Here is a 144,179-nt window from a genome sequence, read left to right on the forward strand (position 1 = left end):
CCCCCAAATAACCCTAAATGACCCACTCGGTCTGGGAACTGAAAATGAACATATGTCGAAATAGGTATCGATTCAAAGGTCACGACCCTCAACATCGCATCCACACGTCTAATAAGAGATAAGGACACTTTTTAGAAAATGCTAAACCCAAAAAAGTTCAGAAATGCCCCCAAATAACCCCAAATGACCCACCCGGTCTAGTTTAAACCGAAAAGGAACATATGCCGAATTAGCTATCGCTTCGAAGGACACGACCCTCAACATCGTATCCCCACATCTAATAAGAGATAAGGGCACTTTATAAAAAGTACCAAACCCAAAAAAGTACAGAAATGCCCCCAAATAACCCCAAACGACCCACCCGATCTGGTTTAAAGTGAAAATGATTATATGTCGAAATAGGTATTGATTCGAAGGTCACGACCCTCGACATCGCTTCCACACATCTAATAAGAGATAAGGACACTTTTTAGAGAATCCCAAACCAAAACAAGTACAGAAATGCCCGCAAATAACCTCAAACGACCCACCTGGTCTGGTTTAAACCGAAAAGGATCATATGCCAAATTAGTTATCGCTTCGAAGGACACGACCCTCAACATCGCATCCACACGTCTAATAAGAGATAAGGGCACATTATAAAAAATACCAAACCCAAAAAAGTACAGAAATGCCCCCAAATAACCCCAAACGACCCACCCGGTCTAGTTTAAAATGAAAATAATTATATGTCGAAATAGGTATTGATTCGAAAGTCACGACCCTCGACATCGCATCCACACATCTAATAAGAGATAAAGGACACTTTTTAGAAAATCCCAAACCCAAAAAAGTACTGAAAAGTCCCCAAATAATCCCGAATGACACACCCTGTCTGGTTTAAACCGAAAATGAACATATCTCGAAATAGGTATCGATTTGAAGGTCATGACCCTCAACATTGCATCCACACGCCTAATAAGAGATAAGGATACTTTTTCGAAAATCTCAAACCCAAAAAAGTACAGAAATGCCCCCAAATAACCCCAAACGACCCACCCGGTCTGGTTTAAATCCAAAATCAACAGAAGCCGAAATAGGTATCGATTCAAAGGTCACAACCCTCAACATCGCATTCACAAGTCTAATAAGAGATAAGGACACTTTTTAGAAAACCCACAACCCAAAAAAGTACAAAAATGCACCCAAATAACCCTAAATGACCCACCCGGTTTGATTAAACCGAAAATGAACATATGTCGAAATAGGTATCGATTCGAAGGTCACGACCCTCAACATCGCATCCACACATTTAATAAGAGATAAGGACACTTTCTAAAAAATCTCAAACCCCAAAAAGTATAGAAATGCCCCCAAATAACCCCAAACGACCCACCCGGTCTGATTTAAATTGAAAATAAACATATGATGAATTAGCTATCGCTTCGAAGGACGCGACCCTCAACTTCGCATCCACATGTCTAATAAGGGATAAGGGCACTTTATAAAAAATACCAAATCCAAAGAAGTACAGAAATGCCCCCAAATAACCCCAAACGACCCACCCGGTCTGGTTTAAAATGAAAATGAACATATGTCGAAATCGGCATCGATTCGAAGGTCACAACCCTCAACATCGCATCCACACATCTAATAAGAGATGAGGACACTTTTTAAAAAATCCCAAACCCAAAAAAGTACTGAAATACCCCCTAATACCCCGGAACGAGTCACCCTGTCTGGTTTGAACCAAAAATGAACATATGTCGAAATAGGTATCGATTCGAAGGTCATGACCCTCAACATTGCATCCACAAGTCTAATAAGAGATAAGGACACTTTTTCGAACCCAAAAAAGTACTGAACTGCCCCCAAATAACCCCAAACGACCTCCACGGTCTAGTTTACCCCAACTAAACATATGCCGAAATAGGTATCGATACAAAGGTCACGATCCTCAACATTGCATCCACACGTCTAATAAGAGAAAATGACACCTTTTAGAAAATACCAAACCCAAAAATGTACAGAAATGCCCCAAAATAACCCCAAATGACCCACCTAGTCTAGCTTAAACCAAAAATGAACATATGTCGAAATAGGTATCAATTCGAAGGTCACAACCCTCAAGATCGCATCCACACGTGTAATTAGAGATAATGACACTTTTTAGAAAATCCAAAACCCAAAAAAAAATACAGAAATGCCCCCAAATAACCTCAAAAGACCCACCTGATAGGGTTTAAACCAAAAATGAACATATGTCGAAATAGGTATCGGTTCGAAGGTCACGACCCTCAACATCGCATCCACATGTCTAATAAGAGATAAGGACACTTTTTAGAAAATCTAAAACCCAAAAAAGTACTGAACTGCCCCCAACTAACCCCGAACGACCCAACCTGTCTGGTTTAAATAAAAAATGAACATATGTCGAAATAGGTACCGATTCGAAGGTCACGACCCTCAAGATTTCATCCACACGTCTGACAAGAGATAAGGACACTTTTTTCAAAAATCTGAAGCCCAAAAAAGTGTTGAAATGCCCCCAAACAAACCCCAAATGACCCACCCGATCTGGTTTAAATAAAAAATGAACAGAAGTTGAAATAGGTATCGATTTAAAAGTCACGACCCTCAACATCGTATCCACACGTATAATAAGAGATAAGGACACTTTTAAGAAAACCCCCAACCCAAAAAAGTACAAAAATGCCTCCAAATAGCCCCAAACGACCCACCCGGTCTAGTTTAAATCCAAAATTAACAGAAGCCAAAATAGGTTTCGATTCGAAGGTCACAGCCCTCAATATCGCATCCACACGTCTAATAAGAGATAAGGACACTTTCAAGAAAATCCTAAACCCAAAAAAGTACAAAAATGCCTCCAAATAACCCCAAACGACCCACCCGGTCTGGTTTTAACCGAAAATGAACATATGCCAAAATTGATATCGATTCGATGGTCACGAACCTCAACATTGCATCCACACGTCTAATAAGAGAAAAGGACACTTTTTAGAAAATATCAAACCCAGAAATGTACAGAAATGCCCCCAAATAACCCCAAATGACCCAGCCCGTCAGGCTTAAACCGAAAATGAACATATGTCAAAATAGGTATCGATTCGAAGGTCATGATCCTCAACATCGCATCCACACGTCAAATTAGAGACAAGGATACTTTTTAGAAAATCCGAAACCTAAAAAAGTACAGAAACCAACCCGAAATGACCCACCTTGTAGCGTTTAAACCGAAAATGAACATATATCGAAATTGGTATCGGTTCGAAGGCCCCGACCTTCAACATCGCATCCACACGTCTAATTAGAGATACGGACACTTTTTAGAAAATCTCAAACCCTAAAAAGCACAGAAATACCCCCATATAACCCCAAACGACCCACTCGGTCTGGTTTAAAATGAAAATGAATATATGTCGAAATAGGTATCGGTGAAGTGTTGAGAAGAGAGAAGCTCTGGCTATTTTGGGAGGGAATGCTTTGGTTTGCTCTTGGTGATGGCCGGCAGGCCAGTAGGTTCGGCTACTAGTCCTCCTCTCCCTCCCAATCCGGGAGGGAATGGAGGTGGGGGGATTTTCACCTTGGAGAAGGGTGGGGCTGCTCTTGATGGCTCGGGAAAGGAGTTGTGGCCTGTTCTTGGTGGTGGGATTGAAGAGGCTACTCCGGGGGAGCATGGTGATAACGGTGAAGTTGGTTTGATGCATGGTCCGAACCAGGCTGCTGCAAAAGAAGGGGCTGGAAATGATGAGAGTACTCAGCGGAGAGTTGGGGCTAGTGATCCGAGGAAGGGGAAGGCTGCTGTTCCTTGGTCTGCTCTTTTTTCTACATCTGCTTCGACTTATGGTGATGGTTTTAAGCTTTCTTATGTGAAACCAGAGTTGATTGATGGGGTGCTGGCTGCGAAATGTCCGGATGTAATGGTTAGCAAGGGCCTTGAACGGTGGAAGAATACCCTTATGGGGCACTTTATCGGTGGAAGGCCAAGCTTTACTTTTGCAAGAGATGTTTTATTAAAACAGTGGAGGATAGCAGGTCATGTTGATATTAATTTATTAGAGAGTGGAATCTTTGTTTTCCGATTTAATCTTGAAGATGACAAAGTTAAGGTTCTTGAAGGAGGGCCGTGGTATGTTCAAAAAAGACCAATGATCTTGCGCCCTTGGAGTCCAGATGTTTGCTTAGAAAAGGTAAACTTATGTTATGTTCCTGTTTGGGTATCCTTACCCAATCTCCCTTTTCATTTCTGGTCTCCCGAAGCTCTTAGTTCTATTGGGAGTGTCATTGGCAAGCCAATTGTGACGGATAAGATGACAAGTTCTATGGAGAGATTGTCTTATGCCCGCCTTTGTGTGGAGGTATCTCGCTAATAAGGAGCTTCCTAGGACTGTTCCAGTCTATGGAGAAGATGGACTATCTTTTAATCAAAAGGTGGTTTACGATTGGAAACCACCTCTTTGTATGCAATGCAGGATTTTTGGGCATGCTTCGATGCTTGTAAGTTTGGCGCTAGCATTCCCAATCAGAAAATACCAAAGTCCAAGCAGAATGGCATGTAAAGGGGTCTCACGGGAAGGTTGATGGTTCTTTGGCCGGATCTCAGTGCGTGAAGCCGGGTCACCGCTATTGGGAGGGAAGGCTCTAATTTGGAAGCTCCAGATTCTCGTGTGATTTCGGGAGATGAGGCTGCAGACTCCTTGAGACAAAATGCTAAATTTGGTAAGAGGATATTCAGGAAATCCGATTCAAATTTTGGAGGACAGCTAAGCGGGAAGGAAGCTACTTATTCTAATTCTTTTGCAAGCATTGGAAAATCGACGGAGGAGATTCATTATGATCCGGATGATTTGATGTTAGATCCAGAATCGTGTGCTGTTCTCTTAGGTAATGAGCTGTTGGAGGGTGGAGATAAGGAGATTGAGGAATCTACTCCTCAACCATTAGCTATCATTCCAAATTTGGCTGAAAGAGGAGATGATGTTATTTCCATTCCTAGTCGTGGGAATATTGAAATGAGCAGATTTGAAGGACACGTGATCGGGGAAGGGCAGATTTTGAAATCTGATGGGGTGGATGTGAGTTCAAATTTAACTATTCCCATGAAGGATTCTAGAGTGCCAACGGTTGGAAGGTGGAATCCGAGAAGGGATGGCTGGTTCCTCTTTTATGGGGATTTGATTTTAGTAAACCCATTGGATACCAATTCTGGTTCAGTTGCGGTAATGGGGGATTCTAATTTGGAAGGAGGTAGTGGAGGGGAGAGGTTATTGTTGAAAGGAAAAGATCCTAATCAGGCTAACAAGGTGTCGGCTAATTTTGAGAGGCTGAAGAAGCAGGCTGCAGAAACCGGGCCAACCAAGGGCCCATGGACAAAGGTATGGGCTTTTCTAGTACTTTGAATTCTACTCTTTTGGGCCGGCCCAGTGGAAGAAGCACTAGGTTCCTTCCTCAACGTATTCCTGTGAAGGAAGGGGGAGGGGTTAGCTTGGAGGGACCTAGTAAGGGTGGGACTGACATGACATCCCAATTTAAATGAATTGCATTTCTTGGAACATTAGGGGTATGAATGCCCCTACAAAGAGGCGTGGGATTAGAAAAGTTATTATGGAGAATAATGCAAAATTGGCTGTTCTGATTGAGACAAAGGTGAAAATGGAGAATTGTGCTGCTGTTTTTGACCCCTTTATTCCAAATTGGAGATATTTTCATAATGGGGAAGGTGGTTCTACAGCTCGGATTTGGGTGGGTTGGGATGCTACTATTTTTGAGGTGGAGGAGATGCAAAATTCTAACCAATTCATCCATATGAAGGTTCGTACTTTGGGGTCTTCTCTTTCTTTTATGTGCACAGCTGTCTATGCTTCTAATTCGGTGGAAGAGAGGAGGGACCTTTGGAGGGATGTTATTGATTTTGGTTCTAATATTTCTAGTCCTTGGATTGCTATGGGGGACTTTAATATTGTTCGTCAGCAGAGTGAAAAGCTTGGGGGGGGATCTAGTTCGTCAGGAGGCTGTTGATGAGTTTAACTCCTTTATTTTTGACACAGGTCTTATTGATTTAAAATGGAAGGGAGAGCAGTATACCTGGAATAACAGGCAGGGGGCAGCTCCAGGGTTTGCTGCAAGTTGGATAGGGTTATGGTTAATTTGAACTGGTTGGATATTCTCAGATCTTCGGAAGCTACTTTTCTTCCACCTGGGCTTTTGGATCACTCTCCAGTTGTGGTCTCCATTTTTGATGGGGTCAACTTTGGCCCTAAACCATTTCGGTTTTTTGAAGCTTGGATAGGTAGAGAGGGGTTCGATGATGTAGTTATTAAAGGATGGGACTGCCCGATAAACTTGAAACTCAATCCCATTCTTAGGTTTGCTGCCCGTCTTAAAAATGTTAAGGCAGAGCTTAAGAATTGGAATAAAAGCAGTGTGGGCGATGTCTTTCTCGCTGTGAAGAATGCTTCCTCGGAATTAGCTCATATCCAGCTCAGCCTTACTGCCCAGCCCGAATGACCCTAGTTTGGTCCCTCTTGAAACTGTAGCTAAGAAGAAGTTATGGGAGGCTCTTGTCATTGAAGAAAAGTTTCTTAAGGAAAAGTCTAGAGTTAAAAATATTCAGCTGGGGGATGGTAATAATGGATTTTTTCATAAATCCATGGTTTGTAGGCAGAACAGGAATCACATCTTGGAGGTGCATAATGCTGAGAATGAGGTCATCAAGGAGCCAAATCTGATAAAAAAAGGAGGCGGTGTCCTTCTATATGAACTTGTTTGGTGTGGAGGTGGAGGATGTTGGATATTTTCCTGGTTCGATCCCTTTGAGACATGGCCCAGATCTTGTGCAGCAGAATAGTCTTATTGGGAAGGTTTCTAATAAGGAGATTAGAGATGTGTTGTTTTCTATGAAGAATTCTAAGGCTCCTGGACCGGATGGATTTGGAGCAGCTTTTTTCAAGCATGCTTGGGAGGTTGTTGGTGAGGATCTTACTCTGGCTATTAAATGGTTCTTTTCCACTTCTTTTATGCCGAGTTCTATCAATGCTACGTTCATTAGTCTTATCCCTAAAACTGATGCAACTTCTTCTTTTGCGGGGTATAGACCTATTGCTCTTTGTAATCTATTTTACAAAATCATTACAAAAATTTTGTCTAATAGGCTGCAAGGAGTGGTGGGGAAGGTAGTTAGTGACAACCAATCTGCTTTTATTAAGGGCCGGTCTATTGTGGATAATATCTTAGTTTGCCATCATATTGTTAGGGGTATTGAGCAGAAAGGAACTTCGCCTACGGCAGTTTTGAAGATTGATTTACATAAGGCCTATGACTCTCTTAGTAGGAAATTTCTTTTTGAGATCATGGAGCGGATGGGGTTTCCAAGCATGTTTATTCGGTGGGTGAAGGCGTGTGTTGACACACCATGCTTCTCAATCCTTCTTAATGGGAGTCCTACAGGTTACTTTAGGGGGAGGAGGGGAATTCGGCAGGGGGACCCCCTCTCCCCTTATTTGTTCACTATAGCCATGGAAGGTTTCTCGGCTTTGATGCAGAAGTTAGAGATGGAGGGGCAGATTAGTCTACTGCCTAGATGTAAAAGCTCCCATCTTTCTCATCTCATTTTCGCAGACGATTTGATGATCTTTGTGAAGGCTGTCTCGGACTCTATTTCGGCTTGTTTGGGAGCTTTGTCTGATTTTCATACCTACTCTGGGTTGAAACTCAACAGAGCTAAGTCCTCTATTATTTTAGGGGGCCTCACTCAAACGGCCAGACTGCAACTTTTGGATTTAACGGAATTTGTGGACACTAAGTTGCCTATTCGGTACCTTGGTGTCCCCCTTATTTCTCGAAAACTTTCAATGGCAGACTGCTCCGCCATTGTGGACCTGGTTCGGAAAAGACTTGAAGGCTGGAAAGCACGATTCCTTTCTTTTGCAGGCAGGTTGCAACTCCTCAGATCTGTCCTCGCGGGCTGCTATATTTATTGGTCAGGTATTTTTGCCTTGCCAGGTGGTGTCAAGCGAAAGTTGGAATCCATGTTTGCAAACTTTCTTTGGACGGGCCCTTCCTTGGAAAGAAAGGTACACTATATTTCTTGGGATAAAGTATGTAAGCCTAAGGATGAGGGAGGCTTGGGTATTCGCAGGATTTCAGATATGAATATTTCGGGTATCCTAAAGCAGATTTGGTGGATTGTCTCCATAAAAGACAGTCTCTGGGTTCGATGGGTGTATGCCCGTTATCTGAAGAATGATTCCATTTGGACGGTGAAAACCCCCCAAAATTGTTCCTGGGTTTGGCGTAAAGTTCTCAAATATAGAGACTTGGCTGAGCCCAATATTCACCACTTTATTGGGTCTGGCCGGTTTACAAGGCTCTGGCTGGATAAGTGGCACCCCCAAGGGGTTTTATTTAAGAGGTTTGGAGATCGCATCAGATATGATGCGGGTTCTAATCGTATGGCCTTGGTTTCAGATATTATACGGCATGGTGAGTGGCATCCCACTCCTCCTGGTTCCTTTGACCTTATTAGTGCTTGGGGTGAGTTACAACATGTTCCTATTTTGAGAGATATGGATGACCTTATTGTTTGGAAGGAAAATCCAAATGGCTTATTTACCACTAAACCAGCCTGGGAGACTCTTAGAGGGACTGCTCCTAAGGTAGGTTGGCATAAATTTATTTGGTTTGCACAGAACTTCCCTAAGCATTCTTGCACCACTTGGAGATGTCTTATGGAAGGCCTCCCTACCAAGGGCCAGTTTATTAAGAGGAACATCCAAGTTGGACAGAATTACAGTTTTTGCTGGGCTGGGATTGAAAGTCATGAACATCTCTTCTTCATTTGCCCCTTTTCAAGTAGCATTTGGGGTAAAGTTAGCTCTTTGTGTTCTCAAGGAGGAGGGGGACCTACCACTATTCAGAAGGCAATTGCTTGGCTTGCTAGTAGTGCTTGTGCTGATGATATGTTAGATATGGTTCCTAAATTGGCTTTTTGTGCCACTGTCCACTACATTTGGTGGGAAAGAAATCGAAGACTTTTTGAGAATAAGGTTAGGACTCATGACCAGATTGTTGAGGCCATTCGGCTGGATGTGTCTATTAAATGTGCTGCTTTTTCCATTTCGGTGATCCAAAACCCGAGGAACCAGTTCCTAGCTGATAAGTGGGGGCTTAGGGTGGATTGGAAGACTATTACTCAAAAAACTTGTGCCTGGTTTAGGCCTCCAGCTAATATGACCGTTCTTCATTGTGATGGATCCTTAACGGTTGATAGGGCCTCCTATGGTGGGATAATTCGTGATGCTACAGGTGCAGCCATTATGGCTTTTGTGGGTAATGGAGACAACAATTCTGTTCTTAGCATGGAGCTTTATGCAATTTTAAGGGGGGTTTCTCTTTGTGTTCAAAACAGCCAGCTTCAGGTTTCCATAAGATCTGATTCCAAGCTTGCAGTGGATATTCTGAATGGGGTCGTGAGCTGCCCTTGGAATATGCAAACTTTGAGAGATCGTATTTCTTCTATCTTCCATCATCTACAACGTAAGGAAATCAAACATGTTTGGAGGGAGATCAATCAGCCAGCAGACTTTATTGCTTCTATGGATACTGGAGATGGGGAAGTTATTATTTATCCACCGGATTTCCCACCGGAATTGGTGGAGTTGATAAAAAATGACTATGACCGGAAAGTCTATTTTCGAAACTTGTAACTTTGAGTCTTGGGCCATTTGCTAGGCTGTATAACCGAGGGCCTGTCCTCGGGTTGTTTTGGGAGCTCTCCTCTTCCTCTTAGGCCTGTCTAAGGGGGGAGGGAAGGGGCTGCCCTCTTTTGTATCTTTTCTGTTTCTTTATACAATCATACTTACCTATCAAAAAAAAAAAGGTATCGGTTCGAAGATCACGACCCTCAACATCGCATCCACACGTCTACTAACAGATAAGGACACTTTTTAGAAAATCCCCAACCCAAAAAAGCAATGAAATGCCCCCAAATAACCCCGAACGACCCACCTTGTCTGGTTTAAATAAAAAATGAACATATGTCGAAATAGGTATCGATTCGAAGGTCACGACCCGCAACATTTCATCCACACATCTGATAAGAGATAAGGACACTTTTTCAAAAATCTAAAACCCAAAAAAGTACTGAAATGCCCCAAAAAAAGTTGGGGAATGTCTTCGAGACCGTTCCAACAAAGGGAGCAGGAGGGGGAAACATGGATGTGATGGTGAGTAAGGAAGGCTTGGGTTGGGAAGCAAAGGCGGAGGGCTCTCCAGGTGGTGAGGCTATGGCGGGGAATGTGGCATTTGAACCAGACAAGGTTATGCCAAGGGATAATGGGGGCGGAGTGGCGAACAAAGTTCCAAGCAGAGAAGGAGGTGAAGCCGCCATTGGGGGAGGGCAACCACAAAAGTTTGTCATCAGAAGGGGGGGGAGGGAGAGCAGGCCAAGTCCTATTCTTCTTATGTTATTAAGTGTAAGTGGGCTATATGGGTTTTAGTCCCACATCGCCTAATTTAGTCTCTTTGTAATTTCCCCTGGCATACCTATCAATGAATACAACGAATTATTTTCTCTCATTCTCTCTTTCTAACCCATGGTTCTGCCAACATGGTATCAGAGCTGGTCTGATCTCGGTTAGAAAAAGAGAAAAAACCCTACTCCATCTCTCCAATCGACCTCTCCTTCTTCTCTCTCTCTCTCTCGGCTTCTCTTTCTCTGGTTTTCTTCTTCTTCTCCTTGGAAGGGGGCAACACTAATGAGGTAAAATCCCTGACCAATGATTTCCCTCCTCCATTCTATATACTTTTTTATAGTAAAATACTGCTGGAATCATCTTTGCAATTTGGGGTTTTCCAGAATTTTTTGGAGATCGACTTCCTATTACTATTGAAGGCTGACCTTCCACCATTGGAGCTCCCTATGCACCCTTCTCCAACCCCTTTCTACCCTATTCCATTATCCTCATTCCCTATTTCCTTTTTCTCCAAGCTTTAATTAATTCCAGCCACCATACCCTAATCGATCTCTACTTGGCAGGGTTTTTAATAACCTAGACTCCAATCGATTTTGGTGTATCCTTTTTCAGATGCAGCTGATCTTTTGGGGGTGATTCCCTATTACTATAAGCCCTACTCGACCTAAGTTTGGACCCTTTCTGATGGCTGGATTTGTTTCTATAGCAAAAATTCCTTAACCTGCCAATTTGGTTACCTGCCAAAAACCCTGACTTTCAGGTTTCAGTTTTTGCTAATTTTGGAGGCTGATTACTCCCACTTCAAGGACCAATCGACCTCAATATTGCACCTATCCAAGTTTTTTGAAGACCCTTACCCCAATCGATCTCTTCTTTTCAGGGGTTTCCAAAACCCTGATAAAAATCGATTTGGGGTAGGGATGTTTGCTGCTGTTCGAGTGCTTTGGAGGTGGTTCTAACATTAAAAGAGAATTCTCCTTCATCAGTTCAAGGCTTGAAGAAGGTCGTTTATGCTGGTGTAGTGCTGTAATGCTACCCTGCTCTACTTCTGTGATTTTTTGGAGTCTCTCCCCTTTGAAGATCAGGTCTCACTCTTACTGGAGATTGATTGTTCACCTTGGAGGTTCCATTCTAGTAGCCTTGGTTAGCATCTATTACATGTCTACATTAGCAATTACAGCCCCTTTTCCCTAAATCGATCTTAATTTCAGGGTTTTCTAAAACCCTGACAGCAATCGATTTTAGGGTTAGGGTTTCCTTTCAAGCTCATATTTTGAGGAGAGTCTTATACATATCAGAGGAGTATTCAACCCATATTTCAGCATAAAAAAATTCAGGTTTACACTTATGGCTCGATTTCTTCAATTATCAACCTATTTTTTATTGGTTCCTATGTGGCTGATTGCTTCAACTACCTATGAATCTGTCGGATTATTTATCTTAAATTTGATGGTTCTATTGAGCCGTATTACATACCTTGCTGGTTCTATTGATTAGCTTTTGTAAGCATGACTGGTTGACATGTTACTGCTACCTTTATGTGGACTACTGCTGCCCTATTATTGAGACTGAGTATCCTACTATTGGAGATCGAATTTCTTTCATTATTGAGCACTCGATTCTACTACCCTGGAGATCAGCTTATTTGGGATTACAACAGTGTGTTCTAGGGTTATAGGTTGCAACTATGAACCTATTCAGTTATGTGAAGCTTTTCTGGTGCATATCCGGCTTACTTTGAAGCTTCTTACATCAATTGCTGTCTAGATATCTTCGTCAGTCCTATTTCGTATGTGGGAGTTTATAAATTGGAGTTTTGCACACTTGTTCTTCCTTGTTTGAAGATTGATCAAGCCTTGAAGATTGGAGCTTTTCCTTACTTCAAATCAGATCTGTATACTTATCAGATTTGAGTATTGGAGTTCAGAGTTTCTCCCTTGTAGGAGTTTCCATCAAAAGTGTTTGTTTGATTGTTTGAAGATGGTAGAAAATTTATATGTTGAATTGTTTTACTCCGTAATTCATTATTGCACTGCTCTTTTCACTTCACCACCTCCCACAACATACCTTTGGCATGTACCCATAACCACTTTGGACGATAATGGTATTCTCTAATATGTCATTTCTTCCTTTTCCATTACCCTTAGCACATTTTTTGGAAAATTCTGGGATATTATGCTTTTGCCCTATCACTTACATCATCTTTGTTATGTCCACGTGCACTACTACACGTGAGGGGGAGATTATGTACAGTACACTTGCAGACATTGTAGAAGCAGAACTTGCAGGAACACTTGGTGCAATAAATAGAAGGTCAGAGTTTCCAGCATTGCCATTGGGTATCTCCTTTGTTATGGGGGTTGAGTTTGCCGAAGGGAGAGATTGAAGTATTAAAGTATTGAAGATGTTTGGTTATTGCCTGCCTATATGAGTTTCTACAGTTGGGTTGATTTTTTCCGCTGCTTGATCTTTTCTGCTGCTTGATTCATCTGTATGCTGCTCTAGTTGCTTATCTTCAAGATTATCAGTCAGAGATTCATCACTGCACAGCTGTTAAAGATTAGTAAAAATTTGCTGCTCAAGTCTGCCCAGGTTTTGAAGATCTATTTTTTTCAAGTTCTTGAACACTGCGTTTGGTTGCGTAAGTTTCTGGATGTCTGCATTGATTCAGATGTAACATCCATAGATCCTCTGATCTATGGATGAACGAATCTGATAGAATAACTGTTTGGTTACCCTGATTCTGAAACTTGAATCTACCCAAAATGTGAAAAAATGCAATATGAAATAAATTATTTATACTAATTATTTTATTATATTGTAATAATAAAATATACTCACAATTAGAATATAAGTATTTAAAAATTTTAGTATTTCTAATTAATAATTTAATTATTTGTGCACACTGTCTTCCATGCAACCTTCGTCCTTTAATTAATTATATGAAATTTTAATTATATGATGCTATGGTTGAATGATTTTAATTATATGATGCCTTCGTTCAATGATTTTTTCCGACAATAGAAGAGTTAAATAGAATTCAGTCAAACATGTTGGTTTACATTTTTGTGTCACTTGATTCAAGTACATAAAGCAAAAAAACAGGGTCTGACAATCCCACGTGATTTTGTCACATTCTCTTCCTTCGTCCCAAGATCCCTTCCTACTTGTTAATGTTCAGTTTTTTGACAATGTCCAGGATATCCTCCAAATCCTTTGTATGTTTTTGGGAAGCTGATATTTTTCCTTCGACAATGCCTTACAGATAGTTTGTATCAGGACTTGGTGTTGATGTGACAGTTGTAAGATCCTTGGCGGTATTCCTTGTTTGCTAGTCTAAAGATGAAGATTCTCCTTCATCTATAAATTTGAAATATCCACAAGCTTGCTTATTTTTCATACAAACAAATAAATCAATACTTTGTAATTAATACAATGGGGTCTAAACAAATTATACATTATGGTAAGCGTAGTCATACCGGGGTGGATTGTGGGCAACACCAAAAATCTCGTCATTTTCCAAGTCCTTGCTTGCACCTACGAACCTTGCATTGCCCTTGTCCACATGGGCAAATTCGTAAGTGGTCCACCCATATAAACTATCTTGTAGAAGGCCCCTCTCTTGCATCATTTTACTTAAACAAAAAAATGCTCTTCTGCTCATTCTTGTAATGTTTCGACATGTGGTCACATATCCCTATGATTCTTTGTGTCTCAACATAGCCACGGTTTCGCTCATCACGATATGGTTGTTTAACCAAATACATTCTTCTATAATACTCTGCTCCTAGAACAGCAACAACAGTCGCTAATACAATTATTTTTTTCTTGCGCTCTTGGTAGGCCTCATCAGTCTCATGTACAGTATCCATGTATATGTATATCTACAAATCAAAATGTAAAGACACTAGAACTCAAAACTAACACAATAATATATTAACAACCAAGAACACAAATGATTGTAAATGACTGCAACCAGTTTTTGATACGGTCAAATCAAGGCTTGTTGGACTTCCTCATGCAAAACCCACTGTTTGCATCAGAACTCCTATAGGTGGATGCCCTTCATATTGGACTGGTTGGAGGATGATAAGAGAACAAAAATATGACACATAAGAATCCAAAACCATTCCCAATATAAGCATTGATAAATGATTAAATTCGGCTCCACATATATGACACACATATGACACAAATAGACACAAATATAGATGATAAGAGAACAAAAAATGCCAATACGAGCATTGATAAATGATTAAATTCAGCTTCAGACAGCTTTCTCACTTTTTTTCTTTCTTTTATGGCGTAAAATATAGTATCAAATATTTCCTATAGTGCTGATGGTTTTTGGGACTGTTATAACTTTGAACTGTTGTGATATTGATCTTTTGAGTACTATGTAAACCACTGCAAGGCTGACATGAATTTGCCTTGACATGCATTACTTATTTCCAATGAATGGGTTTGGTATACTAATTTCTCCCTCAAATCCTTTCATGTAATCTGGCTATTGCAGTCCCATGAAGAAGTCTCAAATGTCCCTTGTTTTCTTGTTGTCCCTCTAATGACTATTAAAAGGTAGGGATCAATCATGTAGAGAGCATTTTCTTTTGTGTGTGTGTGTGTGTTGGGAGGGGGGGGTGTACATATTATAACAAAACAACAAACAGTGAAATAAATGTTTTTCCTTTAACAAAATGGTAAAATTAGATAGTAGATGCCTAATTTACCGAGACTTTTCATGCTTTCACCCACAAGTCCCTGAAATGAGATGCTTAATGCAATTTTTGAGTTTTGGGTAAAGGTCATCTCTTGCTTGTTGTGAATGTAATGTTGACTACCATTACAGCTTCCTATGTTGCTTTTCCTTTTGTTCTCTGTGCTCCACTAGCAAACAGAGAACTTCAGTCACAATATTTGAAGATCATAGAGGTGGAAATAAAGCACCTGCCACTGAATAGCAAGAAGCAGCTCCATCGAGGAACAGTCTAAATATTGTGCTGAGGGCCAAGGAGTCTCTACTCTTGGAAACTGGGAAGTCAAGCACCACATAATGGCAAGAATATATAACCATTCCAAGGAGTCTCACCCTGTCTCACAGTCGAATTAAAGACAAGGTTTTTGATTTGCCACATAATGTTACCCTATCTGTGATCATTTATCTCTCTCTCTCTCTCTAAATGTAATCTGAAATTTCAATGTTGAATCTGCTGACTGTGGTCGGGGCTAATACACTGTAGATGCATCACTCTCTTTGTGGGGTTCTCCATATAAGGATTCTTGGTAGAGACTTCTCGCGTACCCTTTTCCCCTTAATCCCATCTCAACCAAAGGAAAATTAATAAGTATCATCATTACAAAATTTCTTTAATAAAAACAATACTTAATGCAGCATTTCCATTTCATTATCCATATCCATTCACTCAATTTAGGGAAATAGGAATCAACCTCGGTCAGACCAATAGAATTATTCATCCAAAAAAAAAAAAAAACCATTAGAATTATGTTTGGAAGCTTATCAAATTTCTCTTAGAATGAGAGATCTAGAGCCCAACCCCAATCCCCATCCCTCCCCCATCCCAAGCTCCCAAAAGAAAAAAAGTTGACCAAACATATAAGAAGACTCAATAGCAAAGTATTAACCTTCATAAAAAAACCATCCATTAGCTATACAATCAAATTTCCTTTTAGAATGGTACTCTGTAATTCACACATGCGTTTAAATCTCTTAAATTACAATGTTGGAATCAAACAAACAGATAGGAGAGAGCAGAGAAGGACTCTGAGACAGAGAAGGCAGAGAAGGAGGAGAAAAAAAAAAGACAGATATCCAACAGAGAAGGGAAGGAAGATGAGAAGAATAAAAAAAAATGTAGACAGAAGGAGAAAAAAAAAAAAAGATAGATATCCAACAGAGAAGGGAAGGAAGATGAGAAGAATAAAAAAAATGCAGGTAGAAGGAGAAAAAAAAAAGACAGATATCCAACAGAGAAGGTAAGGAGGATGAGAAGAAAAAAAAAAAAATGCAGGCAGAAGGAGGGTTTTAGGTAGGAGATGGGGGAGAGAAAGGGCTTCAGGGAGGAGTGCCGGCTTGCCATCAATGGAGCCAGTGAGCCACCCTAGCATCAGAATAAGAATTAAAAGAAAAAATATACCAGAGAACGAGAAGAAGAGCAGCGGGCTAGGAGAAGAAAAAAATAGAGAAGAGGAGGCTGGAAGAATCTATAGAGGGTTTTGGGATACCTAGAACTGCCTAGCTGCGACTTGCCAGAAGGTTGAAGGAGAGAAGAAACCAGGGCCATATTAAGACAAAAAATTAAAACTATAATTAGAGAAGTTCACAAATGGCCATATGTAGAGGAAGCGAGAGAGCAGAGAAGGACTCTGAGAAATATCACATATACAGGGCTACTATTCATCCCACACATAGATTCAAAAGCCCTAAAAATTACCTGATATCTTCGACGTAACACCAAGCACTCTTCCTGCAGGGTGATTCAGAACTTCCCACAACCGAAACCCTAAAAACAGAGAGAGAGAGAGAGAGAGAGAGAGAGAGAGAGAGAGAGAGAAGGATTTGTGCCAATGGAAGCCATGAACTCTGGAAGCCATGAACTCACCAGAGCAGATCTCTCTTTCGTTCTCCTTCAACTTCTCCTATCTAAGTGTTCTATGGTATGCCTCTGATATCATGATTTTATCTGAATCTGAAGATGTTAGCCCTTTTATACCATAGGGTTTATTTTCTTGAATCTCAAGATTTCACCTCAGGAGGTGAAATCTCAAGATTTAGATTTTTAGTGTAAATGGTGTATCTTAATATTTGGTGAATCTTAAGGATGTAAATCGGTTTTCCCAACCAAACGGTTAAAAAAATCGAGATTCATGTGTCTACAGATGTAACACATATAGATGTAAGCAACCAAACGCAGTGTTAACCGTTTGGTTGGGAAAACCGATTTACATCCTAAGATTCACCCAATCTTAAGATACACCATTTTACACTAAAAATCTGAATTTTGAGATTTCACCTCATGAGGTGAAATCTTGAGATTCAAGAAATTAAACCCTATGGTATAAAAGGGCTAACATCTTCAGATTCAGATAAAATCGTGATATCAGAGGCATACCGTTGAACACTTGGATAGGAGAAGTTAAAGGAAAACGAAGGAGAGATCTGCTCTGGTGAGTTCATGGCTTCCATTGGCACAAATTTATCTCTCTCTCTCTCTCTCTCTCTCTCTCTCAGTCTCGCTTTGTCTCTTGCGCTCTCTGTTTTTAGGGTTTCGGTTGTGGGAAGTTCTGAATCACCCTGCAAGAAGAGTGCCTGGTGTTAGGTCGGAGATATCAGGTAATTTTTAGGGCTTTTGAATCTGTGTGGGATGAATAGTAGCCCTTTGTATGTGATATTTCTCAAAGTCCTTCTCTGCTCTCTCGTTTCCTCTGCATATGGCCATTTGTGAACTTTTCTAATTTTAGTTTTAATTTTTTGTCTTAATATAGCCCTGGTTTCTTCTCTCCTTCAACCTTCTACCTTCTGGCAAGTCGTGGCTAGGCAGTTCTAAGTATCCCAAAACCCTCTTTAGATTCTTCCGGCCTCCTCTTCTCTATTTTTTTCTTCTCCTAGCCCGCTGCTCTTCTTCTCGTTCTCTGGTTTATTTTTTCTTTTAATTCTTATTCTGATGCTTGGGTGGCTCACTGGCTCCATTGATGGCAAGCCGACACTCCTCCCTGAAGCCCTTTCTCTCCCCCATCTTCTACCTGAAACCCTCCTTCTGCCTGCATTTTTTTTTTATTCTTCTCATCTTCCTTCACTTCTTTGTTGGATATCTGTCTTTTTTTGTTTTTTCTTCTTCTACCTGCATTTTTTTTAATTCTTCTCATCTTCCTTCCCTTCTCTGTTGGATATCTGTCTTTTTTTTTTTTTCTTCTCCTTTTGCCTGCATTTTTTTTAATTCTTCTCATATTCCTTCCCTTCTCTGTTGGATATCTGTTTTTTTTTTATTCTTCTCATCTTCCTTCCCTTCTTTGTTGGATATCTGTCTTCTTTTTTTTTTTTTCTTCTCCTTCTCTGTCTTCTCTGTCTCAGAATCCTCTGCTCTCTCCTATCTGTTTGTTTGATTCCAACATTGTACTTTAAGGGATTTCAATGCATGTGTGAATTACTGAGTAGCATTCTAAAAGGAAATTTGATTGTATAGCTAATGGATGGTTTTTTTATGAAGGTTAATACTTTGCTATTGAGTCTTCTTGTATGTTCGGTCAACTTTTTTCTTTTGGGGGCTTGGGATGGGGGAGGGATGGGGATTGGGGTTGGGCTCTAGATCTCTCATTCTATGAGAAATTTGATACTCTTCCAAACTTAATTTTATTGGTTTTTTTATTGGATGAATAATTCTATTGGTTTGACCGAGGTTGATTCCTATTTCCCTAAATTGAGTGAATGGATATGGATAATGAAATGGAAATGCTGCATTAAGTATTGTTTTTATTAAAGAAAATATGTAATGATGATATTTATTAATTTTCCTTTGGTTGAGATGGCATTGAGGGGAAAAGGGCATGGGAGAAGTCTCTATCAAGAATCCTTATATGGAGAACCCCACAAAGAGAGTGATGCATCTACAATATATTAGCCCGACCACAGTCAGCAGATTCAACATTGAAATTTCAGATTATATTTAGAGAGAGAGAGAGAGAGAGAGAGAGAGAGAGAGAGAGAGAGACAAATGATCAGAGACAGGGTGACATTATGTGGCAAATCAAAAACCTTGTCTTTAATTCAAGGACTGTGAGACAGGGTGAGACTCCTTGGAATGGTTGTATATTCTTGCCATTATGTGGTGCTTGACTTTCCCAGTTTCCAAGAGTACAGACTCCTTGGCCCTCAGCACAATATTTAGACTGTTCCTCTATGGAGCTGCTTCTTGCTATTCAGCGGCAGATGCTTTATTTCCACCTCTATGATCTTCAAATATTGTGATTGAAGTTCTCTGTTTGCTAGTGGAGCACAGAGAACAAAAGGAAAAGCAACATAGGAAGCTGTAATGGTAGTCAAGATTACATTCACAAGCAGTAAGAGATGACCTTTATCCAAAACTCAAAAATTGCATTATGCATCTCATTTCAGGGCCTTGTGGGTGAAAGCATGAAAAGTCTCTGTAAATTAGGCATCTACTATCTAATTTTACCATTTTGTTAAAGGAAAAACATTTATTTCACTGTTTGCTGTTTTGTTACATGTACACCCCCCCCCCCCCAACACACACACACAAAAGAAAATGCTCTCTACATGATTGATCCCTACCTTTTAATAGTCATTAGAGGGACAGCAAGAAAACAAGGGACATTTGAGACTTCTTCATGGGACTGCAATAGCCAGATTATATGAAAGGATTTGAGGGAGAAATAAGTATACCAAACCCAGTCATTGGAAATAAGTAATGCATGTCAAGGCAAAGTCATGTCAGCCTTGCAGTGGTTTACATAGTACTCAAAAGATCAATATCACAACAGTTCAAAGTTATAAGAGTCCCAAAAACCATCAGCACTATAGGAAATATTTGATACTATATTTTACACTATAAAAGAAAAAAAAAAGTGAGAAAGCTGTCTGGAGCTGAATTTAATCATTTATCAATGCTCGTTTTGGCATTTTTTGTTCTCTTATCATCTATATTTGTGTCTATTTGTGTCATGTGTGTCATATATGTGGAGCTGAATTTAATCATTTATCAATGCTCGTATTGGGAATGATTTTGGATTCTTATGTGTCATATTTTTTTTCTCTTATCATCCTCTAACCAGTCCAATATGAAGGACATCCACCTATAGGAGTTCTAATGCAAACAATGAGTTTTGCATGAGGAAGTCCAACAAGCCTTGATTTGACCGTCTCAAAAACTGGTTGCAGTCATTTACAATCATTTGTGTTCTTGGTTGTTAATATATTAGGGTGTTAGTTCTGAGTTTTAGTATCTTTACATTTTAATTTGTAGATATGCATACACATGGATACTGTACATGAGACTGATGAGGCCTACCAAGAGCGCAAGAAAAAAATAATTGTATTAGCGACTGTTGCTGCAGTTCTAGGAGCGGAGTATTATAGAAGAACATATTTGGTTAAACAACCATATCGTGATGAGCGAAACCATGGCTATGTTGAGACACAAAGAATCATAGGATTATGTGACACCACATGTCGAAATATTACAAGAATGAGTAGAAGAGCATTTTTTAGTTTAAGTAATATAATGCGAGAGAGGGGCCTTTTACAAGGTAGTTTATGTGGGTGGACCACTTACGAATTTGCCCATGTGGACAAAGGGTAATGCATGGTTCGTAGGTGCAAGCAAGGACTGGAAAAGGACGAGATTTTTGGTGTTGCCCACAATCCACCCAGGTATGACTACGCTTACCATAATGTATAATTTGTTTAGACCCCATTGTATTAATTACAAAGTATTGATTTATTTGTTTGTAGGAAAAAAAGCAAGGTTGTGGATATTTCAAATTTATAGATGAAGGAGAATCTTCATCTTCAGACAAGCAAACAAGGAATACCGCCGAGGATCTTACAACTATCACATCAACACCAAGTCCTGACATAAACTATCTGCAAGGCATTGTCGAAGGAAAAAATATCAGCTTCCCAAAAACATACAAAGGATTTGGAGGATATCCTGGACATTGTCAAAAAACTAAACATTAACAAGTAGGAAGGGATCTTGGGAGGAAGGAAGAGAATGTCACAAAATCACTTGGCATTGTCAGACCCTATTTTTTTGTTTTATGTACTTGAATCAAGTGACACAAAAATGTGAACCAACATGTTTAATTGAATTCTATCTAACTCTTCTATTGTCAGAAAAAAATCATTGAACCAAGGCATCATATAATTAAAATCATTCAACCAAAGGATCATATTAAAATTTCATATAATTAATTAAAGGGCAAAGGTTGCATGGAAGGCAGGGTGCACACATAATTAAATTATTAATTAGAAATACTAAAATTTTTAAATACTTATATTCTAATTGTGAGTATATTTTATTATTACTAAATAATAAAATAATTAGTATAAATAATTTATTTCATATTGCATTTTATCACATTTTAGGTAGATTCAGGTTTCAGAATCAGGGTAACTAAACAGTTATTCTGGTCGATTCAGGTTTCACAATCAGGGTAACCGAACAGTTATTCTGGTAGATTCGTTCATCCGTAGATACTCTGATCTATGGATGTTACATCTGAATCAATGCAGACATCCAGAAATTTACGCAACCAAACGCAGTGTTAAAAAATCGAGAGTCATGTATCTGCAGAAGTAACACCTACAGATGTAAGCAACCAAACGCAGTGGAAGGTTTATTTGGGAGCTGCATTCATCTGTCAAGCTGGATTCGGCTACAACTTAGTTTTTTCCCTTTTTTTGTTCAAGTTGGGCATTAGTACCTTGTATGCGCCATATTGAGGGGTAGTGTTAGCATTATTAGGAGTTATTTTTTCTTTAGTTCAAGCTTAGTCTTCTTTCTTTGATTATTTGTATAATCCAGCTTGAGGGGAGTGTTGGAATATGTAATCCAGAATATCGTGGGGTTATTCTGGTCTTTTTGGGGTAGTTTTATTCTTCTTATGTTATCAAGTGTAAGTGGGCTATGTGGGTTTTAGTCCCACATCGCCTAGTTTTGTCTTTTTGTAATTTTCCCTCTACTATAAATAGAGGGGCTTACGTTTCAATGAATACAACACATTATTTTCTCTGATTCTCTTTCTAACCCACGGTTCTGCCAACAATTATGCACTGTTTGCAGCATTTCCAAGCATTATCGGGGCTCCAGATCAATCCATCAAAGTCCCTTCTTTTCCTGGCCGGGGTATCTGATCTGGACAAAGTTGTTTTGAAGGAAAAATGTGGCTTCTCTGTAGGTCAGCTTCCAGTCAAATATTTGGCTCTCCCATTGATTCTGGTAAGATTATTGGCCCATAATTGCACTCCCATGCTGGATCTTATTAGGAAAAGACTTCAACTTTGGAAAGGCAAGCTTCTCTCTTATGCTGGTCACCTGGTGCTCGTCAAGTCTGTGTTGCAAGCTTCCTACATTTACTGGTCTGGAATTTATGGGCTGCCTCATTCCATTATCAAATCCTTGGAATCCCTCATGTCTTCTTTCCTTTGGAAAGGAACTGATTCCTCAAGGTCTCTTCGGCCTACTACTTGGGGTTCAGTTTGCCTTCCACTAGTGGAAGGAGGTTTGGGTATCAAAAGGATCAAGGAGGTGAATTCAGCTGGCATCATCAAGTTGATATGGAAGATTGCGTCTAGAAAGAAAAGTATTGGGTGGATTGGATTTATTTTGGGCTTCTTTGATCGGATTCCATTTGGACAGTCTCCATCTCTTCGGATGCTTCCTGGGTCTGGCGCAAAATCCTTGCTTCTCGCCCCATTGTCCTTGGATCTATTCACTCCCACATTGGTAATGGGAATTCCACTTCCCTGTGGCCGGATCATTGGCACCCTATGGGAATTCTCCTTCATCAAATCAGCCCTAGAACTATTTATGGCTTTGGGTTGTCTTGAAATGCTTTGGTGGCTGATATTTTAGATGCTAATGGCTGGGGCCCTCAGATACCTCAAACCCTGTGCTTACTACTATATGGAATTTATTGCCCTCTATTCCCAGAAGACCCCTTCATAGGGATGACTGGGTTACTTGGTTGCCATATTCTTCGGGTTCTTTTAGCTCGAAAGCTGCTTGGGATCTCATTCGGTCTCGTCAACCTCTTGTACCTTGGAGGAAAGTTGTTTGGTTCAAACACCACATTCCCTGGCACTGCTTTACGGTCTGGAGAGTCTTCTCTAGCTGCCTTCCAACGCAGTCTTTTCTCTGGCATCGGCACATCACTGTTCCTCCTAACTGTTGTCTCTGTTGGAATGGGATTGAGGATTCCAATCACCTATTCTTTGCTTGCCCTTTCTCCTGTTCTACCTGGAAAGGCATCCTTGCTAAATGCTGGCCAAGAAATCGGCGGATTCTTCCTTTTCACAGAGAATGGTTTTGGGTTGATAATGACTTTTGGAGGTTCTTCCCTTTGTGATGTGGTTGGAAAGCTGGCTTTTTCTGATGTCATCAATCATATTTGGATGCAGCGTAATTTACGGAAATGTGCCACCAAATCTCGATCTCTCAATCAGATTTGGGATTCCATCTCTTTTGAAATTAAAACCAAACTTAGTTCGGTTGCTCCCTCTACTTGTAATGACACCCCAAGGAACAGGCTCATTGTTGTCTCCTGGGGTCTTCCCTCTATCTCTCTTCTAGCTGTGAGCTCCCCTGTTTGAGCTTTCGGCTGTTGGTCATTGTTTCTTTCTCCCTCCAATTTGAGGGCTGTTTTTCTTTTTTTCCTCTTTGGTAATGAATTTATTATTCACAAAAAAAAAAATGATTACAAAAATGCCACTAGATTCTTTTACCATGAAATGGCATATTATAATTTGTTGGAACTTGAACTATCTTTTTTACCACTCATCCTGCTTGTATGTTGACTGGAAGTAATAGTTGTCAAGGCGTCCAGGCGCCTTGGGCCGCCTAGACACCGTGACAACTATGGTTGGAATTTCATCAGAGAGATGGGGGAGGGGGGGGGGGGGTTCCTCCCATGGCACATGCAATTAGAGCATCACCGTTTCATGAAGATGAAATTCACAAATCCTAGCAATGTTAGTTTTTCCCTTATTTATATTCAGAAAATTCATATACATGTAAAAGTTATGAATTATAATTTTCTTTTAGTAAGGTTCCGTTTGTTTTATGGTAAAAAACATGCCCAAGGGAGCTTTCTAGTAAAATATTTTTTTAATTAATTATCTCTCAGCTGAAAATTTTTCCTTTTACGTTGTTGTTACCTGGCACCAAATGGTGCCTAAGCAAAAAATAAAAGTGAGGAACATGCCTAATTGTTTGATTGTTCATTTAGGTTTATATGGAGGTTGACAAATTTGGAGATAATCTGATCAAGGATCCAGAAAAATCATTGCCCTCTTTATTGATATCCATTAACAGCTTATTCTCAAAACTGGAGGCATCTCTGCGGTATTCACATGAAATATTTCAGGTGTATGTTATGCGATATAGCTTAGAGGGCTTCCAAATCATTTCTTCAGTTTATTTTGAGAATCCTGTGTTCTTTGTCCATATTTGTATGTGTTTTCAGATTTAAATGTTTATTACAATGGCTCTACAGGGTTTCTCTGGTTCTGTTGATTGGAACAGCTCATTTCCTCTACTGTTTGACAAACTGCCGGAGGCTAACCTAAGAAGTTCTCAATGGACAGATGGTCAAATAATAGATGCTGTCAACTTGATACACGAGAATCTCCACAAACTTGATTTTTTCTTATCAGTCCTTGTAAGTGTTTGAGCCATGTCCTCTATGCTATATTACTGTTGTTTATCCTGATTATCTGTTACCAATAGAATAGTGGTATATTGTCATTTGGATTGGTTGATGCGTGACAGCCTTGAGAATTTTAACTCTGCCCCTTCTTTTCTGTTATAGTTTCTGGGTTAAGAGTTTAAATTTGAGGTTCTAGAGCTGATTAGAGAAATTATTTATATGGGGCAGAGGAAATTGAGAAAGAATTTTATGGTTAGGCTGGCATTGTTTTATTGAACAGTAATTTTTTTTTATTCAAGAAAGGTTTACAGTCTGATCATAGTTGTCAAGGCATCGCCTAGGCGTCCAGGCGCCCTTTGCTGGAAATGTTCCTTAGTCGCTTAGGTGACGCCTAGGTGGCACCTAGGTGCCTTGTTGGCATTGCCTTGATTTTTTCCCTCCAATGCCTAGGGAGCCTAGACATCTTGCAACTATGGTTCTGATTTTAAAATATGATACGGTACCACAAGTGAACAACAGGGAGATGCTTGGATGGAAACTGGAAAGAGCATTAATCATAGCAGGGGCTAGGCTTGGGTTTGGAGATTGGTCGGAATGAGGCTATTTAATGTCATGATGATTTATGGGGCTGGCTAATTGGTGATGTCAAGAAACTTGTCTGCTTGAGTTCCAAGGGAAATGATATGGAGGATGTCAAGGACTTCAGGGCCCAGGCCCATCAGTTTGATTAATAGCTTGTGCATGATAAGTGCCAAAGTTTTGGTCCTAGATTAAATGGGGTCAGTGGGGGAGGTGATTGGTCCTTTTCAAAGGACTTTTCCGTGGATGGCATATGAGCATATCCTTAATGAGTTTCTCATTGCGTAAGTTCTGGATCAGATTATGTGTTGTTACTGCTTGATTAATTGTGAATATTTGGAAAAGATCTATAATCATGTGGAAGGTGCATTTCTCGATCAAATAATAGAGATTGAGCCTTTCAGTTCGTACTGCTCACACTCCTAGATCTTCATGGCACCTCCTCCGCCATGGTGTGAGCTGGGAGCAGCTTCAAAAGGTTGCTTACTTAAAATTGGAAAAATGCTTTCAACAATGTCAGTGACACCATGAAAGAAGTAAACTATGGTTGCCTACCAATCTGATCAGAGGTTGAAATCCAATCCCTTTACTTCGGGCAATTTTATCATTATTTATTAATGGTTCATCTTCATCAGCTAAGGAATTTCCGGCATCTAGAAGTATATGTCAGAGGCTCTCTTTCCCCCGTTTTTTTGTTTTGTGGTGGAACCTCTCGGTAGATCGATGAAACATGTAGGAAAATTTAGGTTTTACGTTAACTTGCAAGAAAGTTCCCTTAATCTTCATACTACTGAGAAGATGGAAAGAGGGTTTTCCCTCCCTTAGTTACCCTTAGAAAGAAAAGGATGGCTTTCAGGTTGTGAAAGCCATATGAGTGCAGTAGACATACCCTTGTCAATACAAATAATGATACAAATTACCTGAACTAGCCAGCTTAACCTAAAAATGACCAAAAATAGGCCTCAAATCTTTCTCTTCTTCTGTAAACATTGAACATCCATTTCCCAACCAAAATCCCTCCTTTTTCTAGGTATCCAAGTCAAAGCAACTTTTTAAGGTCGCCAACAATGCAAATCCTTCTAGTTTAGGTGGTAGTTCTCTTTTTCTCTAATATGCGATTTTTACCCGTGACAGTGTTTAGTAAGGTACTAAAGTCTGTTTGGTTGTCCAGCGTGGGTGAAAACTCCTTTTGATTGCTTTGGGTTTAGTCCCTATATTCTCAGACTTCTTCTGAGAGAGTACTGTTGTAAAAGCTGTTAAGTTTGCTGTTTTCCTAGAGAAAATGATGCAGATAGATCAAGATAGATTTGCAAGTGATGGGCTAATCTCTAAGTTTCTGTTTCAAGAGCTGATATTGCCTAACTCTACCAATCAGATCTAATGGCTAAGATTTCTCAGATCTGATTTCAGATTTAATTGTTATAATTTAAGAAGATAATTTCCAGATTTCAATAATTAATTTCTAAGACAATTCAGAAATAAAATTAACTAAATATCAAATTGAATGAGATGGAGAGAGAGCGAGCGAACTAGACCATTTTGAAATCAAACAATTATCCATTATTCAATTAACACATCATCATAAGGATGATTACATCTACTTATAGGAAAAAGTCCAAGGGAAATCTTCTAAATCTAGGACTCTTGGACAGCTAATCAATTTCTCTAGTATTTCTTAATAGGGTAGCTATCCATGTAACAATGGAAGGTGATATTTACGAAAATCAGAAGATAAATCTAAGTCATCTATTTTTATGCTTTTTTTAATCTAAACCGTTTGTTCCCACTCTAGAGCACTGTTACACAAGAATGGATATGCACGGGATGCAGGCCAATACAAAAGGTGGTATTTGATTGAATTAGATTCTGAAATTTGACATGTGGCTAATACAGACATTGTCATCTTGAACCAATGGTCGGAATGGACATATCTTATGCCCGTATAGCCGAATAGATGCCTTATGACATTTGAAAAATAACAGACCTTTGTGATAATAATAATTTGCCTTAATAACGTTCTAAAACTGAACACTAGCTTAATAGACTTCTAACTGCTATAAACATAGTTGTCAAGGCGGCAAGATGACCCAAGGCTGTGGAGGGGTGTTTAAGCGTTTAGGCGAAAAGGCGCCCGCCTAGGCATTGCTTAGGCGACCAAGGTGCCGTAGTGTTATTTTTTATTTTCCCTCTTTTCTAACATTATTTAATATGCTACAATATGTACCTTATCATCAAAAATCAACATTAAGCCACATCAAGTCATAAAAAATCAATGTTAAGTCATATCAATTCATAAAAAATCAATATTAAGCCACATCAAGTCATCAAAAATCAACAGAAATAGAAGACAGTAGAACTGAAGAAGCAAGCTATTGGAAGTTTGAAACAATCAAAACATAAATTTGGTTTATATGTATTGGAATTGGTCATTTTCAGGTATACCTAGTCTCACATTTGGTTTATATTGTACTTGGAATATATAATCTTATCAATAAGTAATTAACCTGCTCTCGATTTAGAGGAAATGTTCTTGTTCTCTAAGAAGTTTGATTGTTCAAATGATTTTATTTTTACATGAGACTTTTTGTATTAGATAGAGTACAAAACCAGCTTTCCAACAAATCGAAGATTGCTTAAATCTGATTTATATTGAAGAAGTTATGTTCCGGTCAAAACTTATATGGTGTGCGCGAATGCTGTCAAAATCGCTTTGATGAAATTTTTTTTTGTTAGATATGTAAACAAATGAATATTTTACCGCACTTTTGGTTTTTAGTAATGTTTTACCATATTAAGATTTATGGAATTTTTAGATATGAGAAAAACCCCAATATTAGAAAGTTGAAAATTTCACCAACCACTAAAAGTCCAGTTTTTGTTCTTCAATTGGGGGGGGGGTGACTTTCTAGCCTTTTGGAATTTGTTTTTTTAACTATTTTTATTGGATTCAAATAGGGAGGTATTTGCTTATTTATGAATAATATCTTAGTTTTGAAATAACAATTATAAAAACATTTCCTTGCGGCGCCTTGACAACTAGGGCTTTAATTAAGCAACCGTTCTTGTAGCCCAAGATTAACAATAAATATAATAGTCTGAATGTTTAAACTCTTAGTCGATGGCTAAACCTGCCTTAAAACTCTAAAAGAACTATCCTGCCCTGACATACAAAATGTGAACCTCTACAAATCAAATTTAATCCCGGCCACATGATTAGGACCATGGATTGCTTATGCATTAGGAAAATAGTTGTCAAGGTAATGCAGATGGAAGGTTCATATCTGTCATAGAGAGATCAGATATAGTTTGTAGAGAGGTTAGGGATAGCAGCAACATTGGCAGCAAGCATAAATGGAATTTTTTAAAGTGTGAAATTTGGGGGAGCCTCCCAAGATTTGTAAGAAATAGGATTCTAGGCAATCGGTATAAGACTTGACAGAAACTGCTTGTATATAAATATAAATATACCCGAATGAAATATCAAAATAAATACAGAAATAAAACAACTTACAGTACAATGATGACTGTCTTCTTGTTTCTTCCAAAGCAGCAAATAGGAACATAAGTGGAGTCGTACAGAGAGTACTTTCCTTAAGGTGTGGAACACCCCCTATATGTGCAGATCCAGGTTGACCTTGGCGTTCTACCTCCAAGATAAAACCACTTCAATCACAATTGGCAGCACCCAAAAGTGATTACAATACGGAGTACCCGAAGGTAATTACTCAGTAATAAAAAAGGAAGAAGAAGAAAAGAAAACAAACAGAATGCACAGAGCACATTGTTTGAAGAGCACAGGAAACACTTGCATGAATTGTATGTTTTGAAGCCCAAAGCCCATTTGTATTTATAGGCCCACTAGTACCTGTACGTATGGGATGTGTCTCTACACACCTGTACATGTATAGACATGTACACCCCCATATACAGACCCCTCTACGTATAGGTATGTGCACATACCAAGTCCCTGCGTATGGGTGCATGTATATGCATGTGCCTATACGTACTACAATGCATGTGCATGATTCCATTTTGGATAAGGGTGCATGTATTTCACCAAAAAGAATACATCATATGAACCCACACCTGCCCCGCCCTGCCCCCGCTCGACCTCGACCATGACCACAGCCCGGCTCGGCTCGGCTCGGCTCGGCTAGGCGCGCGCGTGTGTGAAAAGCACCCCGGACCCCAACCTCACATATGGGACAAGGGAGATTTCCCGTAGAACCCTATGTCCTTTGTAAGCTACACGAGCTCATATTAGCTCACTTTCTACTTGTCCCTAAGCAATGTGGGACTAAACTTGAAAAGGTACTCAAGCCTTTCCAAATTTCTGTACAAAGTTTACACAAGAGGTCCTTGGTTCAAACCACCATGCACACACATATACAAGTGTTTCCAACAAAATCAAAACAAAGTGGAGGGAAATAGTTTTTCATATTTGAAACTTATATTTTAAAAAGAACATTTCAAAAAAGGAAATTTTTGAAACTATTTTTTGAAAACATAAAATACAACAATCCCCCCAAGTTTCAAAATATCTATAAAACGGAACAGACTACTGAGTAAAATTTAGACATAGTAGGACACATCGTTGGAGGTTTCTTTCGGACTTGAACCTACACTTGGTCTGATGAACTACGCTACAGAGTATGGGTGAAGTCAGACTTCTTGAACCTTTTCTCTTTTATGTAGTTGGCTAGCTCACCATCCATATCCTACCAGTCGACGTTCGGACCTCTTCTTAAGTATAAAATTGGACATTATATGGCATTGTCCCCTATCTTGGTTTCATGAATGTTTAAAGAGTTCGCCTTTTAAAAACTCTTACCGGCAGGCGGCCCCACCCCCTACATTCATTTAGGTTTAGCTAATGTGCACCACAGTTAACACACCCCCACATTTCATAGGATTCGGCTAATTAAGAGTCTTATAACTCAACCTCTTTTCATTGTGGTGGTACTACTTTACCATCTAACCAAAATGAGCAAATACATAGTAGTACTATACAGGTCTCCTAGTGACTTCGTTTTTACCCTTTGAACCTAATTCAGGATTAGTCCTCTTCACATAGATTGGGTTTCCATCACATGACCTATGACACAGGCCTCAAGCCCATTCTTTTAGATGCTTCGTTTAGAAGTACTGTAGGCATAGGTTTTGTGCACACATCCGCAAGATTCCTTTCAAATTTCATATAGTCGATAGCTATCGTCCCTTCACTTATATATTGCCTAACAAAATTATGACATAGACGAATGTCTCCTTTTTCCATTGTACACCCTATTCTTTGCTTTTGCTATAGCTGCCATACAATTACAGTGAAGTGAGATAGAAGGCACCGGTTTCTGTCACAATGGAATATCCGTCACAACATTCCTGAGCCATTCGGCTTCAGTTCGTACATTTTCTAAGGCAATAAATTCAGCTTCCATGGTGGAACCAGTACTACATGACTGTTTTACAGATTCTAAGAAATTGCTCCACCACCTAGCGTGAATACATAGCCGCTAGTTGCTAAGGATTCATTCGTATCGGAGATCCAATTAGCAGCACAATAACCTTCTAGTACAGCCGGTATTCCGCTATAATGAACATAATTTATCGTACCTTTTAGGTACCTCATCAACCTGTTAATAGTATGCCAATGTTCTTCCCCAGGGTTATGAGTGAATTGACTCAATTTCCCAACGGCTAAAGCAATATCTGGCCTTGTGCTATTCATCAAATACGAAACGGAACCAATAATCTGAGAATATCTCTTTTGATTAACTAGTTCACCCAAATTCTTTCGTAAATGGCATCCTGGATCAAAAGGTGTCTTCACAGTCTTTGAATCAAAATAACCATACTTTTCAAGCATGTTCTCAACATAGTGAGCCTGAGATAAGATAATTTCTTTCTCCTTTCTGATGATTTTGATTCCTAGAATCACATCAGCTTCACCCATGTCTTTTGTGTCAAAGCTAGACATCAAAAGACTCTTGGTTTGTTTCACTATATCCATACTAGTTCCCATTATCAACATGTCATCGACATAAACTAGTATAAACACACCCTTTCCTTGATGAAATTTACTATACAAACACCTTTCTGCATCGTTGACCAGAAAACCATTTAATAGTAGTACAATATCAAGCTTTTTGTGCCATTGTTTTGGTGCTTGTTTTAGTCCATATAAAGACTTCACCAATTTGCACACGTTTTGTTCGTGTCTAGGTACATTACAACCTTCCTGTTGTTTGATATAAATCTCGTCCTCCAAGTCACCATTTAAAAATGCTGTCTTGATATCCATTTGGTGTATCACCAAATTGTATATAGACGCTATGACCATCATAACTCTTGTAGTAGTAATTCTGGCTATAGGAGCAAAAGTGTCAAAATAGTCAATATTTTTCTTTTGCCTAAAGCCTTTGACTACTAGTTTTGCTTTAAATTTGTCAAGTGATCCATCCGCTTTCAATTTTTTACGAAATATCCATTTACTATCTAACACCTTAGATCCTTATGGTAAGTCAACAAGTTCCCAAGTATGATTGGATATGATTGAATCCAACTCACTTTTTATTGTTTCCTTCCAGAATACAACATCCTGAGAGGTTACTGCTTCTCTATAGGTAACAGGATCCTTACCTATTAGATAGACAAGCCAGTGAGGTTCATCGTTTATTAAATAAACGATCCAATCATGTCCGTAATACTTAGATTTCTTTCGTCTTTTACTTCTTCATAGTTGACTTGTATCGTCATCACTTAACTCATGACCATCATCAATTTCATGATCATCATCAATTGTATGATCATCATTTGACACTTCTTTCCTAACATCGAATCACTACAATCTTTATTATTAGCCAATTGATTTGACTTATAAGGAAAGATATTTTCAAAAAATTCAGCATCTCTGGACTCAACAATGTCATATTTTTCACATACACCTTCTATGGTCTTTAGTACCATAAACCTGTATGCATTACTGTGCACCGCGTATCCTATAAATATGCTATCAAAAGTCTTAAAACCAAGTTTCTTCTTCTTTAGTTCAGGTATTGTTACCTTAGCCAAACAACCCCAAACTCTTAAGTGTTTAATACTAAGCTTTCGATTGTGCCATAACTCGAAAGGCAACATACCCGTCTTTTTGTGGGGTATTCTATGGAGTATATAACAATTCGTTAAAATAGCTTCCCCCCACATTTCAAGAGGTAATCCCGAACCTACTAGTAATGAATTCATCATTTCCTTCAAAGTTCGATTTTTCCTTCGGCCATACCATTCAATTCTGGTTGATAAGGAGAGGTAGTTTCGTGTATGATGCCATTACTTTTAAGAAAATTAGAGAGAAACTTGACAGAAACTGCTTATAGGGGGCGTTTCACACCTTAAGCTTGTTAGAAATAGGATTCTAGGCCATCGGTATAAGACTTGACAGAAACTGCTTGTATATAAATATAAATATACCCGAATGAAATATCAAAATAAATACAGAAATAAAACAACTTACAGTACAACGATGACCGTCTTCTTGTTTCTTCCAAAGCAGCAAACAGGAACACAAGTGGAGTCGTACAGAGAGTACTTTCCTTAAGGTGTGGAACGCCCCCTATATGTGCAGATCTAGGTTGACCTTGGCGTTCTACCTCCAAGATAAAACCACTTCAATCACAATTGGCAGCACCCAAAAGTGATTACAATACGGAGTACCCGAAGGTAATTACTCAGTAATCATAAAGGAAGAAGAATAAGAAAAGAAAACAAACAGAATGCAGAGAGCACACTGTTTGAAGAGCACAGGAAACACTTGCATGAATTGTATGTTTTGAAGCCCAAAGCCCATTTGTATTTATAGGCCCACCAGTACCTGTAAGTATGGGATGTGTCTCTACACACCTGTACATGTACAGACATGTACACCCCCATATACAGAGCCCTCTACGTATAGGTATGTGTACATACCAAGTCCCTACGTATGGGTGCATGTATATGCATGTGCCTATACATACTACAATGCATGTGCATGATACCATTTTGGATAAGGGTGCATGCATTTCACCAAAAAGAATACACCATATGAACCCGCCCCCCCTCGACCTCGAGCACAACCATAGCCCGGCTCGGCTCGGCTTGGCGCACGCGTGTGTGAAAAGCACCCTGGACCCCAACCTCACACATGGGACAAGGGAGACTTCCCTTAGAACCCTATGTCCCTTGTAAGCTACATGAGCTCATATTAGCTCACTTTTCTACTTGTCCCTAAGCAATGTGGGACTAAACTTGAAAAGGTACTCAAGCCTTTCCAAGTTTCCTTACAAGTTTACACAAGAGGTTCTTAGTTCAAACCACCATGCACACACATATACAAGTGTTTCCAACAAAATCAAAACAAAGTGGAGGGAAATAGTTTTTCATATTTGAAACTTATATTTCAAAAAGGAAATTTTTGAAACTATTTTTTGAAAACATAAAATACAACACGATTTACTTATTTATAATATGGCCATAGGCCCAAATCGTAATACAATCTAGATCCTTCCTTCACATAAATCGTGGATGGGGTGTAACACTTTAATTAAAACTAAAACTTAAAAGATTCCTAGTCTACCAATAAGAAATAAGCACCTAACAACCAATAAGAATTTGTCACTTAAATTGAACCAAGGCTGAACTGGTTCAATTTAAGTTACATTTAAACTGAAAAATAAACTAAGTATGTGAAATAACTAAAGCTGAAATAAACTAAGTAATAAATTAAGGCTCCAAATAATAGGCCCTAATCTTAGGGCTTCTTCTTTTTGTGGGTGCTTGGATCTGCATCATTGTTCTTCCTCCTCCTCCCCCTTTCTCCACTTTTTCTTTCTATGTTCGGTTCTATCTGTGTAGGTTGATACCTCTCGAACCGTAGTCATTGGTTGCTCGCTTTGTGGGGTCGTCTCTTCTGCTAGGCCTGCTGTTCCCTTGGTTGCTGGCCCTTCTTTGCTGACACCCTGTTGTATCCCAGGCTCGATTTGGCAGCACCCGCCGGTAGCCGCTTCGCTTGGCAAGCTTCTCCGTCAACTACTCGTTCGGCCCGGCTTCTCCTTTCGTTCATCAGCACCTTTGCCTTTGTTGTCTGTATCGCCGGCGCTCGCAACCTACAGCAGCTCGGTCGCCTGCCTGTTTGGCCTACTGCCTTGCATCCGCCAGCCTCGCTTGGCATCCCTACTGCCGGTTCTGCTTGGCTCGCTCGGCCTTCGGCCGTTTCGCTACGAGCTGCAAGGCCGCAGCCTGCAAGGCTGTATTCTTTGCTCTGCCGGCAGCCTCATCACCTTTGCCATCCGCAAGGGCCAGTGCCCTCCGTCAAGGTTGTCTTCTTCACTAGGCCAGCTGCCTGTTTGGTCGTGGCCCTCCACAAGGCCAGCGCCCCTCCACCTTGGTTGCCTTCTTGACGGCGGTTCCCTTACTTCATCTTTGCGTGTAGGAAGTTGTTGTGTTGAGATTTGATGTCTAGGGTTTTTGGGGACCCTACTGGAATTGTCTTTGTTGCCCTTCTTCTTTCTTATGGGCTTCATTGCTCTTGTTTTAAGCCTTTGTGGGCTTTTGTCACCTTGTTTCTTGATGGCCTTATGGGCTTGTGTTGTAGTCCTTAATGGACTTTTGTTTCCCTTTTGGGGCTTTATTACATTTTATAATCACCCAAAAAAAAAAAAAATACACCCCTTCCCCATATTCACAAATTAAAAACATTGTCCTTTACAAGCCCCCTCATAACATAATTACAGAGTATAAAAAACACTTGTATGATCGCATATAAACAGAAAAAGATTCTCCTTCGTCCGCTCCTCAACTGGCGAACTCGTTACCTTCCAACTCTGAAGGCTCTGTAAAAGAAAGTTTCACAAGTGATGAGCTACAACAGCCCAGTGAGTAAGAAATACTCCAAAACAATCTCACCATTTCACACATTTTTACAAAATCAAGTCATAGTTTCATGGATCTTGTCTATACATATGTTCATGCCCATGCTCATTCATATATGTATGATATGCAATTACACTACACCAAAACACAGTTTCATTCACACATCACAATATAATACCACACCCACACTTAAGTGTGGATGCTTATCCGGGTCGCCGGTTGGTTTAGCTGGCTCACCGACACACTGCTGTGCTTTCCTGAAAAGGCAAGAAATCCCATAGAAATTGGGGATTTTTTGGGTTTTTCACCCCCAAATTCCAAGAGCTCGATTCTTACTCATTAAAACCCCAAAACTTACTCTAACACAAGATTAAAACATTGAATCAAACAGGAGGACTCCCATTCAAGCTTTGAATGAAGAAAACCATTCACTAATACCCACTTTTCACCATTTCTTGAGGAAACTCCAATCTCTTTTCCAAATCTTTCAATACACTGTTACAATGGGTTCAAAACAGTCTAAACAACATTAAACTACTATTCATAGTATCATCAGATTTTACCTCAAAAGTCCCTTGAAATTTCAAATCGGTTGAGGATGCTAGGTTCCCCTTCACTCCCTAAGCCATTCACACTCTTCTCCTTCGCTAAACACTCTCAAACTCCAGGTCTTTTAATGGATTTCCCAGCTTGAAGTGTTGTTCATCCTTCCTCTCCTCTATTTTCCTCTTTTGGTAAATTGATGAGATTTTTCTCAGCTAAAAGACTAACACAGCCCTTTGATACATGTGTCACTTCTAGCCTAACTAAACCACTAGGGTTCACTTCGTCCAACCCAAAGATTCACTCCTAGCCCGCTTGAGCTCAACTCCACTTAATACACATGTCTAATACAAAATTTGATAATATAAAGTGCACATGCTTATGAAGTATACATATCTGCATTACGCCACCATGGTGTACGATACTATAATAAACTCCTTAAATGTCAAGGTCTATGTCATAAATATAATAATAATAGTACTCAAAACTGGAATGTTCAATAAGTCTACGGTCACATACAAAATTACGATACTGCCATTATCAATGCAACATTGCAAGCATCTGTAACATTTAATTCCCATAAGATAGTAAGGATCAAATATTATTAAAATAATCACCAAAACATGCAAATACACCTTAACTTTGACTATAATTTATATTATAGCTTACCTCGACTTCGAAGACCTCTCACATCTCTTACAGTCACCGCAAAGAAAGATCCCTAGATGCTCCTGACTCCTATAATACATCAAAATTCTGTGATTAGAATTTTGGGATATTACAAATGAGGTGGTTAATATTGATAAGAGGGAGATTGCACAAGGTGATTATTTTAGGTATTTGAGCTCAATGCTAACTAAAGAAGGTGATATAGAGGATGATGTTGCCTAGAGAAATACAATAGGATGGATGAAGTGGAGAGGTGTGTCCGGAATGCTGTGTGATCGGCATATTCCTTTAGCTTTAAAACTAAAGACAAATTTTATAAAACTGTCATACAACCGGCTATGATGTATGGTGCGGAATGTTGGGCCGTTAAGACACGTAATATACATGAATTGAGTGTAGCGGAGATGAGGATGTTGAGATGGATGTGTGGCAAAACTAGGAAGGATAAAGTGAGGAATAACCATATTAGAGCTGAGTAGCTCCGATACATGATAAGATATGAGAAAGTCATTTGAGGTGGTCATGTTCAGTGGAGGCCTTTGGATGCTCTAGTATGGAGGAGTGATTTTATTCAGATTGAAGGAACCTTTTTTTTTTTCTTTTCTTTTTCATATTGAAGGAACTAAAACAGCCATGGGTAGGCATAAAATAACGGCGGGAGAAGTAGTAAGGAAAGACATGCATAGCTGTTGCTTCATTTCATGTATGACTTCAAATACAGCTGATTGGAGAGCAAGGATCCATGTAGCCGACCCCATTTAGTTGAGATAAGGCTATGTTGTTGTTGTTGTACATCAATCAAGATGGCCATGTTGAGTAATGATATATAGGATATATGAATATTAATGAGGGATCAGTTAATTAGTGTGTTTCAGTGCCTTGTGGTTCCAAATAGTCTACTGTGCGTTGTCGCATTCTCAGTTTCCAATCCCTAGGATTGCTTGTATTAGTATTGATGGATAACCTTAAATGTGTATGTGACTCCATAGTAACCTTCCTTGCTGTAATTTAGACCTACAGTCTATCTTCTCGAGAAGCTTTTCAACTTCCACAGCTCCATGTAGGATTCTGTCTTTTTCTTTTTGTTCTTCTGTTCTCGATAATTTGGACTTCAAAAAGGCTCTGTTGGATTGATTGTCTCATAAAACCTCTAAATTAAGTAATTGTTTTAGGTTAGTTTGGAAATTTAGTTTTACACATTCCCTTGCTAATTTTTTTTTATTGTATTTCAGAATGCTCTTGTGAAGTATATTCATAATAGAGACTGGTCTTAAAAAAAAGGGCCTACCCAGTGCATGAGGCTCCCTCCACCGCGGGGTCTAGGGAGGGTTGTAATGTACGCAGCCTTACCCCCGCTTGATGCAAAGAAGTCACCTAAATGGCTTATTTTATTGGAAATAAGCCTTGGGTTGGGTTATGCAAGTGTTGGGGCTTTGATCCCATGGGTTTTCATTGTAATGGGCTCCTTTAATGGGTCTAAAATATGGGTAGAACATAGGAAAACGGGATTTACTTCACTAGTTTAGTTACCGTCCTGTTTTGAGTCAGTTTCTTTCATTATTTTAGTTTCCTAGTCAGTTTATGTTACCTTATTAGTTAAGGATTGGGTTAGGCCTTTCCTTTAGTGTTTGAGACTCTTTTGAGTCCTCTACATAAGTTTGTAAGGGGTTACAACCTTGTACACAAATTTGATTAATGAGATTGAGAAAAAAAAAAGCTTTGTGCTTTGTCTGTGAGAGAGTATGGTGAGATGCCATTGGTGAGAGACCAAAATATGATGAGAGGCCATGGGTGACGGACCCGAGTCTAACAGAGACTATCCTATCTAGGGTTTAACGTATCGGTTCATATCGTAACGTATCGGCCGATACATCTCGGTATCGGTCGATGTTGATACGATACATACCGATACGTATCTATTTAAAAAAAAAAAAACAATGTATCGATTGTATCGATGTCTCGACCGATACATATCGATACGATACAATACGGTTGATATGTATCGATACAGCCGGCACATACTGTTTTCAATTTTTTTAATGTATCGGTATGTATCGATATGCCTTTTTCATATTTTACACCAAATACAAACCAGAACCCCCAAATTTTTTTTGGGGGGCATAGCCCCCGAACCCCCCCCCCCCCCCCCCACAAAGGGATTTGTGCGCTTGCTATGGGTTGGGCCGATACCGCGTCACAAACTAAATCTCAACTTTTTCTCCCTTCGGGTTGCGCCACAAAATATGTCGGGTCGGGTCAGATCTACATCATACTTGAATCCTTGGAATACAAGACATACTCAACATTTGAAGGGAAAATGTAGGTTTTTTTTATAAAACTTGATCTTTTGCTTCAAATCTTGCATTTAAGTTCTTGTTTTTTGATTATGATCCAAGGAGAATAGGTTCAACTAACTATTAGATGCATGCTTTGTATACAGTTGCAAAGATTTGAACTGAAATCAACCATTTTTCACCCAAAAGTCCAAAACCGAAATGGCTTCCTTAAGGGTCAGTATTGTGCTTATGTTCTGTCAGTACACAACATCATCCTAGTTGCTCTTATTCTTGAAGACCCTTACAAACCTGAGTTTGATCTGCCCCGACATTCTTCATGGCAATAGAGTGACTTTGCATGTAAGAAATCTATCTTTTATAACAATTTAGAAGTGTCGCACTTGTCTGGTTATACATTATTCACAATTCTTAGTGTATATGCATGATATAAGACATATATTGCTTGTTTATATTGTTTTTTGTGTCCAAAAATATATTTCCATGTGTATTTTGATCATTTTCATGCGTTTCTACACTAAGCAATACGTATCTCTGATACGATATGATACGATATGATATCTCTCTTAAAATCGCCCGACCGATACAATACCCGCTACTGGTACTTTAAACCTTGATCCTATCTTCTTTCCTTCTTCGAAATCTTTTTTTTTTTTAAATTTTATTTTATTGTTCTCAAATTTCCTACAAATCTGAGAACCAATCGAATTATTTACTGTTGCTGGACCTGAAGTTTGCGATCCTCTTGTGGACTGCTTATCACTTGTGAGTTGTGACTAGTATACATTACCGCTTCACGAAGGGGCTGTTTCCTGACTGGAACCTGCAACGACGAGGTCACAATGCAGCAACCTTACCGTTATGCTGAGGTCCGTCCTTTGAGACCGGTCTAACCTTCTTTAAATGATAGAACAACTGAACAAACTTCAAAACTTACTAGATATCGCATGGACAGTACAGACAAAATAAGATAGTAGAAGAAGGATATGACTTGAAGAGTCTCACCCCATGCCTAGGCAAGTATCTCGCCAACCACAGCCTCTCACCAGGAACAAAACCTCACTGCAACTCTGTTTCTCATAGAATAACTGTAAAACCCCAATTTCATTCAAATTATGATTTCAAATTCTTGTAGACAGCTCTTTTTATAGAGAGGTTTAGAGGGTTCGAGATCCTCAATGGAACTTCGTCCTATAGGACCTAGACTTAATGTGCTATACATTTCCAAGGACTTGCATTTTGACTCTTTTCAAGGTATTTAATGAACTTTACATTTTCAAGGTCTTTCACAATTAACAATGAAATTTACCTATTGACATCCCCAAAACTTCACAACTTTAGAGGACTAGATACAACTATCAAGTTTTACCAAAAAAAAAAAAAGAGATTCCACTATCAAGTTAAATTCTTACGAGGCACTTATCCCTCATATATGGGCAGTCAAAATAGGCCCATTGCAACAGAAAACATAAAAACTCCATGACCCATATAACCTATTAGGCTACTTAAACTCATTAGACTTGGATTTGGGCTTGTTCCGGCATGATTGCATGAATACTTGATCTACATCATATATTCTTTGGAAGCTAGTGTACTTATGAGCCTCCACACTATTCTTCTTAAGTATCAATTAATGCAAAAGAATGGATTAATATTTAATATCATATTACTATGATTTAGTACCTTAGAAATTATAATTTACAAGGAAGGTGAATGAATTCAATTTATAAGCGATTGGTAGTCTATAATTTGTAAAACCTTAGCACAAGTAGCTCTCGTCTAATGCTACCTTACTCATGCTTAGATGTGTTCTGAATTTTTTAATTGCCCGATCTCATTTACTGTGTACCATAATCATTTTGACTTGGAAAATAACATCAATTCAATAATAGTTAAGGAAGTAAGGTGGTCCACTGGTCCTTATTATGAACTTCAGGCAATTTTTTGTTTTAACATTCTTGAACTGATTCATTCTTGTTACAATATTTGGAGGAATGAACTGTAGAAGTTCCTTATGAACTTCAGAGTTTGTTATGTAGGTCTTACTTCCTAAATTTAGGTTTATCAGTTTAATTGTATTAGAATGTTGTTGCAGTGCTAATTAAGAGTGTAATATAGTAGCATGTTGGGATCAATTATTAAATTTGAAGCACTTGCTTCTGTAGTTGTCTGCCAACGACTTGTCAGTAGAAATATGTAGCTTCCCAAAAGAATGATGCTTAACATGATATCTTGTTCCTTCTTGTTCCTCTTAACATTCTCGTCAACTTATTTGACGATGATAATTAATTGTGCTCAATTTAACTTAGTGTTTGTTGATTTTGTTCAAAGAATTGTGACTTCAGATTAGATTTAATTAGTTGGTTAAAGCTTACACCTTCAATATCACCAGAAAACTTGTATGATGATATCTACAGTGCGTATTGCAGTGCTTGCTAGAATTCTATTTTTTCCCCTCCCTAAGACAGTTTTTGTATTCGGTCCGCTACTGTTTCTTGTGTTATTCCATTCAGCTTTCACTAGTCTTTTTCTAGAACACAAAGATTATTTATCTTTAAAATTTACTGGTTGTTTCTGTAGTTGCTCTTCACTTCTCTGAGGTCTCAATATATATATTTTTTAGCAGAGAATTATGCTTCTACCATTGTACTCTTTTGAAATTGTATTCTAGGCGCTTAAAGGTTAACAAGTAGACATGGTGCTGCTTTTCTTCTGTATTAAGGTTCCAAGGTACCGAAAACCAAGAAGAATCACTTTATACTGGTTTCGTTATACATGTGGAGCAGTTGGCCTCATGGCTTGTTCAGTGTGGCTCCTACGTCACAGTAGTTTGATGGGAAGTTCTGATATTGACAACTGGATTCATGAAGCAAGGGATTCAACAGTTAGCTTTTGGAATGATCATGTAGAGCAGCCGGTAAGATTTTGTTATTTACTTTCTCAAATACACGTCTGAGACTCTGAGTTCATTTTTATATTTCTTTCTTTTTGTCATTATCATTATGTGTGAGAGGGGGCTGCTTGTTTTTTTGAATTTGAGGTTATCAAACATCGTAAATTGCAAATGTACTTGGCTTTCTACCTGCATGGCTTTGTTAGTTTAGATTTTGGATGCCTATTTTAACTAGTCCTTTTTTTTGGGGGGGGGGGGGAAGGTGGGGCTTTGTGAGTAGTCTTCTATTTAATGTTAGTAATGTAGTCCTAGGTTTCACGGGTTGAGTCTGGAAACAGCCTCTCTGCGAAAGCAGGGGTAAGGCTGCGTACATTATGACCCTTCCAGACCCCGCAGTGGTGGGAGCCTTGTGCACTGGGTACTCCCTTTTTTAATGTTGTCCTAGGATTTAATAGTCAATAGGAGCCAAATAACCAGGATCTGCTAAGAACAGGGTAGTTCAGTTAGCTCAAAATAGGAGGTGTCATGTCTGTGAAGGCTTCCCGGCAATGGAATCCTTCTTCTTCTTCTTGTTCCCTTCTCTCTTTTGCTTCCTTATTGTTTTCACAAACACCCATAGTTATCAAGGTGTCGCCATGGCTTCCATGCTCCTTGGTCGCCTTGGACACCTTGGGCGCCATGGCGGGCACCTTTTTTCATGGCGGTGTCGCCTTGAATTTTGCCCTTCTAAAACGCCATGTCGCTTTCCCGCCTTGATAACTATGCAAACACCTAGAGTGCACACATCATAGGGTTCAAGTTTGCCTGGGATCTGGTATCCCTAGCATAGCAGACACAACCAAAAACCTTAGGTGGAACGACAGAGGAGGAATATCCATGTAATAAAGTAGCAGGGATTTGTGAGTCAAGGACTCGGGTAGGCAGCCTATTAATGAGATAGGCTGTAGTAAGTATAGCATCTCCCCAATATTGGGAAGAGACAGAATGGGCAAACGTAATAGCCCAAGACACCTCAAGGAGGTGACGACATTTCCATTCAGCCACACCATTTTGGGCTGGGGTATCAACACAACTGGTCTGATGGAGGATTCCATGAGCAGCAAGATAGTGTTGGAACCAACCATCCATATATTCTTTGCAATTGTCACTCCCCAATAGCTTGAGAGTGGCATTGTATTGGGTCTGAATCATCTTATGAAAATTTTGAAAACAGGGGAAGACATCACTTTTGCTATGCATTAAATAAACCCATGTACTCCTAGAATAACAATCAATAAAAGAAACAAACCAACGATGGCCTTTGAGGGAAGGTTTTCGGCTAGGGCCCCAAACATCAGAATGAACAAGATTAAAAGGAGAAGAATTTCTTTTATTAGAAATAGAATTAGTGGAATGATGTTGTTTGGCCAAAACACAGGCCTCACTTATTACACTCTTTTACTAAAGCTGGGAATAAAAAAGACAATGTGCCTAAAGGGGGATGACCTAGTCTTTTATGCCATTGTTGAAGTTCAGAAGAGACTAATGAGCTTTGATAGAGAAGAGAAGGAAGTGGTGGTGGTGAAGTAGGACTCCCATTATCAAGCAGGTACAATCCACAATGCATCTTACCACATCCAATCGTCGCCCCTGTTGCTAGATCCTGAAAAACACAATGTGAAGGGAAAAAAGTTACTTTGCAATTTAAATCACGGGTAAGACTACTGATGGAAAGAAGATTAGTGGTAAATTTAGAGATATGTAAAACAGATAATAAATTTAGAGAAGGAGAGCAACTGATAGACCCTTTCCCAGAGACAGAAGAGAGAGAACCATCAACCACTCGGACTTTATCTTTACCAGAAGTAGGAGAATAACGATGAACTAGGCTGGAGGATCCAGTCATATGATCAGTGGCACCAGAGTCTATAATCCAGGGAGAAGAGACTACCGATGCACAATGACCTGCAAAAGAAATACCTGAGTGGGCTAAATTTGAACCTGGAGGGTTGGAAGAACTGGCAGGAGTTGATGTAGTAGAAGTAGCGGAAGCCTATAACATACGATGGAAAGCCTGAACTTCATCCTTGGATAGTCCAATGTCAGTAGGAGGAGTAGTAGTGACAGCCTCATTATGATTAGCTTTGTTTTTCGATTTCTGGGCAGCATCATTAGCTTCAAAGTCGGCTGGTTTTCCCTGTATCTTCCAACATGTGGCCTTAGTGTGCCACAACTTACCGCAATGTTCACATTTGACTGCTGCCTTTTTAGACTTGGAATTTCCTGCAATGGGAGGAGTAGAACTAGTCCTAGTGTGTAGAGCTGATCGATTCGGAGGTGTAGTATTAAGCATAGCTGCACGTCGTCGATCTTCAATATGAACCAATGCATAGGACTGTTCTAGTGTAGGGAAGGGATCCTTGCTGAGAATCTGAACCCTAATTGGATCGTATTCAACATTAAGGCCAGCCAAAAAATCATAAACCCTAATTTTATCGACATGCTTCCTTTACACAGCAATATGATTGGCAGTAGTAGGTTGATAATTAGAGTAATGATCGAGTTCTTGCCGGCACTTGCGAAGTTCAGCATAGTATTGAGAGATAGTCAACTCATTTTGTTTAGTGTCATGAATTTTTTTTCTTAACTCATATACTTGAGCATCATTCCCAACCTCGGAATAGGTATCCTTTGCGGCCTTCCATATCTGGGCAGCAGTGTCAAGGAGAAGATAACCGGGTGCAATGGAAGAATGCATAGAATGTATAAGATGATACATTACCATAGAGTCATTAGATAACCACCGAGTCAGGGCAGGTCCTTCTTCAACAGGTTTGGGAAGGCTGCCCATAAGGTGTCCGGTATAGCCATGGCCAGCAATAGTAAGGTAGGTAGACCTTGACCACATCAAATAATTAGTCCCATCTAGTTTAGTGGGGGAAGCAAAAGGAAGGTACTCTGGATGAGCAGATCCATCTGAGTCAGCTGAAGTAAGATTAGACATGATGTCGAAAGTGTAGAAAACACGGGTTTTGAAATTCCCACAAATTGAACCGGCAGAATAGGCTCAAACTTGGATCGAATTCTCTGCAGGTAGTATGGAATAAGTCCTCAAAAAATCAGCAACTTTTGATGAGTAAATAAAAAGCCCTAGCAGGGCAATTGTTAGAATCAACTAGAGAACTGGGTTTTGAGTTTCCAGAAATTCCAGCCGTCAGACGAGGCTGAAATTGAGGTCAAGGTTCCCTCTTATAGTAGAGAATAGGTCCTCAAAATATGAGCTGATTCGGATGAGCCAATAAAAAGCCCTAATTTCAGCAAATTGGGCTAAAAAACTGTTTGGATAGAAATCACAGAGCTGAATCTGTCTTTGACTTGATCCAATGGTGTAGTCTTCAAACAGGAAGGGGTGTGTACCAGGAATAGCAGGAACCAATCTCCAGGAAAAAACAGAAATCGATCTTCAGCTTCTGGGGGAAGAACACGATCTCTAATGGTGGAGGGAATCTGCCGGCAGTAGGTCACACCTGTAATCTTCAGTCTTCAATGAGGTGAAGTTGAGGGCAGCATCTAAATCTCCATTAGATCACCTCATAGGTGCTGCCTTGAGTGAAAGAGAGGAGCTGAGAGTGGTGGAGAAGGGAGAAACCAGAAACCGTGGGAGGAAGGAAGAAGAAAAAAAAAAATAAAACTTTGAGAACTCCTTCCTAGATCAGATTTTGTTCTGATACCATGTTAGAAGCTCTGTAGAACTGAATGCTTGAGTGATCAACATGGATCACCAAGCCCCTTTATTTATATTCAAAGAGTTACAATAATCCTACTAGGAATAGGAAAACAACCCTTGCCAATTCAGACTAGGAATACCTAAATAAGAATCAGCTAAGGGAGAATAAACATAAACATAAAAAAGGACAAGTATACCCCTATCGGATAGAACTAATTATTCTAATAGTAATAAACTTCAAAAAACTTGGATCAGATCTGAAGTAGTGAACAATGCTAGGATCAAGCTCTCAAAGTAAGTTGGATTTGAAGTAGTAGAGAAAACTTCACACAACTGAATAGGTTTGTAGTTGCAACCAATAACTATGGAACACACTATTGTAATCCCAAATAAACTGATCTCTAGGGCAGTAGATTAGAGTCTTCAACAATGAAAGAAATTCGATCTCCGATAGTAGGATACTCAGTCTCAGGAATAGGGCAGCAGTAATCCTCATAAACGCAGCAGTAACATGCCAACAAGTATAAGATAAATAACCCAACAGATCCATAGGTAGTTGAAGCAGCTAGCCACATAGGAACTAGTAAAAGAATAGGTTTATAGTTGGAGAAATCGAGCCATAAGAGTGAAACCTGAATTTTTTCAGAAAAACTCCAAGAATGATGCTGATATTTAGGTCGTATGCTTCTCCGATATGTATAAGACTCTCCTCAAAAAATCAGCAAAAAAGAACACCCCTACCCTAAGATCGATTAAAGTCAGGGTTTTGGAAAACCTTGAAAGTGAGATCGATATAGGGAAAAGGGGGCTTCAATTGTTGATGCAGATTTGTAATAGATGCTGATCTTACTGCTAGAATGGGACCTCCAATGCGAACATCCAATCTCCAGTAATAATGAGACTTGATCTTCAAAAGGGAGAAACACCAAAAAATTGCATAAAAATAAGGCAGCAACTATCATAGAAAAAAGGAACTTCTTCAAGCCATTAATTGATGAGGTAGAGTATCTCTCTTGATGGTAGAAACACCTCCATAAGATTACAACAGCAACAAAAATCCCTAACCCAAAAATTGATATGTGTCAGGGTTTTGGAAAACCTATAAAAAGTAGAGATTGATTGGGGTAGGGGTCTTCAAAAACTTGGAATGGAGCAATTATTGAGGTCGAGTGCTCTTTGAAGTGGAAGTAAGCAGCCCTCCAAAAATCAGCAAGAGCTAAAACTTGTAACCCTAAATTCGGTTGGATTCAGGGTTTTGTCAGGATTTTTAGTAGGCAATCAAATTAAAGGGTTAAGGAAGCTTTGCTGTAGAAACTAATCCAGCCATCAGAAAGGCTCCAAACTCAGGTTGAGTAGGGCTTGTATAAGGAGTAACCTGTGCAAGAAATCTCAGCCTGATCTGATGGTTGGATTGTGAGAACCAAGGGATAGAGGACCAGAATATCCCCATAGTATTCTGGATTACATATTTCAACAGATGTAGATCAAAATTTGAAGAACAAGAGGCCAAAACACTGTTCATGTCACTGTTCATGTGGATAGTGTTACAGCCTCTCTTTTTTTGGTGAATAAAATATATTGCCAAACCCCGGGGGGCCAGAAAGGAAAAAAGGGGGAGGGAAGGGAATATACAAAGAGGAGGGGGGGGGGGGGCAGCCCTAAGCCAACCTACGTAAAGGTGGGGGCCTGTAAAATGAAAGGTCAAGACCCCAGGACACAACAATGTTCCTGTTCCTTGGGGTATCAGTAACAGATGTGTGTGGGATAAAACTGAGCTTGGATGAGACATCAAAAGAGATGGCTTTCCAAATCATATAAAAAGATCTAAAGTTGGAAGTCCATCTCCTATGATTCCTTTCCATCCAAATGTGGAGGGTAACAGAGCCAAAAACCAGCTTTCCGATAGTGTCACATATTGTGTTTCCAGTAAAGGTCATATCCAACTAGAGCCATTCCCTATCGAAGGCGAGGGGTCTCCTGCTGCAAGGCCAGATGGAAGTGAGGGCTTTTTTCCAGATGGTGGCGGTGAATGGGCAGGCAAAGAAGAGATGGGCTAAGTCCTTGGAGCCATTCCAACAAAAGATGCAAGAGGGTGAGACAGGGATATGACGGTGGAGGAGGAAAGCTTGGGTAGGGAGGCACTAGGTGAGGGATCTCCAGACAGTGAAGTGTGGTAAGGTATATGGCCTTTGGGAGCCAAGGGTCCTAGAAAAGTTCCAAGCTGAACTAGAGCTAAAGAGGCCGATGGGGGAAGGGGAGCCAAATAACCTTATCCACTTGAGCTGGGGAGGAGGGGGAGAAAGGGGGGGTGGTAGGGGAGGGAGGGAGGAAGGGACGGTCAGATCTGAGAAAGGATGGAGGGGAGAGGAGAGGGAGGGGACTAAGAGGCGCGAGAAATGATGAGAGAAAGGGGGTAGATTTAGGAATGCCAGAGGAGTATACCGTCCTCGGCCCGAAGACATTGAAAAGGACACCAAGAGGGTGCCGAGGATCAAGCCAAAGGGAGGTGGAGGATCCGTTGACTATGGAGGTGGAGATGGCTGTCTGGGCAAGGGGGCGAAGAAGGAGAATCTTACACCAAATCTACGACGAGTCGGAGGAGTTGGGGACAGTCCACAAGGAGTTTGATTTGAGGAGATGGGAGTGGATCCAGTTAACCCAGATTGAGTCATGCTTAGAGGGGATTTTTCATATGAGCTTAAGGATGCCCGAGGTATTGGAGTCGTGAATGCGGTGAATACCCAGGCCTCCTTCATCTTTAGGAAGGCAAATGGATTTCCAACTGATAGGATGAAGAAATTTAGAAGTTTCTTTACCTTTCTAGAGGAAGGCACAAAGAAGGTGCTCCAAGGCCTTGATGGTGGCTTTAGGGATACCAAAGATATCACGCCAGTAAATGTAGGAAGCTTGGAGGACAGATTTGATGCATTTCAGTTTGCCGGCATGGGATAGGAGTTTGGCTTTCCAGAGTTGGAGACGCTTATGGATGTTGTCTAGCATGGGAATGCAGTGATGGCTGGAAAGCCTAACAGGTATAAGGGGAAGACCGAGGTATTTGACAGGGAGGGTGCCAATGGAGAAGCCAGTAAGACTCCGGAGGGTCTCTTTGTCAGACTCAGGGATGCCAGAAAGAAAGATTTTGGATTTGAGAAGATTGATGCGGAGACCAGAGAGGGTCTCAAAGAGATGGAGCGAAGACATAATGGCAGTGATGGAGGAGGGAGAGGCCTTAGAGAAAATCATCAGATCGTCCATAAAGGAGAGATGGGTGAGGTTAATGCGCTTGCATTTAGGGATGGGGGAGATGAAATGAAGATCCGTTTTGGTTTGGAGACTCCTAGAGAGGACTTCCAGAGCCAAAGAGAAGAGGAAGGGGGAGAGAGGGCATCCTTAACGGATGTCGACTTTGAAGTTGAAGAATTCGACAGGGGAGCCATTGACAAGGACCGAGAAGGAAGGGGAGGAGATACAAGCGTAAATCCAGCGAACAAAAGCCAGGGGAAAGCCCATTTGGGAAAGCACTTCACAGATGAAGTCCCAACGGAGGGAATCAAACAAAAGCTTTGTGAAGATCAATTTTCAAAAGGGCCGCAGGAGAATGGGATTTGAGATCAAAGCCACGCACGACCTCGGAGCAGAGGATAATATTATCCGCAATACTCCTGCCAGAGATGAAGGCCGATTGATTAGGACTGATGAGGGAAGGGATGATAGCTTAGATCCGATTGGCGAGGATCTTAGCAATGAATTTATAAAGGAGATTGCAGAGAGAGATGGGCCTGAAATCAGACAGGGAGGAGGCTCCAGCGATCTTAGGGATAAAGCAGATGAAGGTTTGGTTGATGTGGGCAAGTTGGCTGGGTTTAAAGAAGAAGCTAAGGATGGCTTTGAAGAGGTCTCCTTTGATGGAGTCCCAGCAGCTAAGGAAGAAGCCCATGCTGAAGCCATCAGAACCCGGAGCCTTGTTGGATTTGTGGGAGAGGATCGCTTTAGAGATTTCCTCATCAGAGGGCAAGGCAAGGAGGGAGCTGGCCAAAAGAGGGGGGACAAACTTAACGATGAGGCCAGGGGGGAGGCGGATGGGAGAGGGGAGGGAGGGGTTGAAAAGGGAGGAAAAAAAGGAGCAGGTTTTAGACTTAATGTCACGGACAGAGGCAATAGGAGACCCATTAGGAGCCAGGAGCATGGTGATGAAGTTGGAATTAAGCTGAGCTCTTAAGGAGTGATGGAAATAAGCTGAATTAGAGTCTCTAAGCTCCAACCAACGGATGCGGGATTTTTGACGCAGGAAACTTTCTTCTTGGATGGAAAGAGTATGGAGCTCTTCAGAGAGCTTTTTTTCCTCAAGGGCAAGGTCAGGGTTGAGCGAGTCCGATTGGAGCCGGGATTGAACAAGGGAGAGATCGGCTCGACAAGAGGAGACACGAGAGGGGATGTCCCCAAAGGTTGAAAGGTTCCACCTTTTAAGGGCGGACTTGCTGTGGCAGAGCTTTCGAGCAAAGGCAATGAGGGGAAGGGAGGGGCACGAAATAAGAGTACGCCAGGCTTTTAGGATGGTGGGGGAGAAAAGGGGATGGGAGGTCCACATATCGAAGAATTTGAAAGGCTTGGGGCCAATTGAGGAGTAGGGTTGAATGAGGATGTGGCAAGGGCTGTGATCGGATAAACCTTGAAGATGGAAATTAGCGAGGGAGTGGGGGAAGGAGGAGAGCCAAGCCTCATTGGAGAGGAATCTATCTAGTTTGCAAGTGATGCGATTGGATCCCACTCTGCGATTGTGTCAGGAGAGGGAGGAACCAGACCAACGCAGGTCTTCAAGGTTGAGGTCCTCGATGCAACCATTGAAGGCTAGCACAAAAGGGAGGTCAATGGGGCAACCCCCAATTTTTTTCCGATTGGGATCTGACAACATTGAAGTCGCCACCCACACCCCAAGGAAGGGAGTCCATTCCCGATTTAAGGAGGGAGAGGTCAGACCAGAGAGAGACACGGTCAGCCGCTTGGTTACAAGTGTAGACCACCGAGATGTAGATGGGGAGAGGGGAGTTGGGGGTGGCTAAGCGGAGATAGAGAAGCTGGGAGGAGGAGAAAGAGATGGAAATATGGATTTTGGATGGATCCCAAAGGATCCAAATGCGGCTGTTGGGGGAATGGTTGTAGTTGGAGAGGAGAGACCAGGAGGGGGCGATAGCTGCACCTATGCGAGGGGCATTTTCCTGAAGGACTCTGGTTTCGAGAAGAGCACAAAAGGAAGAGCGAGTAGAATTGATGAGAGACCTAATGTCGTGGTGCTTTGCCAGAGAGTTGATGCCCCTGACATTCCAGATGAAGCCAGCAGACATGGGGACTAGAAGGAGAGGGGCAAAGATCTCCGAGAGGGGGCACTTTTGTACCTCCTGCGGGAATAAGAAACGGATGGGCTGCTAACAAATGGGCGCGAGGGGGGAGGGGCCAAACCGAGCCAGGGGGCATTTAGCGGGTAAGGTTATAGCGTGGGGGAGGGGAGGGGGAGGGAGGGGTGGGGGAATGGATATCGATGGAAGAGGGAATGCTGGGGTCAGATCTAGATCGGGCCAAGGTGGGAGGGTGGTTCGGGTTGGTGTAGTTTTTTCGGTAGAAATGGGCTGGGGGTTTAATTATGGGTAGGTTGTAGGAGAAAAAGAATGGGCATGGGCCAGGGTTTGAGAGGGTGGTAAGGGATTGGGCTTGGGGGGGTGGGCTTGGGTGATACGTGTGGAATTGTTAATGGGCCAGGGATTAAAGTGGCGGGGTAGGAGAAGAAGGGGAAGTGGAGGGCTGGCACGTGGCAAGGTAGTGGGGAGAGAAGGTGGTAGGTGGAAAGGATCCGAGGACAGGGTCCAACACGGGGATCAAGGGGGGATTAGGCAAAAGGGGAGGTAACAGGGATTGGGAATAAAGGGGGGGGGGATTTGGTAAAGGTGGAACAAACCTTTTAGCGGGGGGAGGCTCGTCTTGCACGTGAATGGCATCTGGGATCCAACCAAGACTGATCCACAACAGGAGCCATGGCAGTAGAAGCCTGCTAACATTGCGGCCTGCTAAATGACACATCAGGGGATCTTCCAGGTACAACTATGGATGCTTCACGAGGCCATAGTTATGAAGGTGGGAAGGTGACCATGGCGTTTTAGATGGTCAAAATTCAAGGCGACCCTTGCCATGGTGTCCAAGGCAACCAAGGAGCCTGGACGCCATGGTGACACCTTGATAAGTATGCACGAGGCGAAAGAGGCAGCTGAGGAGCCTTAACATGCTGAAGAGCCATAGTAGGGGAGACAGCTAGGGGGGTCTGATGCACCAATGGGAGCCCTGGAGATCAAAGGTGTCTCGACATCCGAGCTGGTAAGCAGCAGCTGACGGAAGCCTGGTTCATCAGAGGAGCTGACGAAGGTGGAGCTAGAGACGTAGGGGCAGAGCATGCTGGGGGAACCTCGGGGTCAGGAGCCAGGGGTGCCTCGATGGCAGAAGGGGAACCAGAGGCGGAGAGACCATGTCGGTAGTGAAAGTTCCGGTTGCAATTGGAGCTTCTTCCGTGACGGCGACGATTGTGAAGACTAGGGGCAGAACTTCTTCCACGAGCCAGGGGTCCGGAGCCGGAAAGACCACGCGAAGCACGGGCTTGCACAATTGCGGAACTGTGACCATTCGGGTGGTCATCGGAACCAGAAGGAGGGTCCAAGCCAGGGGATGGGGCTGCAGGGCAGGTTGAAACCATCGAAGAGAGGGGAGCTTTGCCAGAACATTCTTTGGAATGATGCCCAAAGACCTTGCAGTGTATACAGTGGGGGTGGGGGTTCCAAGTGTAGTGTACCGGTTGCTCAAAGCCAAAGCCATTGTCTTCAACGATGATGATGGAGGAAGGAGGGGGGCTTGTTGCAGAGACGTCGATGCATAACCTTTTGAAGGAAAGTCTGTCCATCTTCAGTAAACGAGTGTCATTATACAGAGGGTAGCCCACCTTCGTATACTGACGTGGGCTGAGGTCGACCTTGTGGAGAGCAATCCACAAGGGAATGGAGCTGGGGTCAACCTTGTGGAGGTGGATGTACGCGGTCTACTGGCAGAGGAAGACAAGTTTGGTGCCAACGAGCGAAGGGGCACCATTGAGAGCTCGAGCCTTGGTTTCTTCTGAGAAGAATTTGTAGATGAAGACGTTGTTGTCGAGGAGGAAGATGCTAAGGTACTATGAGCTTTCCATTGCTTTGAGAGGGAAGCTTTTACAGTGTTAAAAGAGGGACTTGAACCGAGGAAGTGACCAACCAGGCACGATTGCCATTTAGAGATTTTCGGAGAGAGGAGGTTGCTGGGGCAGAGGGCAAAGGAAGTGCCTTCATCGGAGGAAGGTTCCACATAATGAAGGGTGAGACCAGAACTGGAGGGAGAGGGGTTCTGAGAGAGAAGAGAGGCCCAAGTTTTGGGGTCGGCAGGGAGTGCCGAAGTGGGGGTGGTGTGGAGGGCCGTGGAGGTGGAGATGGCTGGCGTGGTGGGTACAGTGGATGAGGGGTTGGTGGAGATGGAGGAAATGGTGGAGGTGGAGGTGGAGGAAATGATGGAGGGGGTGGTTGATGAGATGGTGGCGGAGGGGGGAGGGGGAGGCGGAGGAGGGTCCATTTGCAGCAGCTGGCGGTGACCATCATCCTGTTTTTGATGGAACTTGTTAGAATTTGTTGTGCAACAGCCTCTTATTATGGCTTAGTGAGGATATTATTAGAAGATCCTTGGGGGCAGAATAGTCTTTTATTTATTAGTGATACAAGTCTTTAAGTGGGGTATAATTGCTTCTTTGGGCCTAAGTATTTAAAGGCTACTTGCTAGAATCGATGGAGCCATATTGAGAGGTGGAGATCACCAATAAAGAGAATCAGCAGCAATATTTGATCACTTAAATAATGGGGTCCACAAGGAGATTTGAAGACTTTAGAAGATTCAATTTAGATTCTATTCTTATGCAATATTTTGTTTCTAAATATTAGTTTCTAATTATGTAAAGTTTCTATTTCTTTTGTTACTTGAGGTCAAGTATGGCCCTTTGTATATTTGTAATGGCTTTTAGAAGCCCCCCACGATTTAGTTAATGAATGAAATATTGCTTTGAAGCATGAAAATTCTCTTTTCCATTGTCAGTGACAAAAAGGGCTGAAGGAGCCTGGGTGAGAGAGCCTAATCCATCTATCCCCCTACCGTCTAATTCTCTTCTTCTCCATTGTTTCCATCCCAATCAAGATTCCCTGGAGCTGCTACTGTTGCTGGAATACTTCAAGTACTGGAAGAATCCCATTCGAGAGTTGCTGCTGCTGCACACAACCAAGAGGAAGGCTGCTACACACCTGCGACTCTGTTTTATGCTCAGATTTTGCTACACCTTTGGAGGCTCAAATCTCTGCAACCATCTGCCTGATTGGAGAGCTATTCGGTACACAACCTGCTCTGGCACAGACCCCACTGTGTTTCCAATTCTGGCCAATTCTGCTGGCTTGGATTAAACCCTAAGTCTAAACCTTCTATTTTCATTCCTACCTCATAACTCCACTTCTGTCCATTAGAATCACATCCAATTTGCTGGAGAGCTTCCTTTCAATAAGATCACCACTCGATCCAAGTTAGAACCCAAACTGGTGGCTTGTTTGGCCTGCAGTGAACTAGTTTCTATTTTGGGTGTTGCTGCCATATGTCCCAATTCAATCATTAGAATCAAGTGAGACTTTCAGCAATGTTTCTCTGCCATACAAGCAGCATTCCATCCAAGTTTGGTTACTTTCTCATGGCTGGTTTGATCTCTACTCACTGAGTTACTAAATCTGACTTTACCTGCTATTTTAGTGACCTGCTGGTTTCTCCTTCTTTAGCCATCAATCGAAGCTGAGATTTCTAGGGCGTCGTTACCCTTATTAGACCTTTACTTGTTGGGAGTATCAGTCCCATACAAGTTGGGAACTACTGGTTCTGGAGTTGACAAATTTTCTGATGCTTTACCTCTGTTTCAGACCTGCAGTTGATATGTTTTGGCTGCTATTTCGTTATTTGTGTTGTGGGTAATTGGAACTAGGTTAACCCTAATCTAGTCTTACATTAGGACATGTCCAGCCATAACCACTCCCGAGCAAAAGATAGGGGATGCCTACTACAGGGCCAAATGGAATCTAAGGCTTTTTTTCCAAATAGAGGAGGCTAGGGTGCAAGAAAAGAAGAGGTGATTGACATCCTCAACACCATTCCAGCAAAGGATACAAGAGCAAGGTATAAAATCTCGCGAAATATCAGCGAAATATCGCCATATTTCGTGAATCTCGACATGACCGAGATACGAAACACTGCCGAAATATAAAAGTACAATATCTCGTCGATATATCGTGATATTTTGACGATATATCGTGGAACTCACGATATATCGCGAGATATTGTAAAGTGACAAATAGTGTCACATTCAAAGGCCTTATAAATTCCATATTTCGCAGCTCTTGGTCGATATTTCGACCGAGAGCTGCTGAAAATCAAATTTTCTCTCTTCTTCCTCATTTTTTGCTTTTCTTCCTCCTTTCCAAGCCTCATCCAAGCATTGTTGAAGCTCCTTGTCGCCGGGAAGACGTCGGAGGGTCATCTAAGCTCATCATCCAAGCCTATTTTCATTATTTAAGGTAAATTATATTTCTCTAAAACTATTTTTTTTAAAAAAACTTTGTACAAATGTTGTTGGATGTTGATGATATTAATATATGTTAGACACCGGAGGCCGATCTACAGCCTCACGGTGTCGAAATTTTTTTCCCATATGTATTTTTTTTATTTTTTTTCTGGTTTTAAAAATTCATTTTCCTACAACTAAAATAGGAAATAATTAGGGGTAATATGACTTAGATGGTAATGAATTAAATATATGTTAGACACCAATGGCCGATCTACGGCTTCACAGTGTCGGATTTATTTTTCTGCTCTTAAATAATTATTTTAATTTTCGAAAATTAAGAAAAATATATAAAAAATTAAAAAAACAGAAATAAATAAGGAAATATATGAGTTTTAAGTTTAAAAAATAAAGAAAAAATATGAAAGTTATTTCTATATGTTTTGAGATGCATTACATGTATATTATGTTTACTAATTCATAGTTTTGTTGTGTTAGGTCAATACTTATATTAACATTATATATAAAAAATTGGTTTTAATTATGTGAAAAATATAAGGGTTAGGGGAAAAATATTAAATAACTATACAAGTGTATTAGTAATCTAAAAGTGTCAATTGAAGTGCATCTACATTAAGTTTTTTAATTATTTGTGTTACTTACATTGCAGTAAACAAGTATCATTATGGCGGATCGTGATAGACAACGTGCGAGGGGCAAGCAAAAGGTGGGGGAAAGTAGTCAACAAAGGGGGCGGAGGGAACAAAGAGAACAGAGGGAACAAGAGAGACCAGCCAGCCAGCATAGGGGTGACATTGCATGGTTACATGGTACTCCCATTGATGGGGATAAGAGAAAATCTATATGTAATTATTGTCACATGCAATTTATGGGAGGTGGGTCCAGTAGACTTAAACAACATCTGACTGGAGGATCTAAAGATGTTGTAGGTTGTCATATGGTCCCCTCCTGAAGTAGCCAGGGAGATTGGTGATAGTTTGAGGGGAAGAAAGAAGAGGAAGGCTGACAAGCAAAGGATAAGAGAACAACTTGAGGATACAGTGAGGAGTTCGATGGGAGGAGGAAGACGATACAATGATGATGATGATGATGATGATGATGACTCCTCTGATGATGACATTGCAGTACCTGATGACATACAAACAGCAGAGGAGGCTAGGGATTTTAGGCGGACTGTTTCAAGGAGTAGAGGAAGTTTTCAAGATGATTAGCAGAGACAAAGAGTAGGGGGTAGTGGATGAGCTGGCAGTTCTGGAGGTCCTAGAACTTTGAATCCTTTTAAAAGATCACAAAGTGTGAGGGCAACCCCAACACCTCTACCAGTACCAGTACCACCATCAACATCTGATCCTAAATTGCATAAGAAGAAAGGAAGCAGTCAACCCAGAATCAAAGGAGCATGGAAGGGGATGAAGGGATTGGTTAAAGAATCAATAGCTAAGTGGATGCTATACCATACCATCCCAGCAAACACTGCACAAGGCCCCCATTATGATACCATGATAGATACCATTGCAGAGGCTGGCCCAGGATTCAAGGGCCCCACCCCATATGAGGTAATGAATGTTTATCTACCTCAACAAAAGAGTGAGATTGATGAGTACATTAGTGAGATGAGGAATATGTGGGAGACATATGGGGTGACTATAATGGCAGATGGATGGACTGGGCCTACAAGAAAGTCCATCAATTTCATGGTTTATTGTGATGGGAGGACAGTGTTCCTCAAATCTGTGGATGCATCCAAAGAGATAAAGGATGCAAAATATATTTACAGATTGTTAAAGGAAGTAGTGGAAAAAGATGTGGGTATTGAGAATGTTGTCCAGATTGTAACGGAAAATGGAAGTAACTTCAAGCTGGCCGGTGAGAAGATGATGAACAATAGTAAGTACCGGCTCTTCTGGACTCCTTGTGCAGCCCATTGCATTGACTTAATGCTAAAAGATATGGGAAAGTTAAAGTTGGTGAAGACTGTGGTTGAAAGTGCAAGACAAGTCACCAACTTTGTATACAACCACTCCTATGCACTCAATCTATTGAGGGAAAAATGTGGGGGTGACTTGGTTAGGCCTGGCATCACAAGATTTGCCACCAACTACATTGCCCTCAAAAGCATTGAGACAAAGAAGGCCGGGCTGAGAAGCATGTTTGCTTCTGAGGAGTGGTTTGAATGGAAGGGTTCCAAGACTGCAAATGGGAGGGAAGCACAAACAACGATGTCATCCGAGGACTTCGGACCAAACTAAGCAAAGTGGTGAAAGTTTTAGAGCGATAGTTAAAGTTCTACATGTTTGCGACTCGCTCTGAAGGGCCCAACCATGCCATCCTATATGCTTGCAATAGACTTGATGAAAGATAGTGTCTATAGTGTGGGTCCTCGCAGAGCAAACACTTCTTAGATATCATAAATGCTCATTGGGAGAATCAACTTATGCATCCACCGTATAAGGTGGTGAGTAAATTTGTTTTATGTTTACTAATTCATAGTATTATTATTTACTAATTACCTATGCATTTGACAATACCTCTATTCTATATGTCATATTTCAGCATACTACTTGAACCCTAAGTATCAATATAACAATAGGCTTGGGTTGGAAACTCAACTTATTGATGCTGTGAAACAAGTAGTGAAGAAGTTGGAGCCAGATGGTGCACTACAAGCAATTTGCAACAATGAAGTGAGTTCATTTGGAAACTCAACTTATTGATGCCTTCAAATAAGTAGTGAAGAAGTACTTACTAATTTTCCACATGGGTGTAGATCAAGGTATTTAGGGATGCATTAGGAAGTTTTGGAACTGAGGCTGCGATACAAGGCAGAGAACGTGGTGATGCTGGTAATTCTTTTAAGTTTTAAATTACATATGTATTGAAATTTGAAAGTTGACGAGTATATACAACATTTGACACATGTCTTTTTTGTTGTAAACTTGTAATGCAGCTGAATGGTGGGTGTTGTATGGGGAATCGGCTGAAAACTTAAGAAGAATAGCAATTAAAGTCCTTGCAAAACATGTTCTCGCATCCTGGTTGTGAGAGGCGGAGTACCTTTGCACTCATCCCCTCCAAGAGGCAATTCGGGGTCTCAACGTTTATCGACATGGTGTATATGACTACAACTTGAGGCTGAAACCGCAACACATACGCATGGGACATGAGGGACAGAGGGGCACCATTGATCTAGCCGACATCTTTCAAGTTGACTCAGACGATGAGGACCCTATTGTGGATTAGGTGAGGATAGAGGTGAGCCAATGATGGATGAGGAGGAGGTAGGCCCGACCCCATGATACCGAGATTAGTCGATGTGGGCGAGTATATGGGCGACGAGGTCCGATACATGCGAGGAAGCCTTACCCATACCATTCCACCCCATGTGGCAATGTTGCGATGATGAAGACTGGTCTAAGTCCTCAAATGATGATGATGGTGATGATGGTGATCTGGTGGTGGTGGTGATGGTGGTGGTGATGGTGATGTTGGTGGTGGTGATGTTGGTGGTGGTGATGATCTTTGGTGAAGAATATGACGGCATGCGAGAGGCGTTATGTGGTAGGCCAGGAGGCCCAGGATACGGCACTGTAGACCCGCTCCGATTCACTGGAGAGACACGGTTTGATCATGCCACACAAGATACGGACCACGGAGCACGTGCCCCGCACCCCCACCTCGAGAGGCCCCTACATCACATACAACAGGAAGCGTAGGGTCGACAAACACGATTGCAACCTGATCACATGGACATTGATAACCTATCTAGCTCTGTTGGTGGTTTGAGTATGGGTGATAGGGGAGGAGGACCGAATTGGACATTGGCGTGCCCCATCTTTTGACGCGCGCCACTCCATTGGCATCGGATTATGGTGCATTACAACCTTACGGTGGATATGGATATGGATCATCATCATATGGGCGATTTAGTGGGGTAGGGGACTATGACTACGATCCCGATCCCGGGACATCTTGGATCATCTTTTGTAGATAACATCTTTGCATACCCTAGCGGACCTAGCTACCAACCTCACCAGCCATACATGCAGCCAATGCCATCGCCTCTTGCGCCGGCGCCAACATCATATCACAGTGGATCATCTTCTTCACGGACTGGATCGATTGGTAACCCTAGTTTATATCCTAGGATAGGTTACTTACAGTATGTTGATGATTCCATTTACGTGACACTTGTGGATGACTACACTCGTTTCTTCTCCGATTCTATACCGTGGTCCACATATGTCCTTCAAACAGAGAGCAATGGACGTCGACTCCAGCGAGGCATGAGTGAGATTGATCCAGGGAGGCACAGCAACTACTATTAGCAGTTTAGCACTTGTAATTTGTAACTTAAGTTGTGATTTCATTAATCTATGTGTATTTAACTATTTATACATTAGGGTCGGCGACCGTATGTCAATCAAGGGTGCAAGCCCAAAACACCAATTTGAATTCACATTTTTACAATTTTATGGTTTAAATGTGTTTATTAAGCTTAAATAAGGCTGTCCATGAAGTTTCAGGCCTAAATATGGCCAAATACCCCCCGAGATGGACCCCCGAAATATTGCAGAAAAAATGCAATATTTCGGGAATATTTCGCGATATCTCGGATATTTCGGATATCTCGGTAGGCCCGAGATACCGATATATCGCGAGATATAGTACCTTGTACAAGAGGGGGAGATAGGGATGTAGTGGAGAAGGAGAAATGATTGGGTGGGGAGGCAAAGGTTAAGGGTTCTCCAAACGTTGAAAGAGTGTCGTGGAATGTGGCCTTTTAACCAAACTAATTTGTGCAAAGGGATAGAGTGGCTATGCGATCTAACAAAGTTCCAAGTGGAGCTAGAACTAAAAATAGCTTGTGTGAACGGGAGGGGTTTGGGGGAGAAGGTGGGGGAGAGAGGCCCAAACCTGAGTGAGACCGACGGGGAAAGGGTGGGGGGACCAGGAGCCATGGGAGATGAGTGAGGAGAGAAGGGCAGATTTAGCTATACTAGTGGAGTAGACCTCACGAGCACCTAGGAGATTGTAAAGGACTCCAAAGGAATGCCAAGGATTAAGCCAGAGGGTGGTGGAGGTCCCATCAGCGATCACAGATGAGGTGGCACTATGGGCTATGGGATGGAGGAGAAGGATTTTGCGCTAGATCCAGGAGGAATCTGCAGGCTAGGGAGCAGTCCAAATGGATGCCAAGGATCGAACAAGAGGGAGGTGGAGGTCCCATCAACGATCACAAATGAGGTGGCACTAAGGGCCAAGGGACGGAGGAGAAGGATTTTGCGCCAGACCCAGGAGGGATCTGCAGGCTGAGGAGCAGTCCAGATGGAGTGATTTTTGAGGAGATAGGAGTGGACTCAATTGACCCAAATTGAGTCCTGCTTAGATGAGATTTTCCAGATTAGCTTAAGGAGGCCCGCAATATTATCATCACGGATTCTGCGAATGCCAAGACCTCCTTCCTGTTTGGGGCGGCAGATGGCGGCCTAGCTAGTCGGGTGAAGGAATTTGGAAGTCTCTTTTCGTTTCCATAAGAAAGCACAGAAAAGAGATTCTGTTGCTTTGATTGTGGATTTTGGGAGCCCATAAATGCCACACTAGTAGATGTAAGAGGATTGGAGGCATGGTTCAAAATCTCGCGATATTTCGCCGAAATATCGCTTAATTTCGTATATCTCGAGCTTACCGAGATGCGAATTCAGGTCGAAATGAAAAAATACCATATTTCGTCGATATCTCGTGAGATATCGTGAGATATCGACGATATCTCGTGAGATATCGACAATATCTCGATATCTCGTGAGATATCGACGAAATATGGTATTTTGGCTTAAAGTGTCACGTGAAGGGGGGCTTTAATACAATATTTCGCAAATTTCGGTCCATATTTCGACCGAGAGCTGCATTTGCTAAGGAATTTCAGTCTTTTGCCTATTCTTCCACTCTTCCAAGCTCTCATCCAACACTCTAGCCATTGTTCAAGCACATTGTTGTCGGATTTTCGCCGGTAAACTCATCGGAGGGTCATCTAAGCTCATCATCCAAGCTTTTTTCCACTATTTAAGGTAAATTCTATTCCTCTAAAACTATTTTTTTGAAAAGACTATGTACAAATTTTGTTGGATGGTGATGATATTAATATATGTTAGACACCGGAGGCCGATCTATAGCCTCACAGTGTCGAAATTTTTTTTCCATATGTATTTTTTTTTTTTTTCTGGTTTTAAAAATTCATTTTCCTACAATTAAAATAGGAAATAATTAGGGGTAATATGACTTAGATGGTAATGAATTAAATATATGTTAGACACCAATGGCCGATCTACGGCTTCACGGTGTCGGATTTATTTTTCTGCTCTTAAATAATTATTTTAATTTTCGTACATACCACTCCATTGGCATCGGATTATGGTGCATCACAACCTTACGATGGATATAGATATGGATCATCATCATATGGGCAGTTTAGTGGGGTAGGGGACTATGACTACCAGTCCCAGTCCCAGGGACATACTGGATCATCTTTTGTAAATAACATCTTTGCATACCCTAGCGGACCTAACTACCAACCTCACCAGCCATACATGCAGCCAATGCCATCGCCTCTTGCGCCGGCGCCAACATCATATCACAGTGGATCATCTTCTTCACGGACTGGATCGATTGGTAACCCTAGTTTATATCCTAGGATAGGTTACCTACAGTATGTTGATGATTCCATTTACGTGACACTTGTGGATGACTACACTCGTTTCTTCTCCGATTCTATACCGTGGTCCACATATGTCCTTCAAAAGAGAGCAATGGACGTCGACTCGGCCGAGGCATGAGTGGGATTGATCCAGGGAGGCATAGCAACTACTATTAGCAGTTTAGCACTTGTAATTTGTAACTTAAGTTGTGATTTCATTGATCTATGAACTTGTGAGTTGTGACTTGCGAGTTCATGAGTCTTGTGACTTACTAACTTTGACACTTAGTGTATTGCCTTTAAGGCTTTAAGCGAGTTATTGAATATTATGGAGTTTATGAGAATCATGGCACTCATCAATGTGTATTGGCTTTAACTTGATATGTGATGAAGTTAAATACTATTATTAAATATTAACTGCCTAATCTATGTGTATTTAACTATTTATACATTAGGGTCGGCGACCGTATGTCAATCAAGGGTGCAAGCCCAAAACACCAATTTGAATTCACATTTTTACAATTTTATGGTTTAAATGTGTTTATTAAGCTTAAATAAGGCTGTCCATGAAGTTTCAGGCCTAGATATGGCCAAAAACCCCCCGAGATGGACCCCCGAAATATTGCAGAAAAAATGCAATATTTCGGTCATATTTCGCGATATCTCGGATATTTCGGATATCTCGGTAGGCCCGAGATACCGATATATCGCGAGATATAGTACTATGATTGGAGGACAGATTTAATTAACATAATCCTATCTGCATAGGAAAGGAGTTTGCCTTCCAAAACTGAAACCTCTTATGGATAAGATCCAACGTGGGGATACAGTGATGACTAGTCAGCTAGCTGGGATAAGGGGGAGCCCAAGGTATTTCACGGGAAGGAACCCAAGGGAAAATCCAGTCAGGTGGAGGAGGGTGGCTTTGTCAGTCTCCGGGACTCCCAAGAGAAAGATTTAAGATTTCAAAAGGTTGATGTGAAGACCCGAGAGATTTGAAGAGATGAAGGGAGGACATGATGGAGGAGATAGAAGAGGGCGAAGCCTTGGAGAAGATCATAAGATCGTCTGCAAAGGAAAGAGGGGAGAGGTTGAGATTCTTGCACTTGTAATGTAGGACAGGATTGAAGGTTTCAATCAGTCCCAAAACAGGATCTGAAAGTGACCAAATGATCAAAATACCCTTACATGTGATGCGATGCAAGAATACATGAAACTAATTAAGGAAAATAGTAAAACACATGAGAAATTAAGTGCAGGCACTACTTACAGTCAGGATAACAGAAAACCTCTTTTGAAGAAGTTATAAATTTCGAAATTGGGGTAAAGTGGTCAAGTGACCGAAATACCCCTCATGAAAAATGCTACATGATGTAATGAAAATATAATATGATAATAGGAAAATATGAGAAAATTAGATTAAATGCTACTGTCAGAGAATGTCAGGAAATTAATTTTTGTATTTTTCGGAAAACGAAATTAGGGGTGTAATGACGAAAAGTTCGGAATGACCCTATTATGCAAGAGATATTATAATGCAATGAAAAATATAAAGTAGTTACAGCTTTGGGCCGATTTTGTTTCAGTCTGGGTTTCCATCCAGGTCCAGCCATGCACATGCAACTGCATCAATAAAGCTCTATCCCGATGTGAAATTTGGCTCCATATCAACTTCATCAACTTTTCGCGTTCCTATATTATGTAGTATATGGTCGTTCTTTTCGTAGTAAAATCTTTGCCATTATCAACGTGAAAATGGTCTTTGTATGTATTAGTTTAGTCATTTGTGTGGCGTCTCTTTTGAATTGAGTCGATGGTTTCTTTTAAACTCTCATTTCATTTTCTTAAACATCAAAAGCAATTATATTAGAGGTTCTTTTTTCTGATTTTTTTTCCTTGGTGTTCAACAGCTTCTGTCTATAAGAGATGAACTCTTTGAGACATTCCGGAGGAGACACAAAGGTGTGATGGACATTGAAGAAGTGCAACTGACTGCTAATTCTCTTCACAGGTTAAGTTTTATACCTCTTACATGTTTATATATTTTATATAGTATCTTAATAGCTAATAATGATTTATTAATCAAGTAATGGTCTGGTGTATTGCACATTCTGCAAGGTAATAATGGTTGACAATTCCAACTTTGTATAAAACCTAGAGATGATTCACCATTTGTGTGGTATTGTTACAACCGCTTATCCCAAAAGCTCGAGATGTTAAGGGCCACAAAAATGTATATTGACACCCCCCGGCCCCCGCACGTGTAGGTCCACACACACACACACGGCTCTGTACGTGTCACATGGCATCAAGGTACTAGGCTTAGGGGCACAACAACACACATTACAAACACCTCCCACATACCAGGGATCGAACACCTGACCTCCTAGCTCTGATGCCATATTAGAACCGTTTATCCGGAACACTCGAGCTGTTAAGGGCCACAACAATGTATATTAACAGGTATAGAATATAAGCTTTTGAGCTAGGATGGATCTTTTAGGCCAAAACTAATAGTCATATTTTTAATTATGATATGAGGAATAGAAAGAAGGATGAGAAAAAGAACAAGAGAAGTGAAGCTTCAATGTGAATAAAGATGTAATGGTCTAAAAGACTATTAGGTAACGCATGTTCAGTATCAACTCCATTAATTGGTACGAACTGTTTTGTCAATACAGCCCATCTAGTGTGTTTGTGGCTTATCTTTTGTTTTTTTGACTGGGAAGTAGTCCATCCAATTTGAAAATGACAGTTGGGGACTGGTGGTGGATAATATCACATATCCATTGTGAAATTTCTCACTCAAACAGAACCCTAAAACGAGAGACCTTTTGAAATTTCTCAAACCTTCGTGAGCAAGATGGTTCATAGTTCCTCTTATTTTTATATATTGAAATACAAAAATTATGTAGTCATTGGGATAAAGCTGTGGTTTATTGTTGTTGTACAAAAATTAGGCTGTCTAGGCTTGGAAGCTGTGATTTCTTTCCATCAAGCTGAGGGTGGTGGAAACCACATGAAGCTTGCCTCAAAGAGTAGAGCAGCAGGCTGCCATTAGAGATTTAGTAAAGATACCAACCAACTAGAATTCAGTAGGAACATGGCGAATGAGTTGACCATGATAAACCTATTGGTATACAAAATGGTAATCTACTTGATTATGCCTAGTTCGGGCACTGAAAATGGGCTTAGTAGCGGGGCATGTGGCCAACAAGTTATCACGTAGAATTAAGGAGGCGTAGATAGATGAAGGTTGTGTTGGACAAGTGTGTGTCCATCAAACCCGGTTCGGTCCGGTTCAACCCGGTTCACCTTTGTATTGAACATTTATACATTTTAGTTTAATATTGTCGCATGCGATATAAACCTTTTGAGCATTATGTGTCCGTAAGTTATACTTAAAATGGTAGTCACGACTAGGGTTTGGGCTGGGCACCCTTATTATATGGTCGTCGCATTGGGTATGCCTAGACATGTGATGTCAGGGTACGAATGCGAGTGCTCACATGTTTGATGTGTGCATTGGCGAAGAATCTACTTTGTCGATTCCCTCATGTATTCTCGCCGGATGTAGGAAGGGATAGACATGTGTCACCGACACCTGCACTGAGGGAACCCTGTCACTGCAAAGTGTGATCGCATTCTTTGGTTCATCAATGACTGAGACTCAAGCGAGTCAAAGCCGGTGTTCTGGGAATGTGTGACCACTTTGTGAGTAAAGGAGTTATCCAACACGGTCACCACTTGCCCGATTGGGAACACCAAGATAGAGACCGCCTGCGTGCATGGTCGGATCGGAACTCGATACTGATCCGTTTTGGAAATGGTTTTGCAAAATTTATTTTACATAAAATGATACATTATTTATAATTATTTCAAATAAAGTGTTTTATCGAGTTTTGCCGGACCCGACCGGATGCACAGACGCTCTTATATGGACATGTACTATGGATTGGGGTTTGGCAGTACATGCCCTAGATTCCATAATGATGGTGTTGATTAGTGGGGGGGGGGTTGTATATGATAAATTGTTATCATATAGGGAGTTATTTGGAATTTGCTAATTTAATTGGCTCTTTATTTAATTAATGGATTTGGTGCTAATTGTAATTATCCATTAATAATTAAATAAAGAATTTAATTAATACTGTCCCTATTAGATTCTACTTCTTCACCTGTGTAGCACTTTGAGTTTAAACAGAATCGCAGACGGAGAGAGAGAGTCGACTCACTAGGGCTCTATTAAATCTATCTAGATTTAATTAAACCTTATTATTATAAATAGGGGACCAAAAAAACGCAGAAGAGGTAGCTCTCCACGTTTTTGGAGCGGACACTCTCTCTCCTACGTTTTTGGTTTCTCTCTCTCCCTCTTGTGATCTCTCTTTTTCTTCTTGCTTCTCTCACCTGTGTTTGAGAGTTAGGGTTTGTGAAACCCTAGATCTGTCCGAGGAGTTTGAGGGCATCGGGGTGGCGTGTAGAACCTTGGTAGCACCATTGGAGGTTGGATCTGTTTGCTTGGAGCGCATGGAGGAAGAACCACTGCTATTGGAGGAGCAACACTTGAGGCTCACCGAGTTAGCGTTCTTCATTAATTCATTCGATTTATTGATTATTAATATTTATGGGATGCGAAAGAAACTCGAATCGACCTTTTCCGCGCATTCATGTTAGGGATGGATCCCCCTTGCCATGTGATGGACTAGGGATGAGTTTCTTTGTCCCTACTGTGATAATAAATTTTATGGGACACATGAGGGAAGGAGAAACCCTAACAGGGATGCACCAGGGTTCCCATGGGCGACCATGGGAAGCCCTAAAAATTAAAATGGGACACCCATGGGCTAACCCAGGGCGTGCAAAACCCTAAGAATAAATATCTTGGTCTCCCTAGGGAACCATGGTTTGATCCCTAGACCGTTGTTTAGCCAACAGGTTGAGATTCTTGAGCAAAGATTGAAGCCACACAGTGTCTGTTTTGTGTAGGAGAGACACTTGTATTAGTTCAGAATCAGAGATTTTTGGAATGATGTGACTTGTCATTAATGACAGAGGTCCACTTTATTTATAATGAGAATTACAACCCAAGGTCAAAATAGTAAAAGGAAAAATAATAAAACCCTAAAAATAACCTAAAGACAAAGAGACAATATTCCAATCACACGGTTCTCAACACTCCCCCTCAAGTTGGTGCAAGTATATCAAACATGCCCAACTTGGAGACCAGTGGATGGAACGTCTTACAATTCAGGCCCTTGGTGAAGACATCAGCTAACTGATTCCCAGAACTAACAAAAGGAATGTAGATTTCTCCTTCCTCAAGCTTTTCTTTGATGAAGTGTCTATCGATTTCTACATGTTTGGTGCGGTTGTGCTGAACAGGATTAGGAGCGATACTTATAGCAGCCTTGTTGTCACAGTAAAGGCACATGGGATCTTCAGAATTGATTCCCAAATCACTCAAAATTACCTTAAGCCACATAAGTTTACAAATTCCTTGTGCCATGGCATGTAATTTGGCTTCTGCACTGGAGCGAGAGACAACTGACTGTTTCTTGCTACGCCATGTAACTAGATTTCCGCCAAGGAAGGAGCAATAACCAAAGGTAGATCTCCTGTCATCAATAGATCCTACCCAATTGGCATCAGTGAATATTTCCAGTCGAAGGGTCCCATTATTGGATAAGAGGATGCCTTTCCTAGGAGCAGACTTCAAATATCGCAATATACAATTGATTGTTTCAAGATGAAATGCCATGGGATCATGAAGGATCCGACTGACAATACCCACAACATAAGCAATATCAGGTCTAGTATGAGACAGGTAGATCAACCTACCAACAAGTCTCTGATACTGTTTTCTATCAACGGGGTCCCTGATAACACTGCACAACTGATGATTGACCTAAATAGGGGAATCTGCAGGCTTACACACTAACATGCCGGTGTCTTGAAGAAGGTCTAAGATGTACTTTTGTTGGAAGATGAAAATGCCCTTATTTGATCTTTGCCACTTCAATCCCAAGAAAATACCGAAGAGGATCCAAATCCTTGATTTCAAATTCCCCTACAAGTAGTGACTTTAAATGAGATGTTTCATTATCGCTATTCCCAGTAATCACTGTCATCAACATACCATGGTTCAAAAACTCGTTTCGAACAGCCATCTCGACCAGGTCGAGTTTTTTGAAATCTCGAGATCTTGGCGAGATGGTGTACTTTTTTTTTGGTTTCAAAACTATGTTTCGGTGGGCAAATGGCCACAATTGGCTCCAAAACTTTAAGGGAAGCTTGTTTTAGTCTTAATAAACATATTTAAAGCTTCAAATTTGAAAAATAACACCCAATTTGATTTTTTGGATTTGCACCCTTGGTTGGTAGTAAAGGCCAAACCCTTATGTAATATTGCCTATTCTACACATTATTTGAATAATATGAGACATAATTAGCAAGTAAAACAAGTAAATTATGCAAAAATGGATGAAGACACATAATATTGAATAATTATTTAAGAAATAGTTAAAGACTTAAAGTTTGTACTACAAACCACAAGATACAGTGAAGTGTTCACAATACATATTATGTAGACATCCAAGTACAATGAGTAATCCATAGTTCACAATGCATATTACATAGTCCCAAGTCCAAACAATACAATACTATGACTCTAGGAGTATTGAAGAGGTTGAGATTCTTGAAATATTCGGGATTTCATCAAGATTTCTTGAAATGTTCGAAATCTCTATCAAGTTTTTCGAAACATTGCATTTTTTTAATTTCACATGCTATCTCGTCTCGACCAACTCGAGTTTCTCTAGATCTCAGCGAATTTTTGAACTATGCAACATACACAATGAGGGCGGTGATTTGGGTTCCATCTCTTTTCACAAACAAGGTGTGATCGGCTTGACTTTGACGATATCCAAATTTTTGAATTGCTTTGGGAAATCGACCAAACCAGGCCCTGGGAGATTGCTTAAAACCGTATAAGGATTTCTTCAACTTGCAAACATGGCCAATAGCTGAAGGAAAAGAGAAACCAGGTGGTAGATCCATGTAAACTTCTTCAAGATCTACATTCAGGAAGGCATTCTTGACATCTAATTGTTGGAGATTCCAACCCAAATTGGCAGCACAAGACAGTAGCACCCCTATTGTATTCATCTTTGCTACAGGGGCGAAGGTTTCTTGGTAATCAATCCCATATGCTTAGGTGAAACCTTTTCCAACCAGATGTGGCTTGTATCTCTCAATAGTGCCATCAGTTCTTTGCTTGACTTTGAATACCCATTTGCAACCCACCAATTTTTTCCTTGTAGGTCAATGAGTAAGTTCCCAGGTACTATTTTTATCCAAGGCCTGCATTTGTTCTATCATGGCAGCCTTCCACTTTTGATTGTTGATGGCTTCTTTCCAATCCTGTAGAATTGACACGGAACACAAAGAGGAAACAAAAGCCCGATAGGAGGGTGATAAAGACTCATAAGAAATAAAGTGGTTAATGGGATGTTGGGTACATGAACGAATCCGTTTTCTCAGAGCAATGGGGCGGTCATTGGGAGCATTTGCAGAAACAGGTACAGAGTTAATAACAGGTGAGATGTTACCGATGGTGAGGGCAGATTTGGTGGAGGCGCCACAATGGGTATTGGCTCAAAACCGTCCATGGTATCCTTTCGCCTAGATTTGGTCCATGTGTAAGTTATCAAATCTGAAACAGTGGGAGGTGGCGGGACCGATGTCTCCTCTGTCTCACCCCGAACAGGAACAAGTATCGGTACAGGTAGACTATCAACTACTAGAGTGGGTAATGACAACTCCTCTTCCTCAAGACTCTCCCCCTGAAGAGGTGTCGTAAAATACGGTTCAGACTCATGAAAAGTAACATCCATGGTGATATAAAGATGGCGGGAAGAGGGGTGATAACCTTTGTAACCCTTCTGAGAGGCCGAGTAACCCAGAAAAATGCATTGAATAGCATGAGGATCCAGATTGGAGCGAGAGGGAGAAGAATTATGGGCAAAGCAAACACACCCAAATATTTTGGAAGAGAAGAAGCAATTGTGGGATCCGGTAGGAAAGAAATGGGTGTCTGAAAATTAAGAACACTAGAGGGAACCTTATTAATGAGGTAGGCAGCAGTAAGGACAGCATCTCCCCAATATGTTTTAGGGACACTAGTAGTGAACATCAAATAACAGGTTACATCCAGAAAATGACGATTTTTCCATTCAGGGATGCCATTTTGTTCTGGGGTCCGAACACAAGAAGTTTGGGAAAGAATTCCATGGGAAAGGAGATACTGTTGAAAGCTACCATCCAGATATGTAGTACCATTATCACTCCGGAGACCAGGGGGTCGCGACGGCGGTTACAGCGAGGGCAACCAGGGGTGTCGCGGTTCACAGCGTAAGAGGTGCGACGACCAAGAGGTGGGTCGCGGTGAATCCGGTTCACCGGAGAAAGTGGAAGAATGCGCGGTGAGAGAGGTGCTGGAAGAGAAAGGCTAGTAGGGCATGGTTCAGGTTTCGTCTACCATGCTACACAAGGAGGCGGTGGCCCCCAACGGGCGGCGGCGGTGGTGGAGAAGAGCAATCCGAAGAACGAGAAAAATTTCTAGGGTTGATACCAAGTTAAGAGTCAGAGATTTTAGGAATGTTGTGACTTGTCATTAATGACAGGGATCCACTTTATTTATAATGAGAATTACAACCCAAGGGCAAAATAGTAAAAGGGAAAATAATAAAAAGCTAAAAATAACCTAAAGACAAAGAGACAATATTCCAATCACATGGTTCTCAACAGTATTTGTTATCGGTATTATGTTAAGACAGCCAAAAAGCCTGGATATGAAGTGTTCAACTATTTGAATTCTGTAGAGGAGTTTTATGATTCTGAAGTGTAGATGGATTAGTTTGAGTAGTTTATTTTTTGTAGCTTACTTCATTTGATGTATTTTTGGGCTTCAGATTTCAGAGTAAAATATGAATTGATTGTGCTTGTAATTGATACTCGTGAGTCCGGGACCATATGCAGAATTCCCAATCTATGTACTTTTTCTTATGAAAAGAATCTATTGAACTTTATGTGCCAATATTTTTAGCAGTATCTCCATTTAATGTTGTTACTGATGAGTTGCCTATTTTGCAGAATGTTATTGGCTTTCAGTGAACAAATCAAAAGTAAAAAATTTCCAGAGGATGTGTCTGATCAGGAAATGATGGAAATTGTAATGGGCAGGTGAAATTTTCTTGTCACACCTTTGGCCATCCTTTCGGCGTAGTTCTTATTTTAGGTACCCCTTTGCTTGCTGCTGTCAAGTTCTCTGCTGTCTTTTTTTTTTGGCTGTCAAGTTCTCTGCTGTCTTAAATTCTCAGGTTACAGTATTAGGTTTTGAAGTGAAAAGTTCCAAGTTCTGAAAAATTGTTCACTTCAGAACTTTACACCCATGAAAGTTATCAGGGATTCGGGGTTGATTGGGAAGCTTATTTACAACCTTTGTTCCTGTTATTGGATAAGATTTCAACCTGAACTTTGGAACCTCTGTTCTGGTTGGGAACTGAAGCCAAATTTGGAGATATTTGAATTGAACCTATTAAATCGAGTTTATTGGATTTGATATTTTAGGGGTTTAATAAGCTACGTATTAAGATTCTGGACCTTTTGGAGCCACTCCATTTTGGTTGAGGATTGGCTGGAGATATAACTGGATTTGTCCTTTCTGATAAAGTAGCTTTGCAGAACAGGCTACTTGGCTGATTTTTATCAATTTTTCTTTGTGATATTTGAACCAGTTGATTGGTTTTTTTAAGAGGCCAATACGTCAACTTCTGATTCTCCAAGTTCCTTGAAGATTGGTTAAATTTTGTGATATCTGTGGACTAAACTAATCTAGTGACAGATTTCATAATTACTTGTTATATCTGTATTGGACTGCTCATCTGGGCTCTTCTGCATGCAGATTAGGGTTTCATCAACCCCTCCCTATATTATAGTTAATACGTGTAAAATATGTGAACATATTGTTATGTTACCTGCAAAAATCCGAGAAAGGGAAGGAGAGAAGAAGAAGAAAGAAAAGAGTTGCAGCCACAAACAGTCAATTGTATTCCATAAGGGAGAAGGGAGAAAGAGGCATGGTTGTCACGGCGTCACGGCAATCCAAGTCGGTGGAGGGGTGTCTGATCGATATATTGACACGTCGCCTGCCATGGTGTTGCCATGGCGATCATGTTGACCATGGCAGAATTGTAATTAAATCCAAAGTTGAATGGCAAACTAGTAGATAAATCAAGATTTATAAGAGCAATGGCAGAATTGTAATTAATCTGAAGTTATAAAGGAGTGGCAGAACTGTAATTTAATGGAGTTAAAGAGAAAACTGAATGCGCTAAACAGAATAGCAATAGAGAATATAGGGGGTATAATTTAAATAATATAAGTTGTTCTTACTTACAATTTTAAAGACTTAATATGTCTTCTTCAACCTTGCAATAACACGATAGAAAGAAAAAACTCAGAAACCAAGGCTAAAATAGGAGATTTAGGGAAACAGGGAGTGGGTCTAAGGTTGGAGAAGAAACAAAAAATTAAAGAAGAAGAAATTGAAGAGGGAAAGAGACAGGACGCCATGGCATAGGTCGATATCCACATTTCTTCAGTGCTAGGATGCCATGAACAAAAAAGTCCCCATGGTGGAGTTGAGTTTTAGGTTAGGGCTGTTAGTAAGATAAGGAGAAGAGGTTTAAGAAGTAAGAGAAACATAGAAGAAGAAGAGGTATTTCGGTTGTAATTGTTGTGTGTGAGATTGTTCTCTCCACACCTATATTACTCCAATAACAACTCTATACATATTACATCCTACCTCCCTAGGTAGATAAAAGGTAAAAAGAAGAAATTACATAATAAGGGTACTAGATAAGGTCCAGTTCCTAAAGTACCCTTAGAACATAAATTCTAATAACTCTAACACTCCCCCTCAAGATGGAGAATAAATGTCATGCATTCCCAGCTTGCATAGCAATTCCTGAACTAGTCTTTTCAACCATATGAGCTCGCACACTCCATGAGCCATAGCTCTAAATTCTGACTCTGCACTGGATCTGGCTGCAATAGACTGTTTTTTGCTTCTCCTTGTAACCAAATTACCTCCCACAAAGGTACAATAGTCAGAGGTAGATCTCATGTCTGTAATTCAGATCGATTTTTCATTAAATATAACTAAGTCATCCTTGAATTATCATCAACAAAAGTGACAAAATACTTGAAACCCAAATTTGATGCAACCGGACACGGATCCCAAACATCAAAATAGACCAAAGAGAAAGGAGATGTAGACACGGTGAAGTTTCCCAAACTGACAAGACTCACACTCAAGACTAGACATAGAATGAGACCTAGAATCTAATTTCTTAAGACTTTCCAAAGAAGGGTGACCAAGCCGACAATGAATCTGATGGTGAGAAGCAACACTGGAGCAAGCAACAGACTGAGAGCCTTCAAGTAAATACAGCCCTATTGACTCATGTCCTCTACCAATTGTCTTCTTCGTAGCAAGATCCTGAAAAACACATGAATTAGGAATTCAGGATAGAATGTCACTGAACAATTAAAGGTATTGGTTAATTTACTTACAAACATGAGATTAAGCGGAAAATTCGGAAGGTAGAGAACTGAGGACAGGGGCAATGAAGAATTAGGATGTATAGTACTAATGCCCTTAACTTTTACTAAAGACCCATCAGCTAAGGTAACACTGGCTAATGATGGTAATAAAGAAGAAAAAATACCTGACAATCCTGTCATGATCTAATGCATAGTTGTCACGGCGATCCAAGTCGGTGGAGGGGTGTCACGTCGATATATCGACATGTCGCCCGCCATGGCAAGCATGTCGACCATGTTTTATTTTTTATTTTCTCTATTTTTAATGTGTTAATAGATGTATACTCAAGCCATGTTTTATTTTTTCTCTATTGTTTCTCAAGTTTTAAGAAGAAAATTCAGAAATCGAAGAAGAAATCGAAGAGGGAAAGAAGAAATCGAAAGAAATTGAAGAGGGAAAGAAGAAATTGAAGAGGGAAGAAGAAATCGAAGACAGGAAGAAGAAATCGAAGAGGGAAAGAGAGACAGGAAGAAGAAATCAAAGAGGGACGCCATGGCGTAGGTCGCCATGCAACCCTCTCCAGTGCCAGGACGCCATGGCGGCGCCATGGCGACGCCATGACAACTATGATCTAATGTCCCTGAAGCAATGATCCAGCGACGGGAAGCAGTAGATTGGCATGCAGTGGCATTACCTATCTTAACCAAAGTAGCAGTGGAAGTAGGCTGTGAAATCTGAAATTTGTTGTACCAGGCATACTCTTCATTTGACATAACAATAATCACCTTACCCTCAGAAGGTTGAGACCGAGGGGCTGAATCACTACTAGCAGTGGAGTTTGCAAATTGCTGCTGTCCAGGTTTCCCACGAAGCTTCCAACAAAATCTTTGAATGTGACCAGGCTGACCACAATGATGACAAGTTCGAACAGCACCCGAACCATCAGAAGGGTCATTGGATTGCCCATAAGACTGCTCATAACCTTGGCTGTTACTTGGCTGATTTGGACCTCGTCTTGTACCATGACCGGTTCCACGTCCACGACTTCCCCCACGGTAACCACCATTCCACGGTTACCACCACCAGCCCTAGTTTGTGAAATTAGGGTAGACCTATCAGTTGCTGGTGTGGAGTCACGAAAACTCTCACGAGATATGCGAAGAACACAAGCAAACGTATCTGTGAGAGAGGCAATATTCTCACTACCCAGAATTTGGGATCTAATAGACTCATAGACCTGCCCAAGTCCTCCCAAAAATCCCATAACCGTCAATTGTTCTCTTTGAACTTGCATTTGCTTCACATCTGATGAAATAGGTAGAGGGGCATTCAATTCTTCATACATTCGCTTAAAGTCAGCAAAGTACTGAGTGATGGAGCGACCCTTTCTTTCAGTTCTATAGAACTCCTGTGATAACTCATAGATTCTTGACATATTATTCTGACCAGAATAGAGTACTCCCAAATAGTCCCATAAATCATGTGAGTAGCCACGTCCACAACATGATTCTCCATCAAGTTCAACATCTGCCCAAGACTTCTGGCATCAACAGTTTCCCATGTTGCAGCTGCCTCACATCTGACCACCAGATGATGCAACATGGGAAACTGCCCAACATCTAATAGACTCATATTCCTGCCCAAGTCCTCCCAAAAATCCCAGAACCGCCAATTGTTCTCTTTGAACTTGCATCTGCTTCACATCTGACAAAATAGGGAGAAGGGCATTCAATTCTTCATACATTCACTTAAAGTCAGCAAAGTACTGAGTGATGGAGCGACCCTTTCTTTCAGTTCTATAGAGCTCCTATGATAACTCATAGATTCTTGACAAATTATTCTCACCAGAATAGAGTACTCCCAAATAGTCCCATAAATCCTTCACAGTGTCGATGTGAGTGGCCAAATCCACAACATGATCCTCCATCGAGTTCAACATTTGCCCAAGAATTCTGGCATCAACAGTTTCCCATGTTGCATCATTTGGTGGTGTAGGTCCTGTCAAGTGTAGCTGCTGATTTCGACCTGTCAAAATAAGCTTCACAATTTTCCGCCATTGCTGAAAATTGGTAATACCAGCAACTTTCTTCTCCATGATTTGATTGGAAGAGGACACCACTTCAGTAACCATCGCATTGCTCTTATCTTTGTCACCTGTGCTGTCCCTTTGAAGGACTCAAAACTTCCACAAACACCAATACAGCTACTGCCAATTGCCAATAAAGGGAAAACACTTAACCCAAAACTTCCACAAACACAAATACACCTGCTGCCACCAATCGAATCACACCAATATAGCTGTTCCCGGCAATCAAATCATCAAACACCAATCACAGCTGCAGAAAAATACAATGGGATTGCTGCCCCCATGAATAGGATCTTCAAAAACATCAAATAAGCACTTGTGGCAATCCATTGCCAACCACACCACCATAAGTATCACCATGAACAACTCACAAATCTGCTTCGAATTGAAGAATAGCAGATTTACATTATGTGCACTCTATCAGCAATCAACAAACACCAACAAATTGCAGGGGTGACGAATCACCCCCTTCCTTAAGTTTGTGAACCTCTGGTTGAGGTAACCAGAAATCGCAGAAGATAAAGGAACAGAAAAAGGAAGAAGAAAAGAGAAGAGAGACTTGCGCAGACTTGTACCAGGCCTAGGAAGTCAGCTCTGATACCATGTAATGTTACCTGCGAAAATTAGAGAAAGGGAGGGAGAGAAGAAGAAGAAGAAGAAAGAAAAGAGTTGCAGCCACAAAGAGTCAATCGTATTCCATAAGGGAGAAGGGAGAAAGAGGATACAACATATAGGGATTAGGGTAAAGGGAAAAAGAGAAAAAAGTCCCCATGGTGGAGCCTAAATGGAGTCTCGGGATTAGCCCAGACGCTAGTCCCGAGACTCTGGTTTTGGCCCACGACATACATTCTAACACATGAAATCCTGAATTATACTCCTGTGTTTTGTTTCTCTCCCAAAAATGTGGTAAAAATATGTGATTGTATAAATTAAGTAACATGTGTTTTATCTAATACAATTTAAAATGGTATTAAGAGAATCCATTTTACAGAGACTAGAGAAAATTAAGGGTCTCAAACCTTCCTTTTGGTGACAAAGAAGTGTGGAACCACACTCCATCTGCCTTTGCGGCTCAGGATTGGTAAATGCAAGAGCCTTGGCCTGGCAATTAGAGAAATTAGCTGGTTGTTTGTTCCCTCCTATGATGTTCCATCAAAATATGAGGTATCTTCCATCCAACGTGCACTATTGAAGGAGGGCAGTGAATATAGAATAAGTCTGCTTAAGTGTTGATGATATGGAATCTGTTCATCTTGTTCAGCTTGAGTTGGACCAACATGAAGAGAGGAGGCTCTTTGCGATCTAGGTTTCCCTATGTCATGGCGATGGGTATTGATTCGGGTTTTTAACTTTTCAAGGATTATTAGATTTCTGGCTAGCTTTTCATTTTTATGTTCATAAAAAGCTACTTACATGTCATTGTGTTACAAGCTAATGGTTGTAGGTTTCCTAGGGTTTTAGTTAGCTGTCGGATGCTATTATAAGAATTTGGTTTCAACGGTTCCATTTTTCTTTTAATCTGGAGTATGGTCATACAAGCAGTTTGCTGGTAATATGGGTGCATTGGTTAGTTATATTTACAATTTTACATTCTCGCATGTATTCAAGACTTCAAGTAACTTTTTTCCTCCCTTGAGGAATTGTTAGCCCTATAGTTATCTTATGTTTCTTTGTTTTAGATTAATTCCATACATTATATGATTCTTATAGATGTAGAGCTGGATTGTTTTTCTCCAAACCTTTTGTTAATGATTCAGTATTTAGTACTTCTCGCCAACACCTTTAAATTGCAAATGCATAATACTTGTATAAAACCGTTACAGATTGCCATCTGGTTTTTGCTTTTTATCAAAATTTGACATTTTCTTGGAAACCCATCTTTCACTTAGATTGGCGCTCCACCTGTCTTCCTTGCAGTCCTTTCATTTCATATCTGAATTAATGGATACCTTTTTCCTCAATACAGTTATGAGAAGGAGCTTATGCACCCGATTCAGAGCCTTTTGGGTGGAGAACTTGCTCGTGCTTTGCTTATTCAGGTATTAAAAATTGCTTTTGGGACATTAGATATGAAAATTTCATGTCATGATGATGCTTTTTGTTTGCAGATTCAGAAGCTAAAACTAGATATTGAAACGTGAGTTACATAATTTGCCTCTTATGGGAACTTAACAAAAGTATTTTCTTTATACAATTTCACAATGGCTGTAAGTTTTCTAACTATGTTCTCCTAACAGGGCAATGCTTGAACTGAACCAGATTCTTAAGGCCAATGAAATCAACTTTGCAATTCTTGCTGCTTTACCAGCCTTCTTTCTCTCACTTATTTTGCTCATGTTATTGCGTGCCTGGTTTACAAAGGTGAGAAAACTGTGCTGATCTTCTTGGAATTTCTTATCACACACTACGATCTTCTTGAAAATACTATATGTAATAGAGGGTATTCATCATAGGTACTTGTTGCGTCAAGAAATCGTCGAGCAGTCCTGCGAGTGCCGTCACCTGCAAAAAGGACCAAGGGGTCACCAGAGAGAACCGGTGTGATTCCGGCCTAGGGCTCTCCGATGCCAAAGTGAGATCTCCTGAGCAAACAGATGAATAGAGATTATTCAAGATGAGTTGAGGGTGTGAGATACCTTCTATTTTATAGTGGTCTGTGGCGAGGAGAGAATCCCTAGTTGACATGGAGTCTTCTTCGTGGGTGGAGGTTTCCCTGAGTAGCAGGGCTGCTCTCCGGTTGGTCGTCTTCCGGCTTGATTTAGAGTCCCCGTAGGGTTATCCTTTTGGATGGATAGATCCTTCCGGAGGGATAGATCCTTCCGGATGACTAGATCCTTCTTGAGCCCATGTGGGTTACGTAAGTAGTAAGGGAGGCTCCGGAGTCCTCGCGGTGGTGTTCATCTTGTTGTTGACGTAGTGTAATCTAACTTGCGCTGGTACCCTGTTGGGGTACGTAGCCTTAGGAGAGAGGGTGTCCAGGTGAATCTTCCTTTTCAGGGACACGTGGCGTCTTCCAGTTGGTGGGGATGATTTGTGGTTCATCAGTACCTTTATCTTATCATGGGTGTTATATCATCTCACATTTTATGTAACATTTGGTTAAAGATTGATGTATTGTACACTTTAACATTTCTAATGCTTATTTAAGTTGTTTTACATTAATTGAATGTTTTGACTGCTTTCTATTACTAAACTATGTGTAGAGTAGGGTATTTTAGTACGTCGTCGCCTACCAACCTATGTTCCGAAGTGAAACTCATATTTGGACTTTGTTTTTGCAAAATCTGATAGTGCCATTGTGTTTAAATGGCCTAAAATAGGCTGAATACCAAGTTTTAGACCCAAACTAGATCTAAAACCCACCGAGTTGAGGCTTTGAGTCGAAGAAAAAAAATGCACCAACTTGGTGACGACTCGACTCGGTTTTTCCAAGGACCAAAATTCAAATTCTCGAACCTTGATCGAAACGACACACTTCCAGTTGCTTTGGAAAGATATTTCGATGAACTACAAGTTCCATGTGCATGATTTCTTCCAAATATGCCATCTGACCTTCCCAATTTGGCTCGAAAGTGGATGCAACTGCACGAACCTATGAAATCTCCTTTGAAACTGCACGGGGCCTTCGCTCGATGTTGCCACATGCTGCTAGTCACTGTATAACTATGTAATACACTACCAAAGCCAAATGTCATGATACTTTCCTATAAGCCTTTGTATCACTGCATAACTTCCAAACATGACTGCACCGAAATTAACCTGGCGGCACTGCGAACTTACTGTCTGTCACTACCAGAGCTGCCGCCTGCCACAACACCTGTGCCTCATCTGGACATCTCTGTAATGTCACCAAACACCATAAAATACTGCCACGCATGTCTGGAAGCTTCAGTAATTCAGCCAACTTGACTGTACTCCTGTCTGTGACTGTACATCACCAATACTTCACTGCCACTACTGCCATAACACTGTACACATCTATATTGCCAACTGCCTCACTGTACTGACACATACCACAGTGCACCAACTCTGTACATGTCTGACTGCTGACTGCTGACTGTATGAGTGTGTCTGTCATTAACTGTGTTGTAATAATGAAAACACGAACTGCCATTGTATCACTGCCAAAACATGTCTGCACCGAAATTGACCTGTCCATACTCATTGTCTGTCACTACCATAGCTGCCACAACACCTGTACATCTGGAAAGCTCCGTAATGTCACCAAACACCATAAAACACTAGCATATATGTCCGGAAGCTTCAATAATTCTGTCAACTTGACTGTACATCCACTGCACTGCCAAGTCACTGTCTGTGACTGTGCGTTACTAAATCTTAACTGCCCAGAACTAGGTGTCAAAATAAAACCAAAACCGAACCGAGCCGTTTACACAGAAACCGTGAAACCGTTTAATAAATGGTTCCGTTTTGGTTTTAAAACTGAGACTGATGGTAAACCATTTAAACCGAACAAATATTAGTAATATGTAATGGCAATAATTAATTATTAATGGTACAAAAATAATTGGTAAATATGATCATGTAGAGAACAAATATTGCAATGTTTGGTAATGTGCCCAAGCTAATTACAATTAAAGCACCTAACAGGGTTTTCTCTCCTTACATCAACTTCATATATGCACTTTGATATCCTATGACCATATCCATCACACCTATAACAGTAATCATAAAAATATGTGCTACCTCTAGGTTGTGGTCTCTTCCATCCTGTGGGAACCATGTGCCTCCTTGTCCTCTGATGAGTGACCTGGGTGAAACCGATGCTGTCGACTCTCTTGCCTGGCCATGCTTTTGGTATTTGCCTTGCATGGTTAGTCTTATGGGGTTGGACATGATTATCCCTTCCTTACCTAACATGGTCCTGGTCCACTCTCTTCACTGCACCTCTTTCCTGTTGCCTGTGTCTTTTTCTTCTTATCTGCTTTCACAGGGTTCTCAACTGTGCCTTTGCCTTTATGTGACTCATCTGCCATTGCTTCGCTTGAGGATGCTTCTCCAACAAATAGTAATGTAGAAGGGGTTTGGCTAAGAACCACTCTACAGTAGGATCGTTCCAAATAATGTAAGACTACAAGACTTGTCCCAAAAAACCCACAGAAAATTGAAAAGGGAACAAACTCAGAATTAGAAAGTTAGGGTTTATCGCCAAACCAGCCATGTGATGGTGATCAAACTTGGGTCGAGTGTAGGGGTTGCTAAAAGGATCCTTGGCTCAAAATTTGGTTCAGTTCTGATGACCTGATGTGGAGATATCAAAGAGACACCAAAATAGAAGGTTTGGAGAAACCTTCCAAGCAGTGTTGTTCTAGGTTTCCAGCAACAACCGAGTGTGAGACTTGGTGGAGTAAGCCTGATCTGCAACTTTGGGTCACTTCAGATGGGTAAAACTGAAGATGGAAGGCTGAGAATGAAAATAGAAGGTAAGAAGGAAACTAGAAGTTTCAGACTATGGAATGGAGGGGAAGTAAGGACCGAGTGGGGGGATGGTATGGGGGTGGAGTGTTTCAAAACCCAGCAGGGCTGGTGAAGGATTGGGGAGTTATGGAATTAGCAAGTTGCAGTCATAGTGGTTGCAGAGGTGCAGCAGCAATCCCAGTTGGTGGACTAACCAACAGCAGCAACAGCAGTGTGGAGATTTGCCTTCAACCTTCGAGTGATGGTCTCCAGCAGCAGCAGTAGCTACTTGGAATAACAGCAACAGTGCTCGAATGGTATTCTCAGCAGTGGAATTGTCACAGTAGCTCAGTGGTTCAATGGTTAAGAGAAGTAGATGGAGAATATGAAAATAGAAGGATTGGGATAGTTGGATTTTGCTCTCCCAGCAGGGCTCCTTCAGCCCTTCAAGTTTCAGGCATAACTTGAGAAGTAGTTGTAACTGCAGCAAGCAAAATTGTTTTCATTTAACTGGGATAAATCGTGGCAGTGGCTACAACAGCCTTACAATTAATAAAGGGCAAGACTTGCTCCTCAAGAAAAAAGAAAATAGAAGCCTGACTTATTAACTCAATCTAAAAATTAGAAACTATAAAATAAAATCTAAAAACTAAGTATAATTAAAAATAGAAACTTAAGCCTAGTTTCTAAATCTAAAACTAGAAACGAAACTAAATTTCTAAATCCCCACACATAGACAAAATAAACCCTTCTAAAAAGTCTTCACATGGTCTGGTCTTGGGCCCCACAAGATCTTCTAATAATATTCCACCAAGGCAAAATAAGGGGCTGTGGCACTGCTCACGTGAACAGTGTGTTGGCCTCTTTTTCTTCATGTTTTGTCCTGCATCAATTAGTCTTACTTTCTGTGACTTTGCCAATTGTGCTCTCAGTGATGTAAGTTCTCTTTCCAGTCCATTGCATCTCTCAACACTTGAGGTGAGTTATGCCACTAAATCCTCAATGATCTTCTTGGACTCTTTTATCACTTCCAAGCTTGTGCTCTCTTCTTCTTGGAATTCTGCCAATTTTCTTTTCAGTACCTCTATCTCTTTCTCAAATTCATCTCATATACTGATCCTAATAGATTGTTTCTCCAGTTGACTTTTTAGAGCTAAGTTTTTTTACTCTAGCATGATGCATGTTTCATCGTGCTTTTGCTCAAATGGTCTTCAAGAGCTTTAACTACATGCAGGTCACATCTAGCATCCGTCACATGTGGGGTACAAGACATCTCAAGTTCTGACAACTTTGCTCTCTAGGTGGAGTTTTCTTCTTAAAGCCTGTAATGCATATCATCCCTTTTGATGATCTGGGATTCAAGTTCCTCATTGATAAACTTGGAACTCCCTCTGTTATGTTCTTAGACCATATATCCTGTCTTCGGCCTCTCTGAGATCTATGTTGTACTTCTTTATTTCTTTCTTTCTAATTTCAAGTCCGCAAGTGTTGACAACAACTCCCCTTCCAAGTTAATCACTACCTCAGCTTCTTCTTCTTCAGACTTTGTAGAACCATCTATTGTTAAACCCGTGCCCAAAACCCGGTTTAAAACTCGGTCTGGTTTGAACCTTGTGTGTAGAACCAGCGGTGGAATACACTAGAGACTTGTGGGCTATGATACTCAAGCCATCCCACAAGACTATCGATCGTGGCATGGGGAAGGTCGTTGAGGATAGATTCATCGGCAGAGACAGGGGGAAGTTCGTCGATAGAGGGACAGTCTGGGAATACCCTCCTGTGGACCAAGGCCCGCTTCGGTTCCCTCCACCACTTCTGGATGACTATGGGTAAGCCACTAAGCATGATTGCCCAACTCGACCATGCATTGTAATCATCATATTTGACGTATGCAAATCACTGTGTCGGGGTATTGATTGGAGCGTGTACGTGTACGCTACCTAGACCGAGTGGGACCTACCTACCCCTAGGTAACACTAACTTGGACTTAGTATATTAGGACCTTCCCTCTTAAGTTGGTATCTTGGGCTGTGGGCCTATAAGCAACAATGGCCTAATAACCTAATTCAACCTTGGGACCTTAAAGCCCATCTAAACAAGCCTAAACTAAAACCCAGCTTAGAACCTTGAGCTAAGCCAAACAAGCGCTAACTAATTGGACCTAAGGGCTTGGTGACTAACCAAACAGGCCTTAAGACCCACTTAACCCTTAAAACTAGAATCTTCATACAATTGGGCAGTTCTCCCAAATAGAAAGCCCTAATCGATTGGAAGAAGAAGAGGAGGAAAAGCGGAAGAATAGAAGAAGAAGGAGGAAGAAGGGAGGTGGAGCTCAAGCTACCATCATCAACACCTTGGTGAGCATCCTCTCTCTCCACCCCACATATCTCTCTCTCTCTCCTAACCCTACAACTAACTCCCTATTCACCTATTAAATGTTGGGTTTGGCTCATAAACCTCCTACCATTAATGGCTTCACCAACCTAAGAATTAAGCCATTAAGAAGGGAGTTAGTAGATCCTATGTACCCAAAAAGAATCCCTAAAGGTTAGAAATGTATGCTGCCCATCCCTCAAAGATCATCCTCAAGGTTTACCCTGATCACCCGCACAAAAGGGGTCACCTCCCTCGGTGTCCACACGCAAATGGTCATGATCACCATCAGCCTCCGCCTCGAAACGAGCCTCCCGATCATGGAGATATCCACCTGCAATATCATCTAAAAAGAGAATTTGCACGAGTGTGAGCTCCACCGAGTCCGTCAATGAAATATAAACCATGCATGCACATGCAGGCACAACCATGAGTCTATATGCGTGAGATTCATTTATTTTCATCAGTCTTTGAAAGCAATAACAAATGCCAACTCCATTCTTTAGCTTCTGTTGATGATACTACTGTTACTACAGTTAAAGAGATTAAGGATCTGGCAGTCAATCACTTCAAAAATATGTTCAGTGGTCCCCTTGAAGATCAAGGCCTTATCCCTCCATCCTTGGTTAACAAGTTCCTGCCAAGTGAGTTTGTTGATATCTTGAACTCCATCCCTAAGGAAGATGAAATTGTGGCTGCCATTCGCTCTCTCAAGGTGAAAGGAGCTCTTGGTCCTAATGGTTTTAATATGGGCTTTTTCCTTGCTTGCTGGGATATTGTCAAGATTGATCTTATCAGGGCTATAGAGCGCTTCTTCTTCAATTCTAGCCAGATCAAAGGAGCAAATCACACATTTCTTTACCTTATCCCAAAGAAAGAAGGTGCCTTAGCTCTGACTGACTTCAGGCCCATTGCTCTCTGCAATTTTCTCTACAAGTTTATTGCCAAAATACTGGCCCGAAGGCTCAAGAGTGTTGCGGATCTTCTTGTCAGCGTTCATCCATGTTAGAAGTATTTCTGATAATATCCTCCTTTGCAACGAAATTGTTAGAGGCTTTGACAGGAAAAATCATTCTCCGGCTATTCTTTTGAAGATTGACATCCACAAGGCTTTTGATTCCTTCCAATGGAATTTTATTGTTCAAGTGCTTACCATGATGGGGTTGCCTTCGGTTTTTGTCAACTGGATTCATCATTGCATCTCAACTCCTATGTTCTCAGTTCTGGTTAATGGTAGTCCAACAGTTTACTTCGGAGCTTCGGTGGGAATCAGACAAGGGTGCCCTCTATCTCCATACCTTTTTACTCTGGCTTTGGAAGTTCTATCCAGGAAAATCCAAATCAGCACTGATCTTCAGCATATCTCCCCTTTGCCCAAGTGTAAGGCTATCAAGCTAACTCACTTGGCTTTTGTTGATGACTTGATGATCTTCTCAAAGGCATCCTTTGCCTCCCTTGAGTCAGCTTTGATTTGTTTGCAGCAATTCCATGGGCTTTCAGGCCTCCGCACCAACCCCGCCAAGTCCATTCTGTTCTTTGATGGAGTTTCTAAGCAAGACAAAGCTAGTTTTTTAGAAAAATCAGGTTTCCAAGAGGGGCAGCTTCCAGTCAAGTACTTGGGGCTTCCTTTGATTCCTGCTAGAATCTCAGCTCATCACTGTACCCTGATGTTGGATCTTATTAGGAAAAGACTTCAGTTGTGGAAAGGAAAACTGCTCTTTTATGCTGGCAGGTTGGTGCTCATCAGATCAGTTTTGGAGTCTTCCTACATTTATTGATCGGGCATATATGGTCTTCCTCAATCCACTATCAAATCTGTGGAATCTCTCTTGGCTGCCTTTCTTTGGAAGGGTACCGAATCTTCAAGATTTATGCATCCTCTTCGTTGGGCTGCTGTTTGTCTCCCAAAGAAGGAAGGTGGTTTGGGTATTAGAAGAATCAAGGAAGTGAACTTGGCAGACATCATCAAGCTAATTTGTAAATTGTTACAAAAAAGAAAAGCATCTGGGTTGACTGGATTTACTTAGGTCCCCTTCGTCAGGACTCCATTTGGACCGCTTAGCCATCTACTGATGCTTCTTGGATTTGGCGCAAGATCCTAGCTACTCGCCACCTGGTGCATCATATCATCTGTTCTCAGATTGGGGATGGTCTTTCTTCTTTTCTTTGGCTAGATCATTGGCATCCAAGGGGGGTCCTCCTTCACTCTGCCTCCTCTAGACTCATTTATGCATCAGGTCTCCATCGGCTCTCTCTGGTGGCTGACATCTTGGATCAGGCTGGATGGGCTCCCCCCCCTTCCATGGTTCCTTTGCTTAACAGTATCTGGAATGACCTGCACTCCATCACTAGAAGACCTTTGGGAAGGGAGGATTGTGTTGTTTGGTCGACTAGCACAACAACCTCCTCCTCCTCTAAAGCAGTGTGGGATCTTATTCGTCAGAAAGGTCAATGCTTCACGGCCTGGAGGGTCTTCACCAACTGCCTTCCAACCCAAGCTTTCCTTCGCCATCGCCAGATATCAGTCTCTCCCTTGTGCTGCCTCTGTTGGAACAATGTGGAAGACTCTGATCATCTCTTTTTCGGTTTTCCTACCTCGGAAGCCATTTGGAAAGGCATTTTATCCAAATGCTGGCCTACCCCTAGAAGAATTCTCCCCTTCTCTCGCGAGTGGATTTGGATTGATATGACATTTGCAGGCTCCTCCATCTGTGACACGGTTGGAAAGATGTCTTTTTGTGCTATGATCAACCATATTTGGGTGGAGCGGAATATCAAGAAATGGACCACCAACTCTCGGTCTTATCAACAGATTTGGAATTCCATTTTTGTTGAAATTAAAGCGAAATTGTCGTCTGCCCCTCCTTCTTGCCTTGACACCGCAAGGAACAGACTCATTGTTGTATCCTGGGGCCTCCTTTCTGTTTCTTTTGTTGGCCCAGGCCCCCATTAGCTATGGGCTTGGTTTTTTTGTGCTGCCTGTTTTGTTGCTACCACTAAGGGGCTCTTGTATTCTTGCTCTCCTTTAGTAATTTAATTATTTTATTCACCAAAAAAAAAAAACACAGCTAGGGCAGGTAAAAGTGCTACCACAATCCCCAATACATGTATCCTTGGTGCGGGCTTTTAACCCCTTCACGCGATACATCCATTGAGTTGTCAGAGAAAACCAGTCGGCTTTAGTATTCTCTCCATGGAAACCCCGACCAACCCTCTATGATTACCCTGTGATATCATCCTTCATTTGAAGGACGGGTACCCAATCGAAAAATACCCCCGGGTATTAGTTCTTTCACAGGCATCCAACACCTTAACCCCTGTTGGCAAGGGTTCGTAGCACAAGTAGTGAGATCCTAACCATATGCATTCTACATGACATCGTACAAGTCGGGTGGTACCAACCGCATCCCATTCTACGTGTCACCACTAGCCTCGTTTCCAAGTCGGCTACAACATCTAGACTAACAATCATATGCAAGCATTTAAACATCCATATCAAGCCATCAACAGTTTCCAATATAATTCCAACAAGATTAAGAATTAAATAAAGAGAGCAATGTAATGTAAATTGTTTTGGATGTCACAACTAATCAGCTGTGTTACACCTACACGTATGGTATAATTGCACTCACCTTGACTAATTCTTGTTTGTTCTTCTGATTGTCGGGTCCCGGTTGGACTTTGATACTACTTTTCTTACCCGGGATTATAACCTATGTTAATGGGATCATTATCACATGTTAAATACTGTTTAAAGGGGTTTAGAGTCCTAGGGTTAACTTGGGGTTAGGTTGGAATCCAATCCAAACACAAAACAGTACTATCAACAACTCTGGACCTTTGGAACGCCCAGAGTGGAACGTCCAGAGGGAAAAATACAGCAACAGTGGGGGGTTCTTCTTGGATTTTCCTTGTTTCATACTCCTACAGCATTAGGGGGGCAATGGCAATGGTTTCCCCCATGGTTGGCTCATGGTCTGGTCCCATGGTCCCACCTTAGATCATGGCCATTGGTTCTCCCAAGGTAAGGACAGCAGCAAGGCTATAAGGGCCAAGGGTTTATAATAGGTTTTGGGTCCTACTGGCCATTTGGGGTATTGGTTTAAGTTGCTTGGGTTTTGGTTAGAGTCTGGCCTCAAAAGCTACCACTGGACCTTCCACTGGGCGTTTGGAATGTCCAAGGCCTATACAACACGAGAATGTTACACATCTACAGGGATTTTTCTTCAGATTTGTCACCAATTCGACCTGGGATGATGCCCAGAGGTTATTATTACATGCATTTAGGTTCTTAGGTGGGGATTACATGGCTCCATTCATGGTTCCACACAACAAGCCATGGGGTTGGTGTAAGCTTCCACAGATCATTCTCTGTGAGCTAAACTCTGTCTGTTAGCATCCATAATCATACAAATTAGTGAAGTATTAGTTAACTTAGCCCTTTACAGCATTAATCCTATGCAATAGGGTAGGCAATTCATCATGCATGTAAGAATCCATGATTCTATCCTACAATTCAGGCATAAAGATAAGACACATTCATGGCTGGAACTAATGTCTAAGCATTTTTGGGTTTGTAAAGATGTAGATGAAGGGTAAGAACATAGAATTCAAGGCATGCATGTAAGGATCCATTGTTTCCTAAGCATCCTACATGGTATTTGCATATGAGAACATGGTAGTACATGGCTACATAGCTAACTTCTGGAATTTTATTCAAGAACTAGATTTAGGAGACATGGTAGGGATTAGGATTGGTTCTAATGGGGAGGTATACCTTCAGAATCTCAGATTGAACAATGGCTCCAAGCTGCTTCTCTCCTTTCCTTCCTCTTTCTCTTCTTCTCTTCCTTCTCTCCTTCTTTCTTTCTTCTTTTCTTCCTCTCCCTTCTACGTTTTGAACAGTAGGGGTAGTTTCTAAGGCTGAGTCTTCTATATATAGCCCTAGCTTACTAAGGCCTGTTTGGCTAGGGGCTGTTTTAGGGAAACCTATTCTTTTCCTAGTTTTCTATGTGTAAGGATGGCTAGGTGGGTCCCACATGGTTTTATGGTTGGGGAATAACTTCTACAAGTCATTGGGGGATGTGATGTGGGGATCCCCATTGCAAGACACTGGGCTCCCACAAGTTTGGAGTGAAAATAACACTGTTCAGCATCTCTAGATGTTCCTCTGGACGTTTGGAAGGTCCAGAGAATTCTGCTTTGCTGTTTTTGCTTTAGTTCTTCCCAAAGGCCAAGGCCTTCGTATGGGCACCTTCCCCCAAATGTCTACTACGTCATTACAGGTATGAATATGGGCATGGCCCCCAGGAATAGAATGAGGAGTTATTACCTGGAGTTGTACATTTGGTGATGCATGGTGTAGTTGCATGGTGATGGGATACTCCTCCATGTTGGTATGTAGGAGGTCATCAGTGGGGGTACCTCACTGAACTCAACCACTGGGTTGATACCCCATAGTGTACTGGTGCTTGTAACCTCAGGCTCCTGACCTAAGAGTAAGGTTCTAGCCAGATTGGGGCAGGTTTAACAGGTATATATGGAGCAACCTCCAGGGTTTGTTTCTCAAGGGGAGTCTGGTCTGGTTTGTAGATTTAAAAAGTCTTTTTATGGACTGAAACAGTCTCCTCGTGCGTGGTTTAGGTGTTTTACTGAAGTTGTTATAAAGTTTGGTCTATCTAGGTGTGGTGGTGATCATTCTTTCTTCTATAAGCAATCAAGTGCAGGGAGGGTTTTTATGATAGTAGATGTTGATGATATTATCATTACTGGTGATGATTCAGCAGGTATTGTGGATTTGAATTCATATCTATAATAAAAAATTCAGACTAAAGATTTGGGGAAGTTGAATTACTTTCTGGGAATCGAATAGCTCAATCTTAGAACGAAGTTTTTCTTTCGTAGAGGAAATACATTTTGGATTTACTTAATGAAATAGGCATGCTTGCTCCAAGCCTATTGACTATCCTATGGATCACAATGTGAAACTTATGACCGAAGGGGGAGATGTTCTTGATGATCCGGAGAGGTATAGAAGACTGGTAGGTAAGTTAAACTATTTAATAGTTACCCGACCAGATATTTCTTTTCTTGTTATTGTGGTGAGCCAATTTAATTCTTATCCTTGGACTTCTCATTGGGATGCGGTTATTCGTATTTTACGATATCTTAAAAAATCTCTAAGTAGAGGGATAGTTTATCTAGATCATGGTCACAACCAAGTTGAAGGATTTTCAGATGCTGACTGGGCAAGATCTCCAACTGAGGGTACTGCACATTTGTTGGAGGAAACCTTGTTTCTCGGAAAAGCAAGAAATAGAGTGTGGTAGCCTGTTCCAGTGCTGAATCAGAATATAGAGCAATGGCACACTTGACAGGTGAGTTGGTGTGGGTACAACAATTGTTATCTGAGTTGGGTTTTAAAACTTCAGTTCCCATGCAGCTATGGTGTGATAATCAGGCAGCAATTCATATTGCTTCCAACCCTGTATTTCATGAGAGGACTAAGCATATTGAGGTTGACTGTCATTTTGTTCGTAAGAAGATGTAGAATGTGTTAATTCTTCCAAGTCATGTTAGAACTGGAGAGCAGCTTGCAAATGTGTTTAAAAGCCTATGGGTAGTGGACGGATCGATTATATTTTGTAACAAGCTAGGCATGATGGATATATATGCTCCAACTTGAGGGGGAGTGTTAGATGCGAGTGTTGTGGGGCCAATAATGGATCTCGAGATTAGCGCCTAGTGCTAATACCGAGAGCCCTCTTAGTCTCGATTTATGTGTCGTGGCTTTTCCTATTTTGCCCCTAACCCTACATATCCCTTGTACGTCTCTTTTTCTAATTAATCAATTTGACTGCTTACGATTGTGTGAGCTCTTCTTCTTCCCTCTTCTATTCTCTTCCTTCTATTCTCTATTTTCGCGGGTTTCACAACTCACCCTAGATGGGCTATCACCATTGGTTCCTAGGCCCGAATTCTAGGTGGCGATTCCTTTTATTTTAATATGTGGCATGATCCCGAACTCCCATTTTAATAATGAATCCCAACAATAAACGAATCCCTGTCACCAAAGGGACCCCAAAAGCTTTGGACCCCCCCGCAAAGCGGATTAAACCTGGTCCGGAGGTCGCGGTATGTACACTCCCCTAAAAAGTCATACTAAACACTATTCACTTTAATTATAAAATTCTTGTTGCGTCAAGAAACCAGGGTGAGTATCTCCTCGGATTGGGCCTGCAAAAGAAGCAGTAAGCACAAGAGTGGCCGGGCTGTTCCGGCTGAGGACACTCCGATGCCTAATTCAGCGCTCTCTCTAGCTACAGATAATAGAAGTGAATGTAATCAGATGTCCTAGTGTGTGTGTATTACCTGGGTACTTATAGGCTGTGTCGGAGTGATTCAAGGCGGTGAAGGAGAGTCCCAGCTGGTGGGGAGTCTTAGGCGGAGTTCAAGGCTATGTAGAGCCGTTATCGGGCCATTTGGCTTAGGGTTCTGCTTATTAGGCTACCCTAGGCGAAGTTGCCTGGCGCACATTTAGGAGCCGTTGGGGCGTCTTTCCTGGGATACGGGGGAGTGGTTTTGGGGTTGGCCATGTTTGTGGTCGGCTCGGACCATACCGTTCTATCTGGATAGAATACTGGGGTTCGGGTTATACTCGATGAAGACATGGCCGGATCGTCTTAGTTGGTCTTATACCGAACCATCCCTGGTTACTCGTTTGCTTACCGGCCCAGGGTGCTCTGTCTTTCCTCGTTCTCATGGTCGAGCTGCTCTGTGGGGCTTGGCCTATCATTTGCCTAGTGCTCAGACTCTGTCCCTTATGTTCACTTGGCATGCCACGTGTCAGACTCTGATTGGTCTGTAGATTAATGGCTATAGATACAATTAGGGACAGCCTATGCCATGGTTAGCTTTCAAGCCCCACCTATGCCATGACTGTAGGCCATGTGAACAGCGCTGGACAAAATGACCGTGATAGTATGAATGTGTAGGACATATACTAGATTGGCCACATTACAGATTAAGGCATATTCCTCCTATGTATTTTCTGCCATCTATTTCTTAGAAAAGTTTTAATTTCTTCACTGGATTCTCAAATATTTATTTTGCCACTTGCCAACTCCATTTTGGTTGGAACTTGATCTGTTCACAAAATTTCAGCTCTATCCAATCTGCTGTGGCAGATATTTATGCTGGTATAGAAATACCATCTAAACCTGCTAAACTAGAAAAACTTGCCATAGAATGAATAGTATTCTTTTTCTTCCCCACCCCCCCGGGGGGGGGGGTTATATTGGGAGCCATCTAACTTTCTAGGTGTTTTTTTTTTAAATCATATATATGAGGTATTCTGTATTTGGTGTACTTGCGCCTTTTCTCTTTCCTTCTACTACCACCTGAGACCATAATCTCCTCAGCCTTCTTTTATTCTTTCGCAAGTCTCTCTCTCTCTCTACCTGTACTCTCCTCTATATGCCAATGATATCAATTATAGAGATTGATGGTTGCGTCAAATGCAAAATTTTAGAGTTCTTATTGAAGAACTGAGAAGCTGTTAATTAACAAGAAAATGTTCTCCTTTCTACCCCCCAATTATCTTTTTTTTTTTTGTTTTCCTTCTCATTTTCTTATGTGTGTTGTCTCTGCATGTGTTTTTTGTATCTTCATTGATGAACCACTGGCCAGGCCAACTAGAGAACTGTATAAAATTCCCTCTCACAAAGTTATGATTCATGAAATTGTTCACACATATACATTTTGTCTTCTTTTTGGCAACTATCTACCTACCTTTTATAATTCATATTTATGTCCTTAGAATATTGATATTTCAAATTGTAAGATTGGATGAAAGATAAATTTCTTTTTAACTGTATAGAGATTCAAACACATGATTAGATCTTGGAAGCCACATATCATACCATCAAAATTCTACAAAGACCATATTGTTTTATGGAACATATGCCCTTGAAAGTAAAATGTTAGAACACTATTCTTAAGCAAAACCCAATATGGATTTGAGAGCCTCTGTAGCATTGTAGTCGGTCAATCATCTTGCTTTCCCTCTCCTGCTCTGAAAGCCTAAAATTGCTCAATGGTGGTGAAAGATTTTGCATTTAGTTAGAGGTGTACCAAGTGACTAGCATAGAAGAGTCTTGAATAATGAATGTCAATTGAGAATCTGTTTGGAGGATTTACTGCATAGATACATAGTTCGAGAACTCGTTTCGTTTCGGTATTTTGGGCTGACCGAAATATCCGAAATATTCAAAATTTCGGATATTTCGGTCGAAATATTGTATTTTTTCTGATATGTTTCAATAGGTCATTTCGGTGGGTTTTAGGCCAAGTTAAGGCCTGAAACTTCATGGAAAATCTATTTTAGGCTATATAAACACATTTAAATGTTCAAATTGCAAAAATAGTCACCCAAAATGGTGTTTTGGATGTGCACCATTGATTGGCAACGTACGGTCGAACCCTAATGTATAACTTAGTTAATTACACATTTACACATACACATTGTACATTAAACAAGTAAATTGACTTGGAACTAAGTTGGAAACATAATGACTCAGAAGTTAAGTCATAAATTATAATATTAAGTACATAAGACATCAAGTCAATAACAAGTTAACAAATAACAACTTCAGAGTTAAGATTTAAGAAGATTATATCAAACATTCCAAATTACAATATGTCAATATCCCCAATTGTCCCCTACAAGGCTACAAGTCAAGTATTCAACTAGTCATCATTCATCTCAAATGTTTACAAATTTGCTAATAATAACTACTCCGTCGTCCAGGATCAACCCCACTCATGGTCCGCTGGAGCCGACGTGTATTGCTCTCCGACTGTAGGATAAATGCATGCCACGTCATAGTCTGGGAGAAGAAGCGAGTGTAGTCATCCACAGTGGCCATGTAAATTGCATCATCAACATGCTGAAGGTAACCTATCTTAGGATATAGGTTACCAAATTGTGAAGAAGTACTACCCACTGATCCACTATGATATGAGTCATATGACGGCTCTGGGAGCATGTACAGGTTGTACGGCCGCAGCTGGTGGGTTGGGTAGCCAGGGTAGGAAAAGAAGTCATCCACAAAAGACGATCCACTATATCCCTGTGAGTGGGAGTCATACTCAAAACTGGGAATGGATGGAGAAGATATAGGCTGCTGCCCCCAAGGGTACTGCCCAGAATGCCCTTCGCCATATGGATGTGAATGAGATGAACCATGCTCTGATTGTGCTGGAGATGGACTGCTGTCTACATGAAAAGATGGGGCACGGAAATGCCCACTCGATCTACTGTCTCTATCGCCAATACTCAGTCCACCAATAGAGCCAAATAGGGCATCAATGTCCATAAGCTCAGCTTGCCTACTAGTACCACTACCACGACCACCAGGACGGGACTGGCCATGTGGCTGGTGTGGGGGCACGGATTGCCTCTTGCTGCTCTTGTACCATAAACGGGACTCGAGTTCCCTCATATGCTTGACCACCATCACCATCATCATCACGTTCATCATTACCTTCATCATCACCTCCATCATCACCATCTCCACCAGGACCACCACTACCATCTCCACCAGATGACATAGACCAATCTTCATCCTCCTCATCAACACCACCAGTAGGCTGGAACGGTATGGGTGACGCATCCCGTGCATGTACCTCACCCTCTGCAGCCATGAAGTCATCCACATCAGCTTTTATGTGTTCAGCTATCATGGGGTCAGGTCTACCTCCAGGCTAATCTAACACTGGCTCACCTCTATCCCTCACCCAATCAACAATAGGATCTTCATCATCTGACTCTACCTGAAAAATGTCGGCGAGATCGATATTTTCCCTGATACCCTCTTGTCCCATGCGTATGTGTTGCATCTTCAACCTCAAATTATAATGCACATACACTAAGTCAGAGAGATGTTCAGAACCCAATCTATTTTTCCTCTTTGAGTGGATGAGAGAAAATGTACTTCAATTCCGTTCACAGCCAGATGCTGAACATGTCTGGGAGAGAACCTTGATTGCTATTTTTCTTAAATTGTCTGCCGAACCCCCATACAACACCCACCATTCAGCTGCATTACAACAAAAGAAACATGTCACTTTCATTTCAAAAGAATAAAATATTGAATTGAGTAATGACTAATGAGTACCGGCATCACCGAGTGTCCGGCCTTGCTCTGTAGCATCGGTTCCAAAACTTTCCAATGCATCCCTAAAAGTCTTCAACTATAATCATTTGAAAAATATTTAAAATTAGTAATGACTCATTACTATTTAGTATTAAATTGAGTAATTCCAAATGAATTATAACTTATAAGACTCACCTCATTGTTGCATATCGCCTGTAATTTACTATTCGGCTCCAACTTGGCAACTGCTTCTTTGACTGTGTCAATAAGACTATTATTCAACCCAAGCCTATGACTATATTGGTACTTGGGGTTCAAATAATATGCTGAAATTGACATTACATATTGACAAGTTAGTAATATATCCTTCAAATTAACTTTAAAAGATGTAATTACATAAAAAACAAAGAGTGTACACTCACCAGCCTTATGCAGTGGATGCATAAGTTGATTTTCCCAGCGCTCCTTGATAATTTTGAGAAAGTGTTTGCTACCTCGTGGATTTGCATTGTAAACACCTTCATTCATAAAGTCTATGGCAGCATATAGATGTGGCATGGTTGGTCCCTTGAGAGCGGAATCAACTATATGCAAAACCTTGACCACTGGGTCCAGAAGTTATACCACTTTATGCAACTTAGACCAAAAGTCATCTGATGAAATTGTAGCTTGTGCTTCCCTACCATCATGGGTATTGGACCCATTCCAGTTGAACCAGTCTTCAGAAGCAAACATTGATCTCAGTCCAGACTTCTTGGTTTCTATACTCTTGAGTGCAATGTAGTTGGTGGCGAATCTAGTTATGCCTGGCCTCACTAAGTCACCCCCACACTTCTCCCTCAAGAGGTTTAGTGCAAACCCATGGTTGTAGACAAAGTTGGTCATTTGCCTTGCCTTTTCCATAACATGTACCAATTTAATCTTTCCCATGTCCTTCAACATGAGGTCTATACAATGGGCAGCACATGGAGTCCAAAACAACCGGTACTTACTGTTTTGCATCAACCTCTCACCGGTACTCTTGTAGTTGTTTCCGTTGTCCGTTACAATTTGGACAACGTTCCCCACTCCTACATCTTCTACCACTTCCTTCAGCAATTTGTAGATATACTTTGCATCATTTTTCTCCTTGGATGCATCAACAGACTTCAGAAAGACTGTCCTCCCATCACAATACACCATAAAATTGATGATGGACTTTCTTGTAGGACCAGTCCAACCATCACACATTATGGTCACCCCATAGTTCTCCCACAGCCCCCTCATTTCATTGATGTAGTCTTCAAGCTCTCTCTTCTGCTGGGGCAAATACACATTCATAATCTCATATTTAAAAATATTTTTCACATAAATATTCGCCAAAATTTTATGCAAATGGGCAGCAATAAAACATGTAGAATTTACTTATAGCTATTTTGTATTTTTCCCCTAACCCTCATATTTTTCTCATATTAAAAAATGATTTTTTTAAATATTTTTCAAATAATTATTGGCCTAGCACAACAAAATCGAAAAGATATGTAAATGGGCAGCAAATAAGAAGTATGTACAATTTATTTTGACATTTTTCAGTAATTTTAAAACAAAAACCTCATACTTTTTCTTATTTTTTGCTATTTTTTTGAATTTTTAAAATATTTTTTATAATTTCCAAAAATTAAAATAATTAATTATTGGCAGAAAAATATTTTTGACACCATGAGGCCGTAGATCGGCCAATGGTGTCTAACATATATTTAATTCATCACCATACAATATACATAACCCGTATTATTTTTTGATTTTTGTTGTAAATAAATCCAATTTTTGAACCAGAAAAATATATATACCAAAAAAAAATTTCGACACCATGAAGTCGTAGATCGGCTTCCGGTGTCTAGCATATATTTATTTCATCACAAACAAACATGTTGATCATGTATTTCCCTAAAAAAAATCAATTTTGAGAATATGGTTTTACCTGGAATAGTGGAAAGGCTTCACAGATGTGCTAAGAAGTTTGTTCTCCAAGTGATTCCGGCGTAGATGCGGCAAGGATTCAAGTGGGAAGTGGAAGAATGGAGAAGAAATGAGCAAAAACCTTCAAAAACCAAGCAAAAGTGCGAAACCAGAGCTGTTTCTCAGTCTCGGTCGAAATTTCGACCGAGATTGACGAAACATGTTCATTTATATAAAGCAATTTCTCGAGAAACTCAAAATTTCGCGATATTTTGAAAAAATCTGGAGATATCTCGAAATTTCGATCGAATTTTTGTATTTATTTTATTCGAGGTGGCATTTCGTTTTGAAGAGGTCAAAATATCCGAAATTTCCGAAATCTCGATCGAGATTTCACGAGATTTTGAGCTATGATAGATCCATTCACTAAGGTTTATCATTTCTATGTTAGTTAAGTAGTTCCATCTTGTTCTAATTTTCTTAATTACACTAATGGAAGAAGTGTATTAACTTATATGTATAATCATTTCAATGTTTTGAAAATTTGTGTTTCATGCATTTTCTGTAATGTAGCTCTAAATAGGAGAAGGATCCTATTAGAGGCCAAGCAACAGGATCTCTAAGGGGGCTGCTGGTTCGAATGGGCAGAATTAGGGTTTTAGGTCAATTTCTAGGGTTAGGTTTATGAATATGGAGATGCATCTTATAGGGTATTGATGGGCAGGTCTAGGAGAAGCTATTAATGTAGGTTTGAACAAGATTTGAATAAAAATTCAAATTCCAGAATTTTAGGGTTAGGGTTTCGGGTTTTAGGTTTTAGAAATTAGGTCAAGTTTAGGGTTTTAAGTGGCATGTAAGGGCTGGGCTTGGGGTCAAGTTTTCTAAACAAGGAGGGGAAGGTTCGATCCAAATATGGGCTGGTTCTGATGGTTAAATCAGGCTGTGGGGATTTTAGGGCTTTAATGGAGGTGAGGGGATTTAGGGTTTTGAAAGACAAATAAGGGCAGCAGCTTGGGTCGAGTGTAGGGGGTGTTAAGCGGAGGTTGTAGTTTGAATTTGAAGTAATTCTAATGGTTAACTATGGCTGGGCAGCAAGATCTAGGGTTTATGGGATTCAAACAAAAAATAAAGGGAATCGATTGGGGGAAAGGATTAGAGGGTTAGAAGAAGAAATTGGGTGTCAAACTTACTGGAGATTCCACTGGCAGCTGCTTGAACAGATGTGAAGGATAGAACCACCTTCGAATTGAAGAAGATCCTCCCAGTCGTCACGGGGTAAGGAGTCAACTGGATTCCACCAGTCCCTTTCCACCTGGAGATCCACAAGGATGCACACACTCACAAGGGAGCAAAGAGCAGCAGCAATGGCAGCCAACGAATTCTTTTTTTAAACTCAACTAATCTGTGTGGGAGCCTCCATGATTTGCTTTATTATAATATGGCTTTATGCCAAATCCTAATACAAATTAATCTATCCCTTGATAAATCGTGGAAGGGAAAGGATTAAAACTAAATTAATAACTTAAAACAGTAAAATGACCTATCTACCCCTAAATGTCTAATAACTTAAATTAAAAGACACTTAGCTAAATAACTTAAATTGACCCAATTAAACCAATTGGATGCAACCAATTTTGAGCCGGTTCAATTAAAAACATAAAAATAAGATTAAGTATTGGGCTAATCCCGTATGCAACCTATATACCCCTATTCCAGGCTTATTACATAGAAAACCCTTGGGATCAAAGGCCCAACATATATATATCCCAACCCTAGACTTATTCCTAATAAAAGAAGCCTAGTTTGGTGATAATTGTGCATCATTCTGTCTATGCTAGCAGGAAACTGGGGCAGAGAAACTCTACTGATTTAAACTAATGGAAGAAATGAATTAAATTATGTATATAATCATTTCAATGTTTTGAAAATTTGTGTTTCATGCATTTTCTGTCTATGCTAGCAGGAAACTGGGGCAGAAGGCAGGGGAAGAATAGCTCGGGTGCAAAGGAGGCTACTTATTGTGGAAGTTGAGAAAAGGGTTATGCAGTTCCAAAATTGTGTGGATCAGGGACTGGTAAAGTGTGAAACCATATATGTTGATTCCTACTGATGGTTTTATGATTTATCATTCTTATACGATGGTTAGTCTGTGTATAGCACTGCAGAGAAACTAAACTGTTAACTGAACTAAGGCTTGGGCTGCAGCTATTGAGGATCAAATAACAAGCTGTCTGCTTCATTCATTTCTCTAACTTGAATGCCTTGGGCTTCTTTTAAGGCTATTAGCGCCTGTAGGCTTTTAATACATAATCTCTTCTGCAGAAAATTTCTATGCCAATAAATTTGCTTCCATTTCAAATTGACATAACAGGAACTCAACTAGAGAAATATGACAGTTGATGCAGTGGCATTATCTTGGTTGGACTGGCACGACTCCCTCTGGAAATCAAATCCATACGGAGCCAGCCCAACCAGGGTTTTTGGTCTACTATGAGCTGGTTGTATTTATTTAGGTATTTGAGGTTAACAATGTATTTTTTTTATGGAAGAAAAGTACTACATTGCCGTGAAGTCTGAGATGTGTCCCCTTCTCCGACTCCGGCCAATCCTGCTGCTCTGACCTCCCACCCTCTCCTCTCATGCCGTCCTCTTCTTCCATGCCATCTCCCCCTCCACCAGCCCCTCCCTTACCCTCTCTGCCTTCTTCTCCCTTAACCTCCCAGCCTGCTTCTTGGAGCTCTCTGGTTGCTCCGGTGCCTGGTTCTCAACCTGATGGGCTCCCTCTGCATTTCGTAGCTCCTGCCTCTGTTGGCTCCTCCAAGGTCGCTCTCTGCTCGCCTGATCTCCACGCCTCTGAAGCAAAGCTCTGGGAGAACTGTCTCATGGGGCACTTCCTTGGATCCATGCCCCCTTTCCACACTGTGAAGCTGTCTCTCTCCAAGCAATGGAGGACGCAGGGTTCCATGGATGCCTTTCTGCTGGATAACGGCTTTTTCATTTTCAAATTCTCTTCTGATTCTGGTAAGACCCGTGCCCTTGAAGGTGGGCCTTGGCTTGTAGGCAAAAAACCTGTCTTTCTGCACCAGTGGCACCGTCATCTCCAACTCCGGCGTGTTGATCCAACCTCCATCCCCCTCTGGGTAACCCTGTCGGGCCTTCCCCTGCATTACTGGTGCACTGACGGACTTAGTCTGATTGGCTCTGTCTTGGGAACTCCTCTCTTCTCGGATGTGAGAACTCGCCGCAAAGACAGACTCGCTTATGCTAGAATCTGTGTCGAGGTCTCGGCTGCTGAATCTCTCCCTTCATATATCACGGTCCAGGAGGGCGAGGACTTCTCCTTCGAGCAAGAACTCCGCTACGAATGGAAGCCTCCCCACTGTGAAGTTTGCAAGACATTTGGACATGGCTCCCACCTCTGCACTCCTGCTCCTGTAGACGTGACGAGTTGCCCTGCTGCTGTCGAGGGTGAGGCGACTGCCCCTACTGCTATCATTGGAGAGAAATCTGGCACTAACATCTTTGCCGCTAGAAGGCCTTTGTACCAGACTTCCCCTGCTGCCGCCGGAGTGGAGAAAAATGCGCATCCGGCTAGTAGAACCCTTCACTCGCCTTCTCGGGGAAGAACAAGAAACAGGCTACGTCACCGGAATTCTCGTCGAAAAGAGGGAGGCCAGTTGATTCAATCGAGCCAGCAGGCTTTTTCCCCTCTGACTTGAATAGGTTCAGTGTCCTTGTCCCTGACGATGATGCAGATGATTCTGGCCTTATCTCGTGCCCCGAAAAACTCTCTTTCGATGTCTTCTTGAGGAGCAGATCACGGATATCGCAGGAATCCAACCAAGAGCCTTCCTTTCCTGGCTCTCCTGGTACTCCAGCCTCTGCAGTCGCTCTTTTGTCGTATTCTATGGCGACTTGTTCTGCATCTGCGATTGGCCTCCTGCCTTCGCTTTCGGCTCAGGGTACTACTGAGGCATCTCTGCCTCTGTCGACGAAGACCTCCTTATGCCCCCCTCCTGTGGGCCCCTCATCCTTTGACCCTGTTGACCCTCTAGTGGTCCCCCCTGGCTCTCTCCTCCCTATTGTTTCGAACCATTATGCCTCTGGGCTCAACCCCACTCCTTTAAGTGAACCCTTTGTTTCTCTCTCGGGTTCGCGGGTCTCCATCCAACCCTCCCATCCCAACCCTCCTGACATCTCGTCTTCTACACCCGACAACCTCAACCCCCTCTCGCCTCTTTCTCCAAGCCATCCTATGTCACAATGCATTCCTACTGCACACCTCCACCACTCCTATCGTCCCCACCGTAGCGAAACCCGTTCGAGGTTGGTCCTTTCCAGGCTCTGTGAACCATTGCTGCCCCTTCCCTCTCTTCCCAAATGATCCAAGGATTCATTTGGAACACCAGGGGCTTGAACTCCCCTTCAAAGCAAGCTACTGTTCGTTCCAAGTTGCGCCAGCCTCGAGCCAACTTTTGCTGTCTCCTGGAAACTCATATCAAAGAGCCCAATCATGCAAAAATTTTGCATTCGCTTGCTCTTGGCTGGTCTTTCCTATCCAACTACATCCACCACCCAAATGGTAGAATCTAGATTCTATGGGACCCTTCAAAAATCTCCTTATCTGTTCTATCCTCTTCCTCCCAATTTGTTCACCTTTCCTTCTCTGACTGCCTGGGCCACTTCTCCTTCTTCTTCACTGTGGTCTATGCCCTCAATAGCCATTCTTCGAGAATTCCTCTGTGGTTTGACCTTCTTACTCTTGCTAGATAGTTTGTTCCTCATCCTTGGGGCTTGGGAGGAGATTTTAATGTGATCAGATTCAGCCATGAAAAGCTGGGAGGTGATCATTTGGATCTGGAAGCAATCAACTCCTTTAATGACTGTATTGAAGACATGGGGGTAAATGATCTCAGATGGACTGGGTTCCCTTTAACATGGTGCAACAAAAGAGCAGGTTCTAACCGGATCTCTTGTAAACTTGACAGGGTTATGGTCAATGAGGAATGGCTTTCAGCCTTCCCCTCTTCTCATGCCAATTTTGACAGCCCCGACATTTCAGACCTCTCCCCCATCTCTCTAGCTATTCAGCCCTTCCCTTCCTTTGGTCCCAAACCCTTTAAATACTTCGACATGTGGGCCTCTCACCCCTCCTTTTTAACCACAGTCCTTCAGGCTTGGGAAAAACCTGTCACTGCGTTCTCTTCCCCCCTCATTGCTTTTTCTAAAAAGCTCAAAAATGTCAAGGCTGCTCTCAAGGATTGGAATTCCAGTACTTTTGGGAACATATCTCAGCAGGTTTTAGATTGCAAGGATAGACTTGGCTCAATTCAGATTTGGCTCCAATCGGATCATTGCAATGGTGCTTTAGCAGATGAAGAAAAGGCTACTTCTATTGAGCTCACTTCCTTACTTGCTCGAGAAGATAGCTTTTTGAAGCAGAAATCTAGAATTAAGTGGCTTGAGCTAGGGGACTCTAATTCTGCTTATTTTCACAGATCTCTTAAGGCTAAAGTTAATGCAAACTCAATTGTTCATCTTACAGCCCAGGATGGTTCTATTGTCTCCACTATTAAAGGTATCAAAGACTTGGCTGTTCAGCATTTCAAGGGCCTCTTCACCAGCACTCAGATGGCCTCCCCTCCCATCCCGAATGGCTTGCTCAACAAATTCATCCCCTCGGCCCTCCATGACTCTTTAAGCTCCATTCCTAATGAAGATGAGATTGTGGCTGCCGTTCACTCTCTCAAGGTTTCGGGAGCCCTAGGACCAGATGGCTTCAGTATGGGGTTCTTTTTAGCTGCCTGGGCAGCTCAAAAGTGTGGTGGATATGCTTGTCAGTGACAACCAATCTGCTTTCATTCCTGGAAGACATATCTCAGACAACAACCTTATTTGTCATGACATTATCAAAGGCTTTGAGAGGAAAAATCATTCCCCTGCTATTCTCTTGAAGATCGACATCCACAAAGCCTTTGATTCTTTAAGGTGGGATTTTATAACTCAGGTGATGACCAAGATGGGTTTCCTTATATCTTTGTCAACTGGATTCAGGCTTGCATCTTTTCCCCAAAGTTTTCTGTGCTTGTTAATGGCAGCCCGGCAGGCTACTTCAACGCCTCTGTGGGAATTAGACAAGGCTGCCCTCTGGCCCCTTATTTGTTTACTTTGGCTTTGGAAGCTCTCTCTAGGGACATCCAAATCTGCACTGATCAACAGCTTATTATGCCTATGCCTAAGTGTAAAGCTCTCAACCTCTCTCATTTGGCCTTTGCGAACGACCTGATGATCTTCTCCAAGGCTTCCATAGCCTCTCTGGAGTCTATTATGCTTTGCTTGCAGCACTTTCACGAGCTATCGGGCTTGCGCATCAACCCCTCAAAGTCCCTCATTTTCTTTGTGGGGATCCCTGCCAGGCTTTCAGCTCATCACTGCACTCCTATGCTTGACCTCATTCGGAAGAGGCTGCAATTATGGAAATGCAAGCTTCTCTCTTATGCTGGTAGGCTGGTTCTTATCAGATTAGTCTTGGAATCTTCGTATATCTATTGATCTAGAATCTATGGGCTGCCTCAACCTACTATAAAGTCCTTGGAATCCCTTTTGGCCTCCTTCCTATGGAAGGGCAAAGATACTTCCAGATTTCTTCACCCCCTTCCCTGAGCTCCTGTGTGTCTGCCAAAGAATGAAGGAGGCTTGGGCATCAGAAGAATCAAAGAAGTGAACTTGGCTGGTATCTTCAAGTTAATTTGGAAGATTGCTTCAAAACAAACAAGCATCTGGGTTGACTGGATATACTCAGGGCCCCTTCGGCATGATTCCATTTGGACGGCTTCCCTGTGGGCAGATTCTTCTTGGGTTTGGCACAAAATCTTAGGCTCCCGTCACTTGGTCATTCATGTCATCAAATCTAAGATTGGGGATGGTCTCTCTTCCTATCTTTGGTTGGATCACTGGCATCCGAAGGGGATCCTCCTCCCCCTGATTACCCCTCAGATCATTTATGCTTCGGGCCTCCATCGGCTCTCTTTGGTGGCTAACATTTTAGATCAGTCTGGTTGGGCCGCCCCTCCTACTACCTCTCCGGCCCTTGTCCTCATCTGGAATGACCTCTCTTCCACCACTAGAAGGCCTTTGGGCAGCCAGGACTGTGTTAACTGGCTGGCAAGCAACCCTCCTATCTTCTCCTCAAAATCTGCCTGGGACATCATTCGGCACAAGGGCCCCTTAGCCCCTTGGAGAAAGCTTCTTTGGTTCAGGCACCACATTCCTAGGCACTGCTTTACTGTTTGGAGGATCTTCAACAATTGTCTGCCAACTCAAGCCTTTCTTCTGCATCGCTACATCCCTGTCTCCCCCTCTTGTTGCCTCTACTGGAACAATATGGAAGACAACGATCACCTTTTCTTTGAGTGCCCCATTGTAGCAGTGATCTGGAAAGGCAATGCCCCGAGAAGAATTCTGCCTTTCTCTAGGGAATGGATTTGGATCGACATGACGTTTGCTGGCTGCTCTCTTTGTGATACTGTGGGAAAGCTTGCTTTTTGTGCTACTGTGAACCACATTTGGATGGAGCACAATATCAGGAAATGGACCTCCAATTCTAGATCTTACCAGCAGATTTGAGATTCCATTTCCTTTGATATTAAGGCAAAGTTATCGTCAACCACTCCTATCTTTTGCCCTGACACTCCAAGGAATAGGCTCATTGTTGTCTCCTAGGGTCTCTCCTCTATCTCCCTTGTTTCTCCTAGCCTGCAAAGCTGAGGCTTGGGGCATTTATTTTCTGTTTTGTTGCTCCATTTGAGGGCCCTGTAATTCTTTTTTCCTCTTGCTAATGAATTTCTTATTCACCCAAAAAAAAAATTGTATTTTTTTATTTTATTTCCTTGAAAGATAGCTACGTAGGAGATTTGCTTTGAGTTAGTTGTTAATTTCCTAGTTAGAATTAGTTTATATTTTCTGTTGGAGTCTTTACGTATTTATATGAATGTAATCCTTCTGATTGAGTAGAATGAATGCAATATTGAATGAGATTACAGTTTTGAAAGAGTGTTAATGAGTGACTTCTCACTCTCTCCCTCTCAGTCCTTCTCTGCCCCTGTCTTCTCTCACCCCCTTCTTGCATTATAACAACTTATTCTATTTTCTCTGTCCTTCCGCTTCTATTGCCATTTTAGCACATTGGAGTTGCAGATGAGCAGGTTATCTCTTCTTCTCCGATCCCTCTTCTCCCCAGCGGTTTTACTGTCCCGCAAGTTTGAGTCTATCTTCATCTCTTTTCCTCTCCACCTGCAACTTTGGGAAATCAATCCCTCTACCAGCAAAACTGTAAGAGAACCAGAATCCTACAACCAAAACAATGCAAAGGGAAAGAAGAGAAGAGACACAAGCCAAGAAAGTAGTGAAGCTGGCCCAAATCTTTAATTTGAAAGTGCTGTTGTAGGTATCCTGGCTCTGATACCATGTTATAAAATCAGAAACTGATAATCAGACCAGAGTACTGACAGAGAGAAGAAGAAGAGAGGAGAGGTGAAGCACGCAAAACCCAAAAGGAGAGAGGACCTGCGGCCAGAATAGAATTCTGCTGCAGGTCTCCACCAGATTTATTTATAATAAAGACTGAATAATAGATAGGACAAATATGCCCTTACATAAACCAACATACCAAAGAGCAAAACTAAAAACATACACAAGACCTATTTGCCCCTATAACCACATATTTCAACAAGCAGATTTGGAAATCAATTACTTTTGAGGTCTCTAGTAAGCTAGCTATCTTTGGTCTCCTCTTGTAGTGTTGTGGATTCCCCAAGGAACGGGCTCATTGTTGTCTCTTGGGGTTTGCTAGTCTCCTTACTGCAGCCCATTGTCGTCTCTTGTTAACGGTTGGGTCTTGCCTCGCATGTATAGCTCTCCTGTAATTATTTCTTCTTGCCCTATTTTGTGGCCTCCTTTTATCTCCCCCTCCTTTTGGTAATGAATTATTTGTTCACCCAATAATAATAAAAAAAAAGTTGACTCATAGGGATGAATTACCTCAGTGATATGATGACTGTAGTGGGATACTTGTTGCCTCTCCTTGTAGACTGCAGAATTACTCAGAACTTATTTTTTTTATGAAGTCTACATGTGTCTAACCAGCCTTCCTTCTTGGTCAATTCTTCTTTGAGCTTCTTAGGAGATTTCTCCTTAAGACAATAGAAGGAATTCCTTATTTTTGCTGTCGAAGTTAGGAATGTATTTTTCAATGTAAGTGTCAAGCCAGCAACTTCTGTTTGCTACCACTTTCTCAACTGTAGGAAAAACTAGCTTAGTGACTTAGTATGATCACAATAAGTTCTTTTGATTGGTTAAAGAAAAAAAAAATTGTGTTATTACCCATCCCATCATGAATATGGAATTGACTGCTGAAAACATTTGTTACCATACTTCAATCTTTTTGGTTTCTTAGTTCCTACTAATTAAACATGTCACGAGTGATCAAGTCATGTCTGTCCAGGAAATTGTGGTACTTTAGCCAGGTGTAATAGATCCAAATTATATCACATGCACAATTGCAAATGTACCTCTGATTAGTAGTTGCATTTATTTTTATTTTTTTAATTACTCTATTGGTTTCATTACTGGCATATGCTATAACACAGTCTAACTATATTTGTGTTATGCGAATTCCACTCAAGAGTCTGAAAGAAAATCCAACTCTTGTATTAAGAAAGTTCTAAAAGTATACCACACTTTTGTTTGTCTGTACATTCTAATTCACATGGCTTACATTTTCGGATACCAGAGGAAAGCGGGAAATATTCCTCTACTTGGTTTCAGACTCCCAAAATCTGAAGGGAAAAAAGTTCAATTTTAAAGGGTCCAAAATATTCCTCTACATGGTTTCAATAACTTTCTGGGACAGAGAATGCTGCTTGGTTGCATCGCCCCTACACAGGCATGGGGGCCAATGGGAGTCCGTACTTAAGCATCAAACGTGGGGGGTGGGGTGGTCATTTCACCCGCCACTGTCTGGGTGTAGGGGCGCGACACCAAGCAGCATTCTTTTTCTCTTATTTTTTTCTTGCAAAAAAAAAAAAAAGTATATGGTTCAATATTTCATAAGAAACATGTTTGCATTTTTCAGGAAGAAGATGCTCATTGCATGTTTGGATTAGTGTTGTATAGTCTTGACTGTCTGCACAAGGCTGTTGAAAGGCATGCGAAAGCCACAGGCGAATGGCTTAGGTAAGTGGTAATTCAATCATCACTTAGAATATAGAATAGGGGCATTGTTCTCTGTGCCGCTGCGCAGGCTGCACCCAGCCACATGGGGGTGGGCTCAATGACCACCCTGCTCCGCTGAGTGGCAGGCTCATGTGCCTGGGCACAGCCTGCGCTGCGGGACAGAGAACATTTCTCCTATAGAATATTATTAGAAGTCAGAATGAAAGATGATTTTCCTCTGCAATGAACTCATAAGAATTATCTGCAGTTTGAGACAGGATATTACGGATTTGGCGAAGCCAGACCTGCAACTTGCATATAAACTTGCTGTGACATCACGCATGGAGAGAGTGTATGACTGCTTGCTTCCGTCATCAAAACGCCGGTAGCTCCTTTTTCTTTTCCATTGAAGGGCAGTGAAACACCTTCACACTGTCTTAGACGAGGGCTAAATGGCCCTTTTTTGGGTATCTACTTGGGTGCATGGTATCACTGTTGTTATAAACTTAAAATGTTACTTCTAGGAATTTCTTTTCCATTGCAGACAATAGTGCACACATAATAGCATGAACTTTATAACACTGGAAATAAATTAAAATAAACTGAAAAGAAAATAACCGAAAGATACCACTGAAGAACTTGCCATATTAATGTGAAGGGCTGTAGCCTGTCTGTGGGATGGCTCTGACCAACCTGCACTCTGTTTAGGTCTTTGGGATTGGCCCCAGGATCTACCATGATCTAGGGGTGGAAACAGCAGAAGGCTGAGAAACATGTAAACCTTGAAGCAGTATGATATAAAACAGCTTGCCAGGGTCATCCTTAAGAGCATTTTTTATGAACCAGAATCGGACATGAAATCGGCCTTCATTGATTCCATTCTGATTCCGAGTTGGTCGGAATCCTAGAAAATGGATTTGAGAAGAAGCAAATAATTTCAGATCTGAATTGGCGGGAACCTAGAAATTGTTACTAGGAAGAAGCAAATATTTTTCCAGAGTTTTTTTTTTTTTGTTTGGGAGTTTTGATTCAATAAACTTAGTGATCTTGATAGAAGAGGTAAGTTTTGTTGATTTTCTTCTGTTTACTACTATAAGAAGGAAACAATGACCAAAAAATCATCAAACGTGAATAATGGCGATTCAAAAGTGGGTTGCAAAAATCAGTAGGAATCGGATTCAATTCCCATACCTCAAACGGTGCTCAAGAGAAACTAATACAAAATCATCAACCCATAGAACAGAACTAGAATAGGACCCTTTGGTTGATCACATATATAAACCTTTTACCATAGTCTTGTGTCCATTGGGAGTCCTTGTTAGAACGTAGAATCACACTAATCCTATCTTAGATTGTAATATTCCCCAGTGAAATTTCTGAGTTGAGTAGGAAGGAGAGTGTCCATGATAGTATATCGGCATATAAGCCCAATAATCTTAACTTCAGTAGTCTTGCTGCTGAGAGATTAGAATTAGGAAAAGTTAATGCTTGGATGTCTAAGACTGACCCCAAGCTCTATATTTATAATAATCCAAAACATTACATGGATAGAATTGCCCTTACATACTAGAATGAATAATAAAGAGCAATAAAGAGGTAAAAAGACCAAAATACCCCCACGGTATTCTGCTGTACATAATTCAACACTCCCCCTCAAGTTAGAGCAAATATGTCAATCATGCCCAACTTTACTAGAATAGGATAGAACAGCTTCTCAAACAATCCCTTGGTAAAAATATCAGCAACTTAATTAGTAGACTTCACAAAGGGAACACAAATCAACCCTTCTTCCAATTTCTCCTTGATGAAATGCATGTCTACTTCAACATGTGTTAACAAAACAGGTTTGTGGAATAATGTTTGAATGATCTATGACCATCCAAAGCTCTTCTATTTATAATATTGAATAGAAAGGATAGAAATACAAATTAGCAATGTGGGACTAAACACCAGATAATAGAAAACATAAAATAATGTCTAGAATAACCCTACGGTTCTAACACTCCCCCTCAAGTTGGAGCAAATATATCAATTATGCCCAACTTGACTAGAATGGGATGGAACAATTTCCCAGATAATCCCTTAGTGAAGATATCAGCAACCTGATCAGCAGACTTCACAAAGGGAACACAAATCAACCCTTCTTCCAACTTTTCCTTGATGAAATGTCTGTCCACTTCAACATGTTTAGTGCGATCATGTTGTACCGGGTTGTGTGCAATACTGATTGCACATTTGTTATCACAGTACCACATCATGGGAAGATGAATAGGAACACCAAAACCTTGTAGCAAGCCTTTCAACCAAAGTAACTCACAAATACCCTGTGCCATAGCCCCAAACACTGCTTCAGCACTAGAACGAGCCACCACATTCTGCTTCTTGCTACGCCAAGTGACCAAATTGCCTCCCACAAAAGAACAGTGCCCAAAGATAGACTTCCGATCTGCAGAACCAGCCTAGTCAGCATCGGTATGCGCCTCTACCCATAGGTGACATATTAGGAGACAGAAGAATGCCTTTTCCAGGGGCTGACGTCAAGTAGTGAAGAATCCGAAGAACAACCTCCATGTGAGAAGAATAGGGGTCATGCATGAACTGACTCACAGTACTCACAATGACAACAGTATCTGGACGGGTGTGTGAGAGATAAATCAGCTTCCCCACCAGGCGTTGGTACCGGCCTTTATCAACAGGATCACCCTCCTTTTCTTTGAGACGAATAGTAGCCTCCATAGGAGTATCTAAAGGGTGACATCCTAACAGACCAGTTTCAGTCAACAAGTCTAGGACATACTTCCTTTGGGAGAGAAAGATGCCTTTAGAAGGTCTGGCAACCTCAATCCCAAGAAAGTACCGTAGCGGCCCTAGATCGTTAATCTCGAATTCCTGACCAAGAAACCTCTTCAACAGGCTTATCTCATCCCCCATCATTGCCTATAACCACAATGTCATCCACATACACTATAAGAATAGTGAGCTTCTCACCAACCCTCTTGATAAAGAGAGTATTATCAGCATTACTTTGTTTGTAGCCAACAGATGTCATTGCCTTGTGGAACCAACCATACCAAGCTCAAGATGACTGCTTCAGCCCATACAGTGCTCGCTTCAACTTGCACACTTTGCTTTTAGTATTGTCATAAGAAAAACCTGGTGGAATATCCATGTATACCTCCTCACAAAGTTCCCCATTTAGGAAGGCATTCTTCCCATCCAACTGTTGGAGATCCCATCCAAGATTAACTGCACAAGATAGCGACACCCGAACTGTATTCAATTTTGCAACAGGGGTAAAAGTCTCCTAATAGTCAATCCCATATGTCTGGGTGAAGCCCTTTGCAACCAAACGTGCCTTATATCAATCCACAGACCCATCAATCTTTTGTTTGACCACAAACACCCACTTACATCCTACTGGTTTTTTTCTTAGAGGGAGGGGTACAAGATCCTAAGTGTTGTTTTTTTTTAAAGCTCTCATTTCTTCCAATATAGTTGTCTTCCACTTTCCATCTGTATATGCTTCTTGCCAATTTTTAGGAATAGAAACAGAAGAAAAAGAGGACACAAATGCACGAAAAGATGGAGAGAGAACTATAAGAAACAAAGCGAGAAATAGGATGTAGGGTGCAAGTCCTAGTACCTTTACGATGAGCTATAGGTAGATCAGAAGGAGAGGTCTCACCATAAGGAGGAGGATCTGACTCCTGGGTCAGCAATTGGATAGGTATTGGTGCCACAATGGATTGATGCTGCCCTCTGTTGGAGTGTCTCTAGTAGGTGAGGATATTAGAGTTGTCAATTCTCTTCTGAAATTCATTGATGGTTCTTTGGACTGGAGTCACCTCCCCCTGACAAGGATCATTACCACCATTATTTTCTACACGCTCCCCCTGTAAAGGAGTTGCTTCAGAAGAAGGGGCAGCAGCTAAAGGAGGCTGGGCAGCAGTCAAAGGAGGTTGGACTGCAGCCAAAGGAGGAACTTCAAGGAGAGGAAACATAAGCACATCTTCACTGGAACCAGAATTCTCCCCCCAAAGATGTGTAGACGGATAATATGAAAGACTTTCATGAAAAACCACATCCATACTGACCAAAGTACGACGAGGAGGAAGGTGCTAACACTTATAACCTTTCTGGGTTGGAGAGTAACCCAAGAAAATACACCTTAACCCACGAGGATTAAATTTGCCATGAGGTTTAGTGTCTCTAGCATAACACACACAACGAAAATCTTGGGAGGAACCATAAAGGTGGAATTTCCATGTAAAATATCGGCCGGACTACGGTATTCAAGAACACGGGAAGGCAACCGATTAATAAGATAGGTTGCAGTGAGAATAGCATTGGCGCGAAAACATCAACGCCCTGGCCACTTCCAACAAGTGTCGGTTCTTCCATTCAGCCACGCCATTTTGGGCTGGGGTATTAACACAACTTGTCTGATGAACAATCCCATTATCAGCAAGGTATTTCTAAAATTGAATCTCTGTATACTCAGTCCCATTATCACTTCTCAAGACTTTGAGAGTAGCATTGAATTGAGTTTTGACCATGTTATGGAAATGCTGAAAACAAGAAAAAACTTAACTTTGGGTGTATAAAAGATAAACCCATGTGTGTCTAGAATGACAATCAATAAAAGAGACAAACCAACGATGACCGGAAACCGAAGTCTTACGACTGGGGCCCCAAACATCATAATGTACTAAGTGAAAAAGTGAAGAACTCCTTTTATTAGAAATAGAATAAGTTGAGTGTGTCTGTTAGGCCAGAATACAAGCCTAAAAAAAAATCGATCTTATCACAAGGTTTGACCAAAGTAGGAAACAAGGATGCTAAGATGCCTAAGGGAGGGTGACCTAATCTAGAGTGCCACTGATAAATTTCAGAAGATACCCAGGAGTTCTGATGTAGTGGTAATAATGGAGATGGAGTGAGACGACCATCGTCAAGCAGGTACAGGCCACCGTGCACTTTACCTAATCCAATCGTCGTCCCAGAGTCCAAATCCTGAAAAACACAATGGGAAGGAAAAAAGGTTACTTTGTTGTTAAGATCATGAGTTATACTACTAATTGAAAGAAGGTTAGTAGTAAAATTCGGAATATATAAAACATTTGACAAGTGAAGGAAAGAAGTACAGTTGATGATCCCTTTTCCAAAGATGGAGGAAAGGGAACCATCAGCCACCTTGACCTTGTCTTTCTCAGAGGTAGGAGAATAACGATAGAAAAGGCTAGAGGACCCGGTCATGTGATCTGTAGTTCCAGAATCAATGATCTAAGGATGGGAAGCTACAGAGGCACAATGACCACCAAACGAAATACCTGACCGAGCAAAGTGTGAACCTGAGGGAGTAGACGAAGTGGCAGTAGCTGATGTAGTAGAGGCAGCAGTAGTGGAAGACTTAAGCACACGCAGGAATGCCTGTAAATCCTCCTGAGATAGGCCAGCGTCAGTAGTAGGGGCTGTAGTGACAGACTCAAAGTGATTGGCCTTGTTTCTTGGCTTTCGCTTGGCAGCCCGTTTAGCTTCAAAGTCAGTGGGCTTCCCATGAAGTTTCCAACATTTGTCTTTAGTGTGATAAGGCCTATGACAATGCTCACAAGTAATTAGGCTGGTAGCAGTACCGCCCACAGAAAGAGTGCCAATTGGTGTAGAAGGAGCCGGTGCAGTAGTCTGGAGGGTTGACCTGTCAAGAACAGTAGGGTGCAACATAGCAGCTCGGCAATTTTCTTTAGAGGAGACCAAGGCATAAGACTGTTCAAGTGTGGGAAAAGGAGAATGGCCCAACACTTGAACACGAATTGGGTCATACTCAACATTCAACCCAGCCAAGAAATCATAAACCCAGATTTTATCCACATTTTTCTTATAGGTAGCCAGATTAGTAACATTATCGGGCTGGTAATCAGAGAAGTGGTCCAACTGTTGCCAAAGGTTGCGTAGAGTAGCATAATATGTAGAGACTGTTAAGTCCCACTGAATAGTATGAAGAACCTTCTTCTTGAGTTCATAGACTTGAGCATTATTACCAAGCTGTCCATACGTTTCCTTATAGGCTGACCAAACCTGAGAAGCTATATCAAAAAAGAGGAACCCATGTGCAATGTCCGAAGTCATACAACCAATCAAATAAGACATAAGAACACCATTGTTGGCAAGCCAGCGAGTCTTGCCAGCACCTGGGGCAGTAGGCATGGTGACAGTGTCATCAATATGGCCAGTGAGACCACAGCCAGCAATAGCAAAAGAGGCTGACCGAGACCACAATAGGTAGTTGCTGCCATTAAGTTTGATGGGATTGGGCTGAAAATTATGATAATCTGATTTTCATGTCCAGGTTGATCAGAAGTGGCAGTGGTATCGGCAGAGTCACCCATAGTTGCAACAGGGCTGTGGAGAATTAAACACCAACAATTACTCCAAACCAAGAGCTGAAATCAAGGTCGAGTGGTCCACTATGATGGGCACAACAGCCCCCAAAAAATCAGCAACAGTAGAGACCCCTTCGACAGAGATCGACAATGTCAGGGGTTTGGAAGAGAACCTGAAATTGGAGATCGATGTGGATGGGAATCCAAAAAAATTGAAGAAGAAGCTTGATCGAATCTGTACAGGAACCTGTAGAGGATGTCCTTGATGAAGAGAAAAGGCTCCAATAAGAAAAACAACAGCAAGCAGCCCTAATCCCAAAAAATCGATAATGATCTGGGTTTTAGAAAAAAACCCGAAAGTAAGAAATCAATTGGGATGAGGGGTCTTCAACACTTGGTGGATACTTGATAGCAGCAAGGCAATATCGCAGAAGAGTCTCCCACAGAGGGAAAATCAGTCCCAATAATTTTCTTGGCCTAATCTTCAAAAAAATCTAGAAACTCCAAATATCGCCAAGGAGAGAACCAGCAGCTATCGAGCAGAATTTATCATATTGAAAAAGGGATAAAAAGAGGTGGGAAGAAGGCAGCAACTAGATCATCTAATCACCTCTGCAGTGCTGCCCTTAGAGAGGGAGAAGAAGCAAGGAGAAAGGGGAGAGAAAAAAATTTAGAAAAGGGAATGGGACAGAAAAAACGATGGGAGGGTGGGGGGTTTGAAAACAGATCAGAGGGATTTTGGTGCGATCATGTTGTATCGGGTTGTGTGCAATGCTGATTGCAGCTTTGTTGTCACAGTACAACATCATAGGTTGATGAACAGGGACACCAAGGTCATGTAGCAAGCCTTTCAACCAAAGTAACTCACAAATGCCCTGTGCCATTGTATGAAACTCTGCTTCAACATTAGAACAAGCCACCACATTTTGCTTTTTGCTATGCCAAGTGACAAGATTGCCTCCTATAAAAGAACAGTGCCCAGAGATAGACATCCGGTCAGTAGAACCAGCTCAGTCAGCATCGGTATGCGCCTCTATCCGTAGGTTACCATTAGGAGATGGAAGAATGCCTTTTCCAGGAGCTGACTTCAAGTAGTGAAGAATTCGAAGAACAGCCTCCATATGAGAAGAATAGGGGTCATGCATGAACTGACTCACAGTACTCACAGCAATAGCAATGTTTGGACGTGTATGTGAGAGATAAATTAGCTTCCCTACTAGTCTTTGGTACCAGCCTTTATCAATAGGTTCACCCTCCTTTTCTTTGAGATGGACAGTAGCCTCCATAGGAGTATCGGACGGGTGACACCCTAACAAACCAGTTTCAACCAACAAGTCTAGGACATACTTCCGTTGAGAGAGAAAGATGCCTTTAGAAGATCTGACATCTTTAATCCCAAGAAAGTTTCGTAGCTTCACTAGATCTTTAATCTCAAACTCCTGGCCAAGAAACTGCTTCAACCGGTTGACCTCATTACCATCGTTGCCAGTAACTGCAATGTCATCCACATAGACTATAAGAACAGTGAGTTTTTGACCAGCCCTCTTTATAAGAGAGTGTGATCAGCATTACTCTGCTTATAGCCCAAAGAGATCATGGCCTTATGAAATCGCCCAAACCATGCTCGAGGTGACTGCTTCAGCCCGTAAAGTGCTCACTTCAATTTGCACACATTACCTTTATTACTGTCACAAGGAAACCCTAGTGGAATATCCATGTACACCTCGTTATCAAGTTTTCCATTTAGGAAGACAGTCTTCACATCCAGCTGTTGTAGATCCCATCCAAGATTGACTGCACAAGATAGCAAAACCCGAACTATATTCAACTTTGCAATAGGAGCAAAAGTCTCCATGTAGTCGATCCCATATGTCTGTGTAAAGTCTTTTGCAACTAGACGTGCCTTATATCGATCCACAGACCCATCAGCCTTTTGTTTGACCACAAACACCCACTTACATCCCACTGGTTTCTTTTCCTGGAGGAAGGGCTACAAGATCCCAAACACTAGTTTTTCTTCAAAGCGCTCATTTCTTCCAACATTGTTGCCTTCCACTTTCCATCTGTGCATGCTTCCTGCAAATTTTTAGAAATGGAAACAGAAGAAAGGGAGGACACAAATGCACGAAAAAATGGAGAAAGAGAACTATAGAAACAAAGCAAGAAATAGGATGTTGGGTGCAAGTTCTAGTACCCTTGCGATGAGCAATAAGTAGATCAGAAGGAGCGAAAGTACAGTTGATGATTCCTTTTCCAGAGATGGAAGGGAATCATCAACTACTTTGACTTTGTCTTTCCCAGAAGTGGGAGAATAATGATGGAAAAGACTAGAGGACCCAGTCATGTGATCTGTAGCTCCAGAATCAATGATCCAAGGATGGGAGCTACTGAAGCATAATGACCACCAAATAAAATACCTGACCGAGCAAAGTTTGAACCTGAAGGGGTAAGTGAATTGGCAGTAGCTGATGTAGTAGAGGCAGCAACAACAGAAGACTTGAGCACACATCGGAATGCCTGTAGATCCTCCTGAGATAGGCCAATGTCAGTAGTAGGGGCTGTAGCAACAGACTCAGAGTGATGGGCCTTCTTGTTTGGTTTCTTCTTGGCAGCCCGTTTGGCTTCAAAGTCAACTGGTTTCTCGTGAAGTTTCCAACATTTGTCCTTGGTGTGGTAGGGCCTATTACAATGCTCACAAGTGATAATGCCCTTGGTAGAACCATCACCAGAAGGGGAAGAACCAGCAGTCATAGGAACAACCGTGGAAGTAGTCTAAAGAACTGATCTCTCAGTAGATGGAGGATGGAGCATGACAGCCCTACGGTTCTCTTCAGAGGAGATCAAGGCATAGGACTGTTTAAGTGTGGGAAAAGGAGAAATCCACCCGCAAGGTCTGAATGCATGGAGCCAATCAGATAAGACATAAGAATACCATTATTGGAGATCCACCTGGTCAGAGAAGGGCCAGCTTCAGCTGGCATAACAGTTGTGCCATCAATATGGCCAGTAAGCCCACAGCGAGTAATGGCAAAGTAGGCAGAGCGAGACCATATCAGGTAATTGCTCCCATCCAGTTTGATAGGATTATGAAGAAGATCACGGGGATTCATTCCTACTGTACATATCTGCAGTAGAAGTGCCAATAGAGACTTCAGAGTCACCCATTATGTAGTAGAAAAAACAAATCGCAGAAATGGGCTGTGGTGATGAGAAACCCAATAAAAACTCCAAGATAATGGCTGAAAATTGAAGGGGAGACCTCTTTAAACATAGGAAGAGTTGTCTCAAAAAACTATCAGCTTCTAACAGAGAAAACCTTGAGATCGATTTTTTCAAAATTTTGAAAAAAACCCTGATTTTGGTGAAATCGATGGAGGGCTGATTGCAGACAAAAAACCACCAGATAGAGATGAAACTTGGGTAGAGTGTGCTTCTAATAGGACTGAAGTACTCCTATAACCAGCCGCAATGGAAACCTAAAACTCCTAGATCGATATTTGTCAGGGTTTTGAGAAAATCCTAAGTTGGTGAAAAGAAATCGATCTAGGAGGTCTTCAATTCTATTGGAGATAGGAACTGATCCAAAAAAGTAAACACTGCCGCGGTTCTTGAGTCTTCAATGAGGTAGATTGGTCCCTTGGAAAGAAGTGGAAGCAGTCCAAAAAAAAATTAAGAAGCAAATATCGCAGGCAGCAACTGGAGTTGGACTTGTCCCTATCGATCAAAAAACTTTATCATAGGATGACGTAAAGGAGGGCAGCAACTGGATCTGTCGATCACCTCATCAGTGCTGCCCTAGTGGGAGAATGATGGAGAGAGAAGATCAAAACAGAAGAGGGGGTGGGAAGAAGAGATTGAGAGTAAAAGGGAGAAGGGGAAATCGAGAATGGAAAAAAACTCCCTAATTCAAACTTGCTCTAATACCATGTTGAGAGATTAGAATTAGGAAAAATTAATTCTTGGATGTCTAAGACTAACCCCAAGCTTTATATTTATAATAATCCAAAACATTGCATGGACAGAATTGCCCTTACATACTAGAATGAATAATGAAGAGCAATAAAGAGGTAGAAAGACCTTTCATTGTCTGACTTGTTCAAGAATATCCTAGCTTAAACTCCTTAGTAAGTATCAGTGCCGCAAATTATGTACACCACCAGTAAAGAAAATCGATATTGGAGAAGTCGAGGATAGAGCCAACAAAATTTTCAAACCATCGGAAATGAAGAATTCAATTGATACCAAATAAAAGTTCTCAAAATAAAACTGCTTGCTTAAAAAGTCAACAATTAATAAACTAAGTAGGTTTCATGATTAACTAACTTGTCACTTTAAAGATTAATAAAATAATAACACTACTTTTAATTAAATAATTGGACACAACTACTGGCATACATGACCACTCACACAATAAAATAATCGTATTAATATAAACTTAAAACTCTCATGTCTCTTCTAGGTAACGGGGTAGAAAAAGTTTCTAATGTCAAGGTGTATGTTTAAGCTTAGAAAAAAATGAACAGAGCCAGTAGTTTGGCAGATGCCCCATTCTTCTTAGCTGATGTGGCACAGCCTAGGATTTTGGATTTTAAAGGCTTGACTGCATGGAAAGATGGTGGGGTATGGGTTAGGGTTTGAATAGGACTTACAAATAGGGTGTAGATTTCCTACACGGTCCACTTAAGAAAATCTTATCTAAATGATCCTAAAAATATTCCATGTGGTAAAATAGAGCTTTGTATATCTAGGATTGTGGGACATCGCATGGTTGATGTACTATGGGCTTTGAATAGATGTACATGGTTGACTTATGCCAATATATAGGAGGTTATCTAATTGAAGGCTCTGAAATTTAACATGTGGCTAATCTAGACCATCTCCTCTTTACCTAATGGTTAGAATGGTTACATCATCTATCCATGTGGCTAAAATGTTTGACTATTTAGGATGCCCTTTAGCCCTTTCAAAACAAATGGTGTAAAAGGTCATTTTCCCTTTTGAAAATAGAAGATAATGGAGAAATATTTAAGAAAATAACTGTGATATGTAGGCAGCACACTCCACCGACTAACAACTTTATTTCATTAAAAAAAAAAAATCAAATATTTGTGAAGGGATACAATTCTATTTATTAAGATTAAATTGTCTCACTTTAAGACTTTTGAACTTACTGAACTACTTTACATTACCTAATCAGCCACTCAATACGAAACAATAAAATATGATTTTTTTTCCTAATATGAACCTAATTACAGTATATAGCATTTCCTAATATGAATCTAATTACAATTTAGCAACTACATGGTAGAGTTGTTTGTCTAGCTTTCTGTTCTACCGTTTGACATCTTTGGAATGAAAGGAATGTTAGGATTTTTTTCCAAAGATTCAAACTCTTCCCCTAGATTCTCCTCGAGATTCAGCATGATGTGAAGGATAGTTGTAAGGGGCTGATGCTCAAGATTAAGAGATCGGGGAGAAATTCCTTGGTTCAGAAAAGGGGAATTGTGGTCCTATGGTCTAACCTCTAATGAGTGCTGATGATCATTTCCTTTATCAATTCCTTTTCGGATTAGTGTGTGTTCCCTAGTGTATAGGTGGCATGCTGGTTATGTCTCCCATCATGGGTGTTGGAACCGCTTCCTCATAGGAAAGGGATGAAACAATATGTATATCATACAGGAGCTTTAACACGGCGGGCTATCCAAAGGAGGACACGGATGAATAAATAATTCAACACTTGTCCGCTCCTAGGGGGACTCGATACCGTGATCCCTGCCTGCTCTGATACCATGTTGGAACTGCTTCCTCTAAAAGGCCGATCTTGTAGGAAAGGGAGGAAACAATATATATATCATACAAGAGCTCTAACACGAAGGACTATCCAAAAGAGGACACGGATGGATAAATAATTCAACAATAGGCATGTCCGTGATTGAGAACTTTGGTTTGTTTTTCTCTTGGGGGGTTTTTCCTTCTTGCATATGTTCCTCTGTATAATTTATCTTTTCAATAAAGTGATATTACCTATATAGGGGGGGGAGGGGGGGAAACCTCACATGGGTTCCTAATCTTTTCCTAATCAAATAAAACTACTCATTTGAGAGATAAGTTCGGAATAGAAATAGTAGCCTATGTAGACTCCCTAAAAGAGAATCTTTTCATATGATTGTAACTTTCCCATTACTAATCAGAATGGCAAGATTTGGGGCTTGTTAAATAGTAACTCTATAATATGTCAAATGGCACAATTGTCATTCAAAACAATGAAAATTTCACCATCCAAAAATGTTCCCAAAGAAAAGTGTAAGGAAAAAATAATTTTCCTATAATTAAGTATTCCCAAATATCAAAACTGATCCAATGGTTTCTGAAATCATACTTCTCTAGAATGCTCCTGCATCAGTTTTGTTGCAATGACGCCAGTGGATAATCCTATTGGAGGAGAAGTTTGGATATCTCTTGAAGTTTTGAGGGCAGACTCAATTTCAATTCAAAAGTCTAGCATTGCAATTGCAATAAAAGGAGTATGATTACTCTAATTTATTTTTGGAGAAGTCCAAACTAAGAAATTGTGACTGTCTTCCGAAAGATACTAGAGGTACATACCTAGGACCCTAAAGGTTTGGTGATGAAAATTTGAATGAACAAAAGCATGAGGTGGTTTTATATTAGATTGATTGACATAAATATAATCATTTAGAAAGCATTCTCAACTGCGAGTCATCCACTTTTAGTTTTGAGCCAATGGTCTAGTACTTGTTGATACTGAATTTTCTACCTCCATCACAATCCATATCTTTGTTTTTCGTGATGTTTTTTTGGGAGAGAAACAAAATATAAGTGTTTAGATTTTCCACTCTACAGATAAAACCATAAAAATTAAGTGCAATCACCATCAAAAGTAGTATAATATATATGTTTTCATATAAGAACACCAGTGTGGGGAAGAATCTGCATGCCACACCAAAGGCTGTCCTGAAAGAGGTATTATCATCCATATGGTACCAACATATTCTAGCACACCTGAAAAGATATTTGACAAAGATTCAGAAGTTAAATCACAAAAGGATCAGCCAAAACATTTAAAATAGTGACTAGAATTATCAAAAGGTTCATAACCTCAACGATCGTACAATCGGTCATGACGAAGTTTCTTCATATAGTGAATTGAAGACTTGTAAGCAAGAAATGAAGGAAAACCTATGTTTATTTGGTGTCAAAATACCCGCAAATATTCACGAAAAAATGTTTTGCATCATGTGTCACCAACATAAACTCAAGATTTCTTCCTTTTTTATTAATTTTTTTTTTTTGGTAGGTGGGGGATAATACCCGCAAACAATCACGAAAAAATGTTTTGCATTTTCTTTCACCAACATAAACTCACTTCTGTAAAAATGGGATTTTTCTTGATGTTTTTTAAATGCAAAATTGCTTCTTGATTACCAATTTGTTATGTGCAAAAATGTGCTTCCTGCATAATAATACCAACAAGAACCGATGAGACTTATGTCTTCTGGATTTTACCCTAGGATTTAACTTTATCCACTCTCTAAGAGTAAAATGCAAAAGCCTGCACCCTATAGACTTCCATTGCAGGTCCAAACAAGGTGGAAATCAGTCCAATCTTTAGTACTAGAAAACCCACATGAAATTTTTATCACCAAAAAAAAAAAAAAAAAAAATCTCTCTGAAATTATACAACACGGACTAGCAATACTTTGGAATCCAATCAACAAGTAGTACCCACGTACTTCTGCGCACACTTCAATGGGGAAAGGAAACAAAGAGAAAAAGCTCTGCAATATATTTAAAAGCTAACAAGAACTATCTTTGGCCTATAACCCTTACAATGCTTATATAAGAGAAACTCTCTTAAAAGTTAATGTTGACCCTCTATTCTAATTTTATCTAATAGCTAATATTGATCATTCATTGAATAACTTCTTTCTTCAACTGCTAAGCTATACATCCAAAAGTAGAAATCTTATCATGGATTATCACTCCTTTTACTAAATCAAGTCATAACTTTTCCCAATATAGCTAAGAATCTTGAGGTCCTGGTTTTGTTGGATAGTTAAATCAATCTTTTCAGATTGACCCAAAATCAAGCAAAATGGATTAGTGTTGACCACTCAAACTTGATCCAAAAGAGAAGTGATGGACTGCTCCATCCCTCGTTATCTTTTAGGTTTTGTTGCGTGTGAAAACCTCCGATGCCCGGTTCGCCTATGGATGAGCTTGCAAAAACCTAGCGATGAGCACAAGAGAGCCGGTGTGGCTCCGGCCTAGGACTCTCCGATGCTCAAGTCAGGTCTCCAATGCAACAGCTTAACAGCTAGTAAAAAGCGAGATGATCAATGGTGCTCCATACCTGGGTATTTATAGAGTGAGGATGAGATGAGGCGGTTGGGAGAGTCCTAGTATGGTAGGAGTCTTTCTTTCGGAAGGTTCTCTCGCGTAGAGCGGAGTGGAGAGCTATTTTCGGGGTCGGGCTCTTATTAAGGTAAGAGTCCATGTAGAGTGTGATTCCGTGTTACGCGGGGATCGTGGCTCGATCCTTATCCCGTGATTCTCGGGATGCGCTGAGGTGGCCCGGAGATCCCCGGTGGGGCGCTATGGCAGCTTCAGTGGAGGAGGGCTCGGCCTCGGAGGTCAGCCCAGGGGGTCGGCAAGGGAGGTCGGCCCGAGAGGTTGGTCTCGGCCGTAAGCTCGGCCAGGAGTCTATGGCTGACCTGTATGAGCTCGGCCTCAGCCACCGGCTAGCTTGCGCGAGTCTGGCTCTGTCAGGTGACTTATTGGAGATGGGGTCGGCCCGGTTTCCTGCTCAGCCCAACTTGGTTCTCGGACTGAGGTCGGGTCGGCCATGTGGCAGCCTCTGATAGGTGGGGTGTTTTATGCCTCATCAGGTTTAATTTTCTATGAATCTTAAAGAAATATTTTGTTGATTTTCCATTAATGATTGGATCCATAACTGTCTTTAATCTTTCTGAGTTTTGTCAATCGACTTCTCTTCCTTTTGCTCGAAACTACCAAATGGTATTAGTCTTCTGATACAATCTGGTTTACATCATGCCTTTTGTCGAAACAATATTTTTATTTGGCTCAACATTGAATTGGCTATGCCACTAGAACCAACTAGCAGAGACCCCTTAGAGACCAAAATTTTTAGCCTACTTTTGGTCTAATTATTGTCCATCTTGTAGGTCATTGATGACACATTTCAGTATAAAGAGAGACAGATGAAGGTCAGGTTTGAGCTATTTGCACCTCCACATGGAAAGGTTTTAGTAGTCCTCCCTCCACATCCCGCCTCCCTCCGAATTTTTATCCTATGCAGTAACTGCATGGTGCTGTATTGCAACGTGTGGCGGCTACAAAGACCATGTGCACCATGTGGAGCCTGCTGTACCACATGGCCTCTGCTGCGCCGCACAATGCAATACAGCACCGTGCAGTTATTATAGGTGTTGTTCTCTTTCCCAATTTTGCTGCTGCTTGGTTATTTAACTCTTCAAAATTTATTGGACAAATATAACTCTTGTATGCTCGATTCTTGATTATTAACGACAAGAGATGGATGCCCATTTTTATAACACAGTGAAAACAAGGATTACCTTATGAATCCATGGCTCTTTTGGAAGAGCTGGAGCCAGAAATCCGCTCCCTCATTAAATTTAAAAAAAGGTTTGTCTTAAGTTAGATAATTATGTAAAACAGTTGTCGGCCTGGGACACAACTAGGAGCCTATTAGAATGATGCACTGAATTCTTCCACGTCTATTAGAACAGTCATTTGGTTATTGTAATTGTTGAATAGATGGGGAACATCCTGAAGGTGACAATGGAAGCAGTTCCATACATTATTCATCTCAAAAAATTTATAGAATAAAGTTATCAATAAATGCATCCACATAATTTAACAACAATAATTCGATGTTACCTAGAACACACAAGTGATGTGCTCCTCTAAAGGATTGCAGCACTTGAACATGATTTTCGTGGAATGCACCTTCTCCAATGGTTGAATCCCAAGTCTGAAGAAAAAGACATTACTTTCTCTTTAAATTATGAGTTGTGCAATTAGGGTTTCAGCAATAGCACCTCTTTTATAGACGAGCAAAGTTAAGAGATTACAATCTAATGAACTAGATCACAGCAAGTGATGTGATCTTCAAGTGAAGCATTTAAGTTGTTCTTAATTACACTAAATGATGACACTATAAAGGCATTACTTGAAAACCCCAATGGAAGAAACTTTTATTACACTTTCTCCCCTACACTACCAACATCCACAATGGATCTAGCAAACATTAAATGAAAATCACTACCATTAAATTAAGTCCATTGTACATAAATCTGAGAATGTTACGAAAAACATTTGAAACACTTTTCATAAATAATTTATTTAATATAATAAAATAATCACTTTTTGCAAACTCTTTACAAAACCATTACCAAGCCCTAGATTTTGACCAGTCATAGTCAAACAAATCTCTTTCTTGGATGTTCTCCTTAAATGGGTAGTGGAAACCTTTTTGATTATCAACCCCATTCCCATTCATATATTGTACATTGAGCGATCGATGTGTAGTCAATTCTGTTAGTATACATCAACCATTGGCACAACTGGTGGTGAACCATTCAAGAATTTCAACGGCTTACTGTTCCAATACATTAAGTTGTACATATATATATATATATATATCAAACCAATCCCTATTGAGGAAACATACAACACAGCAACCCTAGAATTGAGTGTCCAAGTCTGTCCATAGTTAAGAACAAGTAATGGTATAAATTGGGCAGTTGCACAAAATATAACAATTATAAACAAGCACATACATTGCAAAGCCTTCAGAACTAGAAACATAGGTGATAACCGTTGAAAAATTATATCTTTTGGGAATTGAATATGGATTTAACTATTGACAATGGAAGTGTTAAAGGATTAATTGCATGTAACATCGAGGAAATGAAACCATAAATAAATCCATTCAGTGGAGGGTAAAAAAAGGTTCATGTTATCTTTTGTTGATGAATGCTTGTATGAAAAATTGTGGATTTCTTCATTCAACAGTGGAAATGGAGTGAGATGTAAGAGTTAGAGATACCTCACTTTATAGAGTGGGATGACAAATACCTCATGTGGACCGGCGGGGGGGATAGGTATACCATAGGTAGGTACCTCACTTTGTGGGGGTAAGGATGGGGTGGAGGGTATGGATATGGTGATGGTAGAAATCGTGGTAGTAGAGGCAGTTATGATAGGATTGTGATGTGTGACCATCTCACCATGAGTGTGGTGATTGCTTGCTGATGCATTACGATTTGACAATGTGAGACCTAACCACCATGAGAGTAGGTGTGGGATGATTCATGGGGACGTTTGTATGATGGGAACTGCAGAAATAGAAAAAATAAAAGTATGACAAGACATGTAGTTGGAATATGTTAATAGAGAAATGTTGTAAATGGATATTGAATATATGAACGGACATAATGAGTAAAATGATACAGACATTGATCTATAATTATACGCTAGTTTAAAGTATTTCTTACTTATTGGGCTGTTGTAGCTCATCCCTCATGGAACTTTTATTTTACAAAGCCTTCAAAAACTGGAAGGTGAAGACCATACTGGGTGAGAGACGAGCCATGACGTTGTTTCTTTTGTGATTTTGTACAAGTGCTATTTATGCTTGAAAAAACAATTACTTTTGTATATGGGAAGGGATTTCTTGTAAGTAATGACTAATGCCATCATGTGGGGAAGGATCTAACTTTTGTTCAGGACTTGATGAGGCATAAAACACCCCTCCTATCAGAGGCTGCCACATGGCCGACCCGACCTCAGTCCGAGAACCGAGTTGGGCCGAGCAGGAGACCGGGCCGACCCCATCTCCGATAAGTCACCTGACAGAGCCAGACTCGAGCGAGCTAGCCGGTGGCTGGGGCCGAGCTTGCAGCCGAGACCAACCTCTCGGGCCGACCTCCCTTGCCGACCTCCTTTGCCGACCCCCTGGGCCGACCTCCGAGGCCGAACCCTCCTCCACTGAAGCTGCCATAGCACCCCACCGGGGATCTCTGGGCCACGACAGCGCATCCCGAGAATCACGGGATAAGGATCGAGCCACGATCCCAGCGCAACACGGAATCGCACCCTACATGGACTCTTACCTTAATAAGAGCCCGACCCCGATAATAGCTCTCCACTCTGCTCTACGCGAGAGAACCTTCCGAAAGAAGGACTCCTACCATACTAGGACTCTCCCAACCGCCTCATCTCATCCTCGCTCTATAAATACCCAGGTATGGAGCACCATTCCTCATCTGGCTTTTTACTAGCTGTTACGCTGTTGCACTGGTGATCTAACTTGAGCATCGGAGAGTCCTAGGCCAGAGCCACATCGGCTCTCTTGTGCTCATCACTTGGTCCTTGCAGGCTCATCCGTGGGCGAACCAAGCGTCGGAGATTTCCACACGCAATAGGACTGTAATTTGAAATTATGCTTCTGCGTACTCTATACTCTAATGTTTTAGAATTATAGTCCTAATGGAAAGTGGAAATGTTACCTTCTATTTTGGTATTGGTAGTATTTATGTTGTGTGTTGATAAGATCTTACGATCTCTGCCTGTGAGGGATGCTCTTTCCATTATCCCGGGCTTGGGGCGTTACACCATTTATTGTCAAGCACTTTGGATTTGGAGGAGATCTAGAGGTAAAACATCTACTAAACCCCTTTTGGTTTTCAATCTAAGAGTTAGATAGTCTAATCGGTATGTGTTTAGTGTTATGTGGACATTATTACACCTTGTTTAAGTGTTGTTTAATCATGAAACGAAAGTAGACCTATGATTTCTCCATTTTGAGGGATTGTAGGGTTGGAAATGGGTTCAACCTTAGGGCTTAGAGGCTAGGATGGAATTTCTCCATGATTAAGCCTAGAAATCATGTTTAGGTAAGGTATTCTAGTGATTAATGTGTGTATTTTTTATGCATTGACTCTTAGGGAAGAAACCAATCGAAAATCCCCAAATTTTGGGTGGATTCCCGTAGGACGGAGAAAACCCAGATTCGCAATCGATGAGTTCGATAGCCAATCAGCAATCCAATTGAGATACCAGAGGCCTCCGTTAGCCTCTGGAACCAAAAGCATTTTTATTTTTTTACTAAGACTATCGGATCGGCATCCGGCAAGTCCGTTTAACCTAGTTTAGCTTGTCTTGACCATTTCAATAAGAGGAAGCCAAAAGGACTTAGAGATTTGACTTATTTAAGGTCTATGATTTATTTTGGATGATTTTATATTTATAAGTGGTTCTTAAGTCGAAAAACGCATTGATCAAATGTCAAAATATAGCTTGGATGATGAAAATCAAGGTGAGTGGGGTTTACCTCAGAATATTCTTCCAACTTATAGAAATGCTGTAGAATTATATGAATGTGATGAATGATGATGATGCGTTATAAATTATGAACGTGTCTATTAGGTGAGTTGAGAAATAATCTTCTATTTTATGTGATGATGCTTTTTTTTTTTTGGTAAATATGTGATGATGTTTATGATGTTGAGAATGTGACTTTCTATTTTTTGTGGAACCCAAATGCTATATGAAGGTATTCTAAATGTTGTGATTGTGGGAATGAAATGGATATTATATGTTTGAGATGTGGCTATGTAAATGAAATTAGATGCATTGAAATGTGTAGTTGTAATGCACCCAATTTCGTCCAGGAGTTTAAGTCGTTAACAGTCCACAAGATCAGTAGTCTTAGCAAAAAGGAACCGAAGTGTGAACTAAATATAAATCATCATAGCCTCAAATTACAGTAGCAACGTATCTAATCACACCCATTCAAAATAAACACACCAAAAGTCTTTTATTTAAACCATAAATCCTTTAATCCAAAACCCATGATCAAACCATTATATTGTCTCTTAACCAAAAGTAAATCGAAATTACATCCTTCAAACCCTAAACCAAAAGTAAATCAAACTACAAATCTATAAACCAGAATTTTGTCCCAACAGAATTTATAAATAAATTAAGTGAAATAAACATCTTTGCCGTAGTACACCACGTCCTCATTATTCTCAACGTAAATCTGCTCATATTCAAGAGGTGCTTCATCTGAAAATACAACGAGGGGTAAGTTAGGGAAAGCTTAGTGAGGAAACGAAACAACTTCATACAAGTATTTGAAATCATGCAACAATCATTACATAAAGACATACAAGTATAATCTCTTACGATTAAATAACAGTAAGTAGAACCACATAAATCCTACTGAAGCTTTATGAAACAAAAGAAAGAACAAATTCTGCCCAATGAGCATAGCATTCAAAGTAACTTCATTCATAAAACTTGCAAAAGAAATTAACAATATTAAGCCAATGATATGCAACGTGCCTGTTGTGGATGAAAATCTTCGATGCCCGGTTCGCCCGCGGATGAGCCTGCAAAAAGCGAGTGAGCGCAAGAGAGCCAGTGTGGCTTCGGCCTAAGACTCTCCGACGCTTAAGTCAGGTCTCCAGTGCAACAGCGTAACAGCTTAGTAAAAAGTGAGATGAGCGTTTGAGCTCCTTACCTGAGTATTTATAGATGAGATGAGGCGGTTGGGGGAGTCCTTGTATGGTAAGAGTCCTCTATTGGTTGGGCTCTTCCACGCGGAGTGGAGTGGAGAGTTATTTTCGGAGTTGGACTCCTAAGGAGGTAAGAGTCCTTGTGAGAGTGTGACTTGATGCTATTGCGGGATCGTGACCCGATTCGCATCCCATGATTGTCGGGGCGTGCTGATGTGGCTCCGTGATTCCATGGTAGTTGGTGTTACTGCTTCTGGTGAGGCCTCAGCCTCAGACGGCCGTGTCCTCAGGGCTCGGCCTCGTGCTCGGCATATGTGGTGTGGGAGTTGCTCCCAACCGCGCGTGTGAGCTCGGCTGAGCCCAGGTGCTCTACCTATGGCTGATTTGTGCGGGCTTGGCTTAGGGCTCAGTAGGCCTGACGCTCGGCCACGGAGCCCGGCTAGGTCGGAGACGGGGGAGATCACCCTCTTTGTTGGTGTCCAGCTTAGCGCCGTGCACCTGGTTCTTGGCCCGATTCTCGGCAGGCTAAATGCTCGGTCGAGGTGCTCGGCCAAATGGGGGACTGAGGTGGTGCCCTTTCCTCGGGTGACTGGTTTGATGAGGCACTAAACAGCTCGGCCCCTCGGGTTCGGTCCCAATACATCCACATGGCGCCCCGTGGTTGGACGGGGATTCTATGACTCATCATAGGCCCCCCTACTCATTAAGGCTCGGCTCATCCTTGATGAGTATAGTCTTTTGCCGTATCGTATACTTGGTCCCGAGGCCGAGTCTGAGCTCTTTATCTGTAACGATTTGACATTGTACGGACTATGGCAGTTGGGTGTCAGTGCCACGTCACCCAGTGCAATAATGGCTTGGGAATTTGAACAGTTGCAGGATCTGAACCGTTGGATCTCCTTCTCTGAACTCTCCACAGCCGTTGGATCTGGGCCACTCAGTGGCTATAAATAGGTGACTATTCTTCCCTCATTCTTCACTGTTTCAAATCTTCAGAGTGCTCGGCTAGCTCAGAGTCTTCGAGTCTTCAAGTGCTTTGCATCCTCCGCTTTTCAGCTCGTCTCGTGTTCAACTCGTCCTCGAAGCTTCCTTCAATTAGTAAGTTCTCTCTCCCCAACATGTCAGTTGGTAGAGGTTACGAGGGCAAAATGCTCACCAGGGTGGGCGAGGGTATGAGTCTGAGCCAAGAGCTCCCCACCCATTCTCCCACTATAGACTTGTTGGGCTTGACCTCGGACAAGCCCGCCTCGGTGGAGCCCCGCCAGGCTAATGCTGCCAAAGTCCCCCTGCCCCAGGAGTCCAGCCACGAGGCTCAGCCTATTGCCAAAGACCGAGCCGAGAGCTCAGGATCGTCCTCAACAGATGATGAAGATTTAGACAAAGAGAAATCTTCCGAAGATGGGGTCGGCTCGGGCGACTCTACTATTGACATCCCTGAGCCTGAGGAGGGAAGCGTCAGCACAGTTGAAAGCACAGTCACCGAGGCTGACCTCCAATGTCTGAGGGTCACATATGCCGTCCCTGAGGACATCAAGCTCCGAGCCCCCAACCCTCGGGAGATGGCTTGTTTCATTCGGCTCGACGAGGTGGCCTTGTACGATATCGCGTTTAAGTACGCTTTCAGGTTCCCAGTGCTCAGCGTGGTGGATCAGATTCTAGACCGTTTCCACCTGTCCCTGGGTCAGCTGACGCCGAATGCGTGGCTACTGCTGTACGGCTTCCACGTCTTCTTCCATATGATGGACTGATCCGTGAGTGTGAACCTCTTCTCTCAGCTCTGATACTTGAAGAAGTCTTCGGAGAAGGGGTGGTACTACTTCACCTGCCGAACACAAAAGGGTTTGGCGCTGAATACATACAAGTATCTGGACCGAGTGCCCTCATCTAATAAGCACTGGAAGCCTCAGTTCTTCTTTGCTTCCATTCCCGATTGTCCCTTCTGAACCGAGTGGAAGGAGATAAAATTGAGTTATGTCAACAAGGTGCTGCCCTTGAATGAGTACGAGCAGACCTCGTACGACAAGATTCGTCAACACCCGCCCTTTGACATCCTGCAACTCCAGGACGAGGGGTTTCTTTAAAGGTGGAATCTAACCCCAGGTAAGGAATCCGAGCCGAGCTCGCTACTTGTAATTTTTCTTGATCACGCCTTAACTCCCCCCTTTTTTGCAGTGGTCAGCCATGTCCCTCAGATGGACCAGGCTCAGCTCAAGGCCGAGCTCCTCGAGGACAGGAAAAGGAAAGCTGCCGAGAAGGCCAAGGCTAGAGCCGAGGCCTCCAAGTCAAGAAAGGGCAAGGCTGTCCTACCAAGCATGAAGGACACGGTTGTCGGCCTCGAGGCCGGGAAGGGCAAGGACATGAAGAGCCCGCCGAGGGATTTGAAACACCCCAAGCTCTCCATCAACCTTTCAGGTGGTAATCCTCCCAGGGTCGCCTCAAACTTGGTGATTACTCGGCTGGCTCTGGGGAGGGCCTCGGCCAACAAAATTCAGATCCAGCCAAGCTGGCGCCTCTTCCTGGGAGACTCGGCTCTGACTTCTACTGCCCAAGCCAAGGAGTGGCTTGACGCGGGTCGGCTCCCCAAAGACAAGGCCATGTTGGAGGAGCTAACCGACCCCGAGGTCCTCTCCACCCTCTTCAAAGATTTTGCCATGGTAAGCTTCTCCCCTTTTCTTGTCGAATACGCTTCCTTCTTTGGGCTCGGCCTATTTTTTCCAGGGTCTCTCTAAAGCGGTCAAGGCCACTCTTTGGCTCAAGCGAGTTCTTAACAACAATGCCTCCCTCAAAGCCCAGTGCAAGCAAGCTGGGAAGGAGGCCAGTGCGGCCATCCAGGCACGCCATGAGGCTGTGGCGAAGCTCGAGACTGTCGAGTTTGACCTCAAGGTCCTTCGAGATGAGGCGGCTACGCACAAGAAAAAAATGGAGGCCTTGAAGACCCAGCTCGTGTAGTCCAAGAAGAAGGTCGAGGCTGACCTGGTGCGTGCCCGAGCCGAGGCGGTGGATGAGTATCTCAGGCCAAAGGAGTACGAGGAGCTATGCCATAGTCTGTGAAAACCCTCGTACGAGTCTGGGAACGATGAGGGCCGAGCTGATCTTCTGGCCGAGTTCAAGGCTGCCTACCCCAACCTCAACTTCTCTCAGTTCACCGATGATGACGCAGCCACTGTGGTCAGGGAATTGGGAGACGAGGAAGGTGTGAAGGTTGAGCAGGCCGTCCTGACCAAGGTCCCCCATCAGCTGAGCCGACGGGCACTAACGAGGTCTCCAAGGACTCACTCGCTGAGCACATTACTGAGGACGTCACCGAGGACGCCGCCAAGGATCCCATCGGCACCCCTGAACTTTAAAACTTATTATTTCTTTTTTCTCTGATGTACATGTTCCCGTGCCCGGGATTTGAGCAATTTGTCTTTTCCCTTTATTTTATTTTATTTTTTTATTTTTTTTATGCACTGAGCCGAAAGGCTTTTTTGTACCTTGCCGAGCTCTCTGCTTTGAATGAAAGAAATATCTTTTTCTTCCAAATTTTGTCTAAGTGTTTGCCTTCGATCGTGGTTCTTATGTTGTTTTGTTAATGCGGCCCGGCCCCTATATTTGAGCCCCGAGGTCGAGCGCTCAATCCGAGGGCTCAGTCGAGCTTCATGCCTTAGACGATTTTGCTTCGTTTAGTCCTATTCGTCGACTTAGCAAGAGTGCTCTGGAGCGTCTTAAGACGCTGGGCCGGGACCGATCTCTCCATCGGGCTTAATGCCTTAGCAACCTTTCTAACCTTAGTTACTAGCTCAGCTCGATCGACGTTAGCGTGGGATTATTATTCCGAGCCGTCCACTTGGCCGAGCTCAATGCCTTGGGCAATTTTTTGCTATACCCTGGGTGTTCCGTGCTCGGCCGTCGTGCTCGGCGTTGGGATGGCCAACTCGTGAATGGCCTCGCGAGTCAGCCATCCTATGAGGGCTGGTTTTATGACGTTGTTGTTGACCTATGAGGGTTGGTCTTTGTCGTCGACTAATCTCTGAGGATTGGTCTTATGACATCGTTGCCGACCTATAAGGGTCAGTCTTCGTCGTCAGCCAGTCTATGAGGACTGGTCTTATGACTTTGTTGCCGACCTATGAGGGTCAGTCTTCATCGTCGGCCAATCTATGAGGACTGGTCTTATGACCTTGTTGCTGACCTATGAGGGTCGATCTTTAACGTCAGCCAGCCTATGAGGACTGGTCTTATGACTCGGCATGTTTTTTACTCGAAATAAACTATAGAATGGAGGAGAATCTCTTTCGAACTGAAAAGAACATCTGAGTTGAACCAGACAAAGTCTAGGCCGAAGCCGAAGACATAGGCATTTGGAAAGACATAGGCATTCGGACTGAGCCGAGCTAAATAGAATACTTATTGAAAAAATTTCTTCAAATTTTTTGAGTTCCAAGGCCTCGGTACCTTCTTGTCCCCCGGAGTCTACAAGCGATACGTCCCTGGGCAAATTTGCTTGGAGACTATATACGATCCTTCCCAATTTGGCACAAATTTTACTTGTTGTTGTGGCTGAGATGCGCTGAGTTTTCTTAAGACGAGGTCTCCTTGGTAAAAGTGTCGTTCCTTCACCCTCGAGTCGTATTACCTTGCTGTCTTCTGCTGGTATGCTGTGTTCCTTAGTAGCGCGTTCTCCCTTATCTCGTCGAGGAAGTCAAGGTTATCTCTCAATCAATCTTCATAGGTCTTCTCGTCAAAGTTGAGCACCCAATACTACGAGGCCTTGACCTCTACGGGAGTGAGGGCTTCTGTTCCGTATGCCAGCTGAAACGGGCTTTTTCCTGTTGGCGTTCTCACTATCATCCTATAGGCCCATAGGACACTCAGGAGCTCTTCCACCCATCTTCCTTTGGCTTCATCCAACCTCCTTTTAATTCCCGCCAGTAGTGTGCATCTTGACACTTCCACTTGTCCAGTGGCTTGTGGATGAGCTACTGACACCGGGCGAAAGTCTATGTAAAAGTGCTTGCAGAAATCTCGAAAGCTCGGGTTATGAAATTACGCGCCGGTATCTATGATGAGCACTTTAGGTAGCCCGAATCGATAGATGACCTTATCTCGGAAGAATTTCTCCATGTTCTTCTCCGTAATAGTAGGCAGGAGCTCGGCTTCGACCCACTTGGTGAAGTAGTCGATGGCAACCACCAAATACTTCCGATTTTTGGACGCTGGGGTGAAGTCTCCAAGAATATCTATCCCCCACATAGCGAATGGAATGGGGCTCAGCATCGGGGTCAGCTTCGTCGCTGGTCGGCTCAAAACTGGCGCGAACAGCTGACACTTCTCGCATGTCTTCACATACTTCATAGCTTCTTCTTGCATTCTCAGCTAGTAGAACCCTTGCCGAAGTATCTTATATGCTAATGCTCGGCCCCCCATGTGGCTTTCGCATATTCCCTCATGCACTTCTGCCAAGGCGTACTCGGCTCCTTTCAATCCAAGGCACCAGAGGAGGGGAGCCGAGATAGCTCTCTCATACAATACTCTATCGATCATTGTGTACTTTACGGCTCAGATCTTGACTTTCCTTGCTTCGTCTCGACTCTCAGGGAGTTGCTCGTTCTCCAAGTAGTAAACGATTGGGTCCATCCAGGTCGGCCCGTCTTCTTCAATGTGTTTGATACTTTCTTCTTATAGGGAGGGCCTTTCCAAAATTTCAATGTAGACCGATCGGCTCAGATTTGGGAGGTCGGCTTCGGCTAGCCATAAGAGGGAGTCAGCCACTACATTCTCTTGTCTCGGTACTCGGACCATCTCAAAGTGTTCGAGCTTAGAGATCAGTGCTCGGGCTCGGCTCAGGTATGTTATCATTCTTTCATCCTTGGCTTCGTACTCACCATTAACTTGGTTGACCCAAGTTACGAGTCACTCCGAACTTTCAGTCGGTTGACCCCTATGGCTTTGCTAACTCGGAGTCCGGCTAGGAGGGCTTCATACTCGGCCTCGTTGTTGGAGACTCGAAACTTGAATCTCAAGGCGTATTGTATGCAAAAACCCTCGGGGTTGACTAAGATCAGCCCAGCTCCACACCTGTCGGAATTGCTCGAGCCGTCAACGTTCATGACCCATGACTGTTCGGCCTCGAGCTCAGCTTCAGTGTCTCCCATTGATTCGTCATCCCGCACCTCGGGGTCGGGTATAGTGCATTCCACGATGAAATCTGGCAGCGTTTGTCCCTTTATCGCCGTCCTCGGGCGGTAACTTACATTGTATTCGCTCAGCTCCACTACCCACACGATCAACCGACCCGACACATCCGGCTTGTGTAGTATCTTCTTGAGGGGTTGATCGGTTAACACCGTGATCGGAGGAGCTTAAAAATATGGCCTCAGCTTCCTTGCGGCCGTGACAAGGGCAAATGCTACCTTCTCAAACTTGGAGTATCTTGTCTCAGCATCAACGAGAACATGGCTAATGTAGTATATAGGCCATTGTGCCCGGCCCTCCTCCTTGATCAATACCGTGCTGACCGCGACCAGGGTCGCGGCGAGGTAAATTTGGAGTTCTTCTTTAGGCTCAGGTCGGGAGAGGAGAGGTGGATTCTCCAAGTACTTCTTCAAGTCTTCAAAAGCTTGCTGGCATTCTTTGGTCCATTTGAAATCCTTCGGGCTTCGAATGTTCTTCAAAGTATTGAAGAATGGGAGACATTTGTCACCCAATCTCGACATGAACCGTGCTTGCGCCGCGACTCTTTCATTCAGCCTTTGTACCTCTCGGATTGTCCTTGGAGGGCTCATCTCTTGAATTACCTTGATTTTTGCAGGATTGGCCTCGATACCTTGTATGGAGACCATAAAGCCAAGGAATTTTCCCGAGGTTACGCTGAAAGCGCACTTGGCGAGGTTCAGCTTCATTTGGTTCTTCCTTAGCACACTGAAGGCCTCTTCTAGGTCAGCCAAGTGATGTTCGGCCTTCAAGCTCTTCACTAACATGTCGTCCACGTAGACTTCCATGTTCCTGCCGATTTGCTCACGGAATATGTGGTTTACCAACCGCTGGTACTTCGCTCCGGCGTTCTTTAATCTGAACGGCATAACTTTGTAGCAAATATTTTCTTGGTCAGTTCGGAATGCCGTGTAGGACTCATCCTCTTCGTGCATTAGGATTTGGTTGTAATCGGAGTATGCATCCATAAAGCTCAGCATCTCGTGCCCCACGATAGCGTCGATCAACAGGTCGATCCAAGGCAGAGGGTACTCATCCTTCAGGCACGCCTTATTCAGGTCGGTATAATCGACGCACATCCTCCATTTTCCATTTGGCTTGGGAACCATGACGACGTTCGCCAACCACGTCGGGAACTTTTCTTCTAGGATGAACCCTGATCGTCGGAGTTTCTCCACCTCCTCCTTGATCGCGGCTTGTCAATTGAGGGCGTAGTTCCTTCTCTTCTGCTGGACCAGCTTTCGGCTCGATCTACATGGAGTCGGTGCTTAGCTAGGTGCCTCGATATGCCGGGCATGTCGACAGCCGACTAGGCAAATACATCGGCATTCATCTTCAAGAAGTTTCTGAGCGGATCCCTTTGTTCCTTACTCAATAGCGATCCGAGCTGTACCGTCTTCGTTGGATCTTCATCACTAAGGGAGAAGGGGATGAGGTCTTCCACAGGCCTTCCACGCCTTTTGGTGAGCTCATCCCGCTGGTCTTCAGGGAGCTGCTCAACACACATAGCCATTCCTCGGACATTTCCTTTGTTTTGCTTGACGAAGGTGGCGTAGCACTCTCAGGCTTTCTTTTGATCGCCTCGAATTTCTTCGATGCCATTTTCCATGGGGAACTTCATCTTCAAATGCATTGGCGAGATGATGGCTTGGAGGGCGGTCAGTGATGGGCGACCGAGTATGGCGTTGAAAGCCACCACCGACCATACCACCATGAATTTAACTTGGATCGTCGCTTAACATGGAGCTTGTCCAAATGTAACCAGTAGGTCAATTGATCCCTTGATTGTGGTAGCGGCCCCTGAGAATCCATGGAGGGAGGTTCCTTCCGGCTTGAGTACGTCGTCATCGAAGCCAGACTGTCGATACACGTCAAGTGACATAAGATCCACGGACGCCCCCATATCGACCAATACCCGGTGAACGGGTTTCCTCGCTATTTCTACCTACACCACTAAAGCATCATCATGAGGCAAACTTATACCTTCAAGGTCAGCCTCGGAGAAGGAGATCGTTGCCTCGGACTTTGGCTTTTTGCTCGACATCTCCGCAACTCCCACGAACCGCGCATTCGCCTTGGTCTTCCGGGTGGATTCCTATTCGGGTCCTCCCAGGATGGTGTGTATGGGAGCTCCTTTGTCATTGCTCGGCCCGGATCCGTCATCTTTCTTCTCGGCTCGGGCCTTCTCCTCATCACGCTCGGCCCGTCTACCCTCGGACCTCGGGTAGGCCCTCTTTTGATCGCGGTCTTCGGGCCGTCGACTTCCACGTTCTTCCCGATTCCCCTTGATGTACCACTTCAAGTGCCCTGCTTTGATCAGTTCTTCAATTTCTCGTTTCAGCTGATAGCACTCTTCGGTGTTGTGGCCGACATCCTTGTGGAATAGGCAGTACTTGTTGGGATTCCAGGATGACCGTGCTTGCATCGGCCGAGGTCGATGGATGTACCCATCGTCTTGAATTTGCATCAAGATCTCCTTTAGCGACGTGTTCAAGGGGGTGTACTCGGGAGTCTGAGCTCGGTCTGACCTCTCGGCTTGGTGATCAGTCTTAGTCCGCTTCTTGTCCTTCCAGTCATCAGTTGCTGACCTTTTCTTCTCCGCCTTGCTCTCACTCATCATCCATGCTTGGAGCACCTCGGCCATGTTTGCGAACTCATTGCACCTTTCCAAGAGCTCGGCCATATTTTTGGTCGGCTTTTGGGCCAAGTCCTTAATCAGGTCCATATCGGTGAGTCCGTTGCTCATTGTCGTATGGGCCGTGGCCTCGTCCAAATCCTTGATATCCAAGGATTCCTTGTTGAAGCGGGAGACGAATGCTCGGATCGACTCATCAGGCCTTTGCTTCACGCTGAGGAGGTTGACTGTTATCTTCTTGTGTTTCATACTACTCTGGAAACGCGTGACAAAGGCTCGGCAGAGCTAGGCAAAGCTTTTAATGGAGTTTGGCGGCAGCCACGAGAACCACGAGGTTGCTGCGCAAGGAGGGAAGGCTCGGCAGGAGACAATTTTGGTCCCTCCGTCCATGGTCATCATCGCGTTGAAGTAATTGATGTAATCCATCGAGTTAGTGGTCCCGTCATATCGATCGAAGGGAGGCAGCTTGAACCCGGCCGGCAATGGGGTGGTCATGATCTCGGGAGGATAAGGGTGTCGCCCGACAAGGGAGTAGGCGTCCGGGGTCGCTTGTTTCTTCAATCCCTCAACCTACTCGGCCAACTCTTGTAGCCTCCTTTCCACTTCGGTTTCAGGTGCTTGGCTGTTCGGCTCGTCAGCTCGGTTCTGATTTTCCTGCTCATCCGTCCAAGGTCGGCCATTCTGTACTTCATCCCGAGATCGGCTCGTGCATCCGTCCAATTGGGGTCGACCGTTATGCTCGGCTCGGTCAGCCTCACTCCTCCTGGCTCTCCTCTCCCCTTGGACATTGGACCCGCCGGGGCTCCTTTGGTCTTCTTCTCGGTGAGGCGGGCTTCGACGCCGAGGGCTGTGGCGGGATCTCTCTCCATCCCTTATGGCATGCCTCCCATTGGGCTCCTCTCGATGTTCTCGGCGTCCCCTCAGCTACCCATCTTCCCTGAGTCAGTCAAAAAATACGGATCTTCTAGCGACCGAAGCCGCCGGCTAGATCTCTCGCCCTACCCTCGGGCTCCGACGATGCTCCAGTTCATCCCACCGAGCACAACTATTGGAACGCGGGGGTGGAGTTTTCTGACCAGGTGGATGAGACGACACTGCTCGGCTCGGCTCGGCTATGCGGTGGCCAAGGTTTTGCCGCGGGTTTCCTTCGACGTGTGCTAGTGCCAAAGGGGGTGTAGCCGGGAGCTGGCCCAACAACCCTGCCTGGGCCATCTGACCCATGAAAGTACGCAGCATCTCATTAGTGTGGAGCACTTACATTTGAAGGTCCATAACTTGCCGATTATTCGTCGGGGCCTCCGGGTCCAAATTTTCCAGTATGGGCGATGGCGGCGGCAAGTTCAACCCGAGCGGGTTCAGCTCGGCCCGTGGTCAACCCTCTGCTGTCATATCCAACACGCTTCCTCCATTGCCTCAGTCTACCGGGGGAGCCGGGTTGACAGTGACTCCCGGGTTACGCTAAGCTCCTCCTCCTCGCAGGGGTCTTCCAATCAATCCTTATCGCGATGTTTTAGGAGGTGACGAGTACCTCTCCTGTCTATCAGGCAGCGGCTCATCCCTGCGGGAGGCAGAGCCATGTTGCCCTGATCTTGTTTGCACAACCATCATTTTTGTTCTTGCAATTGGTAGAAACGACGCTGACTAGCTGATGTCCTTCCCACAGACGGCGCCAAATCTATTGCGGATGAAAACCTCCTATGCCCGGTTCACCCGCAGATGAGCCTACAAAAACTGAGTGAGCGCAAGAGAGCCGGTGTGGCTCCGGCCTAAGACTCTCCGACGCTTAAGTCAGGTCTCCAGTGCAACAGCCTAACAGCTTAGTAAAAAGTGAGATGAGCGTTTGAGCTCCTTACCTGAGTATTTATAGATGAGATGAGGCGGTTGGTGGAGTCCTTGTATGGTAAGAGTCCTCTATTGGTAGGGCTCTTCCACGCGGAGCGGAGTGGAGAGTTATTTTCGGAGTCGGACTCCTAAAGAGGTAAGAGTCCTTGTGAGAGTGTGACTTGATGCTATTGCGGGACCGTGACCTAATTCGCATCCCATGATTGTTAGGGCATGCTGATGTGGTTCCGTGATTCCATGGGAGTTGGTGTTATTGCTTCTGGTGAGGCCTTGGCCTCAGACAGCCATGTCCTCAGGGCTCGGCCTCGTGCTCGGCATATGTGGTGTGGGAGTTGCTCCCAGCCGTGCGTGTGAGCTCGGCTGAGCCCAGGCGCTCTGTCTATGGCTGATTTGTGCGGGCTCGGCTCAGGGCTCGACAGGCCTGACGCTCGGCCACGGAGCCCGGCTAGGTTAAAGACGGGGGAGATCACCCTCTTTGTTGGTGTCCAGCTTAGCGCCGCACACCGGGTGCTCGGCCCGATTCTCGGAGGGCTAAATGCTCGATCGAGGTGCTTGGCCAAACGGGGGACTGAGGTGGCGCCCTGTCCTTGGGTGACCGGTTTGATGAGGCACTAAACAGGTCGGCTCGGTCCTCGGGTTCGGTCCCGATACATCCACGTGGCGCCCCATGGTTGGACGGGGATTCTATGACTCATCAGTGCCTACACCATTGTATAAGTCACTAAAGAAAAAAATTAGCATGCACCTTCTATATAGATCATAAATATATATATATATGTCTGCACCTTCTGTACAGGTAATCGAAAATACAATGGTGTTTGCACCTTCTATAGAGGTCACAAAATTAAATGATGCCTACACCTTCTATACAGGTCATCGAACTGAAGGGAAACATGTATGCACATATAAAATTCACAAGAATATCACAAATCGGTGCTTTGGGCAAACCCAATCAAAATACAACAAATGCCTGTGGTCGATGTACCGGATTGACTGGTCCGATCGTCTATAGGCTCGAAGACAACAATTTTTCTAGATTTAAATGCAATTCGTGCTTAGTTTTGGAAAATTAATCACTGAGGTTTGTAAACATGTTTGAAAATAGAAGTTTTAGAAAATAAAAAAGGAGAGTTTTTATAATAAAAATAACAATATGGAGTTGTGCAATTCCACTCACAAGTTTGTTGAAAATTTCAATTCTTAAAGATGCTTTGAAGGTGCTCTAATGGAGGATGATGAACACACTAGAATTGCAGGTCCAGCAATGGAGGTAAGTCAACTCTGAACTCTTTCTCCCAATCTCTCTCTCTTCCTCTCACAGTTTTTGCCAACACATGGAGGTTGTCCATGTTTTTCCTAGTTCTTGGAATCTCTCAAACAAAAAGCAAGATAACTCAGATTTAATCTCTCCTTTTTAATTTTCTGATTCATAGATGAAATATAAGAATTAAAACTTTCCTTTTTATTTATTTTCTTTATTAAAAACCTTGTTGTCCAAGAAATCCTAGTTCCAATCCACGCAACAATAGAAGGAGTCCATGAGTGACTCAATTTATGATCGTTATCTAACACCAGCAATAAGACCTTTTATTTGAAATCTAATTTGATAACCCAGGTAATGTGCTGACCAAAACCTTCTTTGATGTACCAAAACCCGAGACTTCTTTGAGAGATTTAAACGGCCAAGAGCCCCCGTAGAAATGTAACTCCTTGTTTGTTGATTTCATCTCCAAGATTTGTATTGCCCAGTCATCATCTATATACTGATTTCCACGCACTAGCAAGCTTCCCAAACAATGAGTTTCATTCAGTTACCTTGCTGACCATAAATCAAAAATCAATGGACTGAGATCATTGTTGGATATGTGTGTCCATCAAACCTGGTTCAATTTGGTTCAATCCTTACATTAATGACTCTCCCCTTGGGTTGTTGAAGCTTCATTAATGGTCATACCTTCCCAACCCAAAATCCAAAAATGAAATAATAGAGGGAGAGAGGAAAGGAAGTGGGGGAAAGGAATACTCACCAAGGGTGGAGTGAGTTGAGCTTCGCTCCTCCTCTTCTCTTTCTCTCCTTTTTCTCTTCTTCCTCTTCTTATCTTCTTCTTCTTCTCTTCTTTCTCTCCTAATCGATTAGGGCTCTCAAGAATAAGAAATGCCCAAATGCTAAGAAGGAACCTTATTTAAGGTCTTAAAGGTATTAGGGTCTATTTGGTTAGGTATTAAGCACTTAGGTCCCAAATTAGATTATTTGATCAATTAACTCATTTAAGTCCACAATCCAAACACTATTGAAAGTAAAATGACTCTAATATCCTTAATCCAATTCAATGTCAAGTAGGGTAGGTCCCACTTAGTTTAGATAGCGTACACGTATACACTTTGGTTCACAAGCCCTATTATTTTTATGCATCGATTATTGTTGATTACAATGTGTAGTCTAATCAAGAAATTTAAAGCTCAATGCTCACCTAGTCGAAGTCTTCCTTCGGAACTCCTAAGAACTTCCTTATCTCAATGCATGCTTGGCAAAGACACCAAGTGTCGATGTTACAAGACACTGGATTCTTTCTTTGGTACTCTTCACTTCTGGGACTAGTGCTTGGAGAGAAGTCAGTGAATTTACCGTCAATGAATCTTCCCCACTTTTGACTGAAGGATCTCTCTTCGACAAACTTACCTATTCTTGAGTTGATGATCTTATGTGTCGGCTTAGTCGTCAGCTTAAATAGCTCGCTGGCATAGGGAGCTTCCAAAATACACTACAATACACATAAATTCAAATTAATACGGATTTGGGCATGGGTGTAACACACACACACACTCTCTCTCTCTCTCTCTCTCTCTCTCTCTCTCTCCCAATTGACTTGATTTAGGATTCTTTCCTAGTGCGCTTCAAACAAGGGAAGAAGCAGAATCTAAAGGGAATGTAAAATAATTAATCTATTTTATTTTATTGGATAGTTAAAATTACACCAAATCCATTAAATAAAATAAATATATTATTTAATTAGTGCTCAAAATACCCTTACATAATAACATCCTATTATATACCAACCCTCCACTAATTAACATCGTCATTATGGCATCTAAGATATGTATTTAAATACTGCCAAACTCCATTCCATAGTACATGTCCATGTCAGAGTGTTTGTGTACGTGATCGAATCGGCAAAATCTATTAAACACTTTAATTGAAACATACCTATAAGTATCATTTTATGTGAAAATATATGTTTGCAAACCATTTTTAAAAACGTTATTGGATTCAGGTTCTGATCCAACCATTCACAAACAATCTCTCTCTTGATGTTCCCCAATAAGACAATGGAGACCATGTTAAGTGACTCTTTCAGTCACAAAATGGCCACACGTTCCAAACACATCGGGTTCAGTTCATAGAATCTTAGTCATTGATGAACCAGAGTACGTGTTCACATTTTGCAATGACAAAAACCTCTCAGGTTCTGAGTTTCGGTGATACATGTTTATCCCAAACCTACATCTAGTAGTAACGCATGTGGGAATCAACACAAAAAAGTTTCTTTGCCAATACACATACATATGTTTACTCGTATTCGCACCTTGATATCAACATGTATAGGCGTACCCAATGCAACGACCATATGATAAGGGTGCCCAGCCTAACCTGAGTTGTGACTATCATTTGAAGTATAAACTTTAGGACACAAAATGCTCAAAAAAGTTTATATCACATGTAATAAAATTAAACTAAAACAAATAAATGATTCAATTTAAAATAAACTGGGTTTTATGGACACATAAATCCAACGTCCACTTCTAAAAACGCAGCGTGTAGCAAATCATGTTTAAAACCCATCATATATTATGTTTAAAACCCATCATATATTATGTTTAAAAATGCATGTAATATATATATATTTTTTTTTTGGGATTAAACAAGGTAAACCAGAAGCAAAATGCATTAAATTGTTACAGCCTTTCTTCCCCGCAGTTTGGATTGTCAGATTCCAATAAGCTGGAAATCACCGTATAACATATTAAAGATATTGAAGTTTCTTCTTCTTGCTTAAGAATAATAACCTCCATCTTTGCTTTTAGCTTCAACCGCCAAGAATTGCGACTTAAAATAAAAAAAAAATTTTTGAGAGCTCTACCTAATGTTATACGAATCGAAAAGGACGAGATGTGGAATTTCTTGTTTGTGAAGGAATCAAGTCTGCCAGCCGGACTGTTCTTCCATTACCATTTCTAATGCACAAACTAACTAATTTGTGGTCGTTTGGGTTTTTAGAATCCAAACAAACTGTATAATTTAGTCTTGATGGATTGGTATGGATTAGTGTAATATGCTTGTTGACTTTTAGTTGAGGGATTCATAAACGCAATAAATCCCCCAATATATTTTTAATTTATTTATTTTATTTGGAAAAATTTACACATATCACCCCTGAGGTTTGACGAAAGGATATTTTCACCCCCAGTTTTAGAAAATTCTGTGTACCCTTTCTGAGGTTTGCAAACAATAACAAATAAGCCCATTCCGTCAGTTCATGATTAATACTGTTAAAAATTAGATTTGAATTGACGAAATTGCCCTTACAAGAAAAAAAAAAACAAAAAAAAAACACCAGCAGCTCATCTTCCCCAATCGATTTTGGGGAAGATGAGTTGTAAGTTTCAAAACCCTTTCAATCCTTAAAGAATTTAGGATACTACCTGCAATCCCTGTGTTTACATCTTCCTGTGATCAATTCCATCTTCTCCTCTCTCGTTTTTCTATCTGGTTATCATTTTCTCCAACTTTATCTCTGGAAGATCGATCGAAAGAAGGAATTGAAAAGAACAATGAGAGGAGTTCAATGTTGAAATGGTTTCGTTCTCCTGCGACCCTGTCTCAACTGATCAGGAGTCTTTTTTTCCCTTTGGAATTAATTTCTGGTAGTTGTAGATTTCAGCAAAGATTGGTTGAGGCGCAAAAATATACGTTATATCAACTCTTTGATGTTCAAGAATTTCCATTTTGTTTTTCTTCAGAAAATCAGAATTCAGAGGTTTGTAATGTGGGACAAAGTTCAATTTTATGCATGTTTGTATCTTTTAACTTCTAAAGAAGTAGTTTTCTTGATTGGTTTTCGGTTTTACAGAAACATTTTTGGGAGATTAGTGGGCTTTGGAAGAAGAATTCGAAGTTTTTCTTTGGGAGAAACGATTACCCTTTTTAAGATTATCAGAATCTTCGGCTTGGAAGATCGGAATCTGAAACCGTAGTCGACCTGCTGAAGTCGCAAATGTTGCGGTTCTAGTGGCGGATTTTGGATCCTGATCTCAATTATAATGAATCGGTAGAGTAATAGAAGAGGTTATGCAAATGATGTTCTTGTAATGGTGAATCTGAATAGAAGTTTAAAATCGTTCTCTGGTAGAGAAATTGTTTGTGCAAGACAGTAGACTCTTGAATTTGAGGTGGAGTGTTAAGTATTCAAACAGAGAAAACAGGGAAAGTGAAGAAATTCTGAATTCGAGTTTCAGAGGACTCCAAAAAGAAAAAGTATTTCATTGATTATATTTTTCCCCCTTCTCTACAAACGTAAACCTTTTTATAACTCTCCAATCAACCTCTAACTAACTCTAAACAGCTTGCCTTCCACTTGTCACTTATTCCTAACAACCACAACTAACAACTAACACATATGGTAATCTTTAGTCCACGTGGGCATCTTCTTGATTCTAGCTGTCCTCCTCTCCTGTGGCTTCTCCTCCCTTGTTGACTCATCAGCATCAATCTCAATAGCAGATATGGCTTTCTTGGTGTTGTGTAAAACTGTCTCTTGATCCAGCAGTATAGGGGCTGCATAATTCGTATCATTACCATCCGCTTCGAAATGAACCTTGTCCTCAAGGTTCAAGGTAGGAAATTGAGAGTGAAACTCCTCCAAATTTTCCCAAGAG

General features: G+C 41.8%; 1 protein-coding gene and 2 long non-coding RNA genes across 3 annotated transcripts; all 3 read left to right on the forward strand.

Annotated features, from left to right (window-relative positions):
• The first annotated feature begins 3,500 nt into the window (after positions 1-3,500).
• Positions 3,501-107,125, forward strand: LOC122671069 (protein DGS1, mitochondrial-like). Its single transcript, XM_043868159.1, has 15 exons — positions 3,501-4,358; positions 4,473-4,551; positions 4,660-4,719; positions 8,382-8,387; positions 24,454-24,593; positions 24,723-24,887; positions 41,583-41,777; positions 63,725-63,825; positions 70,968-71,057; positions 77,475-77,547; positions 77,617-77,645; positions 77,746-77,869; positions 98,357-98,467; positions 106,526-106,626; positions 106,874-107,125. Exons 1-15 carry the CDS (start codon positions 3,501-3,503, stop codon positions 106,992-106,994), a joined length of 2,253 nt encoding a protein of 750 aa, XP_043724094.1. The 3' UTR covers positions 106,995-107,125.
• LOC122670336 lies at positions 12,857-16,665 on the forward strand. The gene is made up of 3 exons (XR_006334196.1): positions 12,857-12,867; positions 16,332-16,344; positions 16,481-16,665. It is a non-coding gene; the product is annotated as an uncharacterized LOC122670336 (long non-coding RNA).
• A 35,867-nt stretch (positions 107,126-142,992) lies between the features above and the next one.
• LOC122672860 lies at positions 142,993-143,424 on the forward strand. Its single transcript, XR_006334495.1, has 2 exons — positions 142,993-143,281; positions 143,375-143,424. It is a non-coding gene; the product is annotated as an uncharacterized LOC122672860 (long non-coding RNA).
• Positions 143,425-144,179: the final 755 nt, after the last annotated feature.

The sequence above is a fragment of the Telopea speciosissima genome, chromosome 8 (genome assembly GCF_018873765.1).
Source record: "Telopea speciosissima isolate NSW1024214 ecotype Mountain lineage chromosome 8, Tspe_v1, whole genome shotgun sequence".
Taxonomy (NCBI): Eukaryota; Viridiplantae; Streptophyta; class Magnoliopsida; order Proteales; family Proteaceae; genus Telopea; species Telopea speciosissima.

What these genes read in the sequence shown, in the direction of transcription:
- LOC122671069 (XM_043868159.1), top strand. Translation starts at nt 3,501, where the DNA reads ATGGCCGGCAGGCCAGTAGGTTCGGCTACTAGTCCTCCTCTCCCTCCC. An exon ending in ACCAAAGTCCAAGCAGAATG is followed by an intron (nt 4,552 to 4,659) that starts GCATGTAAAGGG and finishes TGGAAGCTCCAG; the next exon opens with ATTCTCGTGTGATTTCGGGA. An exon ending in CTAAAACTAGATATTGAAAC is followed by an intron (nt 77,646 to 77,745) that starts GTGAGTTACATA and finishes TTCTCCTAACAG; the next exon opens with GGCAATGCTTGAACTGAACC.